The following is a 117,135-nucleotide window of genomic DNA, read 5'->3' as shown; positions in this document are numbered from 1 at the left end:
CATTAATGTTGGAAATGCAGAGAACACTAAAACTGCTGAATTAAAAAGAACATCCACACCTGCAAACTCAGTGCGGATTAAAAAAAAGAGTATATTTGTCATTATATTTACATATTTCAGTCGGTGTAAAACAGGACTTTATTTTTGCAGCTATAAAAGCATGAGATCATTCAGACATCACAGTCTTTACAATGAGACATGCATGAATAAGACCAGCCAATTTATGCATTATGTTTATGGGTACTCAGCTTTTAATACACTCAACACAACAAAATATTTTTTTCATGATTAATAGTAAAATTCAATTAAATTGTATAATTCTTATGTGAAATAAAATGAATAAAACTAGCCTATGTAAGCTTAAGATTATTCCATTCAATTTGATGGAAATTTACCGTTCATTGAAATTAATTAAATGCTTGAAGAAGAAAAAAAAAGCTTAAAATATTTTTTGAGTGTAGCAATCACAAGGGAGCGCTGTTTCCTCTGCACTTCCATACTTATGTGTACTTTGTTCTTGCAAAGACTCATATCATCTCATATAAATGTGCAAATCTCACAAGCAGTGGCACCATGTACCAGTTCAAAGACCAATGAAAGTGTATGTGGAGTGAGTATCTTTGTAAGTACTGATAAGGGAGTTAAAGATTTATGGATTTGTGATTTCATATGAATCACTGTCCTTATTCCGGGTCATTGATCTAAAGCAATAAAGGCATAACCTGTTTCTTTTGATTTCTTAGAAACCAATGCATCCAAAACATATCGTGGAGAGAAGAGGTTTTAAATATGGCATTTCTGAAGTCTTATGTAAGACAGAACCAGAGCAGGAGTGGGTGGATAACTATGAATTAAATATACAACACAATACGGCACAAAATGATTGATTAAAATATAATGCATTCCAAATGATCAAACCCAACATTAAAACTGTTCCCAAAAAGAAGACCAGCTTGTATATTTAAGAGTGAGTGATAACTTATTTGTTGTAAATGAATTAATTATATATTAATAAATATATAAATTATATATTATTACCACCAACATTTTGTTTGAAGAAAAAAACTTTCTTCCTTTTATTTTCTAATGGCACATTTTAGGCATATTTTACATAGATCTATATTCAGAATACAACATAATTTATCACATTTATTTAATTTAATGCAGTCAGAATATTAATTGCTTCCAAAAGAAATTAAAATAATCATCACTTACAGCTGAATGTAATTAGAGCAATAAATGATTTGAGTACAACACTTGTATTACTAAAATATAACTATAGCTCATTCCTGGGTCTTGAGAAGTCTTGATTATAGAAGTGTGGCTATCTAAGAATGATTATATTCTGTTGTCATGTCACAGGTGTGTGTGTGTGTGTGTGTGTGTGTGTGTGTGTGTGTGTGTGTGTGTGTGTGTGTGTGTGTGTGTGTGTGTGTGTGTGTGTGTGTGTGTGTGTGTGTGTGTGTGTGTGTGTGTGTGTGTGTGTGTGTGTGTGTGTGTGTGTGTGTGTGTGTGTGTGTGTGTGTGTGTGTGTGTGTGTGTGTAGATCTCCATATGAGTAATCATGGGTCACCTGTCAGAAGCAGCAGAGGGGCTTTATTAGCCCATTGTGTTGTACAAGTGAATCGGCATTGTTTTCTAACAAACACGTAAAGTGTGTGTGGCAGTTGCTATGGAGACTATGGAGTGCACAACATTTTCCACACATACTACTAAACTTAAATGGCTCGTTCAACCAAAGCACTTCTTTCCATGCTTACAAAGTAAGGACCAATGTAGTCGGTTGTTGCAAAATAAACCTAAACAGGGTGAGGGGCCTCTTCCTAAAATATATATATATATATATATATATATATATATATATATATATATATATATATATATATATATATATATATATATATATATATATATATATAAGAAAATAATTGTTTAATATACAACTATATGGCAATATTAAAAAAAACAAATTAACTTTTTTTATTTATTTGTATAGCACTTTTCATAAGGATTGCCGGAATCAAAAATCAAAATAAATAATCATTTAAGCAAATTATCAAATTAAATTGATGATGCTACTATTAAATTAAAAAGAAAATACTGCACTGTTGTCTCTAAATTATTATGAATTCAATTAAATTCCAGAGCAGTTTATAATTAAATGCAGAATTTGTTTCCGGTGGGCAGAAACATGCACACTACTTTAACCTATTAGAAAGTATTATTATTATTATTCCTATATTCCTTGAAAAAAGGAATCATCAGCGATTGTATCATCACTGAAGTGAGTTTAGTAATTTAGTATGTTCAGCTGAGTGCCTTATGTAACCCATGCTCAGCTGAACGAGTTTGCAGAGAGAGAGAGAGAGAGAGAGAGAGAGAGAGAGAGAGAGAGAGAGAGAGAGAGAGAGAGAGAGAGAGAGAGAGAGAGAGAGAGAGAGAGAGAGAGAGAGAGAGAGAGAGAGAGAGAGAGAGAGAGAGAGAGAGGAGGCAAGCCTGTCTATATTCATGTTTCTTTTTCTAAGTGGCTGGAAACTATGGAGACAGCAGGCTGAGGTGGAGGCGCTTCAGTTGGGCCGATGACGAGGTGGTTACATAATACGGACCTCCACAGAGGAAATGGAAAGAAATGCAAAATTACATCACAGGATTAATTATTGAATTATTATAGATTAAACACAAAATATTTGAATGACACAGTAACACTTTCTTAAAACCCCAAGCATTTGCTCCTGCTTCAAAATCTAACACCTAAAATATTAATATAGAGGAGACAGTGTCAGGACGCATGTTCTGCATGAATGAATGTGACTGGTTGTGTAGTGGTTGCTGGGTGGGGGGTTGGAACTGGTCTACTACTGTGATTAAAGTGAATAGTGGTTGGTGACATGGAGCCAATCATGCTCACGGCATATTTACTCATTTCCGCTCAGTGCAACGCGTTTCTCATAACATAGATCCATCCAGATGTAATGCCAATAATATTTTAGCAACGTTTATCATTTGTAATAACTGTAAATTATCATTAAGCAAGTTAAAAACAGGCTCCATTGTTTGCCTCTCCCATCGTGCTACTGTGCTCTCGTCATCAGTGACGCAGCATAGTTAAGCGCGCGCACTTCGGTGTCATTCGGTAGCTCTTGTTAACTTAACGGCGGTTCTTTGGAGTCTGGACAGATAATCATTCTTTTTCCAAAGTAGAGATGTTTTTCGTGGTTTTAAACAGACAAACGAAATCGGTAAGATGTTATTTTCATGCTGTGTTTTAAAATGAAAGCGTTTTGTTGTTTAGAGAAGGTTAAAGTGGTGTTAAAGTTGCGTTAGTCGAGCTTGTGAAGTGACTAGAAAAAATCCGGTTTGTGTTGTTTGAGGAAACGCTACTTTTATTAACGGTAACACGTTACCATTATCCGTTGGCTGTTTTAACTTACCTGAACGTTTGCCCAACAGTTTGACTTTCGGACGAGTAATATCAATCAAATTTCCAGTTTTACTTTATTATGAGAAACGGCTGTTTTGGTGAATGGTTCAGTGTACAAAAGAAACCCAGCTTCTGCTCGACTGGACCTCACAGATCACAGTAGCACGTTTAACAGGATGTTAATATGTCCGATTTACATGACCGTTGAAGATGTAGGTTAACTGTAGTTCACTTAAATATGAAAATTATTGATGTTGGGCAGAATGTTATTGATCAACAGCCTCAGCCACCATTTACTCCCGGTGAATGGCAAAATAATAAGGCTTTCGTTCTGACTAACGTTAAATCATAAATGTCATATCTTAACAAGTATGAAGTATCTCGTCGTTGTCACGTGACCCACCACTTTTCTCCAGACCTGTAATATGATGTATATATTTTAAGTTACCCGTTTTGAATATAAGGTTATGAGAAGTCACGTGTGTTTGTTTCGGCGGTAACGTTACTGGTTTAATCTAGAAAGCTCAGTTCCTCCTCGCGCTCCGGGTCGCGTGTCTCTTGTGCCTTGAACAAACATTATGCTGTCTTCACGTGCTATCGACAAAATCCCACTTCCCACTTCTAAAGTCGCAATTAAATTTACCTAATATGGCGTTCATGTCCAATTTTTCATTAGGAAACTAGTATTTACGATTTATCAGATAGCACGTGAAGGCAGCACTAAACCCGGAAATGTGTATATATAACGTTATATATAAACACCGATCGCATTGTCATTTTATTATTTTGAACAAGTAATTACTTAGCGACGGCTATGGAAGTACGTTGACGGTTACGTATATGTAGAATAAATGTAATGTGGACGTAGGCCTACTAACATGACCTAAAGTTACTAGCCCCAGTAAATACAGAACGTACCCATATGTTTCCCATGTGGGGTTGGGGGAGGATGTAAGGTGTGTTCCCTACAGGTTATTTTTCTTTTTTTTAGGTTTTTTAGAATCCAAAGAGAATGTTCCCGTTTTAAAACATTTCCCGAATGTTGAAACGTTTTGCAAAAAACCCCACAAAAAAACACCTATATTTCCGAAACACAAACTTTTCTGGCTAACCAAAAATAAACATTACAAATAAATGTTTTAGGAACATTCACAGAATGTTCTTTTTTTGGGCTCCTTTTTATTTATGGACAATAATGTATTCATTTTAAAAAGTAAGGGCTATAAGGTTTTTAAAAGCAATAGTATGACCCGAGAATATTTAATTTGAACTCAGACTTTAGAATACAAACTAAAAATACTGGTTGACTGATCCAAGTTGGTGGTTACAATTTTGGTAAACCCTTTAAAACCCTTCCCACAGCCTTGGAAAACCTTCAAAAACTTAATTGGGATTTTCCAGGCCTGGAAAAGACTGCGGATTTCTATAAAAAATATTACAACATTTTCTACAGCTGCAAAATATATAGTTAAATATTCAGAAATCTGAAACTACTGGAAACCTCAGTGGTGAAAAGGTGTGTGTGAAGCTCTGACCATGTTTAACTTAACACAATGGTCGGTAATGTCTTTAAAAAAAGGTTGTTAGGTTTTTATTGCATCAAAAATATAGTAAAAACAGTAATATTACAATTAAAAATAAGTTTCCCATTTAATATATTTTAAATCGTTCCTGTGATGGCAAAGCTGTATTTTATTTTCTGCAGCCAAACTCCAGTCTTCAGTGTCACATGATCCTTCAGAAATCATTCTGATATACTGATTTGGTGCTTAAGAATAATTTCCTCTTATTAGCTATAGTTGAATTGTCATGGTTGAATTCAGTGTTTCTCTTTCACTTCTTTAGGTCATCATGCATAATCAAGGTTGTGGAACTTGTATTCTTTAACCCACTGAGTGACGTCAGACACGATTGGTGCAGCCGCTGCTTCTCTGTTAAAAGGTCTACTAAAGTGCCTTAGAGCAAGACTGTTCTTCTGTTACATCTGTTTGGTAGGTGTGTCTCTTCATACATGGAATCTGTGTCCACACACTTTCAAAGCAATCTGTGGGAATTTCTGCTGTATTTCAAGGTGCTTTCACACTAGATGTGCATCTCAATCAGCTCCCTTGTTCAGTAGTCAGAGCAGCACTGATTAGGGAGTTAGCCCATTGACGCAAGTCCTGATCAGTGCCCTGACCACTAAACTAGGGAACTGATTGAGACTCACCCTAGCTCTCTTAGTGTGCACCCTGGTTCGATTGACGTCAGTTCATTTGGAAAAAGTGCACTTTGTTTTCTGAACTCGGGTGGGCACCCACGAACCGCACTCGAGTCAGCATAAAAAGATAGTCTGCGGTGCGGTTCATATGAACTCTAGTACAGTTCACTTCTGATATGAATGGAATCATACTAAATTATGGAAGTGAACTGCTATTGACGATATATGATTCGATAAAACTGCTTATGCATATTCTCACTCACTTTCCTGACAAGCATGACTGACGCACTGCAAGCAGAGAATTTTTATAATTACATTTCTGCTCACCTTTAGCAAAAATAGACTCTAGCTTTCTTTTGTTGTACATTTGTGACTAGATGTATGCAAGTGCAATTATGTGCTGATGCTTTAAAACAAAACTGAAATATAAAAGTGTGGTGGCCAGCATGTTGCCACCACCTCCTGTGTCGTCGTTACAAAGCAACGGGTAAACACCAAACAGCTGCTGCTTTGATGCAAATGCACCATGTTTCGGAGACTAGTAATTCTAGCGATCAATCAACGATCGGTTAATTGTCGATAATTTAATCAATAACGTCAATCATTGATAAGCAAGGTTATGTTTGGGACCATTTTACGTTAAAATGCTAGTGTTACACCATCATAAGTCTGCTTGTGCATTGTCAGCCTTTTATTTTGTGCTATTGTGAGTTTATTTTTTGTAGGCCTATATATTTTTGGTATATCTCATACAGGATGCATTTGGTTAAGAAAGTGGTAAAGTGCACCGGTGAACAGCAATGTGCGACTAATAACTATGATTGGGACTGTCATGTTACATAACATTATAAAGAGATTAATATATGATTGGGACGGTTATATTACATGCATAACATGATAATGAGACCAGTCAGTCTTATAATAAATCGTTGTGGATTCATTGGGTTTAGTTGCCATGTTTCAGCACGTTATTACAGGAAGGGTGTCCACAACAGGAGTTGTGGCGTTCAGAATAGTATGCAACTGAGGTGGTGTTGGTGACGTTGTATTAGTCGCTATATTTGATTTAAGTCAGTAATTTAATTAAATGATCAATCACATCGACTCATTTTACAATCCTACTAACCTTTTATTTCGACTTAAAAAAAACCCCTTATGATTCATTTGGGTGAGGAACATGGTGTTTTGAGTAGCATTTGCACAACCTGTCATGCTGTTGGGTATATGCCACTGATGCATTTTGCAGTATTACGGCTGAACCATTAATTGATCATCCATTTCAAATATTCTCGATCATAGGAATTTGTGTAAATTGACATCATTAGTTCAGACCCACATAATATAATGTGAACACGATCCAGTTGGTAAGGGGATCAATAAACTTCTTGTTCGGACCATGCAATTGAACCAAGTGTGAAAGCATCCTCAGAGAGTTCTTTGCATCCCCCACTCCTTACATGTTCATAAGTTAATATTTAGCTACTTTTGATGATGCCCTAAGCTTCCAATACAAATGTAGTTCTCTCAGCTCCGTTTAAAGGGATAGTTCACACTAAGATTTTAATTGTCAATTTACTCACCCTCATGTTATTCCAAATGTATGGAAGTACTATAGAAGACAATGGCTACCATTAACTGCTTGATTACCAACATGGTTTAAAATATCATAATTTGTGTTCAGCAGAAGAAATAAACTCATGATTTGAATTAAATTTTTTGGGTAAATTATCCCTTTAATAAACATGTTTAAATCCATTACAAAGATATCCCCACACAGGCATTGCAGAAAATTTGGTACAAAACGGCACAGATTTCATGCAAGCCTTCTCCTGACATATGTTAATGCTAAAAGAGCAGGTCTCATTTTGCTGTGTTTGCCTCCATTCACCTTGCCTTTGATAGATTCATCAAAATGACTCCCAACGGATATTTAATATTTGAGGATGAGAGTTTCCTTGATTCTACTGTGGCCAAGATGAATGCTTTGCGTAAAAGTGGCCAGTTTTGTGACGTCAGACTGTTGGTAAGACCCCCTTTGTTTCAGAAAAAAATGAACTTTTTACTTTTTAAAAAATGTATTATTTTCCATATTATTTTTATGATATTGAATAGACAACTATAAAGTATAACATGATTTACTTGAGGTCTTCTTGCAAAATGTTAATTGTTGCAGTCTATGAAAATTAAATTGATTCATTAAGAAAAATGTGTTTGAATTAATTATTCAATGATTCATGAAGACAAGACATTTTTGAATGAATCTCTTGAACGATTGAATGACATATTTTTAGTTGCATGTCGCTACCTACTGATGTGATGTAATTGATACAATCTTTAATTAAAGTATAAAGTTGCTTTCAAAAGGCTATTTATTCTATTTTTAGTGAATTATTTTAACATAGAAATAATGATAAAGAAATAAAATAACCTGTTTTATACCATGACTGTTGGCTCAGAAGCAGATTTTAATGTTTGTCCATTTCAATTTGTTGTTCAATACATTTATTGTTATTTTTTTCAAAAAGTATCATACTGACCCAAAACCTTTGTATAAGGCTCTCTGGAACCCACTCACAATAATGGTGGTTCTCCTGCAGGTCTGTGGACATGAGCTTATGGCCCATAAGGCTGTGCTGGCCTGCTGCAGTCCTTGCCTCTTTGAAATCTTCAATGCTGACACTGAGCCACATGGTGGGATTTCACTGGTTAAATTCGATGACCTCAACCCTGATGCTGTGGAGATCTTGCTGAACTATGCCTACACAGCACAGTACATATATTTACATGGCATTGAAACTTTTCATTACACATTTATAATGTCAAGAACACAGGTTTCATATATCCCCATATTTCCCTGTTGATAGACTAAAGGCAGATAAAGATCTGGTCAGAGATGTGTATTCTGCAGCAAAGAGGCTCAAATTGGACAGGGTCAAACAGGTATGTACAGGCATTTACATGGTCAGAAGTATCTAATGTATACACTACAATGCTGTCCCCTGATATACTGAATCCTGTTTTGCAGATATGTGGAGACTATCTGCTATCAAAAATGGACTCCCAAAGCGCTATTTCATACCGCAACTTTGCTAGTAGTATGGCTGATGGGCGGCTTCTAGGCAAGATTGATGGCTATATCCAGGACCATCTTCAGGAGATCTCCGAACAAGATGATTTCCTTAAACTTCCTCGACTGAAAGTATGTCTGTCTGTCTATCTATTTATTACTTGCATGTTTTTTTTGTTTTGTTGTGGGGATGCTCCGATCAGGATTTTTGCATACTGAGTACCCATTTCTTGTCATGGTGATTGGTTGATTCTGATTCTAATGCTTCACTGATTTGTAATCTCGCTGATCTTCTACCTTTTTTCATATTAAAAAGACTATAGATGTTGCCTTTATTATATTTTTACATTTTTATGGTAATAATGTAATGTAACTTGTTTTAACAGGGTACTAAATAAATCACAAAAATGATTCATTATACAGACAAAGTGAACATTTTAAGATGCCTTTAAAATGGGATTTCTGCATAACACTGAATATCAGGATACTTAATAGGACTGGGCGATATGGCCAAAAAAAAAAAAAAATCAATTTTTTGGTTTAATGGTGACACACACTGTATATATCCCGGTTTTTTCTTTTTGAATAAAAAAAACCTGTATTTACTTTAATAATAACTTTTTTATAAAAATAAAATGAAAAATAAAAATTATTTTTCATCCCGCCAATAATGTCTTTAAAAAAACAATCTTGATTTTGAAGGCTATAAACAAATGCAGTGAATGTAATGTTGGCATGTATTAATAATAATTTTGTTTTTAAATTCACTAAACAAAAAAATTAAATACAAATAAAAGCATATTAGCCTATATTTTATTATCGAATTATAGTGGTCACTTTCATTAAAAAAATACATACTTGTAGATTTAAAATTCCACATATATCCATATCCAACAACAGATATTTTAGAAATATGTATATTTTAGTCAGAATTATTGCGTTCCTATTCTATTGCGCTTCGTCTGTTTTCTGCGCATGCACGAGGCGGCATTCATTGATAGAAGCCTGAAGTTTAACGGCGATTAAATGACAGGAGGCTTGTCCTCTCCGGAGAGCAAAGTGGACATACTTGCATGACTTTCTAACATTTACAGATGGAGAATATACCTGTGAAATGTAAGTTATGCACTAAGGAAAACACCACATTTCAAACGCAGCACAAGTCTGTTAGGGTATCTGTCTGTCAGCACAAGTAGCCTTCTCTTAAAGCATCTGACAGGGCAAGCTGCTTTAAACTATAACTTGCGTGTTACCAGTTATTTTAGCGCCCTTAATATAAAGCATGTCATGTTTAGGACAGATTGTATCATGCACTTTCCCTGCATCAGCTTAATCTGCGTACACCGCTATTTTACAGATGTGCTCGTCATATCAATCTACTGTATATCGATACTTCCGAACATCGTTGGCCCATCACTTAGGACTGACCGACCCATGTTCAACTGCTGTTTACATGGAATCCTTCTCCACTTTGGCCTTTCGTTTGCTCTTGTTTGAATATTTTCAACTATCCCATGCGTCATGTATGTACTCATGCGCTGACGTCATCAAATTGCGATCGGTTCGTGAGATCGGCCAAGTTTAGTGAGTACCGATTGAGTCATAAAATATGATTATCGGCCAATACTGATCTCTGGCCGATCGATCGGAGCATCCCTATTTTGTTGGTTTTTGTTTTTTATAATTCCATTCATAACTGTGTTTATATAGCTGGAGGTTATGCTAGAGGAGAACCTGAACTTGCCTGGTAATGGCAAACTGTACTCAAAGGTGATAAGCTGGGTTCAGCGCAGCCTGTGGAAGAATGGTGATCCCCTAGAAAAACTAATGGAAGAGGTCAGTATAATGACTTTATGTACCCTTTCCTTTCACTTTGCTCATGTCTCCTGAATTTCTGTTCAAAGGTTGACTCAGGTCCCCTCCTCCTCCCCCTTCCCCCAGAGTTTTGCCCTTAACCTTGTAAATTTTGCAGTACGTGTTCCTCAAAATACTGAAAACTGAACGGTTTTTCAGGTGAGCCGAACAAACTATGTTCTGTCTGATTTTTTTTTTTTTTCCCCCTTCGCTTTCTTTCCCTTGACTGTATTGATCTGAATTGTCTTTGTGACATAACATTTTCTCCTTGACAGGGCTTTTAGGACTATTATTCATTTAATTCTAATGGCTGGTCCCCCCCGTTGATCTCCCCATATCTCCTGTAGGTTTAGTATACACATCAACAGCAGATTTGTCCAGCAGAAGAAGAATGCAAGATCCCAACCATCAGTGGTATTAAGTCAACCTACCAAAAGCCATGTGCTCCCATCTGTGCAGTGTTCCTGAGAGCTTTTTTCCAATCCCACTGTGCAACGATTATTTGTTTAGGTAGCTCTTTGACCCAAAGCAAAGTTACTTATTGTAGGAATGATCTCTCCTTCCAGCAATTTCCACAATCACAGTTACCGCAGACATGTAAAGTCATGGCTCCCTCAAGGTCCGGGCAGCACACAGTTGTCAAGGACCTCCCTCATAGCAGCTGACTCCACTGCTTCAAGGAACAATGCAGAACATTGCTTTGTTCTTGTTATGGAAACACCCACATGGGTTTTGTTGGTGTTTTGTTGTTGCAGGTGCAAACGCTGTACTACTCAGCAGATCACAAATTGCATGATGGGAGCCTGCTTGAGGGGCAGACAGAGGTCTGCAGCTCTGAGGATGACCACATCCAGTTTGTGCAGGTACATGACTGGTTTTCAGTCCTCCCCTTCCAGTGTGCTGCCTTCTCTGCTGTAGAATAGCATGGCTGCCATTTGATAATGTTTCAGGTGGTTTGCACTAAAAGGCAAATCTGTAAAACCACCACCTGTCTTAGCTGTTTGCACTGGAAGTCCCCTTAAATGGTGGTGGTATTGGCACTGGAAGGAATGGGTTTAACCTTTGGCCCCAAGTCTGTATGCATGCAGTGGGGTGAAGTTTGGGCAGGTTTAGAGCTGCCTGGTTTGGTTTTGCAGAAGAAGCCTCCTCGAGAGAGAGACGAGATGAGCCCAGGCACCTCTGGCAGCCTCTCTCCCTCCATCAACCAGTTCAACAAGCATGAATGGAAATACATTGCATCAGAGAAGACCACCAGTAAGTGCTTTACCTATCACTATTCTTAAACTTTTATGGAAGAATAGTCCTTAGCTATTTTTATGCAGAGACCCCATGGTTATGTTTCTGAATCAGAAAGAGATTTATCACAAAGTATTTGCACACACAAGGAATTTTTTTTGGTGACAATTTCCTGGATTAGGAAATTAAGTTAAGCAGGATTTCCATGCTTAAAGTGATAATTATTTATATAGTGGAATTTGTCTTTTTAATTGCTCTAAAATTTCCCATTTATGAATTTTATTTTGTCTAAAAAATAAATAAATAATCTACTAAAATACTAATATATTTGTAATGGTCATAAGATGTGAGGACCCTGTTTTTAGTGTGTAAATGAACTAAATATCTTTTGCAGACAATGCATACCTGTGTCTGGCTGTTCTGAGAGGCATGCTGTGTGTGATCTCCCTGCATGGCCGCACCAGTCCTCATACTTCCCCATCTGCTACACCATGTGTGCTGAAGAGCCCGAGCTTCGAGACTCAACCAGAAGTTCTGCAGGAGAAGCTTTTGAAGCCTATGCATTACGCTCGCTCAGGCCTGGGAACCGCTGAACTGGACGGCAAGCTCATTGCTGCAGGTGTGCATGCCCAGAGATTGAAGTAATCCTTAAAGGAAAAACAAGGGCTTAGTTGAGTTGTAAGGATAAAAATGCAAAGTTACATTTAACTTCCAGTAAGAGGGTATTATCAGCTCCCTTACACATTTTGCATATATTTTATTATCAGAGTAGAAAATGCAGATTTCATGTGGGCCTTCTAATGTAATTCATGCAATTTTTGCAAAACAAACATTCAGTGTTGATGGTGGTGGAGCTGGAGGTGAATAAATACAAAAATGAAAGAACAACATAACATGACAAATTGTCATAGTTAGAAACAGGAGCAGGTTAAAGGTTTGTAAAGATAATGTATATTATTATCTGTCCAGGTGGCTACAACAGAGAAGAGTGCTTGAGGACAGTGGAGTGTTATGACCCAAAGAAGGACTGCTGGACTTTCATCGCTCCCATGCGCACTCCACGTGCTCGTTTCCAGATGGCTGTGCTAATGGTAAAGACAGTGCACGGTTTCCAATCCTAAAGTAGCTTTGCTGCTATTAGAGCTAAATGAATGCTTTTTCTCTCAGGGTGAGCTGTATGTAATGGGTGGCTCTAACGGTCACTCAGATGAGCTGAGCTGTGGAGAGATGTACAACCCCAAGGCTGACGAGTGGATTCAACTTCCTGAGCTCCGCACCAACCGTTGCAATGCAGGTATGCATCACTTCCTGCTGGGCCGTACAGTGATTGATTTTTTTTAATGAGCTTTTTATTCGTCCTAATAGCCATGTCATTCATTTTTTAAAGACATTTTTGATCAAAAATCAAAAATGCAACTGAAAGTAAAGATTGAATGAAAGATTAATTTCTTAGTTACTACAGTTAAATGGTTACTATGTGTCTTATGCTCAGCAATGCTGTATTTATTTGATCAAAAATACAGAAACAAAAATCTAAATTTTTAAGAGTTAGAATTAGTTAGAAAGACAAATATTTTCCAAAGGTATAGCAAAACATGGCTAAATATAATTCAAATGATGACTGTTCATCAGGACTTGACTTGATTATGCAATGTTGAGAAAAAATCTGTATAAGTGAAATTTCAATAAATCCAGTGGTGAAATCTTAATTTGTAATTATAGCCACCAGGCTAGTGACTGCTCAGTGTGTGCAATGTCTGCTTTTTTTCTTCCTTTTTAGTAAGGAAAATTTTAAAACATGAAAGAACAATTGGGGAGAATTATTCATGACAAGCCAGACTCACATCAACATGTTTGGTCTGGAAACTCACCATTGACAGGGCTCAATCCGAGTGGCGGGATAAACAGTTGTCTTTTAAATTCCCTCTGCACACAATTGGATAGCGCTACAACTAACCAGAGCAACGAAGGTGACGTGGAGCTAGTTGACAGTTTAAACTTTCGCTGTATCCGGTCGGCAAATCTCCAAACACATCTACCCTTTTTAAGAATGACTTCAGTGCCGTACTTTTCTCAGACTTCAAGTCTTTCAGAGTCGCGGTCAAAGCTGATTCGAAAGACTGCCGTTCGCCAGTTTCTGAGTTTACTAGTAGCACGCAAGCACATAATCTGCTGTGATTATGTTAAGCCCCGCCCACTGACTCTATACATGATGGTCAATGGACTGCATTTATATAGCGCTTTCAACAGACCCTATGGCCATCCAAAGCGCTTTACATATTGCCTCACATTCAACCATTCATACACTTATTCATACACCGACTGTGTATGTGATTGGCCTGAGCAGAGTTTGGTTTTTACAGCTCAGAAGTGTATTGAGAGTTGCTAGACGACACTTGCGGCAGATTATATTTGCTGCCGCTAGGGTGCGTCTAGATTTCTAGGCTAGTTTTAAACCATTTAAACGCTTGAACCTGTGTTTATAAAGCAACTGTAACATTTTATTTAATTCAGCCTGACAGAATGTGTTCAAATGTACAGACTGAATTATAAGAAAACACTGATCCAAATGACCCAATCGAGTGTTGAATATTCATGAATGAGTTCTATTTATTACTATATTTTGTTACAGTATGTTGTTGGTTATATACAGTAACAATATAAACGGTAACATTTATACTGTTCATTTCATTTATTAATATTTTAATTTAAATGGATTATATATTATTTTATATATATAATCTAAAGGCTGAAAAAATACTGAAATTTTAAACTGCAATATATCGCTAGGTCTGTCATGATAACAAATTGATAGATAGTGATAGATAGCTTAATTATCCACAATTTAGTCTTGCATTTATCAAACTGCCATCTTCAGTGTAGCTTTAAGCCTTGATTATACTCTATGCGTCCGCACGAGGGTGCGTGCAGCAAAAATGACATCAACGGGTAGTGTGCATAGACCCCATTTCGCTTGGCGGTGTGCACGTCAAACTTTTTAATTTTCCGTGCGACTGCAACCGAAGAAGCACGAGTTCCAGGTGAATCTGGCCGAGCATGACGTCTCATCACAGCAGCACCCAGTCTGCGAGTCACCTCCCAAAGCGGACAAGGCGCGTGCGCAGTCAGCGAGAGGGAAAACAAACAAACAAGCATGCAAATGGAACGGACAGAAAAAAGTAGCAATTTTTTTGTGCGATTAATTGACTATCGTGACAGGCCTATATATATCCCCAGTACTAGTAGTAACATCATTTTTTTTTTCAGGAGGTCTTCTCTTGTAAGGGGTTGATTACCTCTTTTCTTGTTTGTTCTCAGGTGTGTGTTCCTTGCAAAACCACCTTTTTGTGGTGGGTGGATCTGATCCCTGTGGCCGAAAGGGCTTGAAGAATTGTGACTCCTTTGACCCAGTGACAAAAATGTGGACCAGTTGCGCATCCCTCAATATCAGTATGTCAATTCACTTTCATGTTCTAAAATTACTTTGATTTGTATTGTACAAATCTAAATGTGTGGTTTCCTATGTACATTGTCTCTCTTCTGCCTTTAGGGAGGCACCAGGCGGCAGTGTGCGAGCTAAATGGATCTGTGTTCGTGATTGGTGGCGCCGAGTCCTGGAACTGCTTAAACTCCGTAGAACGCTACAACCCAGAAAACAACACGTGGACCCTGGTGACCCCGATGAATGTGGCTCGTCGTGGAGCTGGTGTGGCTGTGTATGAAGGTAAGTGAAGACTTCTGTTTAAAAAAGGAAAAATATGAGGCGTTTAGTTGGCCACCTAGTTCAGCAGGGTTATAAAGTCTCATCGGTTGGAAATTACATAAGCTTGTTAAATTCAGGACTTGCCTTCAATTAAGTTATTTCCAACTACTTCCAGGGAAGCTCTTTGTGGTTGGAGGATTTGATGGCTCTCATGCTCTGCGCTGTGTGGAGGTCTATGACCCAGCCAAGAACGAGTGGAGGATGTTAGGCAGCATGACATCAGCACGAAGCAACGCAGGGCTAGCTGTGCTGAACGGTGTGCTCTGTGCTGTCGGGGGCTTTGATGGCAATGAGTTTCTCAACACCATGGAGACGTATGACCCAGAGAAGAATGAGTGGAGCCCATTTATAGAGGCATTAACTAAGAACTGAAGTGTTTCATGATCAGGTCCTCAATCTGACACATTGCTATGTGATATGATTGTGTTTTACTGATGTTCATCTGTTTGTTTAGGTGCTCAAGAAAGAGAATGATAATATAGGGTTGCCCAAAGCAACATAAAGCCTTTGCATATTGCATAACTACTATGTAAATAAACTACTTTCTCCTTTTTTATTTTGTTTCCATATAAAAGTCAGTACCTAGAGTAATATGGAGATGGTAAGGTTAATGTTATGAGTGTTTTAATATGAACTATGGCAAAAGTTACGACTTGCTGCAGTCAGATGCAGTGATTTGTGATTTTCATGAGTGATTTGACGATAATTATTGATGATGGCCTTGACTATTGAATATGCGATCAGTAGTATAGTTGGAAAGTCTTTCACCACAGAATACATAGCTAGATCTTCCATTTTAAATTGGGGCCGTAATGCTTCAGTGGAACTGTCTTTTGCCTTTTATAGCATTTTTATACAGCATAAGTGTCTAATGTAAACCTGGCAAGCATACATTCCAGTTATGAATAAATATGTACCACAGGCTTGTTTTTACCTAGATGCTTTAGCTGTGCCTGCTTTATGCTAAAGAATCCAATGATGATAATGCCACAAAACCAATTATTGTCTCATCTCAGTCATTTTTGGACCTGTTTTGTAAATTTTGTTTTACTTTTGGTACAAAAATGGTTAAAAAATGAATAAACCATTTCAACTTGTAGTAATTGAGTGTACATTTTTTGCTTAAAATTTGCAGTGTTTTCTCGCTTTGTTTTAATGATTCATTGGCTAGATTCATTTAACTTTTATTAATTTTTTTGTTATCTGAACAGTAAAGCATTCAAGACAAGTCTGCTTGATGACACCTCTTCATTGAGGGTCTTGATGGAAACATTTACCTTGATACTTTGTAAAGCTCATTGAATTGTATTTGCTTATTTGTGGGAACCCTTTACAGTGCAATGGAGTTTGGGAATCATCATGTCAAAATCACTTTCATGCAGATTTATATGCATTAAGAAGATTGTGCTCAGGAGTGATAGAGTAGTACTATGCCAGATGACATGCCTGGGTGATATTAGTGTAAAATGTTTACTTGGCAGTGATAAAGTCCCTGATCCCATGTGATTTATATTAGTACAGGCCACTGCAGATGTTTATGACTAAAAATGACCAACAGTTGGTATCCTCTCCTTATGCCATCTTCTAGATATTATAAACCTATTAAACATGGTCCAAAAAAAAAAAAAAAAATCAACATACCAACTGCTTTGGTACTGTACAGGGCATTTTCATTTGAATAACTCAGTAAAGTTCTAGTTCTGTGACTGTAGGAAGCCACAGGATGCAGCGAGAGAAAAAAACTACTGCCATGGTGCTAGTCTATTCAAAGTTAAAATGTTTTCCATTTATAATCTTAAAAATGTAGTAAACATCAGTATTCTGATTCTTTAGTAACAAGGTTTGCGGTTGTGTAAAAAGCAAATACAACAGCACATTAAGACCTTTCAGTGCTGTTTTGTTTCGTCTGCGAGGGGATTATGTAAGAGCCATGCTATTTTTCATAGTTGTGGTCTCTTACATAAGCGATGCATTGCCTACGAGCATAACTTTTAAAAACATCTATGTATAACATAAAATGCCTCAAATTCTTTGCTTTTACTGATACTGTTGTTAACAGAATTATTTTTTTTACTCACTTTATCACCAGGATGTATGTGCTGGTAAACAGGAAATGATTTGGTTATAGTCCATAGCCCACAAAGTCAAACTCTAGAAGATGTGGGTTCAATTGTTCACCTCTCCTCTCTTTAATAAAGTCTCCAAACAGCCTTTGGAGACTATTTGTTTTGAAGACATTGAGTTTATTTGTTCCTCCAATGCCCAATCTAAATCACACTTTAATCTTTCTGTAGATAACACTGTCCTATATTAAGTGCTTTCTGGAACAACTTCAGTATGCTATCAATCCCAACCCAGCTAACAAATTGTGGCTCCCCAAACGTTCAGCGTTATTTAATGGTTATAAAACTTAACGAATATAATTACCTTTGGCTCCCCCTCAATAAGAGTAAACTAGAACAACTGCATTTCACCGGCAGCCCTGATTTACAGAGGCATTGCAGTACTTTCCCAGAGTTCTGTTGAAATGTGAGTGAATGATTGGATAAATAATTAATTTACAATATAATGAATCATCCATTGTATGAGTGCACTATTAAGAAGTTTGCCAGAGGCAACAAAAGGTGGGATCAATTGTAGGAGGAGGAAGGGGGAAGAAGGCATTGTATTTTTGGCAGTAGGCAGAAAATGTCATCCAGCTGCATTTTTTGTTTATACATCGGAAACAGCAATTGTTCTATGTAAATATGTACTACATGGATGTTTTTTTCTAGCATCTTGCACATGAGCTGCGCCTTTTAAGTTCAAAAAAGTTCAACAACACTGGGCCTGTAGAACTTAATTTAGGTTGATGCCGTCTTGAGGTACGTTTACATATTTTAGCTGGGAAAACTCAATCAGGGCATAGCCTATACATCTCTGACCGCCTTATCGCCTTAAGTAGAGATCATCTTGGGCTCAACCTTCACACGTATCATATCATGCTACTCTTCCCAAACTGGCGGTCCAGATGATGAGATGGACAAATTCTGGACGCCCAACTTCTGGATACTGGGATCAGATGAGCTTCTCCTGATTGGCAGGGATTTAAACAGGCATGTAGGCTCAGGGAAGGATGGATATGAGCTGCGCCACGGAGGACAGGGGTCCACAACCTAGACTGCACTGAGGCTCAAGACATCGCCATCGGCAACACCTTTTCAAGAAGCGACCCTCGCCCCTCACAACCTACCACACTGATGGGCGCTCCACATAAATCGTCTACTGGATGCTATGTAGCAGAGACCTGAGGCGAGTGATCGATGACAAAGTGGTCCCTTTAGTCCAGGGCCGTAACCACCACATTGAGGGGGAAAAATTCCCTCCAATAATTATAAACTGACAGCTCTCTCCACACATCCTTGTAAGTCATTGGCCAGGTGATGCACATCAAGGACGCAAACCATCACTCCTCTGAGACACGCCAGCCATCCTCAAAGGATGGTTTGACTACTTCTCACAGATCTCTAATGAAGAGTTCCCAAATCCACCAATTCCCAGCCCTGAACCCATTTCTGGATCCATCCCACCAATCACTGTAGCCAAAGTACTTGCAGCCATCAATAAAATAAAGAATGGCAAAGCGATGGGACCAGACGAAGCCTGGAAACTAATAAATGGGACGTTGGAGGGCTGAGATCCTGGTGCTGAGATCCTGCTACCACTCTTCAATCGGATGATCGCAGAAAACAAGTCACACCGAGCCTGGACAACCAGTGTCACAGTGCCAGTCTGAAAGGGAAATGGCGATGTGAGTGAATGTACCAACTATAGACCCATCTGTCCCCTGTGTCATACAATTAAGAATTTTGAAATGATTCTTGATGGGCGCCACCTAGCATTGCCAGCACCATCCTAAATCAATGCAGTTTTGTCAAGGGATGTGGAAAGACTGATGTTATCCACGCTGGCTACTCATGGAGAAACATCAAGAGAAGAACAAGAAAGTCCACATTCCGTTTCTGAACTTGGAGAATGTGTTTGACCGGGTCCCGCATGAAGTGATCTGGAGTGCCTTTCCATCACACCAGGTCCCTAAGGCTTATTATCCCGTACATTTCATTTGTACAGAGAGTCTGGTCACTCTCCAATGACAAGCGTTAACTTCCTTGAAGGTGAGTACTCTGTTGAAGATTAAAACTATTGGATCTGCCATAACCAATCGCTAATGTTTGGTCATGACAAACCATAGACTGTAGCACACGACATCAACGTTATCGTTCTCAGACACTCGCTCTGTTCACTGATTGGACCGGTTAAATTTGATCAGAGAAAACCAGAGAATCTACCTGCAATCCCAGATGGAGTACTGAAGGAAAATTAAAATTGAGGCTAAATGCTAATGCCTGATGGACCAGAAGACAACATATTATGCGGTGTTTGGTTTTAGTTGCCCAAGCATCCACCCATGTGTGAAAAAACTATTTCTGGGACCCATTATTAACTATAACAGCATACTGTCCATAGAGTAAGTAAAGAACAACATTTTGTCTAATGATTGTCTAAATCAAAATTCAAGAGTGACATCACATGACTATTACTAAGAATACTTCATTCATTGACAATGCAATAGATATTGTTAAAAATTCCCATCCCAGTTAATGTATAACAAAAAGGAAATAAGGAAACAATGAAATAGATTATTTGTTTAAAGACTTGCAATATTTAGTTTGTTATTCAACCGTTTTACTAAATAGGTATAATATACAGAATTATAACTAAATATTAAAATACATTTTTAACTGAAATTATAATTAATTAGTAGAATATAGAATTAACAGTTATGATGTAACTTTTAGGTTAAACTTACTATTAGTCATTACTCCTTAAGTTTTCTTTTTATGACTTGATTCAAACAAATACTTTAAAATGACCTCGAATGTAAAAGTAGCCTAACATGTTTAGAAAAAGCATATAATTAGGACACAATTCCTCACGCTTTGCTTGAAAATATTTCTGTTGAACGTCACCGGCACAGACGTAAAGATGAATAAGCTCTCAAATTTCTGTAAAAGGACGTTGTGTACGTGTGGTGCATGACCTGCTTGAGAACAGGCTTCAGGCTGTCACGTGATCTATAGTGAACACAGCGTACCTCTGTGGAGTTTCTCTGATTTAGGAGGTTAAAAACACCTTGTAGTAGCAACAACACACCAACAATTGTCCCAAATGTCCAAATAGTGGCATGGTGCCCATGCGCTCAGATTTGGCCCAGGAGTTTCTATCACCCCCTAAACAAAGGAAGAAAGTGTTGGAAGCGTTCACATACAGAGCACCAATCACAACACAAGCACATGTTGTACTGTTATCTCATTGGCTAAAAAGGCTTGATTCAGAACTAAAATGTTATTGAACAACAACAAAAAGGTGTTGTGCCTTGAACGTGAAATACGTGCTTTGCTTACTAACAACATTTGCACATGATAAACTGAACAGTCAGTCCAGGAACATAAAATACAAGAAGATAGACGGCAGCAGATGCGTGCAGGGTTCTTTAATCACACACAGTCGGGAGCAGATAGTTAAAGAGAACCAATTACACAGACAATATTTCATCAGTTATGGTGTGTAGATGGACTGTGACCAAGCATTTCCGGAAGTTTCCTTTTCCAGATGCTGAAGAGATAAACATGAACATAAATGGCTAATAAAATCAAATAACATCCTCCCATTTATATATAGAATAAAATAATGTATTTATTTTATTAGCCATTTAAAATAAAATACATATTCAGTATATTAGACTATATGAAAATAATTTCATAACACAAAATATATCAAATGTTATGAAATTATTATTTCATATAGTGTAATAAACTGAATATATATGCATTTTATTTATTTATTAATACATTTAAATACACAGGAATCAACAAATCATCCATAAAACGAAACCCAAAATGATCTGCTTTATAATATCATTTTGCATATTAGAGACTTATGGTCAAATGTATCTGGACAGTCAAACATCATTCCGGTCATTTCAAAGCCATGAACTTTGCTGCTATTGCTTCTGCTCTGCTAAACGTTTTCCACTGGATGCTGGAACATTGCACAGGAACTCTTTCAGCAGAAATTCTGACCGCAGAGCGTTTAACGAGAAGATCTGAATCGAATGAATCGGTTTGACAATTTGTCAGTGTATGGAGGCTTTAATCACAGACAGGGAATACAGGTCCTGTTACTCACTGTGTGTCAAAACATGAATATCTGATTGTTCAGCGCACTCTGTGGAACCAGTCCAAGAGTGTTCTCATCCAGCCCTCAGCTCTTTCGGACAGTTGAAATAAGGTCCTTAGTTGTGACTGCCAGGAAATATCTGCACAAAGTTGCCATCTGCAAATCACTGAGTGGCAGGTGGCATTAAACTACAAATGCTGATGACGCAATGACTAGTTTAACATGAGCATCATCAGCATATTAATAGATTTTCTAATCTCATGCTTACATATCTGTTTAGGAATGCTGTGAGCATCAGATGAACTAACAAGCAAACACATGAGCAGATGCCAACTGACCTAAAACAGTCAACCCTGAAGGGTCCAGAGATAATTTTTTGATCTGTGAAAATGCCAGACGCTTACGGTTATATGGGCATACTGTCAGGGGCTTTTACAAATGCATTGTCCATCTTTTGATGTGGGAGGTTGCAGCTCTCAGCCCTTTCAAGGCAGCGGGGTGTTAGCACCCCTTCCATGACCCCGACCGCGTTAAAGGGATAGTTCACTTTAAAATGAAAATTCTGTCATCCTTTACTCACCCTCAAGTTGTTTCAAACCTGTATGAATTTCTTTCTTCAGCTGAACACAAGGTAAGATATTTTGAAGAATGTCAGTAACCAAACAGTTAACTGGAGCCAATGACTTCCATAGTAGGAAAAAAAAATACTATGGAAGTCAATGGCTCCAGGTAACTGTTTGGTTACTGACATTCTTCAAAATATCTTACCTTGTGTTCAGCTGAAGAAAGAAATTCATACAGGTTTGAAACAACTTGAGGGTGAGTAAAGGATGACAGAATTTTCATTTTAAAGTGAACTATCCCTTTAAGTTCAAGACCGCCCTGAGAGTGCTAGTTAAAACACATTTCTGAGACTGCAGTGAGGGTCAGCTGCCTCCCCGCTGCGAGGCTGTAAAATCCATTCTGAATGGCCGCATATCAATGCAGAACTGACACAGACAGGCACTGACTGTACATGATGAACCACGGCCTGCCTGAATCTCTTCTGGACATATAAACGACTGGTAGGTCACCTGAGGCCATATTAATAGGCCGCTAGGGAAATGTCTCGGTTTCTTAAGCTTCAGGAAGCAAGAACAGAGAAGGTAATTGTGAATCAGTCCATAAATCAGATGTTTTATATAAAGTTTGAGATTATGACTGTCTATGAATTTCATTGCTTTTGAAAACAAAATATCAATCCTAATGATGCTAGATCTTTTCTCTCATCTGACGCTTTGCATTGCACTTGATGTTAGGCTTGGATGCAGCTGCTCGGCCACGGAAACCAATTTCAAGCTCTCTACGCACTGTTCTTGAGCTAATCGGAAGGCCACATGAAGTTTAGAGGTCTGTTGTTATTGACTCTGCACAAATTGGCAACTTCTGCGCCCTGTTCACCTCAGCATGTGCTGACCCCGCTCTGTGATTTTACGTGGCCTAAGACTTTGTGGTTGAGTTGCTCATCTTTCCAATTGCTCCCACTTTGTTATAATACCACTGACAGTTGACCGTGGTATATTTAGTAATGAAGAAATTTCACGAATGGATTTATTGCACAGGTGGCAATCTATCACGGTACTACACTTGAATTCACTGAGCTCCTGAGAGCGACCGATTCTTTCATAAATGTTTGTAGAAGCACCTGAATGCCTAGGTGCTTGATTTTATACACCTGAATTCAATGATGAAAATGAGACGATGCATCTCAAGGGGTTTATCCGTAAAGAATCAAATTTGTTACAATGATTTGGAGGGGTCCCAATACTTTTGGCAATAGTGTGCATATACTGACTGTTTGTAAGATATTTTTAATTGTATGTTTTAAAGTATCTTATGCTCACCAAGGCTGCATTTATTTAATCAAATATAGTAAAACACTAATCCTGTGAATGTTTTCTATTCAATATTTCAAATACCTTTGCCATCATCTAACTTTTTTTGTTGTTACAAATATCCATTGTCATACGGCACATTGTTATGATGCCTGGATTAATGTGATGTACTTTGTGTTTTAAACAAAATAAAACATTTTAATACTTATTATTGGCCAGAACATGAAAATAATTGTTTAACAGAATATTATTGGTTTATTCTCAATTTATAAAATAGCTTTGTGGGACCTTACTGTGCAAACTTGTGACAAATACTTCTAAGTTAATCATCTGTTTGTATTGTGGTATATTTTTACACCATGGCATTTTTTTTTCTTTCACTTTTCTATTGTATCACTTGCCATAGGCTTAAATGACCTCATTTATTCATTTCATTTCTCATTTATGCATTTGGCTGATGCTTTTATCCAAAGCGTCTCACATTGCATTCAAGATACACATTTGGTCAATTCTTGCTTTCCCTGAGAAACGAACCCATGCCCTTGGCGTTGCTAGCACCATTGCTCTACTGTTTGAGCTATTGGAAAGCTGACCTGAGCACTCAACGCCATCTGCTGGGGATGTGTTTTTACTTCTCCACTATACCGGAGAACTTCAAAAAAAAAAAAGCTATTGCATGACACAAAGAGCGTGACACCAGCATTTGCATACATTTTTTTATTTTCCAAACAAAGAACGCTGTATACATTTTTTTTCCCCAAACAACAACATGAACTCAAATGTATGCCAAGGACGTCAAACTAAAAGTACTTCATGCTCTAAAAAGTTTTTCCATGTCTTGGATGAAGTGTATATGAAATGCAACTATCAAAAACTGGGTCCAAATGTACAACTGCCAACTTATGTTATTATGAAACGGTACTGTAATAGCTGTAACAATGTTGTCAATTTACATTTTCCAGGTAGTTATTCTATAAAGTGATGTAGTATGTACAATCCCCAAAACATCTGACGACCAACACACTAGTACAGACTAGTGACATGACAGTGCCATGTGAACCAAGCCATCACATTGTACTGGTACACAGTGGGACGATGCAGTCTTGTTAGTGAACAAATGTTGCTGCTACAGGAGTGGTCTGTCAAAAAATGCACTTAAAATCTCTTACAGTTCTGCGAACGTCATTGGTCAACTCTGATAATAAAGGACAGCGGCATTGGCTATGAAAACCACCTTCCGACAGAGTCTTTCATGAAGCACTCAGTATTATTTCTTCATGGTGTTACCGTCGCAAAATATCCATTTTGACTAAAATTTTGGCGTGTTGAAGGCAACGTCCGAGTCCTCTTGACTCAAAAACATGTAACAATGAAATGATTGTGTCAACTGAAAGGGTGAGAAAAAACAAACAAATCCACACTGGTTTGACTTCCATGGCCCTCCCACCCATTCCTAAAGATAAACCCTGGTCTCGTTCTCATACAAAAAGACAATAAAATAAAAAAAACTAAAACAAAGCAGCCACAGTTATTGAGGAGCCAGGGCACCCGAGACTATTTTACTCCAGATTGAGGAGAAACAGCAAGAAAAAAAAGAAAGAAACAAGGAGAGAGAAGAGAGGATGAACCATCATCAGTCTGTCCCGGGTCAGCTCGGACCCTCGTGTCTCACAGGATTCATTTGTGCTCCTTCGTTGGAGCGAAGTACAACTCCATGGGTTTGTTGACTTTCCAGTACTTCTCACTTACCAGCTCCAGAGAGAAGGAGCCGTTCAGGACCTGGGAGGGGGAAAGTAAACTGTCATGCTGAAGAAATGCACGTATGACACATAAAACAGGAGTCCAATGGCAGGGATGGAAATTAACTTTTTTGTCCACCGGCCACTGTGGCTGGTGGATTTCAAAATCTACCAGCCACTCAATGTTTTAACCAGCCACTTTCTTGTTTATAACCGACAATGTGTAACTGCACGTGAAAATTAATACTACAAGCTCAACACTACTTAAGCTGTTAATTTAATCTCAAATCTCAATGAAATACTTACATTTTTTCTTTCACTCTTATACACACACAAACCATGAACTGATATACATTTCATTAAATGAGTAGGGCTCTGTGTGCCATTTTTTTTTTTTTTTTACCTGGATGTGGCATTTGGATGATTCGTGGTCTTTTATGGCTTCCAGTTTTAGGTTTTTAGTACCAACAATGAAACTCCTAGTTTTGGCATCTCCTGAAGCGTGTTGACGACACACCGAGCAGAACATTGTCGGTAGAGATGCACGAAAATAAAAATTATTGGCTGAAACCGAAGCACTAAAAGAAATTATGCCAATTATCCATTGCATTTATGGCTAATGCTGTGACTGTGTAACTTTACTAAAAATCAAGGCATTGCAATTGCATTAATTAATATTAAAGTTTCAAAATAATAAATCAATTACAAATTATGCAAATATTTATTTAGCACATTGCAACAACCCACAGTATAAAATAAAATTCAAACTAAAATGTTTAACTCGACCTCACTCATGTGTACATTAAATAATAATGTACAGGTCTACTGGCCTGCAGAAAGGTACAGAAATTGAATAAAGTAATCAAATGTAAAATAACTGCATATTTAACTGTTTAAATGAAAGATTAATCCTTACTAAACTTACAAAAGCTATTCAATCAAGAGCAGTGAGTGATGTCCTTTTGTTTGACATTAAACATAGCACTAAAGGCTACTTCCCCTTTAAGACCTAATAGAAGGATATGCGTCATCTTTCACGAAAGTTCACTTAAGGCATATTCAGACTATGTCTGCTAGAATACTCATCAAGATGAACATGTTGGCATACTTTTTGTGTATGCCAACTTTTTGTGAACATGTTGGCATACTTTTTGTGTGAGTTTGTCTGTTTAAGCACAAGACTTGAAAGAGAACTCAATATTTGCGCGCTGTGAGACGGGTGCGCGCTTCCGGATGACAGTGACGGATCTTCTCTCAAGTTCTTATTTGCGTCTTCTGGCACTACATCCGGGTAATGATGGCGAAAACGACTGGTCATATTCGGACATACGGCCGCACTCGCATGCACTGAATACAGTTTATAAAGAGGGGAAACAGTTTGCTATTTTTATTTACCCGCCACGGTGGCCGGTAGGTGAAGCGAGTTTACCCGGCACAACTCAAAATCACCCGCATTTGGCTGGTGGCGGGTGCTAATTTCCATCCCTGTTTTGGTTTTCAAGTAATGGTTTTCAAGTGATGTCACACTCGTATGAGAAGACCAAAATTCAGTATTCACCCAATTGATGCAAACTACACAGACAAGCAAATCATCCATAAATATGAATGTAACACTAAATTAAATGTTATGCATAATGTGGCTTAAAAGCATTAAAGAGTCGCGTTGTGCGTTTTCCTGTAGAAAACCATTATAAAATCCTCCAGGTCTCTGTGCCATTCACATGAAAACTATTAATTAACTGCATTAAAATTTAAATTAGTGTAAAATCAGATGTTAAATGTTTACCCTATTATGATATTTAATATAAATGCTTGGCCATATTGTGCCGTCCTAGATGTCTTTAGTAGGAGAAGCAGCACCAAACTCACTGTGAACTGGTTGTTTGCTGTAGGGATGTAGATGGTGTACTGTTTTTCACTGGCTGCCTCTACGTTGATGGGGCTTCCTTCTCCGTTCTTGCGCATTTCCTCCAAAGCCAATCTGACAGCCAAGTATTTGGAGAGGTGGTCCACTGTTGCGTTCCCCGATGTCTTAATATACCTGGTAACAAATTCCATATTCAAACTCAGGCTAAATAAAATATAAACCAGAAACTTACCTAAAAGACAGCTAAAACAACAATAAATTGGTTAAGCAAAGCTAATTACTTGCATATATGTTAGCAAATACATTAACAGAGATGGCCCACCTTGTCTGCGCTGCGTCTTCTTTCTCCATCAGCGTCGGGTGAGGGCGGAACACCAGCTCAATCTCGCTGGCCCCGTCCAGTGCCAGGTCACCTCCTCCGTTCTCTGTGGCATTGTCCATGTCCAGTCCTGAGTCGTCAGAAGTTTTGGTTCGTTTGATGCTGGGCCCGGCCTCTTGGTTACTGTGCACTGATGCGTTGCTGCAGTGTGAGCTGTCCCCATTGTCCTCTGCCCCGCTGCCATTTTCGATCTGGTGCTTCTTCCCTCGCTGGAGTCTATAGTGTCCCGGTGGTGGAAGTGGGAACACAGTAACAAACGGAAAAAATTGTTTTACATTCTGCAGCTGTCTTAAAGCCAAGTCATGCGTTATCATTTATAATTAACTAAAAGAATAGCACCCTACATCACAACTATAACAATAATGGCACATAGAAATTATATTGAGAATGAATACCCCATTTACTTTGCTAGAGCACATTACTAGTCTTGTGGTGAACAATTAATCTATGCAAGTTAACACGCAGAAAAAATGTTTTGGAATGCCGTTCCTTCTCTGATGACATCAGTTTGAATAAAACTGGGGCTGGGGCAATAAATCAATGCATTGCAATTCGTGGATTGATTCTGAGATTTTCTGAATGCATCGCGATTCTCTCTCGAATCGATTCTGAGCTTAGTTTTTATCAGCAGATGGTGCGCTAGGCTAGTTTCTAAATCGCACGCTCAAACGCTCGGGAAGAAGAGCGCTAAAGAGCTTTCGGGCAAGTCTGAGAATGTACTTGCACCGCTGAATGCTTTTATAACACGAGATTAAAAGGGGTTCTAACGCGATTTCAGAAAGTATTTTTCGAGTATGGCATCATAAAGGGCATAATTCCTTGTATGGTTACTTCTCCCAGATGAGCTTATGCATACATTGACCAGAAACAGAGCAAGAGCATGCTCATCAACAAGCTTTGTTCGGGTTACAGAACATCGGCAGTGCTGTCTTTTTTTTTTTTTAGACCACAAAATCAACAATGTCACTAAATAAGTGCTTTTATTGTGGTTGTGAAGAAAAGATAAACTTGTTCAGCGTTCAGCTTTTTTTTGTTAATGAAACGGCTTGTTTGTCCGGAGCAGCAAAGGAGTTCTGGAAGTGTGTTTGTTTGTTCATGGTCATGAGTAGAAATAACTGGCGGTGAGTGAAACTGCATCAAATGTCTGTTTTGTTGGCAATCGGCACACAAGTGCATATAACACAAACATAATGTGAATCAAAAATGATCCAGGGATAATGCCATGATGTATTTTGTGTGTGTGTGTTTGTTTGTGACTGTTTAGCTCCAACCACTACATGCCTGCACAAGCTCGGATGTTTTTGGAAATAATCTGTAGTGTCTCTTTCTTTTATAAATATAAAAAAACTAAAGATAGACTGAAGATATGAAGGATGCAATACTACTCTATAAGTACTCAAGATTAACATGAGACTGGGAGAAACTGTGTGTTATGTACCCTTTAATGTAAACAGCCCACTGCAAATACTGTAATTGGCTTCATTAATGAATGATTATTTTATAGAAGGTTCAAGTGATGTGTGCAAGGAAATGGATGCAAGCAGAGTATGGCTGTTTTATGCACTGTATCATGCATGCAGTGCCATCTGCTGTCAAAAACTAAGCTCAGAGTCGATTCGAGAGAGTCGCGATGCATTCGGAAAATTCAGAAACGCTCAAATTATTGTCCCAGCCCTATTGAATATCCTTTACCACTACCCTCCAACAGTCATTCTGTGAACGAGGGATGGAGTGGAGGTTCCACTGTAAAACACTGTCACAATACTGAAGTTAAGTCAGTTGCAACTTCAGGGTCACAGGGACTTAAAAAAGGCAGGGGACAGAACTTTGAATAAAAAGTAAACGTTATTGTCTGCTGGTCTGGACTCTAATATAGTTATCATGTTATAAAGTCTGTTAATTGCAAGACATAATATTTAAAATCCATTCAAGCTTTAACTGATTTCAGCATGTGAAGGCAGTGAATAAGGTATATGGTAACACTAGAAATAGCAAAAATTCCACATGGATGTATATCAGCCATCTAACCTGTTCAAGGCCTGGATTTTTAGGCCCTCTTCAATACTGTGGCTGAGCGCCTGCTGGTTGTTGTGCTTGCTGATGCGGGCCAACACTCTCTCCTGGTGGGCTTCGTACTCGTCTCTGCTGGGGTAGATCTTACTTATCAGGGCGTCAAAGTTGGGGTCTGGACGGAGGGAGCGCTTAGACACCAGCTTCTTCCTGCATGTTGGACACTCCTTATTCCTGTGATCCAGAGAAGACATGAAAATGAAAAAGTGACAATGCAAATATACAGTTTAAAATAAGCATGAAACCATATCTCATAATCCATATTCTCGAATGAGAAAAATAAAATGTAGGGTGAAATTTTATTTTGATTGGATCATTTGCTAATCGCAAAATTCTCATTTGAGTGACAGGTTGCTAGAGGCAAAGGATCGTTGGCCTGCCCTGAAACAGAAGCTGCGATATTCTTCCAAATTGTGACATATTTGCAAGTGAAAAGTCTTCTCAAACAAGACAAAATATATGGAGAGACATGATTGTGCCCATCAGGAATTGATTGGGTGGTTTATTTTGATTCATGACTACGAGGGCACATGCATTAAAACAAATATAATGATGTGCAGAGGAAATCATTTATAAGAAATACTGCAATTTTCTATAATAAAGTTTTGATTAAAGATTATGAGGGCACTTGTTATTTTTTTTACTATGATATGCATTAACATTGCAATATTCAATTTAGTATAATATAAATCTGCGTACATAAGTCCTATGGATAACACAAACCCACCCCGATCTAAGTGCAGTAATGATGCAGTCGGCACAGAAGCGGTGCAGGCACTCCTTGGTGGTCATGGTGTTCTTCAGCATGTCCAGACAGATGGGACACATGAGCTCGCTGTGTAAGCTGCGCGGGGACACGGCAATCTCCAGACCATCCGTGATGGCCTCCTAGAGGGGCCCAACAGCACAAAAACTGCATTAAAGGGAGAGTTCACCCAGAAAGGATGACGTTCCAGACTTTCGTTCATTTTCTGAGCACAAATTAAGATATTATTGATGAAATCCAAGAGCTCTCTGACCCCTCCATAGACCGCAATTTAATTAAAACACAAAAACACACCAAAATAATGACTTCCTTCAACAATTTCGTTCTAGCTTGTGCAAGTCTCCTGAGCAGTTTCCATTGTAAGTACAGTGCAGTGTTGTCAAAAGTACTGTCCACGATACCAAATCGGTACTGAAATTTAAAAAATGTGACACTTTGAGTGCTGTGGAGCTGTAATAGTAAATACCTCTGATTAGCCATTGTGCTCACATATATTCATCAGATGTGCCTGTGATTGGCTAAAATGATCAATGCATGGCAGCGTTTGAAAGCACATGGAAGTGTTTTGAAAGCGGGATTGTTTAAAAGCACAAGCTGATGTCAACCAACAGATAGACGCATGCATTCAAACACTCGCATGTGCATCTCAGTAAGCTCTCTGTGAAAAGCGCCATTGATGTTTATTTACAACATGTTTGTGAAATGCTGAACGTTGTTGGCCTGGTCCTGCCAGAATCAGAACAGTCCTACCTGTAGATTTCATTTGTTTAATTTGTTTATTTGTAGATTTTCATTTGTTTCATTTGAGTCTGGCCACTTTCCATTGACAAGCGTTAACTTCCTTGAAAGTGGGTACTCTGTTGAAAATTAAAACTATTGGATCTGCCCAGAGCCACTCTGGATCTGCTAAAATCAATCACTAATGTTTGGTTGTGACATATGTCACCTCAAACCACAGACTCTAGCGCACAACATCAACGTTATCGTTCTCAGCCACTCGCTCTGCTAGCTGATTGGACCGGCTAAAATTTGATCGGAGATTACTAGAGTTTATACCCTAATCCCAGACGGATTACTGACAAATATGTCTGCCAATCACAGACATATTTGATGAGCATGGGAGCACTATAGCCAGTCAGAGGTGTTTACGATTCCGCTTAACAGCACACAAAGCGTCACATCTTTAAAATTTCAGTACCGATTTGGTATCGTGGTCAGTACTTCTGACAACACTAGCTTGGTCAACATGCTCCTGTGAACAACATCGGCTGCCGTTTGTCGGCAGGGTTTCACCAGCTAGCATACGGTCAGAATCACACTTGAGAAACCTAAATGTACAATAATTGGCATATGAATTCTCTTACCTGTGGAGTTCTCTGTAATTCATAGAGACTAAGCTCCCATGTCTTGCTGAGGGGTTGAACCCCATTCGTCTGAACCGTCTGTGTCATATTTATACACTGTCTCCTTCACCTCTGTGAAAAAAACGCCAAAGAGATCTTTACTAAAAACCTACTATAAGGAACAACATGATGTGATGATATGCAGAATCAAAACAAAACCATAGCATGTTATATGTCAAAATCCATACATGAATAAATATTTAGGACTTATTGAAAACCTCTTGAAGACAATGATCTTACAATTTTCAAATATCCTTGTTTAGGTCAAGGACAGCAAAATTAATTTTCATCATGACCATCTCTGACAACTGACATCTGAGGGATGTTATGGTCTGATGACGTTGGTTTAAGCCGAAAGTTGGCGCGTGATTACGTCCATTAAACACTACGCATGTTTACTTTAATCATCAACTCTGCACGTTTTGTTTTAGATCATCACACTATAATAAACCACTAATTTGTCTAACCCTGCTGTCACAGAGCTAGCAGGCTAAAATTAGCTTCTGAAGGCACTTATAAGTCTTTGTGTCAATGAATAGACAAAGCATTTTCCTGTACGTACAAAGTGTCCTTTGAATGACTGTGTCTGCTCTCCAGCAACGTACAGAACAAACACAAAACTAAATAAACGGAAGAGAGAAAAAAATAAGGAGGAAATGTTTTATCTCCTGCGCTGTCATGAAAACGTATAGCTAACGGCTAACTCTCTCTGCTAATCCAGATGCTGTATTTACAGGCTCCATTAAATCAACTTTGAACTCAGTGTCGACGATATTGTGACATACAACCTTTTGCGATAAAGAAAACGCCAATCTCGACAACTAGCAAAAATATATTTTTGTACAAACGCAGCTGTTTATATACTTACATTTCAATGTTGTAAACACTCTCTCTCCTGCCAGCGCGATCTACTGAGCTCAATATGGCGGATACAGTGGCCCCGATGATTTCTGGGAAATGTGGTATTTTTCACAAACCTAGTCACTTTGATAATGTGCAAAATTTCATTTTCATTTCACATTTATTTGTATAGCGCTTTTCACAATATATATAGTTTCTTAAAAATTAAAAAAAAACTCAAATAAATTATTAACAAGTTGATATAAAATGTGGTTTATTTGAATATCATTAGCTATAACAAAACTATGAAAAAGCTCATTCTGGCCCCATAAGAAAAATAAATCATGCTTTGGTAAATAATGACATAAGTCACGATCATGAGTAAAAACGAGCTAAAATGAACTTGACATTTAAAAAAAGCCACAATTATGAGATAGCTTAGCTACAATGTAAAAAATGTTTTTGCTTTAAGTTAAAACAGCTCAAACATGGATTTTAAATTAAGCTTGTATGCCGTCAGTTATGTAAAAAGTCTAAATTTTTAAATAATTATTAAATTGCATTAATTTTGTTATCGTTAACAAAACATTTTTTTTTCTTCCATACACTAATCACAACCATGATAAAATATTTGAGCATCATTATTAGTGCATTAAGAAGAGGCTAAACCTAAATGCAAACTGTGCCTCTAGGGGGGAGTAGAGTAATAACATATGCCTTTTTGATAACTTTTAAACCATATCTCTCTTTTATAGGATTCGTTCCGCATAACAATACACAAATCACATCTTTGAGTGTTTTAACAAATGTGCTCTTCTTTTTTTAATTGGGAGTCATTTCAACTAGAGGACGAACGTTTATTTTCTTCGTTTTATAAGCCTACTTTGTAGACAGTCTCTCTCTCTCTCTCTCTCTCTCTCTCTCTCTTTCTCTCTCTCTCTCTCTCTCTCTCTCTCTCTCTCTCTCTCTCTCTCTCTCTCTCTCTCTCTCTCTCTCTCTCTCTTTCACGCACGCACGCACAAACTCAGAATAATCGAGGAGGACTAAAATAAATATAAACTGCGATGTATCCTAAATACTATTCAAATTAAATCATTGTTATGCCATGTCTTGCGAACCCGTTAATCCATTGATCTTTTGAAGTTCTTTTGAAAATAACTTTTTTTTCGCGGTAAATAGGCTACAGAGATGTTGGAGATTTGTAAATGCGCTAATAAACAAACACAACAGTATAACGTTACATATAAAAGCTTTATAAAAAAAAATGACCTAAATATTGTTCGGATGTTGACAGAGCTGAGAGGATAAGCGGGCGGCGCTGCAGTTTGAGGAAGTTTGAGATGCTTGACTCACAGTTTATTTGCGCTCGTCTATCTGACAGTCAAAATAGCCGCTGTTCTTGAGAACAGAATCGGACTAACGGGAAAAAGCCTCCGCTCGGACCGGGACAAGCCACACTGCACAATGGGAGCATCCTCATCCAGCCTGTTGGACGAGAGTAAAATAAGCTACATACGAGGTAAACGAATTTCTATTTTGTACTCGAAAGTCTATATAGCCTACATAACGGTTGAAGCTTTCTTATGTTTAAAGTTGAGATTAATGATCATTAATGGGGCTTTCTCTCGTGTAGCCTATTTATGTATTATGTTGGATTGTGTTTTAAAGTCAATTCCTTTTATCGTTATATTAGTTAGCCTATTGTAGGCAATTGAAATCCAAGACTAACCTCCACATCAGACATGATGCATTTGACCTAGCCTACTGTAGTGCAGGAAATGTCATCAGTTTCATGCAGTGCACAGTGCACACCCACCCAAACCGCCTACCACACCTTTAACCCCACCTATATCACCAGTTATCCCGCAGCTCATTGTAAATAGCTCAGTTTAATAATTCATGTCACTTAGTTTACGCTGCTGTGCATTTACATAATGTTGAATATCAGCAGACACCTAATATAAAGTGGCACCATAACTTAATGTATGCAACAAGGAGGCTGTAAAGTATTATCACCATTCCTTTTTCCCAAAAGATTCACAGATTCAAATATGCGTTGCAAAGCTCTTTTGCAGCGCTCTCAGAATCAATGATATACTGCCACACATTTGATTTGACTGGAATGTCACACATTCTGAGCGCATATTACTGCAGAGAATGGGTTTCCTTCCCCTGATGGGGAGCACAGCTGTTTCTGCATAATGGGGATTGTTTTGCTCTTATTTCATCTGGCCAGCAGTGAGCAGGAAGTATTGGACCAGAGTGGAAACTCATTCCAACATTCACTTCTCTTTATTGTTCAGTCTTTTCAATCGAATATTTACCCCCTATTTGTTTTCTGACTTACAGTCATGCGAATGGTGAATAAAAGGGGGAAAGAGAGAGAGAGAAAAAATTAAATTCTGCATGAGTTAAAGTAGCCTATTTATGAACTTAAGTTTGTAAGAAAAGTTGAATTTAATAAATTGCTCATTATAGACATTATAATCTCCCTAGTTACAGTGATATTAGCACATTATAGAAATTATAATGTCCCCAGTTGCAGATATATTAAGTAGGCTACACCTAATACAGCTGGACAGATAAATGGTACTATACTCGTATGATCAAAGCAAAAGTACAACACACACATAAAAGCTGACATAGTGACATCAGATTTGTGTGGTTTAGCTGGTAAACTATTAGCAGAATAGGAGTATAGGCTGTAAACTGAAAGAGAAAGGGCTTCAGTCTTGGAGTGAATACTGCCCTTGTGCTCCAAAAACTCAAGTTATTTGCCACGTCCCCTTGGCTTTTTTTTGGGCTTTGGCATGTATTTGCTCAGTGCTGTCCAATGTATACACACACAGGTTAAATGAGGACTCGGATCACTTCAGGGTTTGTGCTGTCGTCAAAACGCTGCATGTTTGATTACATTTGTGTTCTGTCCCATAACAGTTAATTACTTGCCATTAAACATTCCTCATGTAGACGAAAACAAAAAGAATAGGCATAAAACAGTATAGGGGTGTGGGCTGACGTAACAGATGGTAAAAATCAAAACAGCACCAGCATATAAAAGCTGCACAGAATGTGTCCTTAATTATGATGCGCTATTCACCACTCCCTCCTCCACTAAACCCCTAAATGATGTCATGGGTTTTTGGCACTAACTTGGATTGATTTAGCTGAGAGGGGGCCTGATGTGCTCTGGACTCTCCTTCACATGCTATAAAGTGACCCATATGCTGCTGCTAAGCACAACTGTGAAAGCCAAAAATGTATGATTATGTTTTGTTTAGCTTGGTTTGGTACCATAAATGGTAACACTTAACAATAAAATCCCATTAGTTAACCTCAGTTCATGGATTAATTAACATTAACAATGAACAATGCATATGTTACAGTATTTATTAATCATTATTAACGTTAGTTTTAAAAAATAAAACTCTTCAATGTTATTTAAGGTCGGTTAATATTATCTACAATTAATAAACACTTTAAAAAATATATTCCATCGTTAGTTCATGTTAACTAATGTAGCTACAGATGACAAATGTTGTAAAGTGTTACCCGATAAATACAATACAGAACAAATGATTGCATGCCATACTCTCACTGTTTTTTAGCATTTAAATGCATGCATACAGTAATAATTAGTACTTTCTACTGGTGTGTAATCACATACATCCAATCACTGCATAAGTTTAGGATGAAATATGACTGATCACCTAATTTTACATTTACATTATTAACAATAAAGGTTCTAAAAGGATGTTTTTGCACCCTTTTCCATGCACAGAAGAATCATTTTGGGTTCCCCCAGAGAACCTCAGGGAAAACTTCTAAAATTAAAAGCATTTTTTAGTGTGAAGATTATTTTAATTATCTTTTTTTTATTTTTTTATTATTCACTATAAATAACCTTTTGTATAATACAAATATTCCATGGATGTTAAAGGCTCTTAAAGGAATCATATGGATGCCAATAAAGAACCTTTATTTTTAGGAGTTGGACAATGACATTCTAATAACCTTTAGAATGACATCCCATAATAAAGTCAATGTATCACATAAAAAGATTAAGCATAGTACCACTAAAATGGATTATATTAGAATGAGAGCTGTTTAGTCAACTGATATTCAGACCATTTTGATATTAAAAAATATAATTGACTATATTATGAGAAGATTATTAATCCACTTATCATGCTGTATAATGATGGCACTACTTTAATATTGTGGTCTGGTGGTCACAGCACAGTTTAAACATCATTCTGGGCCCATTGAGGGGTGATGGCACCTTGCTGAGGTGTCTTATTCAACTTGGGCAAATTCCTCTGAGAGGAATCAGATGACAGATGCCATGCTCTGTTCTTCTATAAATGTTCCTTGTCCTCTTGCCCTTTTCTAATGCCAGCAACTCTGGCATTAGGAGATAATTGTGCAAATCTACAATCTGGATCCACTTTCCTGATGCTGTTGTTGGAGTGCTTGAATGCCATTCTGTCCATATGTACTTGGCCACTTACTCCGAGCCCTTCATTTAAAGTTTGCAGCGGGCTCTATGGGGAATAGACATCAAATTAAAGGGTTAGTTCACCCAAAAATGAAATTGATGTCATTAATGACTCACCCTAATGTTGTTCCACAACCGTAAGACCTCCGTTCATCTTTGGAACACAGATTAAGATATTTTATATTTTAGTCCCAGAGCGTATCCAAGTGTATACACACTTTACTGTCCATGTCCAGAAAGGGAATAAAAACATCATCAAAGTAGTCCATATGTGACATCAGTTGGTTGATTAGAATCTCTTGAAGCATGGAAAATACATTTTGCTCCAAAAATATCAAAAACTACAATTTTATTCAGCATTGTCTTCTCCTCCATGTCCCTCCAAAAAGAATCAAACGGTCAATGAATCAGTGAATCGATCAATGATTCGGGTCGCCAATGTCACATGATTTCAGCAGTTTGGCGCTTCAGAACTGCTGAAATCACGTGACATTGGCGACCCGAATATATATAAGGCTCAAGGCTTCTATTCCCTTTCTGGACATGGACAGTAAAGTGTGCATAGACTGCATATGCTCTGGGACTAAAATATAAAATATCTTAATCTGTGCTCCGAAGATGAACGGAGGTCTTACGGGTGAGGAACGACATTAGGAAAAGATTTGTTTTTTACTTTTTTGTAGAAAAAGTCAATGGTGCTTTCATAATAGTGAAGGTGTTGCTAAGTAGTTACTAATGAGTGTTGCTAGATTGTTCTAGGTGATTTTTCAATACATTGTTATGCAGTTGCTTGGGGGTTTCAGGTGGTTTCAAGGCATCGCTAAGTGGTTGCTAGGAATTTATATTTAGTTTTTTGGGTGTTCAGGGTGTTAAATACACTCTCTGAAACAAAGGTACAAAAGCTGTCACAGCTGTCGCCCTTTCTACCTAAAGAGTGCATATTAATGCTTCAAAGGTACATAACGGTATACCAAAAGTTGACATATTAGTATCTAAATGATAACATATTAGAACCCTTGAAAGGGTACCACCCCAGTGACAGCTTTTGTAAAAAAAAAAAATTACCTGAGAATGTAGGGCTAGGGTGTTCCACTTACATGTTCTGTGTTTGTTAGGTTGTTCAAGGTTCAATCCTTGTTCCATCCATCCATCCATCCATCCATTCTCTAAACCACTTATCTTCTGTAGAATGGTGTGGCTGTTGAAGCTTTTGGTTGTACTTTTGTATTAGGTTTGTTCAATCCTTGTTCTAGCTATCCATCCATCTATTCTTCAAGACACTTATCCTCTGGAGGTTGGCGTGGCTGCTGAAGCTTAAGGTGTTCTGTGTTTGTTAGGTTATTGTTCAAGGTTCCATCCATCCATCCATCCATCCATTCTTCAAGCCACTTATCCTCTGGAAGTTGCTGTGGCTGCTGAATCTGATGGTGTTCCGTATTTGTTATGTTGTTTAAGGTAATATAGGGCCTTGCTATGTGCTAAGGATTGTGGGTGATTGCTAGGGTTTGCTGGGTGATAGTCAAAAGAACCCACCCACATCTTTATGGAATTCTGGCTTAGGTACCTCCTTCAATGTAAATCTAAAATATGTTTTCCTGTTTATAGCCTGCCACGCAGGTGAAAAAAAACATAGAAACATAGCACACCTCTGTTCAACAATCAAAGTTTTAAGGTACTGTATCATTCATATGCAGAAAAAGCCTTGGACAAGATATTAAGAGGTTTTGAAAGAAAAAAAAAGGGGTCTCTGGGTGTGTTTCTGCTGTTGGGAGGAGTATCAGTCAGTGAATCAGTTTGATTCTGATGGGAGGAATAAGAGCTTCATTCTGGGACACGTCCCAAACCTCTAGAGGAGAACCGTTCAAAGCCTCTGACCCACACCCTCACAGATTCATTTCATGTTTCTAGTCACACACTGACATACGCACTAAAACAAAACTGATATATGTGGCACTCTATCATGCCTTATTCTAAACCGACAGTAATGTTAAGTGTTTGTATCTCAACCTCAACACCTCATTGCTTGGGTTTAACAGAACACCACCTCATACTGAGTCCATCAGCATAACAATTTGAGTGAATAGATGAATACAATTTTTTTCCAAGAATTTAGAAGTTCTCTCATGCTTTTTACAAAGTTTGTGTCAGACCTCCTGATAATGTTCTTGAGTGTGATCTGAGATGATTAAGGACTGAAACAACCTCCTAAACCCACACAGACAGAATAATGTAGCTGCTCCAAGAACTTCTCACTTTTGCTGAACCACATGCTATTTTTCAGTTTGGACTGGAGGGACAGTGGAGAGACAAAGAGAGTGCTACAATCATGTTAGTTATGGAGCTGTCTCCCTCATTGGGCGGTTCATGCTTCAGATCTCTTCTGCAGGCCAAGAGGTGATGGGAAACGCAGGCTCTCAGCTGGTCATCCAAACCACTGGACTTACAACTCTGCTCTGATACTTTAAACATCGACAAGAGTTAGACAAGTGGTTTCCCCAGTAAAACACTGTAAAGTGCTGTAAAACAAGACAATAAAGTGTAAATTAGTTGGCTCTCTAAAACTGTATTGCAAGCTGTTTGAGCTGCACGCTCACTGTTAAAAATAAAGGTTTTAAAAGGGGGGTTTCGCAGCAATGCCACATTAGTAGTCAGCTATTAAAATAACATTTTTTTTCTTAGGTAAAAACCTATTTTTCCACTATTGTGCAATGGACAGGTTCAATAGACATTAAAGGTGCTTCATGAAACCATCAATACTAATAAAAAATCTTTACTTTTAGTTATTGAAATATTTCCTATACCTTTTTAGGTATGCTACTTATTTAAAACTATATTTTCAACATAGAAACTGGTCCTGAAAACGTTGTTGCACAGCAGTGAGAAAGCAGCCGTTCAATGCAAACACTCAGTTTGCTTATAAATTCTGCGTCTTTGTGTCATTTTTATCTGTTGGTGTTCTGCTACATAAATGTCATCTATTGGCAGCATCTCGGACCATTGGCTATGAAATATAGGACGTTTTGAAATATGTCCATAAAGAAAAACGTTTTCCAGTCCCTCTGTTACATCTCTAGTTATAGCGAATGGAAATTGCTATTCTTTCCATTTTCAGTTTCAGATGGTGTTTCATCTGAGGTGTAACATTTGTACTGAACCTTTTGCTTGATATTGCAGCTGGCTCGGAAGTTAGCTGCGCTAGTGTTTGCAGGAAATTACTTCACTTCATAAATAACAAATACGACATTCTTTATTCTTCACCGATTTGTGCAAGCAAAAGCAATGTCAATGCAATGTGGTTTTCTCATTAAGCTTTAGGTCGCACGATTGTATTTGATATGTTTCAGATTGAAGTTTTTGTTGTCCAAAAGAGATTTGACATAAAGGTGGGTTACACTTGCCTTTCTGCTCTTTCCTGCATCAAAGGAACACACATATGTAGGGCAAAGGATAAGGGACATATAAAACAACAAAACTGAAGACACCCTCCTCTGTCAGGGTATGATCAGGGAGAAACTGGAGATGGGGGCTATTTAAAACCCTGTTTTTGTGTGGGGAGATGAAGGGAAGTTTAAGACCAAAGTTATAGTACAGATGTGCACATAGCCATACTGCTGTCTGCAAAACAGTTGAGAAAACACTCTGTGTTTGAATTGCCCAGGGAGACCCTCAGATCTGCTTAACTCATCATTGAACACAATACATTTATTACATTACATTTTATGATTGACCATCTGCCTTCTTATCTGTTGCTTGTCTGTTTACACATGTTGATGTTAAGAAATATATAGTTTGGGGTCAGTGAGTTAAAAAAGACATGGACCCACTTTATATTAGGTGGCCTTAACTACTGTGTACTAACATTTTAATTAATCATTTGATACAATGCACTTCTTGTGTACATAAATGTGTTTACATTGTACTTACATTTTAAAACATACCTGCATGTAATTACGTCTGTAATTCATTTCTGTTGTTATATTTGTAATTACACAGTTGGCACTTTCCTTACACCTAACTCTACCCTTAAACTAACCCACACCACCACACCTGTCCCTAACTCTACCCTTAAACATACACACACCACCACACCTGTCCCTAACTCTACCCTTAAACATACACACACCACCACACCTGTCCCTAACTCTACCCTTAAACATACACACATCACCCCACCTGTCCCTAACTCTACCCTTAAACTTACACATATCACCACACCTGTCCCTAACCCTACCCTTAAACTTACACACATCACCCCACCTGTCCCTAACTCTACCCTTAAACATACACACATCACCACACCTGTCCCTAACGCTACCCTTAAACATACACACATCACCACACCTGTCCCTAACTCTACCCTTAAACATACACACACCACCACACCTGTCCCTAACTCTACCCTTAAACATACACACATCACCCCACCTGTCCCTAACTCTACCCTTAAACATACACACATCACCACACCTGTCCCTAACTCTACCCTTAAACATACACACATCACCCCACCTGTCCCTAACTCTACCCTTAAACATACACACATCACCACACCTGTCCCTAACTCTACCCTTAAACATACACACATCACCACACCTGTCCCTAACTCTACCCTTAAACATACACACATCACCACACCTGTCCCTAACTCTACCCTTAAACATACACACATCACCACACCTGTCCCTAACTCTACCCTTAAACATACACACATCACCACACCTGTCCCTAACTCTACACTGTAAAAAATTGTGGTTGGTTTTTGTTGTTTAACTTTAAAAAGTAAGTAACCTGGTTGCCTTAAAATTTTGAGTTTATTGAAATTAAAAAATTGAGCTGAAACAATGAAGGAAATTTGTTTAATAAATATTAACTCAAAATATTTTTGTATCTGAACCACATAAAAATGTTGATAAATCATGAAAATGGCACTATTTGGCATGTTTCACTGCGTCATCAGAAATAAAACACACACAATTACCCAATATGCTTACAAAATCTTTTAATAATATTTTAATAAAGGTTGTCGAATCTCAAAAAATTGTCATTGTATTAACTCAAAATTTTAATTTCAATGAACTTAAAATTTTAAGGCAACCAGGTAACTTTTTTTCTAAATAATTTTTTACAGTGTACCCTTAAACATACACACATCACCACACCTGTCCCTAACCCTACCCTTAAACTTACACACATCACCACACCTGTCCCTAACCCTACCCTTAAACATACACACATCACCACACCTGTCCCTAACCCTACCCTTAAACATACACACATCACCACACCTGTCCCTAACTCTACCCTTAAACATACACACATCACCACACCTGTCCCTAACCCTACCCTTAAACTTACACACATCACCACACCTGTCCCTAACCCTACCCTTAAACTTACACACATCACCACACCTGTCCCTAACTCTACCCTTAAACTTACACACATCACCACACCTGTCCCTAACCCTACCCTTAAACATACACACATCACCACACCTGTCCCTAACTTTACCCTTAAACTTACACACATCACCACACCTGTCCCTAACCCTACCCTTAAACTTACACATATCACCACACCTGTCCCTAACTCTACCCTTAAACTTACACACATCACCACACCTGTCCCTAACCCTACCCTTAAACATACACACATCACCACACCTGTCCCTAACTCTATCCTTAAACTTACACACATCACCACACCTGTCCCTAACCCTACCCTTAAACATACACACATCACCACATCTGTCCCTAACGCTACCCTTAAACATACACACATCACCACACCTGTCCCTAACTCTACCCTTAAACATACACACATCACCACACCTGTCCCTAACTCTACCCTTAAACATACACACATCACCACACCTGTCCCTAACTCTACCCTTAAACATACACACATCACCACACCTGTCCCTAACTCTACCCTTAAACATACACACATCACCCCACCTGTCCCTAACTCTACCCTTAAACATACACACATCACCACACCTGTCCCTAACTCTACCCTTAAACTTACACACATCACCCCACCTGTCCCTAACCCTACCCTTAAACATACACACATCACCACACCTGTCCCTAACTTTACCCGTATCCCACCTCAATATCAGCAAAAGTGTTTTGCAATACAATTTGAACACAGTAAGTACATTGTACTTATTTTTTTGATGTAAGTACATAGTACTTAAGGGCACCTAAGTGGGGCCAAAGACATTATTACTTTTATTCAGCAAGGACTAAATAAAATTTGACTGATAAATGTATAGTGTTGAAAAAATATTTGTATTTCAAATAAATGCCATTCTGAGGAACTGTATGTAAGAAATGTATTTCAATGAATCATAAAATGGCCCTGACATGTCACTAGACATTAAGAAATCATGTTAATTTCAAATACTTATATCACTGACAACAGTCTGGCCAGGATATTGTCATTTAAAAGTTGCTGTTGCAGCCCTCAACTGATGTTGATGTTGTCAGGTGTTTTGGCCTGAAGCTCCACCCTCCACCTATGGTCCAATCACAAAGTCAGTAGTGTTTCAGCATCCGGGTTGCCAGATCTGTTACCACAGCTACAGCTACAAACGTTCCTGCTGATCCTGCAGCATATCTGGCAACCTCGAGTCAGGGGGGAGAGGGGATATAGTGGTTGCAGACAGTACCAGTCATGACCACAATACATACACTTCCTTTACCGTTCTATTAATAAAATAATCCCAAAAAGTCCTAATGTTTTTTCCATACATATATTTGCAGCACGACTGTTTTCAGCATTAATAATAATAAGACATGCACCAAATTAGCATATTAAAATTATTTCTGGAAGGATCATAAAAAAATCAGCTTTGCCTTTCCAAAAATAAATTAATTTTTAAATATATTCAAATAGAAAAACGTTCTTTTAATTTGTAATAATATTTCACAATATTACAACTTTTACTGATTAAATAAATGCAACCTTGGTGAGACTTTCAAAAACATAAAAAAAAAAAAAAATTCCAACCCCAAACTTTTGAACAATAGTGTATATATACAATCCTTAATACATATTTCAGTCTTTTTTCTCTGTTTCCTTGACAGTTAAGGATTTATCTGCATCAATACTTCCTGCAATTACATGAAACCTGCACTGATTGTATTTAATTGCAACCAATTACCAAGAAAGGCCCACTGCCATATAGAGATCCCATCATCGCTAGTGCCAGTTTAAAATCTCGGTCCACTGCAGTCAGATGAAAGGATGGCGAGGACAAACATAAACATGTGTGTATTCAAAAAGCTTCAGAGGTTGTTTAGGTTCATTGGGGGGGTTGGGGTGTGTGTGTGTGTGGTGTGTGAGTCCTCACAGGAAACCACTATCATCTCTATGCCCTCCTCATGCAGCTGTCTGTTCTCTAACTGACCTATTTCATTTCAGCTTTAGTCAGAATAATTTTATTTGTACAGCACCTTTAGAAACAACTTTACCCCAAAGTCACTGAACTATGATAAGAAGGATAACTCCCTTAATAGATAGTTCACCCAAAAATGAAAATTAGCTTATGATTGACTCACCCCCAAGTCATCGTGTATGTGACATTCTTTTTTCAGACTAATAAAAGTTGAGTTATATTTAAAAAGTCCTGGCTAATTCAAGCTTTATAATGGCAGTGATTATAAAAATGCATCTATCCGTCAAATAATGTGCTCCACACGGCTCCGGGAGGTTAATAAATGCCTTTAGATGTGAATTAATGCATTTACAAAAATATCCATATTTAAAACTTTATACAGTAATGTATCAGCCAATCGCTTTCCGTATTCAGTTTATGGAAAAAGTGATAAAAGTGTCAAATCATGACAAAACTGCATTTTTCAGCTTGGACAAAGCTGTTGCACATGCACAATCCTAAACTCTCAGAACGCTGCCTGTTTCTATAGCAACCAGCAGCTGCAGTGACACAATGACTTTACTAATCAACGATTGGCTTTTTCATTTAGAAGGCGGGGTTTATTCGCCATATTGGGCATTGCACCTCTCCAATTCATCAGAGTGCTTTCTGGTTCACACATATATGGCTGAATTAAACCAATATTTCCACTTGTCCTTGTGTAGCATTTACTACAGTTGAACAAGTGGATCAGTTTTGAACTGAACATCCCGTTGTTGTCCTAAATCAACTGTACCACAAGTCAGTTGTATTCTTTTATTTTCTAAATTGTATCAGGCACTGTTTTGCAAAGCTCAGTGAATGGTTTATACAGTGTGTCTAATGAGCACTGTAAATTACATATTATTCAGCCATTGCCAGAACTCCATCCAGATAATCAGAATTCTGTACTCTTAAAATCTTGGAAATTGGGATCCAAGCCGAGCTGTTCCAAATAAAGTTTTGAATTTAGGTTGCACTGTGGAATAATGCTGAAATGGAGTTAGTCTGGTATGGGTGGTAAAGTCTTCTGAAATGAGTCACTCCCTCAGAGTCTAGATCAATAAGATGTGTGAGGTTACTTTATTAACATGACAGATATATTGTAAAATATACTATTATTTTAAAGTAAAATTTCTTATATTTTTATATACACATTTTTATTTAAAAAATATACTAGTAGCATACTTCTTACAGAATACTGAGAATGTTATGCTTGTATGCTGTTCACAATAAAGGCATAAAAAGGTGTTAAAATGTTGAGGTGTTAAATATTATATATTAATACTGCAATAAATATCTGTTCGTTGAAATGTACTGACTAGTTCTTGGATCAACTGAGCTATGGTCATTCTGGTACTAGTATGTGGGTAACTTCAAATGTATATGATAACAATATACCTAGGATTATACCAAAGACTTTATGCTATATAGGAAGATGGTGCACTCTGATTATAATTGGGAGAATATGCCCCACCTTCTCAATGAAAGAGCCAATTGTTGATTTGTAAACTCATCATCACTGAAGCTGCTGTAAGAAGCTCCAGTTGCTATAGAATCAGGCAGGATTGTGCATCCGCATTAGTTTCATGCAGGTTAAAAAAAAATGTTTAAATTTTTTTTTCATGATTTGAACGTTTAGAAACAAAATGTATGAGTTGTTTGCAGGATTCATTGGTGATTTCAAATATAAAATGTAATTGTAAGCTTGCTTAACAGGTTTGGAAAATTTGATGTTTCCCGATTTAAAGAGCTGCACTTGCATGCCAAAGAGGCGTTTCAAAGATGGCTGCCGAGTAAAAAGACTTGTCTTAAAAGGAATTTGATTATATATATGCTTTATTTTACATGTGCTTTAGTATGTTAGTCAACATATTAAAATAAGTGTACTTATTTGAAGTACGACAAAAGATTAAAACATAGTTATTGTATTTGATATTGATATTTGTTATTACAAAACAAACGTTTTAAAAGTGTACTGTAAGAAATAGTCATGAAAGTGTACTCTCTAAGTGGCATTTTATTTCTTTAATATTATATTACCTGCAATTACATGTTTGAAGTACACTACAAGTGCACATTCAATTCAGTTAATGGCGCTTCTTTTTCACAAGGCTAATCTGATCTTTCATGTGTGTGTAGGACGGACAGAAGCTGAGCTGAAGAACTTTAGTCCTCATTACAGAAGGCAGAGTTGTGTTGCCTTCTTTTGCCATCTAAAGGATGAAGTGGAGCAGCACAGAGCAGGACAGGCCCAGCTCCTCAAACAGAAGGTGAGAGGTTAACTATTATACTGACAAAATCAAATAATGTGGTGGTTTTATTGCTCTCTCACTTATGATGTCACTGATGGTGTTATCTGATTCATGATATTGCAGAGTTTTATTTTCACTGATTGTAGTATGTTTCACTTGAAGGAACCTCCACAGGCTTCAGAAGTCCTGTACAAGGACAGCATGCTTTACTTTGATGAGAACAGAAAGTGGAGAGAGAGATTTGTCGTGGTCTGTGCTGACTATAGCCTAGAGCTACATGATAGCCAGGAGGTCTGTAAATGTTATCTTTCATCATCGCCATGTAAAAGACACTTTTTATGATAGAACATACTTATGCTATATTTTATGCATCCAGTCTTATACAAAGGGAACACCTGCACGCCACAAACTCCTGCCAACAGGAGGCACTGTATTGACCTCAGAGGAAAAATACACTGCTGTTGTAGACAAGGTCTTTCCCGACCCTAATGGTGAGTGTTTCTCTAGTTTACATCCTGATTTCTCTCTTCCTATTGAAATTAGTGTTTAATAAGTAATAATAATTAAAGGTCCCATTCTTCGCGTGTTTTCGAAGCTTTGATTATGTTTACAGTGTGCAATATAACATGAGTTCATGTTTCGCGTGTAAAAAAAACAGTATTTTTCACACAATTTACTTATCTGTACAGCGCTGTTTCCTCTGTCCTAAAAACGGCCTGATGATTTCCTTGTTCTATGAAGTCCCTCCTTCAGAAACACGTAACGAGTTCTGATTGGGCCAGCGCTTCCCGTGTTGTGATTGGACAGCAGCTTAGCGCACTTTGCCCGGAAAGAGCAACAAGACCACGCCCCCTTTTTTGCGTGTTCTTGTGGGCGGAGGGTTAGTCAACAAACGGCTCTAGTGGCGTCATTCCTGCCAGGAAGTGCAGGGGTGTAGTTCAAACCGGCCGTTCGCTGTAGACTTTGAAAGGGAACTTCTGTTAAATAAAATATCTCGCTTGGCATTGAACTTTGAGCTTTATAATTTTACAGGTATTATTTATGCTCTAACAGCAACATTACACACTAACTAAAGTTTGAAAGATGGAATCGCGAAGAACAGGACCTTTAATTACTTTGCGATTACCAGCATCAGTTTACTGCCAAATTTAGTATAATGCCTAAAAGTGTAGGCAAAAAGTTGCCGGATGACCTACTATGTTCGGCGAGATTCTAAAGTGTTATACTTTAGAATCTCGCCGAACATAGTAGGTCATCCGGCAACTTTTTGCGTACACTTTTATGACTACTATGAATTCGGACACAGTGCTTCCGGATAGTATTCACAGTGCTTCACTTTTTCCACATTTTGTTATGTTGCAGCCTTATTCCAAAATTTTCCTCAATTCTACAAACAATTCCCCATAATGACAATGTGAAAGAAGTTTGTTTAAAATCTTAGCTAATTTATTTTTAAAAAAAAGAAAATAATACAAATTAAATAAATAAAAATCACATGTACATAAGTATTTACAGCTTTTGCTCAATACTTTTTTTGAAGCAACTTTGGCACCAATTACAGCCTCAAGTATTTTTGAGTATGATGCTACAAGCTTGGCACACCTATTTTTGGGCAGTTTTACACATTCTTCACTGCAGGACCTCTCTAACTTCATTAGGTTGGATTGGTAGCCTCAGTGCACATCCATTTTCAGAGATGTTCAATCAATCGGGTTCAAGTCTGAGCTCTGGCCGGGAGAATCACAGGTTTACATCAAGGATGTCTCTGAACATTGCCGCATTTATCTTTTCCTCGTTCCTGACTAGTCTCCCAGTTCCTTTCGCTTAAAAAAATTCCCCACAGCATGATGCTGCCACCACCATGCTTCACAGTAGAGAATGTATTGGCCAGGACAAAGAGTTCAATCTTTGTTTCATCAGACCAAATCATTTTGAGAGTCCTTTAAGTGGCTTTTAGAAAACTCCAGGTGGGCTGTCATGTCGTCTGGCCACTCTACCATACAGGCCTGACTGATGGAGTGCTGCAGAGATGGTTGTTCTTCTGGAAGTTTCTCCACTCTTCACAGAGAAACACTGGAGCTATTTAAGAGTGACCATTGGGACCATTCTTGGTCATCTCCCTGACTAAGGCCCTTCTCCGATTGCTCAGTTTGCCCGGGCAGCCAGCTCTAGGAAGAGTCCTGGTGGTTCCAAACTTCTTCCATTTATGGATGATGGAGGCCACTGTGCACATTAGGACTATCAATGCTGCAGACATTTTCCTGTGCCCTTCCTTAGATCTGTGCCTCAATACGATCCTGTCTTGGAGGTCTACAGACAATTCCTTGGACTTCATGGCTGGGTTTGTGCTCTGACTGTTATGCACTGTTAACTGTGGGGCCTTATATAAACAGGTGCGTGCCTTTATAAATCATGTCCAATCAACTGAATATAACCCAGGTGGACTCTAATCAAGTTGTAGAAACATCTCAACGATGATCAGTGGAAAGAGAATGCAACCGAGCTCAATTTTGAGCGTAATGGCAAAGGCTGTTAACACGTATGTACATGTGATTTTTTGGGGGTTTTTTTTGTATTTGTAATAAATTTGCAAAGATTTCAAAAAGACTTCTTTCACGTTATTATTATGGTGTGTTGTTTGTAGAAATGAGGAAAACATTTTTTTAAATCAATTTTTGAAATAAGGCTGTAACATAACAAAATGTGGAAGAAGTGAAGCTCTGTGAATATTTCAGGATGTACTGTACTTCTTTTGTCACATAATGATTATTGCCTACTATAGTGGGGAAGTATGCGTTTTTGGATGCAGCCTTTGTGTGTTGTTCAGGTTCTAAGGAAGAGCCCCCTGTTCCTGTGGTGGCGGTTCCTGGTCCGCTCCCTGTGTACCTGAGACTGCCTTACAGACGAGACTCGTACTTCTGTTTCCAGCAGGAAGAGAAGCGGGCCCGCTTCGTCTCGATCCTGAATGACTGCATTCGTCATCAGAACCAAGGTATCAGATTAGCACAGTTTTAGAGTGCACTTTTGTTTTGAGTTGTTTGTGTTTGCAGTCTGTTTGATCAAATTCATGACTTGTGCCCACTGGGAAATATGTAAGTCGACTTACATAAAATATCCTACAGAATTTCTATTTACTATTATTTACTAATTTGAAAGTACTTCTTGAATTCTTTCTGAATAATTCTTTGTACACCCACCCAAAATCAACCATATTACAGTAGTGATGCTGATCAGAGGATACCTCAAGCTGCTCTACTCTTGCATCAGTTTACTACTGTTTTACTTTGGTGGTCATGGTGATACACTAATAACACACAATATCGCACAGCTCTCTTCCTGCGTATTTGCCTCTTAGCGGTTACACAGCCTCTGCAGAGCATGAAGCTGTGTGCAAAAACCTTCTACTTCGTCACACAACTGAAAAAGACTCTTCACACCTTCATGCTTTACATATTAGGTGAGAGGCGAGTCACCCATCAACACAGAGTAAAAAACTGTTGTAAAAACTATTTTAACATTAAACATAATCTTTTGTTGTTGTGGTTGTTGTCTGCTATTGTTAGCAGAAAGTCTAATAGAAAGTCTATCTCACTTTGAAATAAGCCTGAATAATTAAGGTATCACTCATGTTTGTGGGATAAATTCTGTGTAAGGAGATTTGCACCAAAGGTTCTTAGAGTTAAGGGTCAAATATCAAAACTTTATTATAAAAAATAATGATAATAATAGTGAGAATGCATTACCCAGCAACTAAGTAATAACCGTCATTTGACCTAGCCTGGCTATGAATAACCCATTTCTAGCCAAAATAACCTTGCATTTGTTTACATGTTATTTTTGCCAAAATAACTTGTGAGATGTAAGATATTCCACTATGTAAGCAAAGTAAACTGTGATCAACTTGTGATTACAAGGGGTTTGGTTTCTTTTCTTTGACATGTTCATGTTCTATATGCTAGTCTATTCTTGGGATATGGTTAGACGCCTATTTAATTTTCACTGACAGCCCAAATTTGGCCTTGTGTAAGCCTCGACGCCAGGGCTGTGTTTGGACTATGGCTGTTAGACGTAGCAAGCAGCACAAATTATTGTATATATTAATGCTGGGGAATTATGTCAAATCTGTTACTAGATAGTTAGCTACTCAATATAAAGTAGTTGAACTACATTCATACCACTATTACCAGAAGAAGTACACCTAAAGTGAATTTTATAAACTAAGCAGTTCAATAATATTTTCTAAGGATACTTGTAATTTTTTTAAAATCAATGTGCTAGTGGTATATTTGTAAATTTACTATTTTAATACTTCTTGGGACTAAATTGGCCCACTTTTTTAGTTTATAAAAGTATACTGTAACAGCAGTAAACTTTGAACACACAACTAGTTTAAAAAACTATCCTTTTTTGCAACTGCATATATATGTGAACTGTTATATAAGTGAACTTATTTTTTATGTTCAATATAAAAGCTATATGTGACCCTGGAGCACAAAACCAGTCGCAAGTCGCACGGGTATATTTGTGGCAATAGTAAAAAAAAACTTTGTATGGGTAAAATTGTCCAATTTTTCTTTGATCCCAAAATCATGAGAATATTAAGGAAAGATCATGTTAACTTCAAAGATCATGAAGTTTTCTCTTTTCATCATAGCCTTTCATCATACTTGCCTATTTTTAAGCCATTTTTGTCTTGTACTATATGTACTATATATATATATATATATATATATATATATATATATATATATATATATATATATATATATATATATATATATATATATATATATATATATATATATATATATATATAGTATTATTAGTATGTATTATTAGTAGTAATATGCATTGCTAAGGAGACTTTTTATTTGGACACATTCATAGGCTATACATCAACAGAAAGTTTATTGAAATTATTTTTTGAAATTGATATCAATACATAATCTGAAAGCTGATTAAACTTTCAGATTATGTGTTGATTTCAATTTAAAAAAATGTACCCTTATAAGGTCAGATTCTAACATTCTAACCACAACTACTTCTATTTATTTTATGGAAGTACACTTTAAAGTATACTCTTAATTTCCTTAAGTATATCATGGTCAGAAGTTTAATTATTAGTAAAAGCCTCATATACTTAGACTTTTATGTTTACTTGTCAATAAGGCAAGCCAAGTATACATAAGTATACATCTCTTATTTTTAGTTTATAAAAAGTATACTTATAGGACACTTAAACCTCTTTTTGTGTTCTTTTAAAGTTTAGACTATAAGGTAAAAAAAGAGGACAATATCTTTTAAAATATGTTATTAACAATTTTTATATTTTAAACCATTTATTTATTAAGTAATAAAGGTTTTGATAGAATTCTGATAACGATTATGGTAAAAGATAAATTTACACTAAATACAGCTAAAAATTTGAATGAATGAAACTTAATCGAAAAAGCAAGGAAGAGCAGAGTTCAAATATTTATTTTAAGAATGCATAGGGACTTTTGCACAGAAGCTCAAATCAAGTCTTTTCTTTTTTAATTGGTTCAAAAAGCAGCTTTGAAAAATGTAACTTAATAATAATGGCATTTTTTGAAAACTCCTAAGCTAAACCTAAAATATAATTGGGTTAGTGGTGTTACTGAGATGAAAGTGAGATTGCTCATCCCATATTTAACAGTACAAATCATTTATGTTGGGTTTCTCAGTTTTCTCTTTTCATCATAGCCTTTCATCATACTTGCCTATTTTTAAGCCATTTTTGTCTTGGCCATTTTTCTTTTTTCATAAACCAGAAAAGAGAAGCTTCTGAGAAGTGCTCACATGATCCTGTATTACACAATTAATTCATCTTACAGAACTATTCTCTTCTCTCTCTATTCTCTACTGCAGATTATCTGAAGACTATGGCATGTGAAGTGCAGGCTTTCCTGAAGGCCATTCACTTCTACAGGCAGGAGAAGGGCCACTATGAATCATGGGATATGCTGATGGGCCGTGATTGTGAGGTTGGCCTCCTGGTCTCCATATTACTCACAAGCATGTTTTGAATGATCTTCCAGTAAAGCAGAGTCCACTTCTTTTGAATGAATCAGATGAGCCATCCTTAATTATTTGAAGTAGCAGCCAAATAGATGAACAAATAGTCTGACTTAGGTGGATGTCATAGTGTGGTCAGGAGACTGGTGGAGTCATAGGCTGAGTGGATGGTTAGGGATTTGGGAGTGTCATGCTGTTAACATCCCATTTGTGGATCACTGGACTGTCATTTAATGCTTGATTGAAAGTTTTAAATGTGTGCCTACGTGTTCATGTTTTACAAGATCATGTAAATACGATAGATTCATGATTTATTTAATAGCTAGTAGTTATTTAATTTATTAATTTAATATTTAAAGTATACAATTTTATAATTTATAATTTATTTATTAAATAGAAACTACAGAGGGACATATTTCAATACTTTTGCATTTCCCAAAAAATAAATAATAATGCTACCTTGCAAAACTTTTGTGTTCCCTCAAGAAACTTTGTGTGCAAATGCAAACTCTCTCAGGGGAACGCAAATGTTTTGCAAGCCGATCCAAAAGGAGTGAAATAATTTTTTTTGTTTTTTACAACACAATGTCCCTTTAGGGGCTCTGTAAGGAATAGTTTTATACTACTTATATTTAAGTATTTAAAAAATAGTTTTTTTGTACTCTTTCAACATGTATTCTGTTTTCTATGAGTGAGGTTCCATCCTACAATTTGCTTCAGGTTTTTTTCCACTTTTGTCAGATATGCAAGATGAAATTTGTTTTTGCTTAAAAGTAATGGCACACCTCTTCTCAATACTTCACATGATTTGAGGTACTGTAACATTCATCTTGCAGCACATATGTATGGTCGAGTACACATTTAGAACAAATCTAATAGTGATATCTGCCTTAGCAAGCACAACTAATTATTGATATGTTGTTCCTCATGTCAAAATTCCTCTTGTAATCTCCTGTTGTTATGAAATCTTGAGATCACAACAGGGTCTTTCACAGGATGTCCTGTAGCCACTTAAGGAAACACCTCTGCCTTCCTCTAACTATTGTTGGACCCCATTTGGAATTGGAACCCTAATTTGGTGCACAAGGTGTTGTTGTATAAGGGAACTGAAAACAGACATGGAAAATAGGCTATTTTTTTGTTCATTTTCAGTCACTATCACAAAGCCTGATGACCAGGACCAACACAATATTGCTCAGCTACTATAAAAATAAAACTCACTACCGTAAGTTATAGGTCATTAAGACTTTTGGGGACTTTAGCTTATTCACCATATCCCTCAGAGTTAGATAAGTCCATACACACCATTCTCATCTCGGTGCGTGCCATAACTATGTCTGACGCACCCACCGCTAGCCTAGCTTAGCACAAAGCCTGGAGATAAACGGCTCCATCCAGCCTACTGAAAATACTCCCCAGCACGCTCCCTGTGCAAGCAGGTTGTAAAGTTCACTGATTATTACGCAGGAATGAGAGTGTAGTTCTTTGCCATATCGGTCTAGAAAATTGCAATTGCTTTTTACACTTGGTCACAGTCTTTGTACACAATGTAACTATACACATCACAACATGTAAAAAGGAAAATTATGGTGTTATTTTGTCACTTCTCGAGCAGTAGGCTAGCTGGAGCCATTTACCTCCAGTCTTTGTGCTAAGCTAGGCTAACGGTGGGTGCGTCAGACAGAGTTATGGCACGCACGGAGATGAGAATGATATGTATGGACTTATCTAACTCTGTCTCTGGGGGATACGGTGAATAAGCTAAAGCTGTTCCTTTAAAGACATTAATACTTTAATTCAGCAAGAACACATTCAATTCATTAAATGACAGTACAGATATGTATAATGTTACAAAACGTTATATTTTAAATTAATTCTGTTTAAAAATAATTCAATGTTTTCACAAAAATATTAAGGACAAGTGTTTTAAACATGGATAATAATAAGAAAAATGTTTCTTTAGTGTGAAGGGCAGCATATTTGAATGATTTTACCGTATTTTTGATCAAATAAATGCAGCCTTGGTGATCATAAGTTATTATAATATTAAGTTTTTCTGTAGCTACAGTCAATTAAACAATTAGCATCATTATACGAAATGTTCCGTTTTAGAACCAATTAAAAAAAAAAAAACATGTAATGCATGTTTTTGACACATTGATGGACAATTTTGCCGGAACAATACAACTCAGTCTCCACATAGGACTCGACTGCCACGTCTGTGTGATGATTCTATCTATTGCAGGCTGATTCATTGCTGTGACATTACGAAAACCCAGTGATTCAACACTTTTACTGGTCCTCCATGAGTTGGTGTCATATGAATATTTTGTTTCTCTGACTCAGTCCGGTATCACTATAACTCTCATTCTTCCATGGGCTTCTGCAGTGACTCACTCTGCCTATCTGCAGGTGCTGGCCAACCTGGTGATGGAGGACCTGCTGCCCTCACTGCAGACGGAGCTAATGCCCAAGCTGAAGGGAAAGAAGACAGAGAGGAAGAGGGTGTGGTTTGCGGTCAGTGAGATCAGCCTTCTCCTCGCGTCTATTCTTAGAGCTTTGACACACTGTGTGCTGAATGTCACAGTTAGGCAACTTTTTGGCTGGTTCATTTTGAATATATAAATCCATAGTTTTTCTGGCCTCCACACCATAAAAAACAATAAGTGTTTTATACCATGAAACATATATCTTTCACAGACTGTACCAGTTTGATTAGGTCACTGCTCTATAAAAGGACTTTTTGCCATTAAGCAGCATGTATATAAAGGCAGCTCTGTGTTCATTATGAACTTAGGTTTATGGTGGACACATTTAGGACGCTATTGTTTTTTTTTTTCTTTCTTGTGTGGTTAGACAGTGGAAGCGACCTATGAGCTTGTGTATGAACAACTGCAAAAAGGATTAGAGAGTTTGAAAAATGAGTGCAAAGATTCCAACAAACAGCAGGAGGCGCTCATCCGCTCAGACATGGACCAGATCGTCAACTCACAAACATTCCTGGAAACTAAACTGCAAGGTATGGACAGACAACACTTATACCGTGTATACCGTGTATCAGTAGCCTAGAAATCTAGACGCACCCTAGCGGCAGCAAACCTAATCTGCCGCGAGTGTCGTCTAGCAACTCTCAATACACTTCTGAGCTGTAAAAGACAAACTCTGGTCGGGCCAATCACATCGTGTATAGAGTCGATGGGCGGGGCTTAACATAATGGCGGCCGAGTTGCGCTTGCGTGCTACTAGTAAACACAGAAACTGGTGAACATGGTCTTTTGAATCCGCTTTGACCGCGACTCTGGAAGACTTGGAGTTGAGCTTTTCTCTGAGAAAAGAACAAAGAACGGCACTGAAGTCATTCTTAAAAAGGGAAGATGTGTTCAGAGTTTTGCCGACCGGAAATGGCGAAAGTTGAATCTGTCAACGAGCTCTGCGTCACCTTCGTTGCTCTGGTTGGTTGTAGCGCTATCCAATTGCGTGCAGAGGGAGTTTGATAGACAACCGTTTATCCCGCCCCTCAGATTGTGCTGTCAATGGTGAGTTTCCAGACCAAACATCTTGACGTGGGTCTGGCTTGTCAGGCTATCTGCCCTATATGCAATGTTTAGTTTCCTTCTAGTTTGTGTTTATTTACACTACCATTCAAAATTCACTAAGTCAGTATAGATACTTTTATTAATACTTTTATTCAGCAAGGAGCCATTCAATTGATCAGAAGTTACAGTAAATACATTTATAATGTTACAAACAATTATATGCTGCTCTTTTGAACTTTCTTTTTATCAAATGATCCTGGAAAAAAAAGTCATCACAGTTTCCACAAAAATATTAAGCAGAACAACTGTTTTCAACATGGATAATAATCAGAAATGTTTCGGAAAGCAGAAAATCAGTAGACTGTGTAAACCCAGCCTGATCTGCCGGTGATTTGATTTCTCCCTGCAACTCAGTCTGTAAACTTGTACATTCATCTCTACTGATTCTGTTACACTTTTGCAGGAACTAATCACAGACTGGCTTATCCACCTGGCGCGCTATTGGCGGGTTTAACACATGACAGATAGAGAAGATGAGTCGTTGCCCATTGAGCATGTCTCTTGTGGTCTGATTGGTTAAAGGACTGTCCAATTGCATTCAAGAGTTATTTGAATAATGCTTGTTTATCACGCTACTTGTGCAGCAGAAAATACAGAGCACACTCCTCAGACCAATGTCCAATTCCAATTTTGGTGAGAGCCAAACAAGAACATCGGCATATTATAATGATTTATGAAGGATCATATGACACTGAAGACTGGTAGCCTGACAAGCCAGACCCACATCAAGATGTTTGGTCTGGAAACTCACCATAGACAGGGCTCAATCCGAGGGGCGGGATAAACGGTTGTCTTTCAAACTCCCTCTGCACGCGATAGGATAGCGCTACAACCAACCAGAGCAACGAAGGTGAAACAGAGCTCGCTGATAGATTAAACATTCACCGTATCCGGTCAGCTTAACTCAGAACTCATCTTCCCTTTTTTTGTAAAAATGACTTTAGTGCCGTTCTTTGTTCTTTTCTCAGAGAAAAGCTTAACTCCAAGTCTTCCAGAATCGCAGTCAAAGCTGATTCAAAAGACCGCCGCCGTTCGCCAGTTTCTGTGTTTACTAGAAGCACGCAAACGCAACTCGGCCGTCGTCATTATGGCCCCGCCCGCCGACTCTATACACGCCCGCCGACTCTATACACGATGTGATTGGGCCGTCCAGAGTGAGAGGAATATAGCTCAGAAGGGTATTGAGAGTTCCTAGACGACACTTGCGGGCAGAATAATTTTGCTGCCGCTAGGGTGCGTCTAGATTTCTAGGCTAGAAGACTGGAGTAATGGTGCAGAAAATTCAGCTTTGCCATCACAGGAATAAATTACGTTTCAAATAGATTTTTAAATTGTAATAGAAATGTAATAATAGAAGCAGTATTACTGTGATTATTTTACTGTTTTTAATGAATAATGTATAATTAAAAATATAAATTTTCCTTAATAACATTTCTCCTCATAATTATAACAAAAATCACACTGTAGGTGGAATAATATAATGTATTTTTCTTTAATATTTAGTAATGTTAGTGAATAATTTTCTCATTTTTGCTGTCATGAATAATAATAGGAAACCCCCATTACAAGTTACATTTTTGATAAAATACTTTGTACTTTAAAGATTCAGCCTTTCCATTGAGACATACAATTTCATAGTTGCAATTGCCACAGACCACATAACCATAATAAATCTTGTTTAAGCTACCAGTGAATGCGTAAGCATATGGACACCTTCAACCAGAGTATTGACTTATATTATGTTAACACAATTAGGTTACATGATGCTTACTATATTAAATATGACCATATTTTCATGAATATATCGAAATATTTTTACGCATTAAATGTAGTTAGCGAGACAATCTATCTTTATGTTAAACTGCACACTTTTGACTTACTTTCTTTTTGTGTTAAGCTTTAGTCTCAGAGCCAGCCATGAAATACTGTTCAGAGAGCGTGGCCCCATACCTGACCTCTATCCTGGAGGAGCTGATGGGTCCGGTCAGCGCAGGCTTCCAGGCCGCGAGGCTGCTGTTGGAGGACGAGCTGACCCGAGTCTGCAAGGATTTCCCTCAGGGGGGAGTCACAGAGGAACTTAAGAGCGTAAGAGAGTGCAGAACATCTAGAGATGTGTGGTAATATGGCTTTCTGGCATTCAGTGTCTTAAAATGAATATTTATCTGCTGATTTCAACACTTCCTGGCCAAGGCTATTGCTCAACACTTGAAGCAAATCAGGTCCGTTTTTTGTTTGAGAGGAGACTGAAGTGTTAGACGGCAGAGTTGGCGTGATTAAGTCATTCTGGAAAAACGATCATCTGAAGTTATAAACACACTCAGACTCCCTTGAGTTCTCATGAGTCATGCCTGTCGGTTTAAAGGCTCTGCAGCAGGTGGGTCGTGACCGGATGGAAGACTGTTACCAGCATGTGAACGTCCTGAAAGAACAGCTCCAGGAACTCCGCAACCGCTTCAAGTTCTCCAACTCCACTAGAGTGGTTCACTGCACCCAGAATCAGATGCAGCAGGTGTGTTTCCTTGCTCTTGCTTGCGGCTTTTAGATGTCCTTATGTAAGGAAATAGTTCATCTGGCCATCAAATCTTTTTTTTTAGACCTCAGTAGTGGATATAAACTACTGGAATCATATGTGTCATATAGACTGCTCCACCAAAAATGAAGAGCATTGCCTCATCTTGTCATGAACTTTAGTTCCCCCTACAGGTCAAAGTAATATAAATTAACTGTGGCATGGCTGTTGTTTTGTTCCACTGTTTTTAGTTGATGGAGAATGCAGTGTTCACTTTTGAGGTCCTGCTTCAGTCTTCCTTAAAGGATAAACCTGACAAACAGGCCTCGGTCATGGAGAAAGCCAAGCTACGCGTCCTCAAGGTTAGCTATGTCCACATTTACAAAATGTATATGCGAGCAAGGCAGCAGTACACCATCTTAATAGATTAAATCTACAGAATGTGACATAATAATTATGGAAACTTGTGCTTTTGCCTTTAGCAATTTGACTATGACAGCAGCACAGTAAGGAAGAAGATATTCCAGGAGGCTCTGGTTGACATCACCCTGCCAGCCATCAAGAGAAACCTGGCCCCCAGCTGCAAAACTGTATGCTCTATTCATCTCTTAACAAATTTGTGGGAAAAAAACCCTGACATTTATATAATACACTTATTCTATTCTATTCTATTCTATTCTATTCTATTCTATTCTATTCTATTCTATTCTATTCTATTCTATTCTATTCTATTCTATTCTATTCTATTCTATTCTATTCTAACCTAAACTATATACAGATAAAGGCCTTATAATATATAATTTATTCTAAGCATGCACTACAGCAATCTCATCTGCCATTTTAAATATGCAAGTTCTTAAAAATTTGCTGGATTCTGATTAGCTGTCGTTGTTTTTATAGGTCAAAATCATTCTGAACTACTTGCCTATCTTTATTGTTATCATTGTAGTAAATCATTATATTATCATCAGCTTAACTAACACCGGCTCTGCTGTGTATTTGATTCGCTAAAAAGAACTGACTCTCAGAATCATTTGTTTGCGAATCTTTCTTCACTGATCTGGTATGTGTTGGATTCTCTGAAAAGAACCAACTAATTAGTTATTCATTTGGGAATCAGACTACACTGTGTGTGTTTGATTTACAAAAAAAGGTTCATTAGAGTCATTCGGTTGGGAAACTTATTGTCAGGGAACTTATTTTTAGTACTGTAGTTTTGTTCATCGACAGAAGATTGCATAACTATTAAAGGCACAATATGTAGGATTTTTAGATTAAAATATCCAAAAACCACTAAGACAATGTTAAATATTTTGTTGACTTGTGTACTTACATTTTCCCAAATGGTTACAATAATGTTTAAATCCAGAGAAATAAACAGTTTTACCAGGGCACAGATCGTGTCCGTGCGTCAATGACATCAAACCCGTGTTACCCTCGATTTCTGGTTTTATTTTGTAGAAACCATGGAAACACCAAAGACGCTTTAATATATTATGTGTTTTATTAGACAGACGAGCAACTGTTTGGATGCATTCATCGACAGATAACTAATCATTATTCTATAGCTCAACAAAGTTAGTATTATTGTTGTTTCTCGTTTTCTTGATTTACAGTGAGTACCGTTTTACAAAGCCTAATATCAATCTAGCTTACTGCAGCAAGCAACAAGTGCCTTATAGTAGCCACTGAGCGAAAGCAGAGTGTTTTAAATAAGCAAGTGGCGAAAATTAAGTACTGTGCCTTTACCGTAACCATGTAATTTTTTAAATATATTTTTTTATATTAAACTGATTCTGAATAAGAAACAGTTCATGGTTCCCAACACTATAAATACTCACTGTGAATATATGATGTGTTTGTGTCAACAAATGCATTTGGTAATTAGCCTGACAAGCCAGACCCACATCAAGATGTTTGTTCTGGGAACTCACCATAGACAGGGCTCAATCCGAGGGGCGGGATAAACGGTTGTCTTTCAAACTCCCTCTGCACGCGATAGGATAGCGCTACAACCAACCAGAGAAACGAAGGTGAAGCGGAGCTACTTGATAGATTAAACTTTTGCCGTATCTGGTCGGCAAAACTCTGAACACATCTTTCCTTCTTAAGAATGACTTCAGTGCCGTTCTTTTCTCAAAGAAAAGCTTAACTCCAAGTCTTCCAGAGTCGCGGCCAAAGCCGATTCGAAAGACCGCCGTTTGCCAGCTTCTGTGTTTACAAGAAGCACACAGAACCTCCGCAACTCTGGCGTCAGACTCTATACATGATGTGATTGGCCTGAACAGAGTTTGGTATTTATAGTACAGAATTCTATTGAAAGTTACTAGAATACACTCGCGGCAGATCTAAATTTCTATGCTATTTGGTAATGGTCAGCCTGTACAGAATCATGATTTAGTCTGATATTGCTATCTTTCAAATAGAGGAAAACATTTGCTAATTTAATTTCTTTTCTCATTTTGGCAGGAGCTTCAGAATTTTGAACAATTCATCTTTGCAGATTACACAAACTTTGTTCAAGTGGAGAATATCTACGAGAACATACTACTCAACCTTTTGAATAATGAAGTTAACAAAGGTAAACTGTTTTAGCTGCTTGTTTTGGGTGTCTAGAGACATAATTTCAGAATACTCACATCTACATATTGATCCATATGTTTGCTGTACAGTGGTGAAGGAGGCAGCCAGTCTGAGGAAGAACAACCTGTTTGCGGACAGTACTGACCTGCAATGTGCTAGTCAAAGCAGCCTGGCTGACAGCCGCACACCGCCCCTCTCTGCCCCGTCCAGCCCTCCCCAAGTGCCGGCCTCTGTGGCTTTCTTTCAACAGGCAGACCAGAAGATCTCCTCCTTACCAGGAGGAACCGTCAGTGAAGGCACCCACCAGGCACATGATCCTTCAGTCATTCCTACAGTGAAGATTACAGTGTCTTCTCCAGAATCGGTGGAACCTACATCAACGTTAAATGTCGCTGAAAGCCAGCCAGATGTTTCACCAACTTTACCTAATAATTCATCTCCCATTCTAGAGGTCGCAGAGACCGATGTTTCCTCAACCAAACCCGAAACCATCGTATGTGCCGAGGATTCATCTTCTCCACGACCAGAGACACCTTCCAAAGTGAAAGATGATGACGTTACAGAGGGAACTTCTGTTAGTTCAGACCGAGCACCTGTTCCTCTTGCTGACGCCTGTGTGGAGGCAGATGAGGTGAGTAAAGATACAAGCACTCCACAGTCTGAAATCAAAGAGGAATGTGTCCAAACCGTCCAACCTGATGATCAACTGACGATCAAAGCAGAAGTTCTCCCAGATGTATGTGTCGAAGACAATGATGTGGACGCCAGTGTTTCCGATGAGCATGGTGTGGATAAAAAGGTTTGTGAGGCAGTGTCATCTAATGATGAGAATAGTAATGAAACGCAAGAGAGTCCTGCAGTGGATGCTTCTCCTGCTCTTGACGCGGTTCCTGATGGCCCGGTAGGGGGCGCTGTTGCTTTAACATCAGAGCTGGAGGACCATAGCAGCATTGTTAACACAGATTCACCAGAGGAGACCGCTGACAGTGTGCTGGCTATCAGAAGTCTTATCATGGAGGTCATCGAAGTGGAGGACATTGTGAGACCTTGTAATGAAAACCAGCCTTAAAAATGTTTAAATGAAAAGTTATCAGCTATCAAGCTCTGCTAACAAAACCAACTACAGTGTTCCTATATATATATATATATATATATATATATATATATATATATATATATATATATATATATATATATATATATATATATAATTTAATTTTATATATTTAATGTGACCCTGGACCACAAAACCGGTCATAAGGCTCAAATTTCAAAATTGAGATTTATACATCAAAATAAAATAAGTATAAATAAGCATTGTCCATTAATGTTTGGTTTGTTAGAACAGGACAATATTTTGCTGAGATAAAACTATTTGAAAATCTGTAATCTGAGGGTGCAGATAATCTAAATATTGAGAAAACCTCCTATAAAGTTGTTTAAATAAAGTCTTTAGCAACGCATATTACTAATAATACATTTTTGATATATGTATGGTAGGAATTTTAGAAAATATCTTTATGGAAAATGATCTTTACTTAATATCCTATAATTTTGACTCAAATATTGTCACAAATATTACCGTGATTTATAACTGGTTTGTGCTCCAGGGTCATATATATATATATATATATATATATATATATATATATATATATATATATATATATGTTACAGCATTTACTATTTTTTTATTATTAATCTAAATATTAACATTTAAATTCTGACTTTTTGTAAAATACTTTGACTCACATAGTCATGTAAACTGTGTGCCTATGTAAACCAAAGCCTTTTTTAACACTTTATCTTATATCATATTAACAAAAAACGATGGTTATTTGTACCGGCAGTTTTTTCTATAAATAATGCTGAATTCAATTTAATGTTGCAACCTTTGTATTTGTTTTTTAAAACAATGTGAGGCTCATATAATTACATGACAAAAATAGAAACTCTACATTTTGAGATGGTACACAAATGTTTTTAGTGAACTAATTTATTAACACGCTGTGCTGGCTTGTACAGACGACTCATTCTTTATATTAAATAACAGGGGATCGTGATGATCACTAAACAATTATTTTGTACCATGCTGTAGATTTTCTGAAAATGAGACAGTACCTTTGTACATATGAATAAATAAATTTCCACAAAATGGAGAACTGTTAACCAGTGCATCGTTTTATTTCTTCACATAAACAGGATCATTATAGCAGCAAAGGCCAAGATGTTAGGAGGCACGTCTTGTGTCTGGAAATACAGAGTGGTCCTGAATTCATTGTGATAAATTAAAAATAAACTATAGTACTCTAAAATAACACATAACATGAACATACGTGCTACATTTCAATCAGAAACATCAAGTAAAAACAATTAGGCCTACATAAAATTGTAACAGAGGCAGCATTTAGCACCTTACATAGGGTGTTATTATTTCACAGCAACGAATCCTGGACATGGTTAGGTAGTTAATTCATAAATATCTCTTGAGGAATAATGTCTACTTGTATATGCTATCTGACAGACACAGAGTATAGTTTTGTTATACATGACAAGTAGTGCAAGATCTTTTATATAAAGTGAGCGATGCTACATCTTTATGAAGCTGTAAATGCAGATTATGGTCATCAGATTAATGAGAACTGGCTATATAATAATCCATTTTACTGGATTTTATGTTAGCTGATTAAAATTGAGTTAATATGAAGATGAGATTTAATCCAGTTCAGTGAATATACTTAAAGTGCACTCTCTAAAACCTAAAAACATAAAATGTATAAATAAATAGTCTATTCTGAAGCTAAAATGTAACTCATTAGTAAGTCGGTAATTTCATTGGTGGTATGTGGAGCGTGCAGCACATTTGACTTTACCTGTATGTGTCTCTCTTTAAAGATCATAAAGTCTTGAACAGCACGTTATAATATCTTTCATAAATAATATGCATTGTTACATAAAGTAATAATAATGCTTAGCAGATTTGTGTACATTCAAAAAATCTGAAAAATAAATGTATAACTAAACTTGAATATTAAATACATTAGCATATTTTATAATCATATTTGAATGTATGTGAACCACTGAATTGCTTAATGAATGATTTCAAGTTATTTTAAAGCATCACCAAGCATTTTACTGGGGGGTCTCGCTATTAAATCTGCCTTTAAATCCAAGGGTGGGCTCACATTTGGTGGAAGAGACGGGTTGGTTCACAGCGGTTGAGTTTTCAAGAAGATAAAAAAAAACGCCTTGTAGTGAACTGTTACGCAGCGGCTCTATCTGCTGGATCCGTACCCGTGGAAGAACGGCTCGTCGGGACGAAAGCCGTAGGCAGTGGCAGGACGTCCGTCGGATCCATTACTGAGGAAAGAGATTTGAATCAAGTGAGCGTAAACTCTGATGATCATGTTACCGTTCACATGTTGCCTCTAAGAGTCACTAGATGGCCTTCTTCCATACATATTATCAGGAGAGATGGTATCAGGTGCGTGTAGATCAATGTGTTCGATTCTGTATGTGTCAGTGCTGTGCTTGGACGTTGTAAATTTAAGTATACTTTATATATTTTACACACACAAGTTCTATGAAAATCATTATCTAGCTGGAGTTTAAATTCCATTAATTAAGTGTTTTTTTTTTTTTTTTGATATTCCAATGAAGACTTTTGATATTTTGTAGCATCAGGTAGAATGAGTTGAAAATAATAATAAAAAAAAAAACAGTAGCATATTACAGTTTATGCAATAGTGGTCATATTCATAATAGTGGTATAATTCATTCAACCCTTACATTTGAGCTGTACAATGAAAAATATTCTTATATTTTTGGTAAAAACTAAATAATGTAATCTTTAATAAAATGTGTATATGTATTCTTGCATATAAAGATGTTATTAAAAACTAAAAAAAATCTGGTCCAAGCACATTGGAAACATTTTATAACCTAATCTACATGTTTTTGTTGTTATCTTAGTTTTGCTTTTATTCTTATCCTAACAAAACTTTTTTTTACGTCTGTTGTTTTTAAATATACTTTTTACATAAATGTGAACCACCAGCAATGGTTAATTGTAACAATTACATTAAATGAGAATATAGAACATGGAGAATATAATAAATATATGCACTAAAAACACAATCTTAAAATCACAGAACAAGAATCAACATACAAACAAAACTAAGAATGAGCTATCTGGTCTATGACGATAAGAACAACCAGAGATGAGTAAAAAATCTATAAAATAAAGTATAAAATGAAAAATACAAGCTTTCTGTAAAAAATGTACCTGCTGTCCAAGATTCATAGTCCAGTATGGATTGCATATTGTCCCATGCAAGACAGCCAAATGCCAAGATTTCAATTCAATGAGCTCTGCCAATGTAAGCCAGACCTCCTACAGTATATGAGCCTCTATACTGGTTTAACTGCATACTATTGGCAGCGTACAATACATGCTACGACATATACAGTGTCAAGTTACCAAATGATTTGTTTTTATGACATATTTAAGTAGAACTATTCCTAAAAACTGTGTTACATTGTTTAAGTAAATTTGATGAGATTGAAAAAAACAACAACAGTGATGCATCGTTTTTGGGTGTTCTGGGTGAGCAGAAGTAAGTAGGAGTAAAACAGCAGAGGTGTGACACGTTTCTGTCCTTCTTGTACCTCGAAAAGTTTTTTACACTCATTCATGATGAACAGAGTCTGGGAAGTGCTGCGGTTTCAGAAACAAATTGGCCACTGGCTCTGTCTGCTTCCCTTTAAACCAACAGTTTCAGGCCTACGGCCTTTAAGTTATGAGCTGTTTGCTTTGCCCCTCTGTGCCCATATTACATTGTGTTGTTTTTAGCCTCATATGACCTCCAGTAATCAAATACAGCTAGCTCTCCTTAGCACCCTGACTCTCACAGACTCCGCTGTCTAAAATATGTCTTTTTCCTATTGGCCTGCCAGATCTGTCAGGCTGAATTTGAACTGCGGATAAGAGGGATTCATGCACGGATTGACGCCAACTGTAGGTGCTCTGCGCCTCCGTTTTTTGACTCCGACACCTACATTTTAACTCCTCGTTTGGGCTTCCTTTAAAAGCAAGTCCTTTAAAAAGAAATACTGGGTTTCATGGGCTGGGATAATCATCTATAGAGGGAAAATTTATAGCTGCGTGTTATCAGGGTTATTCGAGTGCTATAACTTGGTTGAATGTCATTAATTACGGGAAGATGTTAACGCCCAAAAATGACACTATGAATGAACTTGGATTAGAAAACAAATTTTAATGTCAATTCATTTGACGATTTATCTCAGTCCTGTGACCGACCCGGCCTGTGAACCGTAGCGTGCACATTCCTGTCCAATTATGAGGCAGCCTGTCACCTCGTCCGGCACGGGGCTTCAAAACAGGGCAATAAAAGCTGAGTGGGGGTTGGATTGACAGCTCATAGGGAGCCAGGTCGGCCCTGACGTTCCGGGGGGGGGGAAGCGGCCAAAGGTGCCCGTAAAAAAGGCCCTTTTAACCAGACATTGTTTCATTGCTCAGAAGAGTGTGTTTTCACAGGAAACGGGTCTCGGCTCTTTTATAAAAGGACGTTTCTCCTCCTTTTTTCCCCAAGTTGTTCTCCAGCCCAAGCTTTGATCTTGCGTTCCTGTCACGTCTCCAGTTACATGCCCCTACCTTGGCTGTGTCAAATCAACAGCACCCCTTTTTCCCCTTTTTGCCTGATTGCGTCTCCACATCCCTGTTTTCTATTTTCCTCCTGCCTTCTCTTCCAAGCTCCCCGAGGCTTTAGGGACATGCAGCGCCACACTGCTTGAATAAAGGCGGATTTGTCGGTCTGATGTATGCACACAAAAGACATGCACACAGAACTGGTTTCCTCGGGGACATCAGAAGACCATCTGCAGACAGTGTGTCCCGCTCATGCTCAGAGTGACCAGTTTTAGCTTGATTCACCACCTCATCTGTCAGTGGGAATCAACAGGGCTCTGGGGATAATTATATATTGTGGTCATATATTGTGATTTTTTACGGACTTGATTCTCTTTCATCTGCATTAGATTTTAGTACTTTGAACAATGGGCAGAAAAAGCATTGTATATTATGTATGAAAAAATATAAGTGTATATTATATATACACATTCTACAATTTGATTCATTATTTGATGCTAATTTTCACGTTCACTCATAATGTCAGCAGGCACAACTTTGTTTTTAGCATTGTAAAAATCTTTGAATTATTGTAATGCGTCACCGTATGATTTCACATTGATAGCTTCTTCACTTTGAATCACAAGCTCTAAACAGCGAACTGGGTAATGTTAGCGCGTAAATATGTTGTTTGTACAGTACAGTAAAGTTTTTTTTAACAAATTTAACAAACTAACCTACTAGTAAGCTCCTGAGTTATGTGTTGTTGATTAAAATTTAGGCTACATTATAATTCTATCCGATAAAATGGATTGCCATATGTATCTACGGTTGTATTTTGTAGATGTATATGACAACATTAGCAGGAAATAATATTAACCTTTGTCATTTGACATTTGTCATACTGTTATGTATGCTACATGGAGTTTCCTATTGTTACTGTACTAGCATCTTGCATTGGATCTAAACAACACAGGGGATATTATCGTTAATGTTGTCTCAGTAAGAAACTTTCAATTTAATCAGAAATTGTTTAGACAGTCAGTAAGTGAATAAAATCACTGCTTACTACTTGCGGGAATATAGTTTGAATTGCCGCTTCTCCAGTGTCAGACGCTGAGCAAAGCCTGCTTGATATTGTCTAGGTTAAAAAAACTGTCCGCTGTGAAATGGGCCGAGCAAACGAACTACTTTGAATTAAATTGTTACGGTATCGGTTATAGATAAACATCAGCCATGCCTGTTGACAATTCTGTGGGAAGGGTATGAAAAGTCCTCACGTCCCCTGCACAGCCGGGAACATGACCTTTATTTCCATGATCTACCATTTTCGCTATCCTCGCTTGACAATTGTTTATTCACAATACCTGCAGAACTTCCGGCCTTGAAGTTGAACACCTGGCCTTGAACATGTGCTGGCATATATAAATGTTGGGGGCGTATATATTAATGATCCCGACTGTTGCGTAACAGTCGGTGTTATATTGAGATTCGCCTGTTTTTCCGTGGTGTTTTTCACGCACAAGATTTACATATGAAGGAGGAAGCAATGGTGTTTGAGACTCACTGTATGTGATGTCCATGTACTGAACTCTTGTTATTCAACTATGCCAACCTTTCAACTATAATTACATTTTTCATTCTAGGGCAACTTTAAAACAGTCCATGTGACTCCAGTGGTTCCACCTAAATTTTATGATGCAACAAGAATACCTTTTGTGCAAATACATAAATAATTAAATAATTCTTCTCATCTGTGCCAGTCTCCTACACAGTTTACGTTGTTAATACAGTGTAACACTTCCTAGTTCTACGTCAGAATGCCGGCTCACCATTGGCCAATGCCGTTAATGTGAGCACCATCACAGATGCAATGCTATTTTAATTTGTGTTCCGCTTTAAACAGCTTTACACACATACACTACCGTTCCAAAGTTTTAGGGTTAGTAATGTTTTTGAAAGAATTTTCTTATGTACACCAAGACTGCAATTTAAATACATGTTTCTTTTTTTTAATACATGTAAATGTATTCGATTACATTTCCATCATTATTACTCCAGTCTTCAGTGTCACATGGTCCCTCAGAAATCATAATAATCTGGTGATATGGTTTGCAAGCATCATTATTATCATCAGTGCTGAAAACATTTGTGTTTCCAATTTGGATTAATGTCATGCATCCTTGCTGAATAAAAGTATATATACAAAGTATTTATTAAAAAAATCTTACAAAAAATGTTTGCCTATTGTCATCTAATGATCCTCTCATTAATATTAATACAAAAATACGATATTTTGCGGACAATTATAAAATTCTGCCATACAGTATGAAGAATGCAAATCAGAATGATTTGTAATGAAGAATGTTAAGCAAACCATCTGGATTTCATTTATATATAAATGAAAGAATAAAACTGTTAAATTCATTCAATGTGAACGTAAATTTTCAAAAACCGCTGTACTATTTTAGTACCACACAACCCTACATGTGAATCATGATGGACCACACGAGTGAATCAAATACATGTCTCAGGTTGGCACGTGAAGTCAAACCACTCCAACAGGCCTGCGTTCACACACATCTTTTCACAAGCGTCTTAAGTAAAGACTGAGACTCTATTTGATTATTATGGTAACCTCTGTCACTCAGAGCTGCCCACTCAAATTAAACCATTCATCCCAAGACCCTAATGTTGCCCCCCACCCCTCGGTGTATATTTGAAATGTATCACTTTACAAAGAGCCGCCGGAGAACTTGCCCCTCCATCTGGATCCCCGCCTCTATCCTCACCCACATGACAGCGCGGCAGCACTCAGCGCCCCAGCCGTCAGTCCGCAAAGTGCCCAAATCTCCACCCAGCCAAAACAAACAGGCCAACGAGCAAAAGCATTCTCCATACAAAGTACACAGCGCATATTAAACACGTCCAGCGAAAGCAATCGTATTGAGTACGCACTATCAGGGCAAGTTTAAAGATGTGAGATGTGAAATGTTATTTCATCTGTACGAATGTGTGTGTGTGTTTGCAGAGGAATGTGGACAATATATTTGGCTGCATGGAACTTAAAAGGCATGTTTATTTTTGGGCCATAGAGTGCCACTGACAGAGAGAAAGACAACGTCAGACAGAGTAATATTACTCAGTGCTTTGTTAAACAGCTGTACTCATATTCTTCAAATGGTTAAAACGGATCAAACTGCTGTACTCAAAGGGATCAACAATAACAATTGCCTGATGGTCTGTGACCAGGCAGTGTGAGAAAAGGACCTTCACTCGCCCTGTTTTCACTACATTACATGTTCATGTTTTTATGCCCAGCAAACTATATCCAAAATATTTGGATTTTTGTGATGTATTAAAGATTTGTGCTGAGTAAAATACATCACTGAGGTAATATTATCTGTACTGAAGATTTCTAACATACAAAAAAAAAAAATATGGCAAGATACAATCCTTTGAAAGCCAGGTTTAGAATTGCATGAGGGTGGGTATATGATCCTTTATGTAAATGAGCACTGTTATGATTGGCTAACGTTCATCATTAATATGGTGACCAAATGTCCTGTTTTCCCAGGACATGTCCTGTTTTCAAGTCCTGTCCTGGCTCTTTTTTTGTGATGAAAATGTTCTGGTTTCATAATTTTACATTGGGCCATTAAATTGATGGACACTCGAGTATCAGTTGCAGCGTTGGCGCTCCTACTGCACGCATGATGTATTCGATTTGCGTGAGAGTAAACTGGCCACCGACCCGCCCATGCATAATGCATCAATCTATAAATGAACGAAAAATGAGGATGTGCACGCCGCTAAAAAAAAGAGACCCCCCCCCCCCCCTCCCCAATTGCCGGGTGCCATCCCAATTCGCCTACTTATACTATGTCCTAAAAGTATGTACTCTTTTTGTGAAGAAAAAGTGCATACTTTTGAGTGTGTAGCAGAAAAGTATGCAAGCTTCGGGACATACTAATTCGCCATCTTTAACGGACTCTGACGTTTAGTTACGTGCATCCCATAATCGTTTAAACTGCCCTGTCAATCATCATCAGATTCGTCACAGTTAAAATCCTTCACATTCAGTTTCATTTCCTACCGTATCGGAGAGAAATGTAGCCGCACGTTGATCTGCCATTTGTTGGTCTTTAATGCAGAGACTCCCCTCATGTGTTTGCAGTTTAAATATAATGATGCATTCAAAAGTTAATGGGCAAATGTGTCATTACAAAAGTACTCAATGCTACTGAAGATGAAATATAATGTGGACAACACTGAATAAATATATTTTTGTCAGGTTAAATACTGATAGTTGGTCATTCAAACCCCTTTATCTAAACTTCTCAACTTAACCGTCTGACTCACACATCCGTCATGTTTGTAGTTTTTTAACACTTTTTAGCCGCATTTGTAGTTCTAACCGAATCCTCGCAATGGGTTGTGAGCAATATCAGCCGTTAGAGTGCACATCGATCCGTACTTTCGGACCAGAAATAGTAAACCATCTAGGTACTTTTGGAATACTTTTTCAAGATACTACGATTTGGAACATACTAATTCTATTTTCGAATTCTATTTAGAATGGATAGTATGCGAATTGGGACGCAGGGAATGTGTATTGTATAAAGTGCTAGAGAAATCAAGGTGACTTGACTGCTATTTAAGGAAGTACATAAAACAATGATTTTACATATGTATTTAATGTGAAAGAAGCTGATGAGGGTAACATCTGCTCACTCACCAAGCGTTGAAGTCTCCATTCTGAGAGTGGAACTGGCTGTAGAAGTCTGGACTGAGGCCGGGCTCAGGGGGCATCATACCGTCTGTACACACACACAGAGTATATAGAGCAAACAAACGTATGAGACAGCGACCCAGCAGAGCCACTTCCACCCAGCAGCTCTCCTCATTCATCTTCCTGACAACCTCTCACTACGACAAGCCTTTGATGGCACCAACTCGACTGACAGTCAAGCCAAAATACAGCATCATAACTCTCGTGGAAAATCTGATTTAAATGGAGGGGTTTTAACTTTCCATGTCTGTCAATTTGTGGTACAGGATGTCAAACAAGAAATCATTGAGTGCCTTTTGGTGTGTGTGTGTGTGGTTTCTTACCAGTGCTGTAAAAGAGATCAGGCTGCTCTAGGGCGTCGGTGTCGTCTCCATACAGGTATGGCTCGGCTTCCTCCATCTGTCTGCTTTCCACCATCTCCAGCCACTGTGAGTTATGCCAGCGAAACTTCTCACTTTGGATCTTCTTCCCCCACTCTTCATCATACTCCTTTGCAGAACACACACAAACACGTCTATTTATTTACCCGAGATGTTTTACTGCCATCTAACCTTAATTATACCACACAGCTGTGCAAATTCATGTTTTTAAGTTGTCAAAACAAGACTGGCACTCTGTATTTCAGTGCCAGTTCTACTTGAATTCCCCACAAGAGATTTCGGGTGAATATCAGAGCGAGAGGGTCCCATACACTGTCATGCCTGGCAATCTACCATTTACCGTTACACAGACTTCTAACACCGTCCCGACCCTCCACAGAAGATATATTTCATCCTACAATGAGGGCTTCTGTCTGAGCATGGTTTTCCCTATAGGCTGAGGCCGCTGATGGAGCTACAGAGAAACAGACTCTGGTTTAATCCAGTGAGGTCAGTGATTAAAGGTGCAGAGCCCACAGACTGGGTGGAGTGCCACACACAACACACAGGTTCTGCCCAGCCTGCACTTTTGGTGAGATGGGGAATCCGTCGATTTTGTGTTATTGGATTCTTTTGCCCACACATGCCAAGTGTGTCACTCTGTCTACCTCCATGTTAATGCACATCTTCCAATGTAATGGTGCTGAACTAGTGCTTTTCTGAGAGAAGTATGACTATACAATCAGTTATTTAAGTATATAACAAACACAATATAATCAGTTCACATATATAGGTGTCAGTAAGATTTTGCAATGTTTATGTATCTGAAAATATATTATGCTCACAGGGCTGCATTTATTTGATCAAAATACAATCAATATTTATACAATTATGAAATATTATGAATATTATTACTATTTCAAATAACCGTTTTCTATTTTTAAATGTAATTTATGTGCATGCATTTTCAGCATCATTATTCTTCAGTGTTACATAATTCTTCAAAAATCATTCTATAGTGTTGATTTAGTGCTCAAGCAACATTTCTTCTTCTTATTGTTGTTGTAAACAGTTGTGCTGCCTAATATTTTTGATTAATAGAACAGTATTTATTTGAAATAGAAACATTGCACATTTCTTGTCTTATTTAAGAATAATACATTATTCCAAATAAAATAAATGTACATTTTCATAATCTTTCATCAAAACTTCCACTATGATTTGGCTTTTTGGCTAATGTCAACAAGCCATAGTTTCGATCTCTGTCTTCCAAACATCCCAAACAATTTTCCCAATCAAGTACTGATAGATTAGAAAGTCCCACCTTTTTTTGTTAAATATCTTGCTTCACATCAACATATGAAAGTAAAATGGGTAGCAAATGCAGTTTTATGTTAACCTTAACCTTAAGGTCACTCCGCAGGGACTGAACCCAACATAAGTTTATGAAGGCAGTCTCATAAATGTTGTAAACTTTCCCAGCTCTGATGATATCCTCTATTCTGTGAAGGGAACATATATTTTTGCCACATCGATCAGCATCTGTTTTCATTACAGGATTAAACTATATAATTAACTTCTTTAGTTTAAGGGATAGGTCACAAAATGAAATGTGTGCAGAATCTAGCGGTGCGGTTGTGAACTGCAATCCCCCACTGCTCAGCCCTCCCTCTCAAAGCACATAGAGAAGCTACGGTGGCGACAAAATGTCGTCGTTAGAGACAGCAGAGAGTCACTAGCGCTCTGTGGAGAAGTTTATCAGATTAGGGCTACTGTAGAAACACGATGACGCCGCAAAATGGCGACTTCGCTGTAAGGGAACCCGAGGCGTAGGACGATTAAAATTGCACATTCTAAGGTAATAAAAACCTAACGGTTCATTATATAAGGTCTTTATACACCACTGAAAATATAGTAATGTACAGTCGTGGTCAAAATTGTTGGTACAATTTGACAAATATGATCAAATATCACTGTAAAAAATGAATCTGCATTGTTTATCCTTTTGATCTTTTATTTAAAAATTCACAAAAATCTAACCTTTCATTAAAGTAAAAGAATTGAAAATGGGTGGTAAATCACATTATGAAATTAATGCTTTTCTCCAAAACACGTTGGCCACAATTGTTGGTACCTTTTTATTAAATACTTTTTGAAACCTCCTTTTCCCAAGATAACAGCTCTGAGTCTTCTTCTTTAATGCCTGATGAGTTTGGAGAACACCTGACCAGAGATCAGAGACCATTCCTCCATACTGAATCTCTCCAGATCCTTCAGATTCACAGATCCATGCTGGTGCTTCTTCTCTTCAGTTCAGCCACACATCTTCTATTGGGTTTAGGTCAGGAAACTGGGATGGTCATGGCAGAAGCTTCATTTTGTGTTCAGTGACACATTTGTGTGTTGATTTTGATGTTTGTTTTGGATCATTGTCCTGATGGGAGATCTAACCACTGCCCATTATAATATTTCTAGCAGAATCCATCAGGTTTTGATTTTTTTATCTTTTGGTATTTGCTAGAATCCATGAGACCATGTATCTGAACAAGATGTCCAGGACCTCCAGCAAAAAAAATAGGCCGACAACATTAAAGATCCAGTGGTATTTTTAGCTGCAGGCATGGGGTACTTTTTATCCCTGTTTGCACCAAACCCATCTGGTAGATTCGCTGCCAAAAAGCTATTTTAGTTTCATCTGACCATAGAACCAGGTCCCTTTTGACTTTCCAGTCGTGTCTGACAACTGAATATGCTGGAGTTTGTTTATGGATGAGTGAGGAGGATTTTTCTTGAATCCCTCCCAAACAACATGTGGTGATGTAGAGGTTGTTTGAATTTTTTTTTTAGGCTTTCTGACCCCAAGACTCAACTAATCTTTGCGATTCTCAGTCTGTGATCCTTGGAGAGTCTTTGTGCACTCAAACGTCCCTTTCTCGCCGTGCATTAGGAGAATATACACACACATCCCCATATTTGATCATAATTACCAGGGGTACCAACAATTTTGACCACGACTGTATATTATATTGCATTTCTTTCAAAAAGATCATCATAAATACTACACACTGCACCTTTAAACAAATTTCCTAATGTATGATTTTATGATTGTTTTTATATTTTACATTGTGTGATGTTTGGTACTATACTGCTGTTTATTGTTTGGGTCCATGGGTCCAAGACAAATTCCCCTTTGGGGACAATAAAGAATAAAGTGCACTGAACTTTTTTAACTTGAAAAATTAAAGTCATACAGCTTTGGAGTTAAAGAGCGAGTACATCATGACAAATATTTCATTTTTGGGTAAGCTATCTGTTGATGCATCTAGTATTCAAATGCTTTTTTTGTAACTAAACTAAACTGAAGACAATGAATGAATTTGTTACTCTCGCACAGGGCAGTGGGAAACAGGTCTTGCATAGTTTGCACAGAGCTCACCCCATAAAGAAAGATTTTAAAGTTAAAGCATGTCTGCCGAGACAAAGTATTAGATGTACTAATACTAACTCATGGTTAGGAAGTTAGTCATCAAAATGGGATTTTCTTTCCAGCATTAGCTCTGTACGGTGAGGCAACAGAGGGGTGGAGGGTGCAGGAGGAGGCCTGCTGGAGCTCAGAGCTCAAGGCCAGCTCTCTGTCCCGGGGTCTAAAGGCCCACAGAGGCGCCCTGCCGCCGCCTGCTCCGCTGAATGAAAATATGGATTAATCAGCCAAGGCCCCCTGTGGCAGAACCTGAGTAAATAAGCCCTGTTTCTCTTTTCTTTGCTGTGTCCATTCATCATGTGGACAGCAGCGCAGAACGGCGCGGGAGCCTGGGGCCAGGAGCCTGATGCAAAGCCCAGAGGGCCAGTGAGAATACACACTCACACAAACCTGCACCTACTATTTTAAGTTAGTTTACCCAAAAATGAACAGTCTGTCAACAGTCACCCACCCTCCAGTAAACTTGTATGACTTTCTTTATTCTGCGGAACATAAAATAATATATTCTGAGTAATAAGTGTCTCAGTGTTTTAATTTGTCAATGACCAAAAATGTTTGGTTACAAACATTCTTCAAAATATCTTGTTTTGTGTTCCACAGAAGAAAGAAAGTTTTGGAACGACATGAGAGTGAAATAATGATTCCTTTACATCTGTTCTAGATTGATTTCCAGAAAAAAATATTATTTAAAAGCATCAAGATACGTTCTCTAAAAAGCAAAAACATGTAGATCCAAACCTGCTTCCTGCAGACTTTTGTTCCAAACCCAAATAAACACCTGAACCAGCTAATCAAGTACCACGAACCTACCCCCTAAGCTCACGTTGAGCTGTATTTACTGCAAAACGAGCTGCTCTGAGACACTAAAAACACAGAATCATGAGCTACAGTATTTATATTTGCAACACAACATTTTGCAGATTGTTTATTAATTGTTTAAGGCTATTTTATGATTCATGTAGGTCATACTTCTATAGAAATCTACAGAAAATACAGAAATCAAATGTATTGTGGCAAGTTGGAGTGAAATTGGATGTGGATGCTTTGAGAATCGTTCTGAAATCAGATCACGACTATGAATCAAAATGGAATAGATGTTAGTTTACGAAGTGCAATTGTAAAGACTTAAAAAGAAGGCTGTCAACTTTAATACCATGATATTGTTCCACTTTTCAAGTCTTTTTTATCACTTCATCTTTCTCAGTATGTCAATAGGAGATGATCTTAAAATATCAACTAAGCTACCATGAAGTAAACAAATGATAATTATGAATGGAAATTTGAAGAAATGTCTTAAAGGGATAGTTTAGACACAAAAATCTGCTGAAAATCTGATGTTTATCTGCTTACCCCAGGGCATCCAAGATATAGGTAACATTGTTTCTTCAGTAAAACACAAATGAAGATTTTTAACTCCAACAGTTGCAGTCTGTCAGTAGTATAATGCATGTAAATGGTAGCTAAATCTATTAAATCCAATTAAACCCTATGGCTCGTGACGACACATTGATGTCTTAAAAACCCATTGTGGATAGATACTAACAGCTTGTGTCAGGGCAAACCCTCTTTTGGTGTTAAAAAATACTGTCTGGATTTAATAAAGACGCAGTTAAAAATTAGCGCTGAAAAGGCGTGGACAGCTATTTTTGCGGTTGAACTTTTTGCATATGCATTTTAAGGATTTTATGGGAGGAGAGTATTTAAATTAATCACGCAATGTGATTTACTAAGGTTTGTGCCCGTCAATTTATTGGTGTTTGTGCCATTTTTGTCGCAAACCAGACGCTAACTAGTAGATTGTGTTGGTCATTGTGGAAATGAGCTCGCTGCGTCTGCGTTCTTTACTATGCACGTCATCAGTAGATCACACACAGAACTTTACATTACCATCTGCGCTTTTTTCAAATTGCGCTCTCACGCTAATTTGCCTGGTTTAGTAAATCTGGCCAGAGTCTTTTACTGTCAAATTAATATGTAAAATTGACATAAACTGAATTTGAATATTTCAATTCATAACAAATTTACTTTAAAAATCACCTCTATAAACTGGAAACAAAGTGTTTTATAGAATGGCAGATGAAAGAGTAAATCTGCATACTTGATACTAACGTCAGCCTCAGCTCAAACATGTCAGTCTGCTGAGCCAGAGCTATACATCTGCACTTTCTCTGTCACCACGGATACAAACCAGATCCCACACGCAGGCTTTCATGTGGCCCAGGCTTAACGAGCAGGCTAATAAAGTGAATGAAACACTTCCCCAAACAAACCTGGCTCTCAGAGTTCACCACCAATTACTGCTATCTTATGTCAGTGAGTGAGCATTTACTGCAGAGATTTTATCAGCATTGTATACACACATGGACAGCATTTAACAAAAACACACACACAGAGACTCTGATTCAGTTTTGAGTGCAACCCCATGTGTAGTCACTACACCCCATGGGGTTGTTTAAGAATACTTACAGCAATAATGTCCAGAGTGTTGTCACACACCTGTCGGATCTCCACATTTTTGTCATGCATAAGGTCGATGAGGTAAGCTGGGGCCTCTTGGAGATACGGTTAAGGACTTCACAATTCACTGACAATTAAAGCCTAATAAATCTCAGTTATCATAGTTACAAATCTTCAATCAATAAAAAAACATTTAGGTCTTCATCAAAGTGAAAATTGCTATAATGTTATGCAAAAAAACAACATTTGTGTTCAATCGATATTACATTTTATTATAGCCAGTGATAGAGCACCTTCCTCATTCTTAAATATATAGTAAGAGCATTGAAGGGTATTAATAGTATTTTTGTATTATTAATAGATCATATTTAGTTTTATTAATATAATATGTTGTTAATAAAAAATAAAGTCAAACATTTTGCCCATCCTTCCCATCGAAACTATCAATTAGTTATAAGTTACAAATTAGTTACAAGCATGAGGGTGTGAACAGCACAACAGCTCATTGTACAATTTCCAAATTGCAATATTATAATTGCAATAGTTTAAACAAAAAAATGGCAAAAATGTCTACATTTTGTGGTCTTGGTCTTTAGACTTTTTAAAAAAAACACATTTGGTATGAGTTTGAATGGTCTGTTATTGGCCTAGATGTGGCCATCTGAAAAAATGTTTTGTCAGGAAACCCAAAAAATGTGCTTCATGTTGTAACAAAAAATATTATTTAATATGTCTGGATCAACCAGACTACTTCAGGCGAAAGAAAGACATTTTTACAGTTTAGATCAAGTAGAAATAAATCTGTAGGGTAATCTCGCCACTTTTTAGAGTGCAAACAAGCCTGATTTTTTTTGCATTCTCCTTCTGTCTAGATGCAAAAATAAGCATGCATTCTTACTGTACACAAAGCTGCAGTATTAAAGACGGAAGAACCCAACGGTATCAATGCATCAGCGAACACAGGCCAAACAGCTGTCAAAGACTTTTTACAAAACATCTGCTCAGAATAACACACACTGAAAATCAATTTATTGTATCAAGGATACGAGTGTCTTTAATGATGACATCTCTGGTGGCCTGGTGGAAGACCATCTGGTAGAAGACGTATATGATCTGACACACAAATTCATCGTCTTCCTGTTGGGCTGGAAACAGCAACACAAGAAAATCAAGAACATTACTTTGACCTCACTAAATAAAGCATTTTGCTTCATTTGAAGAAGGCACAATCATTTCCTTATCACGAGAATATCTTCACATCGGCATTAACCTGAAATGCAATACAGGAAAACTAACAAACGCGCACACTCTAGAGCAGCTGCGCAGGCATTTCCTATCCAATGGTGCCTGTTCATGTGAGCTGATGTTCAAAACCTCCTCCAGTGGATCATGTTTATGTATGAAGGCTCTCGTGAGAAGCCGCCATTTGGTTAGAGTATCAACTTTTGCTCTGAAACGATACAGAAAGCTCCTATGGAGAACTGTGCGGTTGTAACTGCCCCCCTCCTAACTTTAATAAAAGCCTTTATTTCAATTTTGATCGGGCTCAGAATACACTCATCCCCTGGGATGGAAATTCCTCTAGAAGAATGATAGCAAAGAGGCTTTAGCTGCTCCATGGGACCAGATACTGAATACCGCTACAGCAAGGAGCTGTACAAGCTTTGCACAAGCTACAAATAACATCACAGAGAACATGTCAACGCCTCTTCAGATGAGAAAGAGCCAATGAACGAGTATTTGAACACAAGTGCTGAAATGATGTGTGTAAATAAAACAATACCCAAACATCTGTCAATGCAGCGTTGTCGCATAATGCTTATCACGAGGGAAACAAATGTCAGAGTTGTTATTGCAGTGTTGTGATCAAAGTTTAAAAAACATTTTTATGGCATGTAGTGCAAAAACATTTCAGATGTTGAATGTCATGTCATTGAGACCAATGTGTCAGCAGTGGGATAACAAAAAGTGGCTAATTCAAAAAACGTCTTTTCTTTTGATCTCTGAGAGGAGCTGTAGATGTTCGGACAGTCCCTATCTTAGCCCTCCACCTCCTTGCCCCCTTAAACATTTATTCTTTTCATGGCAAGGAAAAGCCCTGCCAACAGGATTTATTGAAATGAAGGCTCACATTGAGCAGAACCAGCAAATCTGATGCATACCATGAGCCTGGTGCTTTCCTGTTCCTGAAAGCACTGTCACTTCCCAGCACGCAACGCATAAAGTGAGAACCAGCCCTCCGCGTCCCTAGCAGCCATGGGCTGTTTATTTATTCTAATTTATTCTAATTTAATATTAGTTTAGTCTAAATAAACTCTTCAAAACTCATTCCATCAGATCACATTAGGAAAGACAAAGCATGCCAAATTGAAATCTGGTACTTGAGTGCACATGCAAAGCGGGGGGGCAGCAGTCGCAATTCAGCCAAACAAAAGTAGAAATCAAAACAGCACTGATCTTTTCCTCTGGATTTTATTTTTATGGCTAGCGATAATGAAAACGATTTTTTGTGTTTGGAGATCCGTTTGTTTCTTTAAGCACTTGTGCACTGGCTTAATGCTAATAAATGTGTGTAAATGTTGGCAGCGCTCTTACCATTTAGCAGCTCAATAAGAGCAGGAATGATGCCGGACTTAGCCAGCATAACGGCACAGGAGTCGTCCATTGACACCGTGCCGATCATGATCACCACCTCCAGGATCAGGTCATCCTCGGCTGAACCTGAAACACACAGATCAAAGATCAAATGTGGTATAGTATGATAAAAAAAAAATGGTGCATCACACTATTCCTACAAATAATGCATGTGGATGGCTTACTACCTTTGCCAAAATATGTAATATATGCAGTAATAAATACTAATATTATGTAGACCTTCCATTTTAACTGTGACAAATAAATGAGAGTGATGTCGATTTAAATCTCCTTCATGACTTATCATGATTGGACTGTTAAAATTTAGGCCATTTTTACTTGGGGTGCAAAAATATATATATATCTTGCCACATTATATTGCGATAAAAAAATGCAACAATATGTATCGTAGATAATGACAATCTGTGTTGTGTATAAATGTAAACTACTTTGTGATTAAAACAGAAGTTTAGTGTCAGTACTACATTACATGTAATGATGAATATGATGTATAATAATGCAATGGGCGCGGGGGGGGGGGGGGGGGGGGTATTTGTGGGTCCTGATAATGCCAAATGTATCATCTTACAAGTAAAAAGTGGCCTAAGGTACATTATTTTAAATGTATCTAGTCAGTGACCAAGTGCAAAAAAATTTGTCTTAAATAATTCTGTATTTTCAGCTTCAGAATCATGAATTTTATTCTGAGATATAAACACCATTGGGTTACCAGCACCAATTCCAAAGCTATTCATTTCGACCCCCAATAAGTTTGTGAGTTCAGCATAGTGATATCATTACACCCCTAATTTTTACACAAAATTGTAAAATTGTAAATTAAACAGACGTGAGAGAGAATGTGTTGTAGTAGCACAATGCACCATACTGTAGATTCAAATGTATTGTATGAGTTGCATACTGGTTACTGTTTCATATAGCAATTTAAGAAAATAGGATGCATGATGCTATGGAAGCCCGTTTCCGCCACTAAATAAAAAAATTAAAAGAGTAATTGCGGCTTTTTATCTCCGAATTCTGACTTTTTCTCTCGCATACAAAGTCACAATTCTGAGATATAAACTCAAAATTGCATGATATGAAGTCACAATTCTGACTTTGTCACTCGCAATTGTGAGAAAATAAGTCAGAATTCTGAAATAAAAAGTCGCAATTACTCTTTTTATTTTCTTACTTAGTGGTGGAAACGGGCTTCCATTAACCTAAAAATCTAAACGCAACCTAGCGGCAGCAAATCTAATTTGCCATGAGTGTAACCTCTTGGATCGAGCCCTGTCAATGGTGTGTTCCCAGACCCAACATCTTGATGTGGGTCTGGCTTGTCAGGCTAGGCTTCCATGTGCTGCAGTATAAAGTATGGGTACTTGACATTTAAACCTTTTTGAAAGTTGAGATGTCTTGACAAGTAAATTTTACAAAGTTATACATTTTTGTAAGCTCATATTATTTGAGAGACGGCATATTTATACTTCTAAAATATAATTTGTCAGACCACAGGACCTTTTAAATGAACGGACAAAGGCAAAGAGTGATTTACCTGCACAGAATTATGAAAAACTTGTTACATGTTACATGATCTACACCGCCTTGAAAAATTAAAAAAAGGACCGGCCATGTTATGTGTCACCTACACATGTGTAGTAGAACAGGTACATGTTAGCTTTACCGGGTTTGAGGTGGTCTTTGAGGTAGGGCACCAGGTTGTACTCTTTCAGCAGGAGCTCCCAGTCTAGGTCAGGTATGGTGAGGTTTGCCATTGTACCCAAGCACTCGATAACAAACTCTTCATCGCCCTTTAGCTTGATCTGGGCTGCCAGATCACCTACATAGTCCTGGAGATTAAATGATACCAAATATCTCTAGTTGTTTCTAGCAAGATATCATTTGGCAGAGAAATTAAATTTTGCTTAGTGTAATGACAAATAAACAAAATATTAGGCCTGTTAACATAATATAAAACGAAAAAAACTGACATTTTTTAAAAACGTTGAATCATTATTATTATGCGTATGAATTATTTTTAATTTAAAAGCGATTGACTGTTATAAAGGTAATAACATGATAATACTAAATGATGCTTTGATGTATTTAGTACGTTTATAATGTGTAACGTGTGACTCTCCATGGAATGGTAGAAATATTATATTTACAATGAAGAGCTGTTTCAAGGGTCCATCGTGTTGGGAGATGTTCCGGATCATTTTCATCAGCAGCGGGTCCTTTAGTTTGAGCGCTCTTTTCATCAGCATCTTCAATCCATTACCTGCACAGCAAATACTCAAATAATCAGTTTCAGTCATAAGTTTAAACAGACTTCATGTATTAATTATTACAGAAGAGCAACAGTTGTCACAGATGTGTGACAGTATGCTATATGACATCTAAACACAGATGTTTGTGACCGTGTAGTTCAGTGTTGCATGTCATTCTGGGGGAAATGAGATGCAGGCCCTTACCCTCACAGATAATCTGAGCGTTAGTCTTGTTAGCAGCCAAGTTGATGCAGAAGGAAATGAGTTCTGTGTCGATTCTCTCTTCACCATGTTCAAAGAGCATTTGCATGAGCTGCTCACACACAACACAAGATACCATTAAAAATGTCAAAATTATTAAACACATGGTATCAACATACATGTACATACATTAAAACATTAAATCACCACACTATAAAGGCAATCAGGGCTTGACATAAAACTTTTGGTTGGGACAACAGAAACATTTCTGAAACACGGTCTTTACACGGCTGCAAATATGGCACAGAGAATATTTATTGACATGTTATTTTATTTTTTATTATTGAGGTGGAAAATGTATTTTAACAAAATTGCAGGAAGCAGTGTATCATGTGTTTAAAGGAACATGCTGATTAGCATGTTTAGAATGACTGATCCTTTTAGGCCGGTTTAGTCCATTCAGTTTGCTTATAACACACACCGTCATTTAGGTCCACCTAATTAGTGTGATTCCAAATGTAAAGTAGTGAAGAATTAGAACATGATTATATTTAGATTAAATTCAGTATCATTCTGGTGATTAACATCATTATGTATTTATATTTTAATAATACAACTTTCAATAATAATAATTATTTTATTAAACGTCCCGTTCTTCGCGATTCCATCTTTCAAACTTTAGTTAGTGTGTAATGTTGCTGTTAGAGCATAAATAATACCTGTTAAATTATAAAGCTCAAAGTTCAATGCCAAGCGAGATATTTTATTTAAAAGAAGTTCCCTTTCAAAGCCTAATGCGAACGGCCGGTTTGGACAACAGCAGGAAGTGCAGGGATGTAATGACGTCACTAGAACTGTTTATTGACTAACCCTCCGCCCACAAGAACACGCAAAAATAGGGGGCGTGGTCTTGTTGCTCTCCCACGTGGAGAAGAGCGCACATTCAGCGCTTGCATCTCCCCGTTATGGTAAGAGGTGGGACCTTTCCAGGCAAAGTGCGCTAAGCTGCTGTCCAATCACAACACTGGAAGCGCTGGCCCAATCAGAACTCGTTACGTGTTTCTGAAGGAAGGACTTCATAGAACAAGGAAATCATCAGGCCGTTTTTAGGACAGAGGCGCTGTACAGATAAGTAAATTGTGTGAAAAATACTGTGCTTTTTTACTAGCGAAACATGAACTCATGTTATATTGCACACTAAACATAATCAAAGCTTCAAAACACGCGAAGAACGAGACCTTTAATAGTAATAGCACAATTATTTTTTTTAAATTATATTTTAATTGTAATTAAAAATACATTTAATAATAATAATAGTTTAATACAATTTTAATCCATGTCATAACTACAACAACAATAATTAAACCCATATTATTATTATTATTGTCATTGTTGCTGCTGCTACTGCTATTGTTGTTGTAAACAGAACTATTTCTTTACTGCTGTAAGAAAAAAAATCACAAGGAAACATTAATCTGAAACTCGTTCATGCTTTCATCACCAGCAGTGTGGAATATTGTAATGGACTCCTTACCGGCCTTTTCTAAAAAGACCATTAGACAGCTGCAGCTCATACAGAACGCTGCTGCCAGGATTCTGAGCAGAACCAGAAAATATGACCATATCACACCAGTCCTCAGGTCTTTACACTGTCTACCAGTTATATCTAGGGTTGATTTTAAAGTACTATTACTTGTTTATAAATCACTCAATGACCTAGGACCTCAATACATCGCAGATATGCTGATTAAATACAAACCCAACAGATCACTCAGATCAGCAGGATCAAGTCAGTTAGAAATACCAAGAGTTCACTCAAAGCAAGGAGAGTCTGCCTTTAGCTATTATGCCAGCCGTAGTTGGAACCGGCTTCCTGAACCGATCAGATGTGCTCCAACAGTAGCCACATTCAAATCCACACTCAAAACACATCTGTTTAGCTGTGCATTTACTGAATGAGCCCTGTGCCACTGTACGTCCCACTGATCGCACCTTATTTATCTATGCATCATCTTTTTAATCTTTTTATAACTGCTTTAGTTGACCTTTGTTCTTATCTTTGGTTATTGTTATTTTATCTATAAATCATCATTTTATTCGTTTTAATTCTCTTTACAATTTTATATTTCTATTTCGTATGCACCTGTTGATGATTATTTTTGGTTAGGACTGTCTGACTGGAAGAGATTGGAAAAGAGTTATTCTGTTTGTGGTAGCAGGCTGCAAAAACGCGGACTCAAGAAAGGGGAGGCCCTGCAGGGCAAAGGTAATGTCCCCTACAGGAGCCCGTCTTGGACCGACTTGTAAGGTCCAGGAGACATTGCAAACCTGCTCCGGCTGTTCCATCTCAGATAGGGGTACCCGAATTTAGAGAATCAGGAAAATATGGACCTTTGTATCACCATTTTATTTTTAAAATTCTTTTAACTGTTTTAATTATTGTTGTCTTATTTCTTATGCATAAGTTATCACTATTTTTATTTATTTTTATTCAAAGCACATTGAATTGCCATTGTGTATGAAATGTGCTAAATAAATAAACTTGCCTTGCCTTGCCTTGCCTAATCTTGGCTGACACCTGTCTGATAGAAAAGTACCTGAAAAAGCTTAATGTGACGCCTGGAATAGTATGTCACAACGAGACACATTTGTATTTTCCAAACATCCTCGTAGTGTGATATCACAATAGACCTACTGAAGCACAATTTAAAACGAGAGGACCTTTTGAAGAGGATTGCATGTAGACTATCATGCAACAACCAGGAGGTAAATAAAAGAAAATAAATAAATGATGAAACGGACTGATCCTGACAGGGAGAAGAATTAGTGTTGTCAGTGTTGGAAAAGGGAATGTCATTTGTGTTTTTATACATGAGCCAGAGAGAGTTGAGGCAAAAATCCCACTGTCCATTATAATCAGGTCAACGCTGCAGCTTATCATGGCCCAATGAGAGGGACATTGAAGGCCAATATTAAGGAGATAACTGGTCAGCGGCCAATGAACTGAGCATGTGTGGGTGAAGAGAAGAATGAGGAACTGAACAGATGAAGAAAGATGGGTTCCACAGGCAGAAATGGGCACAGGCTTGGTGTGGGCCGGTTGGATGTTAAACAGGAAGGCACGAACAGACCAATGCAGGCCTGTGAAGAGGCAGCAGTGAGCAATCAGGCCTCTCCCATACAGAGTATCACATAACTGGGTCCCAGGCCTCCAAATCACGCAGTCTAGACTCACTGGCACCTGCTTGCTCCTATTTACCAGCAATGGGAGGCCCTGCCTCGTACCCCTGAGTCATCCCCTCCCTCCCACCTCCGTCTCTGAGCTCTCCATGGTTTCATAGCTCCATAACCCCTGCAAGCATTTCCTCACACACACACACCTCACAGCTTTGAGTAATTATAGCTAGACCCCTTTGTGGCAGAGGAATGGGTCCAATGCCGGGCCTCTCTTGCCAGTTCAGAACCCAGAGCAGCAAGGCCGTTTGATCTAAATCCTCCCTTACAGAAGAGGGTCCAGGCTAACTGCCAGAGCAGACCTGAGGGACACCAGATCTACAGGCAGAAACAGACAGACTGACTTCAGCTATTGATGAAGAGTCAGGGGAGTCTTCAACATGAGAAAGAGAGAAACAAAAGGACAAAACAACACAAAAGAATCAATGAAAGAATGAACAACTAAAAGAAAAAGAAAAAGAAAGGAATAAAGAACAAAAAAACAAACGAGAAAGAAAGAAAGAAAGAAAGAAAGAAAGAAAGAAAGAAAGAAAGAAAGAAAGAAAGAAAGAAAGAAAGAAAGAAAGAAAGAAAGAAAGAATAAAATGAAAGGGGGAATTCTGAAATCCACTGCCACACACACACACACACACACACACACACACACACACACACACATATATATACAGTCTTGTTCAAAATAATAGCAGTACAATGTGACTAACCAGAATAATCAAGGTTTTTAGTATATTTTTTATTGCTACGTGGCAAACAAGTTACCAGTAGGTTCAGTAGATTGTCAGAAAACAAACAAGACCCAGCATTCATGATAAGCACGCTCTTAAGGCTGTGCAATTGGGCAATTAGTTGAATTAGTTGAAAGGGGTGTGTTCAAAAAAATAGCAGTGTCTACCTTTGACTGTTCAAACTCAAAACTATTTTGTACAAACATTTTTTTTTTCTGGGATTTAGCAATCCTGTGAATCACTAAACTAATATTTAGTTGTATGACCACAGTTTTTTAAAACTGCTTGACATCTGTGTGGCATGGAGTCAACCAACTTGTGGCACCTCTCAGCTGTTATTCCACTCCATGATTCTTTAACAACATTCCACAATTCATTCACATTTCTTGGTTTTGCTTCAGAAACAGCATTTTTGATATCACCCCACAAGTTCTCAATTGGATTAAGGTCTGGAGATTGGGCTGGCCACTCCATAACATTAATTTTGTTGGTTTGGAACCAAGACTTTGCCCGTTTACTAGTGTGTTTTGGGTCATTGTCTTGTTGAAACAACCGTTTCAAGGGCATGTCCTCTTCAGCATAGGGCAACATGACCTCTTCAAGTATTTTAACATATGCAAACTGATCCATGATCCCTGGTATGCGATAAATAGGCCCAACACCATAGTAGGAGAAACATGCCCATCTCATGATGCTTGCACCTCCATGCTTCACTGTCTTCACTGTGTACTGTGGCTTGAATTCAGAGTTTGGGGGTCGTCTCACAAACTGCCTGTGGCCCTTGGACCCAAAAAGAACAATTTTACTCTCATCAGTCCACAAAATGTTCCTCCATTTCTCTTTAGGCCAGTTGATGTGTTCTTTGGCAAATTGTAACCTCTTCTGCACATGCCTTTTTTTTAACAGAGGGACTTTGCGGGGGATTCTTGAAAATAGATTAGCTTCACACAGACGTCTTCTAACTGTCACAGTACTTACAGGTAACTCCAGACTGTCTTTGATCATCCTGGAGGTGATCATTGGCTGAGCCTTTGCCATTCTGGTTATTCTTCTATCCATTTTGATGGTTGTCTTCCGTTTTCTTCCACGTCTCTCTGGTTTTCCTCTCCATTTTAAGGCATTGGAGATCATTTTAGCTGAACAGCCTATCATTTTTTGCACCTCTTTATAGGTTTTCCCCTCTCTAATCAACTTTTTAATCAAAGTACGCTGTTCTTCTGAACAATGTCTTGAACGACCCATTTTCCTCAGCTTTCAAATGCATGTTCAACAAGTGTTGGCTTCATCCTTAAATAGGGGCCACCTGATTCACACTTGTTTCTTCACAAAATTGATGACCTCAGTGATTGAATGCCACACTGCTATTTTTTTGAACACACCCCTTTCAACTAATTCAACTAATTGCCCAATTGCACAGCCTTAAGAGCGTGCATATCATGAATGCTGGGTCTCATTTGTTTTCTGAGAATCTACTGAACCTACTGGTAACTTGTTTGCCACGTAGCAATAAAAAATATACTAAAAACCTTGATTATTCTGGTTAGTCACATTGTACTGCTATTATTTTGAACAAGACTGTATATATATATATATATATATATCCTAATTAAAATCATAATCAAAGCCTTAATCAATATTTATCTTCCTTTATTATTATAATGATTCTTTCCAGTTATGATTTTGCTTAAGAGAACCCCTGATTGTTTCTTGTTTTCTAAAGTGTGTATTTGGTCTCTGAGGAGTGACTGAGGGTCTGGCCTAGAGATGTGTGATGTGTCACTAAACACTTGATAACAACACGGTGTCCTGTGTTCACATACCTCCAAAATGTTTGGTGTAACAGTGATGTTACAACATCACTGTTGTCTACTACACAAATCATCTACTTCACAACTACACTACCATCACTACACAAAATGAGTGCAGTAACAGTGTTTGCTCACTTAGGCTGGCTCCCAGATATGAAATATGGATTTGTCTTTCATTTAATATATTATATTGTATATTTATTCTTACTGAAACACTAAAGAATCAATATGAATATTGCCTGTACAGTTGTCTGTACTCTCACTGAGAGAAAGCACATGTTATCAGTATGTTTTAGGGAACATGCTAGTAAGAACTGTAGCCTAATCAGCTCCAACATCGGAGAGACTGTGGTATATTTGTATGTGCGCAATATTCTGTGTTACAGATCAGTGTTGAGGTGGTGTACAATGGGCATCCAAAGAGATGGGTGGGCTTGTTGTTCTGGACAGCTATGACAAATTCCTTGTAAGACTCGAAGCTATCTTCTGCTGATGAAACTGCAAACTATTCTTCAGTAAATTTTTCTTTAAATTAATTGCACCCCTGACTCTTGGTCTTAATATTTCACTACTGGTCTTAGAACACCTAACAAAACAAACAAAAAAAATTAAAAAACAAAGAATAAAAGAATCAACTGGACTAAATTGAAAAAGACAGAACGAACAAACAAATTAAAGAACAAACAAACAAACGACAAAAGAAAGAATAAACAAACAAAGAATGAAATGATGAACAACTGAACAAAATTAAAAAGACAGAACGAACAAACAAACGAATGAAAGAACGAACGAACAAACAAACAAACGACCGAAAGAAAGAACGAATAAATTAACAAAAAATTACAGAAACAAAGAATGAAAGTATGAACAACTAAACAATATTGAAAAAGACAAACAAATGAATGAAAGAAAAGTACAAACAAACAAAACAAAAACAACCGAAAGAAAGAATAAACAAATACAAAATTATAGAAACAAAGAAAGAACTGAACAAAATTGAAAGACAGAATTTACAAAAGATCAAACAAAAGAATGAAAAGAACAAAAAAGGAACAACTGAAAGAAAGACTGAACCACTGAAAGAATAAAAAAGAAAGAACTAACAAAACAGAAAGGAAATATAAAAGAGAAAAACTAAAACTAAATAGAGCAAAAAACGAATCAACGAAAGAACGGACAAAATAATGAACGAAAGAATGGGAGAACAAACAAACGAAAGAAAGAATGGATGAACAAATAAAAAAATGTGAGGAAAAAAAATGACTGAAAAAACTGAAAAGAAAGAAAAACACTGCATACCTCCCTGAGGAGTCCTGCAGCTATTCTGACTGACATCATGCCCCAACCGTCTCCAGGCGGATTGGTGGAGCGATTAGGTTGAGGAATTTAACTCTTTTTTTTTTTTTTTAACAAGCATCTGGTAGGCATTTTCACCCAATTAGAGAAGACAAGCATTTTAAGATGACAACGTTTGGGCAGGAGTTGTTTCAGAGAAATTGTACCCAGGCAATTGCTGGTGACCCCACAGAGGCCCCCTCCTATTAAATTAGCTCTGTTATCTCATTAACGCCGTGCGAGAGAAAGACAGCACTGCAATTAGCCCACTTTACAACACATGACACACACAACAGCAGCAATAACATACAGTTTTTGGAAGTTAACTCTTAGTATTTGTGCAGTACAGTATACACTGGGGATGCAACAATACAGTTAGTCCACAGTTAAATACATACCTCGGTTTTTAAAGGGGGGGGGGGGGGGGGGGGGGGGTGAAATGCTGTTTCATGCATACTGAGCTTTTTACACTGTTAAAGACTTGGATTCCCATCCTAAACATAGACAAAGTTTTAAAAACTAATGTTGGACGTTTGATGGAGTATTTCTGTGTTAAAAATACTCCTTCCGGTTTCTCACAAGTTTCGGAGTTTTTTTTCGAGTATGGGTCTACTTGACGTTAATAGATCGGAAGGTCCTTGTATGGGCCGTACGGGCTCTGCTCCCGGTAGGGTGCGCGCACGCGCGCGTGACTAGAGCGAGAGAGGAAATGCACGCCTGTAAACACTCTCAGGTGCAGATCCAGTCGATCCAGGCGCCGCGCTCCACTTTATTCCTATGGGTGACTTCAACGCTTCAGCACAGCATTCCGGGAAGGCAGCGCCGCATTTGAACGGTTTGGAAGCAGAAATGACGGGAAGCTTCACAACATCACTTCAGTCGCGTCGCAAAGGTGGATCTCCACCGTTCACTGCTGTTAGGACTTTACCAAATCATACCAAAGAAGTGTGTTTTTGACGGGGCGGTCCCAGCGATAAAGGTTCGGTCCTGCTTTGGAAGCAGCCGGTGAGTATAACTGCTTCAAATGTCTATGCTGTTGGCTTGTCGCGTGAGTAAACATCAATAACAAGTTAAACGACACGATCGCGTGCTTCGTCATTCAAATGCACTAACGGTTACTCCATTGTTGTTCTATGTATAACGTTACACTAGTCTGACGTGCAAAACCGTTTTGCTTGCTACTGCTAAGGTTTAGTCGCATACAATAGTCCATAACCCGAATCATGTCCTCATAAACTGCGAGTAAAGACACAGAAATGTTGACAGGCCACTAAATACAGTACATACCACAGAGACGGACGTCCTGCTGTTGCTGTTTCTCCTGTTCAATTTATTTCAGCCTCCGAATGATTGTGGATCATTATCTGTATTAGCTGAGCTCGATAGCCATGAGTTTCTCCACACTTGAGGACGTCACTGCTTTGCGCGCTTGTCATTCTTTAGCTCCGCCCACGCGATATGCCTCCAGGCGCTCGGTTTTTTCCGGAAAGACTCGGTACAGCCTATATTTCTTTTATAAATATAATAAAACTAAAGACTTTTCGGAGAGATGAAGAACGCAATACTATTCTATAGGTACTCAAGATGGACATGAGATTGACTGAAACTGAGTGTTTCACCCCCCCTTTAACCACGGTTTTCGCTTCGGTTCACTTTTTGGCTATTCTGTTCTTAGGCAACAGGAACAGAAAGAGGTTAAGGAGAAAATGTTTTTTATTGCAATACTCTTTCTTTATTTTACTTGAGAAAGCTTACTTAAACTTAAAACTTAACATAATTTTAATAAACATAATTTTAGAAGTGAACTGTCCCTTTAAGGACAAGTGTTCATTAGGCTTCGCTGCTGTCAATATAAGACCTGCTTGCATACATACACACGGGATCCTAAGTTAACCTAGTGTGTATTTGACAGTATTAGCACAGTAAGACTACTTAGTCCATTAAAGCTACACTGTGTAACTTTTTTAGTTTATTCTTAGCTAAAACACTTAGTTCTTTCAAAAATATATGTGCTCATTAATGTATATTTACTTCTTTCAAGTAATAAAGTATCCTCGTAAGTTTATAATATGCCATTGAAAATACATACCGGTGAGGGGTTCGAATGCTGGTCGCCATGTTGCCCCTCCATCTTGAAAGTACATTAGCCAAAGAGGGACATACCCATAAATTCAAGCTTCGACTTTCGCGTTTTAACACTCGATGGCACCGTGTCGAATGTGAAGAGGGGGATTGCCATGCGGACTAATTCGGCCACTGTAGGCGTTAAAACGAAATCGGAATTGAGAGGAACAGAAACTATAATATTCCCTGAATGGTCATATACTTTTACACCGCTAGATGGGAAATATCACACAGTGTAGCTTTAATCACGTGCGTTTGAGAGGCTTTTAGTGTGCACGCTCAGCGGATGTAAAACAGTGTATACGCACGCAAATTAAATGTTTAATCGGCAAGGCTTTAAAACGCATGCAAATAATAAACGTTCGTGTTTGTGAAAAACTAGTGTTCCGTGAGTATAACTCTCTGACAACAGCATTTCAAGCGCATATGACTGTTTTTTTCTCATATCAGCACGTAGACTCTGAGAGAAATAGAAATAGAAATTAAATGCAAAACCCCCCAAAAAAACTATTCACAAGCATGTATTGAACGGTGAATACTGTACCTAAAGGTTCAAAATTATATTGAGAATTGTGGCATCCCTAGTATGCACACATTTTTTCTATATCCACAGAATACCAGGATGACTACCTGTCTGTATTACTTACAAATTCTTCATAGAGGAATCAATACTCGACAAAAAACACATTCCCAATAATCAAAGAGTATAAAAGTGAAGAAGACTCTGACCTGAGGGATGCAGTCAGTGTACGCGAACATGGATTTAGACTTGTCATCAACGCTGATGTGGTACAGGATGCGCATTGCAACGTGCTTGTGCGTGTCATCACCTACAGGAAAAAAAAGAGGGAGAAAAAACCTTCAGAGATCCACAACGTGTGTAAACTTATAAAGCGCTATCTAAATTGATCAGTCACGGTCAGTTAGATAATGTATTTATACTGGCTCGTGTTGGGAGCGAGTCATTTATCATAGAGGTTGGAGATAAGAGCATGTGGTGTATGTGATTACAATCCAAACTCATTCCACGGAGGAGAGAGAGAGAGAGAGAGAGAGAGAGAGAGAGAGAGAGAGAGAGAGAGAGAGAGAGAGAGAGAGAGAGAGAGAGAGATAGAGAGAGAGAGGATACACATAGCACAAACCCTCACACTTCTCCCAACAAACACTCTCATTAATAACACTTTACACCCTCCTAATGCTGATACTCCCCTGTGAGATAGGAAACACTCGGATAGATCAATGGTATAATCAGTCATTATAAGTTCAACCATGGCAGTCGGGACCCGAGACACCCTAGAACACATTATCACATCGGCGATTGATAGCAGATGTGGTCACTGGGAAGAAAAGTAAGGGAAAGCGGAGAATGTAAAGAAAATGAGAGAAGAGGTTTGCTTAGTTTGTTTAATTGGGGACACAGGAGGAGGCATATATTTTAGTGGCATTAATAAGCGCGGGCCGTCCTGGGCGGGCCCTCGGTGGATGGAACATGTGCTTTTCGTTAGTGGCTGCAGACGCAGATGACCCACGTCGAGAGCAACAGGCTTTACGACACCAGCCAGGTACCCTCTTAAACGCAGCCCTAACTGCTGAAGCGTAAATGGCTGACACGGTGCAAAAACGCGGAGCAATTAAGCCCTTAGATGTAATCACGAGAACGATCCAAGCCGGTCAGCAAAAGAGCAACGTGATTGGCCTCAAATTACACAAAATAATGTGGTCGATGCCTGACAAAGACATACAGAAAGAGCAGTTGGAGTGTTGTGAACGAATGAAAATGAAAACAGACACAAAGAGGAATTATTCTCCTATGACGTGTGGCTGAACTCAAAATCACTGGGTAAATGTGTTTGGCTTAGCTTGATTCAGGATATCTGATATAGTCAAACCTCCATTATCTGCACCTGCCCCCGCTTCTGCCAAAGCAGGTTTGTGCCTTCAGCGTAACTGTATATTCTTCAGCTTGTAAAGAAAATCATGCAGATGTAGATCATATGCTGGTTTTCAAATGTAAACATTTCAGCATTACTGATTTTCCAGCGCAACGATTTCAAATCCTTGGATCCGATCTTAAATAGCCTCATTCTTGTTTGAAGATAAGAGTGTATGATGCACATCTAAAGATTACTTTAATTTGAAACCTGACAAATATAATTTGTCCATTAATCTCGCTCATACAAGTTTCATCCCATTTCTTTTTTTATTTCAAATTATATGATCTTGCATATCATTCTCAATCTATCGCATTAAGAAAGAAAGATTCTGGGCTTTGGATGAGATGTGCTAATCAGGATCGGTCTACAGGGTTATCTAAACCATGTTTTTTTTAAACAGGTACAGAGATGCCCAATGGTGCAGGAAAAGGTGAGGAGAAAATGAAAAATTCATCAATGTATTTTAAGGATCGTCAAAGTGAACTTATTTCCGTTCAAAGGTTAGGGTCAATAAGATGTATTTATTTTTTTAAAGAAAGGAATGATTTTATTTAGCATGGATTTATTAAATTGATCAAAAGTGACAATAAGACATTTATAATGTTAAAAAGATTTCAATTTCAAAAAATGATGGCTATTTTGAACTTTCCATTAAATCACGAAATGTATCCACAAAAATTAGTTTCCACCAAATTATTATGCAGCACAATTGTTGTCAACATTGAGAAATGTTCATATGCTAAATGTCAAAATCGGTCAAATAAGGCATCTACGTAAATATATCTATGATCACACCGGTTTTTTTTTTTACCTTCTTCGACAGAAGTAATGGCGCTGGGGAATACTAGATGAGATTTGTCTGATATGAGGTAAAAAATAACAAATACTGTTCAGTTTCTCGCCAAAAAACAAACAAACAATGTGTCACCACGAGCCAATGGGTTTAATATGGATTTGTATGTCTATCTGTTTTTTTATTCTCATAGAAATACACCCCATTGAAATGCATTATTTGTGCAACGGCTGAAGTTAAAAAAAAAAAAATCTTCATTTGTGTTGTACTGAAGAAACAAACACACCTACATCTTGGATGCCCTGGGGGTAAGCAGATAAACATCAAATTTTATTTTTGGGAGAACTATCCCTTTAAGATGCCATTCTGTTGCTTATCAGTCCTGTTGTTTTTGAACACAAGATAACAAAAAACCCTTGCTGTGCAATTAAATGACAGTGGAACAATGGTCAATCTCATTCTCATTATGAAAGTTAAGAGAGTTACCCAGCAGAGCAGTGAGTTTGGGCAGCAAACCCACATGAACCATCTTGGTGCGCAGGCCAGTGTCAAAGGAGAGGTTGTGCAGGAGTCGCAGAGTGACGTTCATCAGGTCTTCGTGTTCACATGGAACTAGACGAGCCAGCTTCTCCACCGTGTCCACCTCGGCCTACAAATGCACAAGTAAAGTACAAGTAATACATTTTAAATTAGATGTCGAAAGAAACAACTACACAAAATCATTTAAACAATCTTTTCCCTTTGTAAATCACTTAGTCTGGAGAACAAACACAATCATCTTCTTTTCTCAGTTGTTCCTACAACGGCCAGAATATTTTGTCCAACATGTGTTTTTATGTACGTACATGATGAAAGATTTTATATTTCTTTTATCTACAACAAGGATTTGGTTAAGGGATACAGGAATAAAAACAAGTTCTGTCTTGATAAATGCACATTCATAGCCAGAATTAGATTGATTCCAGGTGGACTGACAGTGAAGCAGAGTAGGACAAGCAGGACGAGTCTCTGTACAGTGATGACAGAAAAATCATGATATAGCCTACAGTAACTGACCCCATAAACTACTAAAACACCTTAAAGATGCAGCTTAACGCTTGCTTAAAATGCATCTATATCATTTTCAGTGATCTCAGTAATTTCATGAAGATGTATAAGTGCTGAACACCAAAAAGATCTCACTAGGTCATTATTTCAAAATTGCATTTACCGTAGTAACAGTGAAATACAGTGCAAAATAGGCAAAACAAATACACAGCATTGTTGAACATTACGGAGCCTGGCACATGGCATGCAGACAAAATCTATATTTCACGAGTTCACATATAAAATTGATTAGACAGAGTATGCGTATTTGATGTGCTGTCCGTGGGGAGGGCTCCGAGCTCGGAATGTTACCCAAACCCAGAGTACTCTCCCCGTATCTCTGGTTAGGATAGTAACCAGGCGAGTGTGAAGAGACGTGGTGATGGAGGGATGCAGAATAAAACTGTTGAGGAACATAGGTGAGTCGGCTAAGTATTTATATATGTCTCTGTGGCAAGGGGGGCGTGGTTCAGCGAGGTCTGCAGCAGGAGAGAGGGCCACGGGACGAGCGGTAAGTGAGTGGGTTGGACGCAGATTAATAACACCTGTCTCTTGTTCTAGTAATGAGCGCGGAGACGGGATAAAACACCAGCGGAACCGGAGACCAAGGAGAGAGAGAGTCGGACTGTTGGTGCGAGACACTGAGTTTACCGGAAGCCGGAAGTGCGTGACCCGGAAGTGATACAGAGACTGAGCGATATATGAGAAAACAGACACACGAAGAAGTGTGCACGTTTGTGTTTGAGTTAAGAATAAAAAGCATCAACAGTCCTGCCGACCCCCGTGTCCTCTTCCTTCCTTACCTTATCGAACTTGTTACACTGGTGCCGAAACCCGGGAAGGAAGCAGGACAGAGCCGCCGCCATGACAACGCCCTCCGCCTCGCCATTTGCGGAGATCATCACCTCCCTCGCGGTCCTCCACCAGGAACATCATAAGGCATTGCTGGACCTTCGGACCGAACAGGAGCGCCGCTTCGAGGCCATTGTCCAAGGCCAGCAAGAGGACCGCGAGCGGTTCCGGAGCTGGATGGACCGGGAGGTTCGCGCCGAGGCCGCTGGGCGGGCCAGCGCACCGGTGCACGTGCCCCTACAGAAGATGGGGCCGGAAGACGACCCCGAGGCCTTCGTGGATCTCTTCCAAAAAGCCGCGGAGGCCTGCGGGTGGCCCCGGGCACAGTGGCCGGTGCGCCTCATCCCACTTCTATCCGGCGAAGCCCAGGCGGCCGCGCAACATCTACCGGTTGCGAACCTCCTGGACTACGACGACCTGAAGCGGGCCATACTTCAGCGGGTCGGCCGGACCCCAGAACAACACCGCCAGCGTTTCCGCTCCCTGGAGTGGGGCGAGTCCGGTCGACCCTTCGCATTGGCCCAACAGCTCCGGGACGAGTGCCGCAGATGGCTGCTGGCCGGCGGCAGCGACGTGGACCATGTCGTCGATCTGGTGGTGCTGGAGCAGTTCATCACTCGGCTCCCCAGGAAGACCGCCGAGTGGGTCCAGTGCCACCGGCCCACGTCGCTGGAGACGGCCATCAATTTGGCGGAGGACCACCTGGTGGCGTGCCCGGGGGTCGGCGCACCCCCACTAACTTCTCCCTCTCTCTCTCCCCCTTCTCTCTCTCTCTCTCGACCTGTCCCTCTCCCCAGGTCCCGCCCTCCAGGCCCTCCTCGCGTTCCCCCCAGAGGCCGGGGTGGGATGGGCCTTGGACCGTCTGGGAGTTCGCGGGTCCCGCCCAGGGGGGCGGGGCCGCTGGGGACTGGTAGTGACTATGGATCCGGTTCCGCCCCCTTTCCGCGCTCAGCCTCCAACCCACTCCCCGCCGCCGGGGCGGCGGGTAGGCCTGGGCTGGCCTGCTGGCGGTGCGGTGATCCGGATCATTTTGTGGACCGATGTCCGATGATGGACATCGGAACAATGATCCGGATCCCGGACGTCCAGCGGACCACCCCCGATCAAGCAGGAGAGTACCAAATTCCTGTAAGTATCAAGGGGGGTACATATCAGGCCTTGGTGGATTCAGGATGTAACCAAACCTCGATCCATCAAAGCCTGATTCAGCCTGGGGCGTTGGATACAAGCCGCGTGGTTAAGGTGCGGTGTGTGCACGGGGATGTGGTGGAATATCCGGTTGTCCCAGTCACGATACAGTTTAGGGGAAAAAAGCATAGTGTTGAGGTGGCGGTTAGTCCCCACCTCCGGCATCCGCTAATTCTGGGGACGAATTGGCCCGCCTTTTCGGCGTTATTGGGATCGTTGTGCGCGGATGCCGCTTGGGAAAACAAGGCTAGGAACGGGGCGGTGCGAGTGCAGGTTGGCGAGACTGACACGGGGCCCTTGGGAATAGCTTCAGAGGAACCGAGCGGGGTTGAGAGACTGATTCTCTCGGACCGCGATGACTTCCCTCTGGAGCAGTCCCAAGACGAGACGCTAAAACATGCGTTTCAACAGGTCCGCACTATCGACGGTCAGTCCCTCCAACCCGCATTGCCCGTCACGTATCCTTATTTTGCCATAATTAAGGATAGGTTGTATCGAGTGACCCAAGACGCTCAGACAAAAATGGATACAACCCAATTGTTAGTACCAAAGAACCGCCGGGAAATGCTTTTCCAGGCGGCTCATTCTAACCCGATGGCGGGCCACCTGGGACAGGCGGCCACGCTGAATCGTTTAATGACCCGATTCTTTTGGCCAGGCATTTATGACAATGTGCGCAGGTGGTGCGCGTCTTGTCCTGAATGTCAGTTGGTGAACCCACTGGCCGCCCCAAAAGCGCCATTGCGCCCTCTACCATTAATGCAGGTCCCCTTCGAGAGAATTGCGATGGACCTCATCGGGCCATTAGAACGATCCGCACGCGGGCATCGTTTTGCGCTAGTTATCGTGGACTACGCAACACGATACCCGGAAGCAGTGGCTCTCCGCAACATCTCGGCGAAGAGTGTTGCGGACGCACTGTTTCGTTTAATCTCCCGGGTGGGGATTCCGAAAGAAATCCTCACTGATCAAGGCACGGCGTTTATGTCACGCACGTTAAGCGAATTGTACGGATTATTGGGCATTAAATCCATTCGAACCAGCGTCTATCACCCACAAACAGACGGCTTGGTCGAACGATTTAATCGCACTCTTAAATCCATGATCCGTAAATTCGTACAAGAAGACGCCAAAAATTGGGATCGGTGGTTAGAACCCCTCTTATTTGCTGTGCGCGAGGTCCCGCAAGCCTCCACGGGGTTTTCCCCCTTCGAGCTTCTCTACGGGCGTCAGCCACGGGGGGTGCTGGACGTCCTACGAGAAACTTGGGAGGAGGGGCCTTCGTTGGCCAAAAACGAAATTCAGTACGTCATGGACTTGCGAACAAAACTCCACACATTGGGCGGCTATCTAGGGAGAATTTGTTGCAAGCCCAGGACCGCCAGAGCCGGTCATATAACAGGGGTACTAAACTGCGCAAATTCACACCGGGAGAGAAGGTGCTCGTTCTACTCCCAACCTCGAGCTCAAAATTAATGTCGAAGTGGCAGGGGCCGTTTGAGGTCGCACGGCAGATAGGAGAGCTCGATTATGAAGTGATACGATCCGATAGGAACGGGGCACGTCAAATATACCACCTCAATCTGCTGAAAAAATGGAATGAGGTGGAATCGGTGTTGTTGGCAACGGTGATCGGGGGAGAGGATGATCTCGGGCCAGAGGCGAGCATTAAAGCGCAATCAGTCGCGCTGGCCCCTGGGGGAGATCACCTCTCACCGTTACAACTCGCTGATTTATCGAAGTTGCAAGCGGAGTTCGCTGACGTGTTCTCGCCCCTACCGGGACGTACCGACTTGATTCAGCACCATATCGAGACCGAGCCGGGCGTGGTAGTTCGCAGCCGGCCGTATCGCTTGCCTGAACACAAGAAAAAAGTAGTTCAGGACGAATTAGGCGCAATGCTCGACATGGGAGTAATCGAGGAGTCCAACAGCGACTGGGCGAGCCCGATAGTTTTGGTCCCCAAAACGGACGGCTCGGTCAGGTTCTGTGTGGACTACCGCAAGGTGAACGCTGTGTCGAAGTTCGACGCGTATCCAATGCCACGGGTTGACGAATTGCTTGATCGGTTAGGCTCGGCTCGATTTTATTCGACACTGGACTTAACAAAGGGCTATTGGCAGATCCCCTTGTCTCCATTGTCCAAAGAAAAAACAGCTTTCACCACGCCGTTCGGATTACACCAATTTGTCACGCTTCCTTTCGGCTTGTTCGGGGCGCCCGCAACCTTCCAGCGACTCATGGATAGGATTTTGCGTCCCCATGCTGCATATGCTGCTGCGTACCTAGATGACATAGTGATTTATAGTCACGACTGGCAGCGGCATATGCAGCATGTGAGGGCGGTCCTGAGGTCGCTGAGGAGAGCGGGGCTCACGGCCAATCCGAAGAAGTGTGCGATTGGGCGGGTGGAAGTAAGGTATCTGGGCTTCCACTTGGGTCATGGACAGGTGCGTCCCCAAATTGATAAGACTGCCGCAATTGCAACCTGTCCGAGGCCCAAGACCAAAAAGGAGGTAAGACAGTTCTTGGGGCTGGCGGGATATTATAGACGGTTTATACCAAATTATTCGGACCTCACCAGCCCTTTGACTGATCTTACTAGAAAGGGGCTACCAGATACGGTCCAGTGGACGGAGCCGTGTCAACAGGCTTTTACCCAAGTAAAGGCTGCCCTATGTGGCGGGCCGCTGTTACACTCCCCTGACTTTTCTCTCCCTTTCTTGTTGCAGACTGACGCGTCGGACAGGGGGCTGGGCGCAGTCCTGGCCCAGGAGGTGGAGGGGGAAGAGCGGCCGGTGCTGTACATTAGCCGTAAGCTTTCCAAGAGAGAAGCTAAGTACAGCACCATAGAAAAGGAGTGTTTGGCCATCAGATGGGCCGTTCTCACCCTCCGCTATTACCTCCTGGGGCGGGAGTTCACTCTCTGTTCGGACCACGCTCCTCTCCAATGGCTCCACCGCATGAAGGATACCAACGCGCGGATCACCCGTTGGTATCTGGCTCTTCAGCCGTTTAAGTTCAAGGTGGTCCACAGGCCGGGTGCTCAGATGGCTGTGGCCGATTTCCTCTCCAGAAATGGGGGGGGGGGGGCTGCAGGCCGGACGGCTCCCCGGCCTGAGTCGGGCGGTGGGGGTATGTGGCAAGGGGGGCGTGGTTCAGCGAGGTCTGCAGCAGGAGAGAGGGCCACGGGACGAGCGGTAAGTGAGTGGGTTGGACGCAGATTAATAACACCTGTCTCTTGTTCTAGTAATGAGCGCGGAGACGGGATAAAACACCAGCGGAACCGGAGACCAAGGAGAGAGAGAGTCGGACTGTTGGTGCGAGACACTGAGTTTACCGGAAGCCGGAAGTGCGTGACCCGGAAGTGATACAGAGACTGAGCGATATATGAGAAAACAGACACACGAAGAAGTGTGCACGTTTGTGTTTGAGTTAAGAATAAAAAGCATCAACAGTCCTGCCGACCCCCGTGTCCTCTTCCTTCCTTACCTTATCGAACTTGTTACAGTCTCCTCTAATGCTGATTAGGTAGATCCTTTGAATGTTCTACTCCTGAACTTTATTAATTATACATCATTTCATGGCCAGAATTTACTAATTAGTTCCCTTGATTTAGGTAAATCATGAACACAATATAATAATCTGTTCCCTCGATTTAGTAAATCATGTCCACGTTGTACTAATTCGTTCCCTCGCTTTGATTTAACCAAAACAAGGTAACAAATTATTATATCATGTCTACAATTTAGTAAAATGAGGGAAGAAGTTATTATATTGTGTGCACAATTTAGTAAAACAAGGGAATGATTTATTATAGTGTGCACGATATAGTAAAATGAGGGACAAAAACTTTATTATAATATTATAATTTATTATAACACACGATTTAGTAAAGCAAGAGAACAAATTATTGTGTGCACACCATTCAGTAAAACGAGGAAACAAACTATTAAATTGTGTGCATAATTAATTTAGACGACGGAATTAATTATTATATTGTGAGCACAATTTAGTAAAACGAGAATGAATTATATTGTGCACACCATTTAGTAAAACGAGGGAACAAATTATTATATTGTGTGCATCATTTATTAAAGGTCCCGTTCTTCGCGTGTTTTCGAAGCTTTGATTATGTTTACAGTGTGCAATATAACATGAGTTTATGTTTCGCCTGTAAAAAAACACAGTATTTTTCACACAATTTACTTATCTGTACAGCGCCTCTGTCCTAAAAACGGCCTGATGATTTCCTTGTTCTATGAAGTCCCTCCTTCAGAAACACGTAACGAGTTCTGGGCCAGCGCTTCCCGTGTTGTGATTGGACAGCAGCTTAGTGCACTTTGCCCGGAAAGGTCCCGCCTCTTACCATAACGGGGAGATGCAAGCGCTGAATGCGCGCTCTTCTCTTGTGGGCGGAGGGTTAGTCAACAAACGGTTCTAGTGACGTCATTACCATAGACAGTAAAAGAAATGGACAGAGCTATCCCATTGACTTCAACGTCAGATGTGACGTGAGCAACCTGTCTGACAACTGTAGGTCTTCTAGTAGTTGTGGAAAGTGAAAGCTGAATCACGTTGTTTAAATATTTCTCCTGTTGCTTTTGGCTCACTATGGGCTTCTCCCCATTCTTCCCCCTTGACTTTATCAGACTTTATGTCTCCACGTCCCCCCGACTGTCTCATAGACAGTAAAAGATTGCCTGCGAGCGTCTCCTTCGGTCTATACGGTAATTTCTCAACTGTGCGACAGAGCCGGTTATGTCATCAGTTGGTTATGATGCAATAGTTAGCCTATTTTTACAAAAACAGCTTCTGCGGGGCGATAGTGTAAGATACAAGGTAACAGAGCCTTTTATGCATTGTCGTGTTTCTTTATAAATAAACAATGGACAAATGGAGTCTTTAAACGCCTCAGATGTAAAGTTATTCACTGTCAAAGTGACTCAAAAATGAATGGGAGTCAATGGGATGCTAACAGCAGGTGATGCTTGGTTAGCAATGGCCGCCCCTATGGGTGGAACGCTTTCCGAGCGCTAGATTACCCCCTTGGTCATTACATCCCTGCACTTCCTGCTGTAGTCCAAACCGGCCGTTCGCTGTAGGCTTTGAAAGGGAACTTCTGTTAAATAAAATATCTCGCTTGGCATTGAACTTTGAGCTTTATAATTTAACAGGTATTATTTATGCTCTAACAGCAACATTACACACTAACTAAAGTTTGAAAGATGGAATCGCGAAGAACGGGACCTTTAAAACGAGGGAATAAATTATTACATCTTGCATACAATTTAGTAAAACAAGGGAAATCATCTTTATTTTGTGCGTACGACTTTACTTTGCTATACTATTATGCGCACAATATAATAATTTGTTCCCTCGTTTTATAAAAATGTAGTACAACGGGAATTAATTATATTGTGTACATCATTTAGTAAAACACATTATTTTATGGTTTGCATGATTTATTAAAACAAGGGAATTAATTATTATATAGTGCGGGCAATTTAGTGAAATTAGGGAACAAATTATTATATTGTGTGCATGATTTAACGAAACGATGAAATCATGCATAATTTAGTAGAACAAGGGAACAAACTTTTTGATCATGTGCATGTTTTAGTAAAACGAGGGAACGAATTAGCAAAATGTGCTAATGTTAAATTGTGGCCATGATATAAATATTTTTCCCACATAAAAAGTTTCTTATTTTGTTTTTTGTTTTTTGATGTTTGAAAGAGTTTTAAAGTATATTGTGTGCCCAAGCGGCAACCTACCACGTTCTTTCTTGAAGCCAATATGGAAGTAATGTAAACTGCAATTCCTCAACTGGCCACTAGGGACAGGCTCCAGAAGGGAGCAGAATATCATTGAGCACCATGTTAAAATGCCCAACTTTACAGCAGAAAAAAACATGTTTACAGTCTGGTACAAATTGTGATTTTGGTCTATGTGGCTAATTTTGCCCTTCATGACAACTGTGAGGGGGTGAATTTTTTTATAACTCATTCATTTACATTATATAAAGCCTTACATTTCTGCCTAATTAAGGGTGTGGTTACTTTAAGTGACAGGTGGATAGCCATTTATCTGCCGATTATAGTCATCGCATCATCTAGGCTCCGCCCACATCCCGCCTCTTTGCCAGTTTTCTGATATCCGGGAATGACACGCGATGACACGCTGACAAGATGGCAACGCCCAGCTCGACCCTACTTTATGCTTCAGAACGGCTTATCCGAATCCTATGGGTGACAAATGGACACTACGTCCATATTTTTTACAGTCTATGGTTTTACCATGTCGTTCTTGTTCTCCAAGAAGATGCTGAGCTTTTTGAGGAAGGAGACCACCAGTACCAGCAGCTCCTCGTTCTCCCTCTCTAGAGACTTGACCAGCAGGTGCACAATGTTCTTGTTCCTCATCTTGAGCTCAGTGCGGGTGTCCTCAGACAGGTTCAACAGCAGGTAGAATGCAACTAGAGCCACAGGGAGGAAGAGGAACACATAAACAAAACCTCATGAATGATTCCTACAAAACTGGTAAATAAATAAATAAAACACTATTTTCTGTACCTCGCAGCAGCTGCTCCTGTTTGACCAGGAGGCTTTGGTATTTCTTAAAGGTTTTCTCATGCTCCTTCCGCAAGCTCTGGTTGTCGGGGTCCTCGTCACGTGGATATGTTAAGGAGCAATCCAGTTCATTTAACATGCAAATTTAGGAATTTATGTTTTTTTCTTTTTGATTAAGAAGAGAATGACAAAAAGGATATAAGCCTTGCTCTTTTTCTCTAACTCATCCTGCCACATGTCATATTTCTTCAGCTCGTGCTCGATGATAGTCATGCACAGGGCGCCGATCTTATAGTGCGTGATGAGACCGTGGAACTGAGAGAAACTGCAGGAAGAATACGAGTCGTGAGGGTCTGTCCTCCTCCGACCTCTACTGGCACATCCAGCCAGACACTGATGTATGCGATACAATCTGAGAACCAGACAATGGCTGGTATGCAGAGACACCGAGACGGACACGCCAGATGAATTTCATACTCTAGTCCTGATTAGTACATAAACAGAACTGAAAGATCGGGCCAAACAACTTATCATACATTTCAAATACATCCTTCAAACGTCAAAGTTATTCTAGCTTGTGGAAAGAAATTTCCACATTAGCCATCTAAAAATGAGAGCCAAGGAAAACCTTCAACTGAGAACACAGTCCTTCAAAGCTCAAATAAATGGTGACAGCTATCTCAGTGAAAGCAGTAACCTGATCTGCGGCCACTAAAGATGTTTTGAGAACATATCATGGTTTTCTTCAGGCTTTCAACCTTATACAAGAGCTATATTGGAATGATATAAGGTTTGCAACCTGCTTCTTAAAATAAAAAATTAAAAGTGAAGGTAGCATATTAATCCTCCAAAATACCCCTGTCAAAACAGAGTATTCTTTCTCTTTTCAATTTTTTGAAATGTCTCATATGCTCTCCAAGTCTGCATTTATGTGATCAAAAATACAGTAAAAACAAAAATATAGTAAATTAGATTTTGAAATAAATGTTTACTCCTTTTATAAAGGTCCCATGGCATGACATTTTCATTTTATGAGGTTTTTCAACATTAATATCCCCTAGCCTGAAACAGACAGAAGCTCTACTGTATTCATGTCGATGTCGTGTTTGTTTTTAGTTGTGCTGAAAGCATTTTGTGAGAGAAATAAAGTTAAAAAGTTCACTTGTGTTTATACTTGAGCTCTCAGATACAAACAAAATAAACTTGCGCCCTCAACAACTCGATATAATAAAGCCGGAGACACACTGCAAGCATGACGTGAGCGTGGCGTTTCTGCTGCGTGGCGTTTTCTCTGTCTTTGCACACCAGAAGCGTGTCTGGCGCGACGCTGCTGCTGCTATTAATGTACAGAGAAGCCCTATACTTCATGTTAAATATAAATATATTGCCTATTGATACAGCAAGGACAACGTCAGCAGTAGCCTATCGACCATACATATCTATGGTATTGACGGCAAAATAGGCTACAGAATATTTCGTTCTGTATTGACAGGTTTAATATTTCAAAATCGATAATTATGTTGTTTTTTATTATTACAATTAGGCCTATATCTGCATTTATGTTAACCTACAGACTTTCAAACATGAAAATGTCATTTATTAATATGTATTCGTGTCAAAATGACATATAAACATCCTTTCCTATTCTATTCTGCTTGGAAACGCTTCCAACACGCTCATGTCGCGTGAAAAATAGGCGTCTCCTCTGTTTAAAGCATGCACGCGTTTTCTGTGCGGCTCGGGCCATGCGTGACCAGGCAGTGTGCAAGCTCTAACCGGTTAACATGGGAGCCAAAATAAAAACGGACACGCCACGCAGCCGAGATGCTCACGGCCTAACACTTTCGCAGCAATCTTTCCCCAGCTCTCTATCTCTCTCTGGCTGGCAGCGCTTGCATGACAGCACATTAAACATTAGCATAATTATCCCCATGCTAAAAACCTCCTCAACCAGTGTCTATTCTATTCTATTCTATTCTATTCTATTCTATTCTATTCTATTCTATTCTATTCTATTCTATTCTATTCTATTCTATGCCATTTAAAACACCACAACAGTATGGCTGCTGACAAAAGGACAAAAAAGCTGTTGTGTACCCTGAGAAGCAGAAGAAGACGTAGATGATAATAGTGGCTAACTCCACACTGTGTTTCCAGTCCTCTCTCAGTACCCGGGCCAGAGCTCCGAGTACAGTCTCTGAAAAACATCGCAAACAAAACGATAATAATCACTGACGCAGATTAAACCCATACTCCACCAAAAAAAAAAAAAAAAAAAAAAAAAAAAAAAAAAATCGATCTATCATATATTGCAAGAGAAATCAAAACAGAATAATTACAGAATAATTACACTGTTGACAGTGAATTAAGTGGAAACTAACAGTGATTTAATTTAGTACCATTATGAAGGAGCTCCTCCAGGTTATCAGGGTTACGGGCCAAATGGAGGATCAGAGTGGACCCTCTGATCTTCTCTGGGATGCTCTCATACAACAGCTCTATGTACTCATCAATTTTATTAATATTGGCCTCCTCATCAATCTGAAAAAAAAGGATTATGGAAATAAATCAACTTTAGTTAAAACTATGGCTGTCAATCAACTAAAATGTTTAACCTTTTCACAATTAAAACATTAAGGAAACAAAATACTAGGATTTATGTAAAGATGTAGTCCTCCATTGATATTAACATTTCTATCAAGGAGGTTGTGGATGATCACTGATGATTGAATTACACTGTTCAAAGACTTTTGAACAGTGTAATTCAAAGTTGTTGTTTTTTATTAAATCACATGTGTTAACACATTCACTTTGTCGGTCCTAATTACATATAATTTAAAATGTGTTTGGGTAGGAATTTGGAAACAAGGCGTACTTCCGTTCCTTCAAACGGCAGGAGTTCTCTAGGTTTCGGTGGTTTCTTTTCCTTCTTCTCCGCTAAGGACAGACAACATAAAATAACAAACATCATCACCATTAAAATTCGTTATGATAAAAATAAATAACTCAAAAACACTGCTAAAACAAGACTGTGAGTTGCTCATAGAAATGTATAACTTAAAAAAATATTTTAGTTGGGTTTTTTTTAAAGAGGGATTTACATTTACTGCCAGGCTTCTTTCGGTTTTGTAAATATTGCAGCAGATGCTCCACCTCCGCTAGTTTTGATGGATGAATGATTTTACACTCTTCCACCACCTTCCTGGCCAGGGAGGATATATCAGTGCAGGCATTCAGACTCCTCAGCCGGATGCTAAAGAACAAACATAGACACACATGTAAAACGAGTTGAATGAAAAGTAATAAACAGAATAGAGAATGTACAGTATGTGCAGCAAATCTCAGCTTACATTTTCTGGCATTCCTTCTTTTCCTCAAGCCTGGCATTGCCCGACTCTCCTAAAATGGAGGCTTCCACCTCATAGTACACAACTAGAGCCTTTTCTGTGGGATGCACATCGATATCACCAATCCTACATTTCCTAATAGACACAGGAGAGATTAAGATTGGATCATGTGACAGTGAATTGCAATAATTAATGAGGTGTCTCAAACCCTAGAGAGCTGCCAAGCCTATAAAGCATAGATCGTGCATCATAAGTGCAGGTGCAGTTCATTCAGGACGCCCCCAAAAATACAACATAAATGTCTAGATAAGCAGAGACGGTGGCATCACAACGGGATGGTTACAGTAGGCCACGCCCATCTGCAAGTGAAGCGGATGAATTTGACCCAGATTTACACTGTAAATATTGAAATTATAATGAAGTAATTCGCTTGAAAACCAAAGAGAGTGAACACACAGATTCATAATATCTAATATACACGTATATGCAGTATATCTCCCTTAATAAATGGACATAATCGAACTAACATAACACTGTCACTGCGATGTACGTTTAAGTTAAATGTAATGGTTACCGCTGCAAATACTGCGAATCGTCCGGCTGCATTTTACTCCGTTCATGTGAAAGCGCGAGTCGTCGGTTTGGCTGCTCTTCAGATTGTTGTTGACATGAATGAGAATCAAAGCATCGTTCACCCGCACCGCACTGATCCGCTGTCACATTCACCATCTGATGGGTCGAGGAGGCGCAGAAGCCTGAACTGAGCGCGTCCGCCATCTGCAGGACGGGAGGAACATGCTGGCGACGTGTTGTCTTCTTTTAAAAATGTACATTTCCATAAGACAACAAAAAAACATGCATTTATTCATTGGAAATTATGGATTGCAGCATTGGTTATATGCAAGTAATTTATTTAAGTGTTTTTATAGTAGGGAATATACAAATGTATGCTTAAATTAAATCAGTCATTCTTCAGAGAATATCATTGACTTATTTCAATGTAAGGGTGTAGGACTTCTGAATGTATAAATAGGTACATTCATAAAATAAACTTTTGGACCATTTTATATCAATTTTCATTATGGCTTTACTTGTGTGTCATGCTGAATGTGCTGGACACTTGGCTAGGGCCAGTGTGTTTGTTCTAACGTTAGCTTTTATGAATGGATTTGTGAGAGATGATTCATATGTTTGTTGGCATTGTCGATTTAAGAGCTATCTAGCAGCAGAATTTATATATCCAGATTATTTTTACAGCTCTTCTCTGTTTTTCACTCCAAAATAGGATGATATTTGTTTGTTCTGGCAATGAATCCAATCCCATAGGTGAATGTTTAGAAAAAAATGGTGAGGAGTTTCCCTGTTACAGTTTCACAAGTTTTTGATCTATTTCACTGGAGGACACTGTTCCAAAATACAAATACAAGTTACCAGATGTTTATATCTTCTGAGCAATATAAATATATGCTGTACCAGCCATAAACATCAGCCATTCATACTTTTACGCTGATGATCATTTCTCAATGTCAACAGTGAACACCAATAGATTGTGTTACATTATAAAAGACTGAGAGAATCCATACTATTTGAGAGTGAAAACAATATCAACAGCATTGGGTGGCCTATATATAGTGGTGTTCCTAAACTCAGCGGCCTATAGCACAGGGCAGCGGATATACTCTCTGCATGAGTTCCCACGGATTCAGTCTAGTGACATTTACCAGTTATACTATACTATAATGATCTACACCATGGCTCACACATGTGAGTCATAGCATTACTCAAAACCAGTTTACCATAATTAAATGTTTTCATTTCTCATAATGAATCATCCAGTTGGATCCATACCGGTCAGCCCTTGAAAGCTGGCCAGCGTTTTTAGGGATGCTTTCAGGTTTAACATTGCACTCATGTGAAACTTTTTCTTTTTTTCCAGATGCACCACAGTTGGGGCTAATCTATTAATGATTTCACTGGCTGTTCATGTTGTTGAGGATTCACCGTATATAATTCTTTAACAACACATACAGTGCCCGCTCTGCTTACGGTTGTTTGCTATAGCACATTTTTGTCCCACCACGAAACACGATGCTCGTTTTCCTGGCCCACCCTGCAAACCACCCTCTGACACATTAGAGCTGTCTAGCACGCACTGCAGCAGTAACAGCAAAGTAAAACAGTAATCCAACTAATTTGAAACATTTCAGGGTGATTTACTGGCAAAGCTGTGAAATATGACTTTAATAATGGTTACAAATGGCTCCACTGCTGTCTGTCTGAGAAACGTAGAAGAGCTCGAGAGCTTATGAAAAAGGCGGCCCATTTGGCATATTTCTGGCAGCACATTTGTTATCAATGAAATGTGAAAATGACTGTGGTGTGACTGTTACGGTTATTGCAGACTGAACTGTTGATGAAGTTGCTGTCCTGTGGCTCTGTTGTAATTGAGCTGAAGGTACTTTCATGTGTCAGACTGTGGGATGTGTGTGGTGCCAGTGGGCTGACTGGATTGGTGCTGCCCTACATTTATGAGCCAGCTTGTTTGTTTCAGTACTCCATAACTGGAGTGATTTTACTGTTGACAATCTGCGTCAATAAGGTATTTAGATATATTTAGTGATTTTACTGCTTTGACAGCTTGAAAAAACATCAGGATCCTAAATGGAAAAGATTTTTTATTAAAATAGAGCAACTGAATTATAACTCTTGTTAAAATTGTGTCCAGAACATCGAGGGAACATTTCTCAAACTACTGTGTGACCTTCAAGGGCATTACACTCACTTCAGAAGTCATTACACTTCAGAAGCTACTTTGACACTCGTTCAGTCTCTCATGTTTTATGCACATGCCTTGCACGACCCGTAGGTGAGCGGTATGCCACGTCTGACACCAATAATATGCATACGGTAACAGAACAAAATGGGATCAAACACGGGAGCCCTCGATCTACACTACCACATAAACCACTTAAACCATCAATTTAGAATGTCTTGCTTTTTGTATTATAATCACTGTTGAAATTTAAATCTTCAAAGGATGCATTTCACTGTAAAGCCGTCTTCAGAAAACAATTAATTGAAGGACTGCTTAGCATTGAGGTTCCCCTTGAGCATTATAAGCATCTCGGCCACATTCATCATTAATAATAATTTAAAAAATGGCAAACGATCATAGTTCCGGGCGGCAGTGGCTCAGTGGTTCATGTAGGTTGTCTACAAACCAGAAGGTTGGTGGTTCAATCCCCGGTTCCACCTGGCCAAGTGTCGAGGTGTCCATGAGCAAGACACCTAACCCCAGCTGCTCCCGACGAGCTGGATGGCGCCTTACATGGCTGACACCGCCGTCGGTGTATGAATGGGTGAATGTGAGGCAAAAATGTAAAGCGCTTTGGATAAAAGCGCTATATAAATGCAGTCCATTTACCATTTACCATTCCATGCGCAGATTTATGACTGCGCTGATGTGGAATGAAGATGGGAAAAGTTTCACAATCCGCGCCTGCTTCAGAAAGAGTTAAGGAATGTTGTTCATTGTCACATGATGTTGGAGAAGACAGGCAATATTCAACACTCCCCCGACAACCCCTCTCTGCCGGGCGCACATCTTGCCCGCAGATGTGGTGATACCACAAACACTTCAAAGTGCCTCCCCTCAGACCAACTGATATTCTGACGCCAACTGTAAATGTCCTGGACACGCAGGGTGGAAAATATGAAACCTTTTAAATTACTCTGGAGGAACTCCTAGAGAAAAAGAAGCACTTCATTGTGACGATGGAAAAGTTAGAACAAAAGAGTTTTTCTATGTGAAGAGTCATTGCATCTCAAAGTGAATTAGGCCTATGTTCCAGAAAAATAACATTGGCTCTCAGTATTTGCAGGGATAAAACATGTCGTGCAAGCTGTTTTGGGTTATGCAATGGTATGTTTTTGATTTTGGGTCATTTTAAGTGTCAAATGCTTTTGTACCTGCAATAATGTTAAAAAGCTCTGGGTCTCAAGGTCACATTCATTTGATCAAAAATACAGTAATAATTTGTAATATTATTAAGTAACTGTTTGAATATATGAATTTTCAGCATCATTACTTCATTCTTCAGTGTCACATATCTTCAAAAATGATTATAATATGCTGATTTGGTTCTCAAGAAACATTTTATTATTATTATCAGTGTTAAAAACCATTGTTAATAATCGTGTGGAAACCGTGATGCATATTTCCAGGATTTTTTGATGAATAAAAGAACAGCATTTGAATGAAATAGAAATTGTTTGTAACATTACAAAATGTCTATTGTCAGATTCAATCAAATTAATACAATTCAAAACAGTGTACTGACCTCAAACTTTTGTACAACGGTAGTGTATATTATAGCTATAGCAGAGGTCTTCAACCCTGCACCTTGGGACCCACTGTCCTGCAAAGTTTATTTCCAACCTGCTTCAGCACAACTGCCTGTGTATTTTCAACGGCTACATCCAAAATTGGCAAAATGCTGTTTCAGAGGACACATTTCAAGACAGGAAGGCATCGAGGCACGTCCAAATCTAATATTAGCTTCGAGAGACCTTCATCTAATCGATTTTTGAAGGCAGCATACATGTATCCTTCACTGCCTTTGATATCCCACAATCCTGTGCTTTCCATTTCGTGACAGTTGAGCTGAGGAAAAAAGATGGTGTCCGAAAGTTTCGTTTGCTGGTCAGTTTGTGTAAATGTATGTTTTTTTTTACCAATATTTTCCACTTCTGATGTCATTTCTAGGAAGAAACTACTAACGTAGTTATTAAAAATGTGTTTAGTTCTCACCAAAGCTGCCTTACAAGCCATTGTCTAATAAAATAGCGAGGCAACAAGTCAGCTGTCTAGGTTTTCAGACCCAGCCAACAAGTGATCCTGAAGATCTTAATTAGCTTCACTTGTCTTTGATTAGGGTTGGAGCTAAACTCTACAGGACAGTGGGTCAGGAGCAGGGTTGAAGACCTCTGCTATATACTAAATAAATTGTGAATTCACAGTAAATGAAATGAAATTATTACCAGCACACTGTTTTCTTTCTCTTAAATATTATTATATTATTATATTAGTCACCTTTGCTTCAAACAGAAGCATGCATGCAAAAACACAATATTGGGTCTTTAAAAGTGCTCTGAGACAGCAACACTTTGACCTCAGCCAGAAAACAGCAACTGAGAGGCCACAATTAGAGCAAGAAAAACCTCACCACAAACCAGCACAAGAAAGTTCAGCATTTAGTTCATCTGAGTACCGAATCATGCCTCAGTCTCTGTCATAGTCTAGACAGACAGTCATCTTTCAGATATTCAAATGGTCAGGACTGCATAACGCTGAGCATATAAGACAATAACAGAGAAACAGACAATAAACAATTCCAGAAGTATTCTAGAGAGTCATGTAGTAACCTAATATTCTCATTATCAAATACATGTTTTTCTCTCACGTTGGCCACAATTATTGGCACTCAATTATTGCAACTTCCTTTCCCCAAATATAACAGCTCTGAGTCTTCTCCTAATGCCTGATGAGTTTGGAGAACACCTGACAGCAGATCAGAGAGCACTCCTCCATACAGAATCTCTAGATTCCCAGCATCATGTTGGTACTTCTTCTCTTCAGTTTACCCCACTCATTTTCTATTAGGTTAATGTCAGGGGACTGGGTCGACCATAGCAGAAGCTTTATTTTGAACCATGTTTGTGTTGATTATGATGTTTTGTTTTGGGTTGTTGTCCTGGTGGAAGATCCAGCCACGACCCATTATCAAATTTCTAACAGTAGTCAGGTTTAGATTTTTTATCTGTCGGCATTTGCTAATCTATTATGTATCGGAACAAGATGTCCAGGACCTAAAAAAATAGGCCCACAACATTAAAGATCTTCTTTTTCTTTTAGCTGTTCCCTTCAGGGGTCGCCACACCGAATCATCTGTCTCCATCTATTCCTATCCTCTGTATCCTCTTCTCTCAGACCGACTACCTTCATGTCCTCCTTCACTACATCCATAAAACTCCTCTTTGGTCTTCCTCTTGACCTCCTGCCTGGCAGCTCTATCCTCAGCATCCTTTGACCAATATATTCACTCTCCCTCCTCTAAACATGTCTCAACCATCTCCACCTGGCCTCTCTAACTTTGTCTCCAAAACATCTCACATGTGCTGTCCTTCTGATGTACTCATTCCTGATCCTATCCATCCTCGTCACTCCCAAAGAGAACCTCAACTTCTTCAGCTCTGCTACCTCTAGCTCTTCCTCCTGTCTTTTCCTCAGTGAACATCGCTGGTCTCACTACTGTCCTGTACACCTTTCCTTTCATTCTTGCTGGTACTCTTTTATCACACAACAGACCTGACACTTTTCTCCACCCATTCCAACCTGCCTACACACACTTCTTCACCTCTTTTCCACACTCCCCACTGCTCTGGAATATTGAACCTAAGTATTTAAAGGTGCACTACCAAAAACCACTAGGCCAGTATTATATATTTTGTTCAGTTGAGTACTTACAATATCCCAAATGTTTCCAACTATTTGTAAATTGTGAGAAAATTGCTATTTTAACCAAGGACCCGGGACATTTCAGCATAGCGTTTGAGGGAGTCGCTTGTCATTTGCGTCATATCTGTATTACCCATGAACATGATTTCTGCTGAGTCCTATTTTCCACTGGCTGTGAGGTGAAGACCACATGTCCCAAGATGCTGCACTCAAACTTGCCGTCATCCAACTACACCTTTGTTTTGTATAGGCGCCCTCCAGTGGACGGAAAGTTGCATAGTGCACCTTTAAAATCCTGCACCTTCTTTACCTCTTCTCCCTGTAACCTCACTGTTCCACTTGGTTCTTACTGCGGCTTCATTCCTCTTCTCTCCAGAGCAAACCTCCACCTCTCTAGACTTTCCTCCACCTGCTCCCTGCTCTTACTACAGATCACAATGTCATCCGCAAACATCATAGTCCATGGAGATTCCTGTCTGACCTCATCTGTCAGCCTGTCCATCACCACCACAAACAAGAAGGGGCTCGGAGCCGATCCTTGATGCAGTCCCACATTCACCGTGAAGTCCTTTGTCTCACCTACCACTGGTACACCTTACCACTGTCCTACTGCTCTCATACATATCCTGTACCACTCTAACATACTTCTCTGCCACTCCAGACCTCCTCATACAATACCACAGCTCCTCTCTTGGCACTCTGTCATATGCTTTCTCTAAATCTACAGACACAATGCAGCTCTTTCTGACCCTCTCTGTACTTCTCCATTAACATTTCTCAAAGCAAATAATGCATCCGTAGTGCTCTTTCTTGGCATGAAACCATACTGCTGCTCACAGATGTCCACTTCTCCCCTTATCCTTGCTTCCACTACTCTTTCCCACAACTTTATTGTATGGCTCATCAGCTTAATACCACTGTAGTTTCCACAACTCTGCACATCTCCCTTGTTCTTAAAAATCGGCACCAAAATACTTCTCCTCCATTCCTCAGGCATCCTCTCACTCTATAAAATATTGTTGAACAACCTAGTTAAAAACTCTACTGCCATTTCTCCAAGACATTTCCACCTCCACAGGTATACCTCCACTGGTATGTCGTCTGGACCTACTGCCTATCCTCTCTTCATTCTCTTCAAAGCTCTCCTAACTTCACCCTTGCTAATACTTTCTTCCTGGTCAACAATATTTGCCTCTACAACTCTTCTCTCCCTGTCATTTTCCTCATTCATCAGTTCCTCAAAGTACTCCTTCCACCTTTCATCTTTCACCTGTCAAAACATTTCCATCTATCTTTAATCACTGTAACCTGCTTCACATCCTTTCCATCTCTATCCCTCCGCCTTGCCAACCAATACACATCCCTCTCACCTTCCTTACTATCTAACATTGCATACATGTCCTCATACGCTTTCTGTTTGGCCTTTGCCACCTCTATCTTAACCTTACGCTGCATCATCCTATATTCCTGTCTTCTTTCCTCCGTCCTCTCACTGTCCCACTTCTTCCTAGCTAACCTCTTCTTCTGGATACTCTCCTGGACTTCCTCATTCCACCACCAAGTCTCCTTGTCTTCTTTCCTCCTTCCAGGTGACACACGTAGGACCTTTCTACCTGTCTCCCTGATACCTTTGGCTGTAGTAGTTCAGTCATGTGGAAGCCCTTTTCCAACTTCCACCACTTTGTCTTCTGCTCTGCCTTTATTCTCTTCATCTTCCTCACCACCAGAGTCATCTTAGACACCACCATCTTTTGCTGTCTAGCTACACTCTCACTTACCACTACTTTATAATAGCTAATTTCCATCAGATTACAGCGTCTACATAAGATATAGTCCACATGTGCTCCTGCCACCACTCTTATATGTCACCCTGTGTTCCTGCCTCTTCTGAAAGTACGTGTTCTCCACAGCAATCTAGCAAAGTCTACCAACCTCTGTCCTTCTGGGTTCCTTTCCTGAAGACCAAACCTGCCCATCACTTCCTCATCCCCACTATTCCCTTCCCCAACATGTCCATTCAAATCTGCCCCTATCACTACCCTCTCACCTCTGGGAACAGTCTGCATCACTTCCTCCAACTCGCTCCAGAATCTGTCTCTCATCTTGCTTACAACCTACTTGTGGAGCAAAGGCACTAACAATATTCAACATCACACCTTCAATATCCAGCTTCAGACTCATCAA

The 117,135-nt window shown here is 39.0% G+C and overlaps 4 protein-coding genes across 5 annotated transcripts; 2 read left to right on the top strand and 2 right to left on the bottom strand.

Moving 5' to 3' along the window:
- Positions 1-3,084: 3,084 nt before the first annotated feature.
- On the top strand, positions 3,085-16,640 carry ivns1abpb (influenza virus NS1A binding protein b). Of its 2 annotated transcripts, XM_067453922.1 has the most exons (15): positions 3,085-3,239; positions 5,267-5,412; positions 7,524-7,644; positions 8,219-8,391; positions 8,486-8,561; positions 8,647-8,820; positions 10,399-10,524; positions 11,298-11,405; positions 11,679-11,796; positions 12,173-12,397; positions 12,748-12,869; positions 12,946-13,072; positions 15,097-15,228; positions 15,329-15,502; positions 15,657-16,640. In XM_067453922.1, exons 3-15 carry the CDS (start codon positions 7,534-7,536, stop codon positions 15,911-15,913), a joined length of 1,923 nt encoding a protein of 640 aa, XP_067310023.1. In that variant the 5' UTR covers positions 3,085-3,239; positions 5,267-5,412; positions 7,524-7,533; the 3' UTR covers positions 15,914-16,640. The 2 variants fall into 2 exon arrangements, with proteins under 2 accessions (XP_067310023.1, XP_067310024.1); XM_067453923.1 differs by lacking the exon at positions 11,298-11,405.
- Positions 16,641-24,336: 7,696 nt separating this feature from the next.
- rnf2 (ring finger protein 2) lies at positions 24,337-32,844 on the bottom strand. The gene is made up of 7 exons (XM_067453921.1): positions 32,727-32,844; positions 31,820-31,930; positions 30,417-30,577; positions 29,648-29,863; positions 27,563-27,835; positions 27,243-27,414; positions 24,337-25,413 (listed from the first exon to the last, which is right to left on the bottom strand). Exons 2-7 carry the CDS (start codon positions 31,904-31,906, stop codon positions 25,312-25,314), a joined length of 1,011 nt encoding a protein of 336 aa, XP_067310022.1. The 5' UTR covers positions 31,907-31,930; positions 32,727-32,844; the 3' UTR covers positions 24,337-25,311.
- A 1,084-nt stretch (positions 32,845-33,928) lies between these two features.
- niban1b (niban apoptosis regulator 1b) lies at positions 33,929-62,717 on the top strand. Its single transcript, XM_067453919.1, has 14 exons — positions 33,929-34,217; positions 46,759-46,889; positions 47,034-47,162; positions 47,248-47,362; positions 49,699-49,863; positions 52,761-52,876; positions 55,320-55,424; positions 55,764-55,926; positions 58,401-58,588; positions 58,866-59,012; positions 59,264-59,374; positions 59,495-59,602; positions 61,482-61,593; positions 61,685-62,717. The coding sequence occupies exons 1-14, from the start codon at positions 34,163-34,165 to the stop codon at positions 62,662-62,664; spliced, it is 2,625 nt and encodes an 874-aa protein (XP_067310020.1). The 5' UTR covers positions 33,929-34,162; the 3' UTR covers positions 62,665-62,717.
- A 1,189-nt stretch (positions 62,718-63,906) lies between these two features.
- kifap3b (kinesin-associated protein 3b) lies at positions 63,907-109,183 on the bottom strand. Its single transcript, XM_067453918.1, has 20 exons — positions 109,009-109,183; positions 108,438-108,569; positions 108,189-108,340; positions 107,963-108,024; positions 107,487-107,628; positions 107,185-107,284; positions 105,288-105,412; positions 105,091-105,189; positions 104,815-104,993; positions 95,876-96,038; positions 93,392-93,492; positions 83,440-83,548; positions 83,134-83,246; positions 82,650-82,815; positions 80,927-81,052; positions 79,378-79,476; positions 78,341-78,426; positions 72,358-72,523; positions 71,981-72,062; positions 63,907-64,955 (listed from the first exon to the last, which is right to left on the bottom strand). Exons 1-20 carry the CDS (start codon positions 109,161-109,163, stop codon positions 64,871-64,873), a joined length of 2,442 nt encoding a protein of 813 aa, XP_067310019.1. The 5' UTR covers positions 109,164-109,183; the 3' UTR covers positions 63,907-64,870.
- Between the last annotated feature and the right edge of the window lie 7,952 nt (positions 109,184-117,135).

Source organism: Pseudorasbora parva, chromosome 9 (assembly GCF_024679245.1).
Source record: "Pseudorasbora parva isolate DD20220531a chromosome 9, ASM2467924v1, whole genome shotgun sequence".
Lineage (NCBI taxonomy): Eukaryota > Metazoa > Chordata > Actinopteri > Cypriniformes > Gobionidae > Pseudorasbora > Pseudorasbora parva.
This window is presented reverse-complemented; position numbering and strand designations above follow the sequence as displayed.

Excerpts from the sequence above, each read along its gene's own strand:
- ivns1abpb (XM_067453922.1), top strand. The coding sequence starts at position 7,534 with ATGACTCCCAACGGATATTTAATATTTGAGGATGAGAGTTTCCTTGAT. Across the intron at positions 7,645-8,218 it reads TTTGTGACGTCAGACTGTTG|GTCTGTGGACATGAGCTTAT; the intron begins GTAAGACCCCCT and ends GTTCTCCTGCAG. Across the intron at positions 12,870-12,945 it reads TCCAGATGGCTGTGCTAATG|GGTGAGCTGTATGTAATGGG; the intron begins GTAAAGACAGTG and ends TTTTTCTCTCAG.
- kifap3b (XM_067453918.1), bottom strand. The coding sequence starts at position 109,163 with ATGGTGAATGTGACAGCGGATCAGTGCGGTGCGGGTGAACGATGCTTT. Across the intron at positions 107,285-107,486 it reads GGAGGAGCTCCTTCATAATG|AGACTGTACTCGGAGCTCTG; the intron begins GTACTAAATTAA and ends GATGTTTTTCAG. Across the intron at positions 93,493-95,875 it reads CAAACTCACTGCTCTGCTGG|GTGATGACACGCACAAGCAC; the intron begins GTAACTCTCTTA and ends TTTTTCCTGTAG.
- niban1b (XM_067453919.1), top strand. The coding sequence starts at position 34,163 with ATGGGAGCATCCTCATCCAGCCTGTTGGACGAGAGTAAAATAAGCTAC. Across the intron at positions 55,425-55,763 it reads GGAAGAGGGTGTGGTTTGCG|ACAGTGGAAGCGACCTATGA; the intron begins GTCAGTGAGATC and ends TTGTGTGGTTAG. Across the intron at positions 59,013-59,263 it reads CCCAGAATCAGATGCAGCAG|TTGATGGAGAATGCAGTGTT; the intron begins GTGTGTTTCCTT and ends CACTGTTTTTAG.
- rnf2 (XM_067453921.1), bottom strand. The coding sequence starts at position 31,906 with ATGACACAGACGGTTCAGACGAATGGGGTTCAACCCCTCAGCAAGACA. Across the intron at positions 27,836-29,647 it reads AAAATCCAGGCCTTGAACAG|ACTCCAGCGAGGGAAGAAGC; the intron begins GTTAGATGGCTG and ends GGGACACTATAG. Across the intron at positions 27,415-27,562 it reads GAAGACGCAGCGCAGACAAG|GTATATTAAGACATCGGGGA; the intron begins GTGGGCCATCTC and ends ATTTGTTACCAG.